Source organism: Drosophila yakuba, chromosome X (genome assembly GCF_016746365.2).
Source record: "Drosophila yakuba strain Tai18E2 chromosome X, Prin_Dyak_Tai18E2_2.1, whole genome shotgun sequence".
NCBI lineage: Eukaryota > Metazoa > Arthropoda > Insecta > Diptera > Drosophilidae > Drosophila > Drosophila yakuba.
In genome coordinates, this window is record NC_052526.2 from 23,351,902 (window position 1) to 23,480,583 (window position 128,682).

The window sequence follows — 128,682 nt, forward strand, 5'->3', positions numbered from 1 at the left end:
GCCGATGCACATCGATCATCAGAACATATCTTTCGGCCAAAGCCATCGGATGACCTATATTCAAGTGTTGTGTGAATTAATCTACCCCCCGCATAAGTTCAGTGAAAAATAAAACCTGTAGTGAAAAAGAATAAACTCAATTTAAAACGTTACGCAAACTACGAATTTGCTATACCCTAGAAAAAAAATATATATATTTTAAATATAGAATAAATTAAATTATAAATAAAATTAAATTAAATAAATAAGAAAGGTAAACCGAGTGAAAGTCAGTGGTGGAAAGAATTGGCCATGCCAGTTGAAAAAAAAAATACAAAAATGTAAATAAATAGTAATATAAAAATAATCAAAAATAAAACCCTAATGGGTTAATCAAAAGTCAATAATCCTCTAGCCATTCATCCAACGCAATACCTCAATAATATATATATATACATACACAAATTTTTCCGCAAACTTTTATCAAGACCAAAACATGAAACAATAAGAAGAAATTCGCCGGAGAAAGTACTTTCGTCGTTGGAGAAAATAACATGTAAGTGATATCTTAAAATTTGTCGCTCTTGCTGGCAACGATATATTATATAAACAAGGCATTGCATTTTTTTGTTTTGGTGGATGGCTCTTTAAGTTTTTAAATTTTGCAGTTATATATATTGAATCTATTCTCTCTTTTGATCGTCTAATTCGTTGCGAAATCCAAAACCCAGGCCTGACCTACGACAACATGTTATTTCATGGTACAGTCGAGGATCGAAATATTGTGTACACCGAGCCTCTCTCGTGTATGGGTACAGTCGAGGACCGAAATATTGGGTACATCGAGCTTCTCTCGTGTATAGATACAGTCGAGGGTAGCATCATAGTGCCAACTTAAAAACAGCATGGTACAGTGAAACCCCAGAATATAATCATACAATAAAAAGTTAATGAATAATATTAATAGTACATAATTTGTATAATAACTATGGTAGTAAATTGAAAATAATTGAATTTTTTTTTCTTATTGAACTATATAACATTTATATTATATTAATACCTATGCGAATGTTTGAACCTATGGCTGAAACATATTTTCTTTTCACCCACTGTATTTTCACTCATACTTATATATATATACAACGACTATTGCAATGAATAAAAAAATGTTTAGAATAATTTCTTTTGCATTAATAAATAAGATATGATAAAACTATATATATATATATATAATAATACTAGAATAATAATCACCCATAATAAGAATTAAAAGAACAAAAATAAGGTTAAGAGGTACAAATAATTTCTTGGACTTACTTTTTTTTACTTTTTCTTTCTATTAATATATTCCTATTTGTCATGTTATCTAATTAGGATTTAGGTTAAAAATTTAGTTAAAAAGGAACAACAAATGGAAGTTTTTGGATTTAATTAATGTTAATGAATAAATTTATAATGAAGTCCGAATAGAAGTTATTAATCTGGAATTATGAACAGCGGATTTGATGCAGTGACCTGAATTCTTAGTGGACCAATGGGATCGCCAATAAACATGGTTTTACTCGTGGCGATCATGGAAGGGTGGGGCAGCGGCCACTCCAGAACCTGGGGTACGCCTTAAGATCCACTAGAATATTTTATATGAGATTTCCTTTCTTTTTAATTCTATTTTTTTTCTTTCCGGTCTATCTTCTTCTTTTTCTTCAAGATTATTTGTTGGCTATTCGCACGCGATTTTAGTTTATTTGTTTTAACTTTCAAGAGCACGTAGTATTGCAGTATTTAAATTCTAACCCAGCCCATTGCCGACAACATAGAGCCGGAACCAACGCGTTCCACTGCTACCATTACGACAATTACATCTACTCGGAGTATAACTAATCTTCGTTATATGCTACAAATAAATAATGGCGCCCAACGTGGAGCCAGATCCAGCAGGCTCCAAATTAATAATAAAATGCTAATCGGTCACTTACACCTTTCGACCGCGTCCAAATAATCTTGTTGTCCTTATTTCTTTTGGTGACTCAGTTACAATGGATTTTCTAGTACCTTGGATGACGGTGCTATTACCAAGTAAAACTCGCATGTAATTATGAGCTAGACGCTGGATTATGTAATAGACTTTACTCACCGCGCTTGCCATACTTCACATGATGGCTTTTGCATTTTAGCTGGATTTTGGTATTGTGGAAAGAATCTACAATCTACCACTAAAGTGTATCGTTGTCTTAGTGTATTTGACTTGGATCGTGAGTGGCAGGAAGTGAATTTGATGACGTTTGCCTTTTCATCTTCGGCTGTGCTTCGTGTCCAGTAAAGTAAACCTAGCTTCGCTCCTGTTTAGTATGGATTTAGGGAAATGGGTGTATAAACAATACCCTACCGTTAAACAGGTTACCATTTTTGTATTTCCTTTTTTCTTTTCAGTTTAGACCTAGAGTTGTGGGTGAATAAACTACACTCTACCCTGATAAAACTCATTCTTATCTATTTTCTTACTATTTTGTTCCCTTTTATTTTCTATCTAAACCTAATGGCAATCTAAACAAAATTAATGGTCGAAACTGCTCATTGAAGTGATTCATAATCCCTAGATGTTTTTATGCATTTAAATTGAAAAAAAAAAAAAATAAATATATGTCGGCAATAGGGGAGTCTTATCCATTTTATTTGTGAACTTTATAATTTTGGTACAGCAGCACAGCAAGTTCCGATTTATTCCACCAGCTAAACTTCACTGAGGTGATTTTCTCCTTTTTTCCATCCTCCTCATATTCTATTCGGTCTATATACAACACTGGCGTTCACTATATTGTCATCCCTCTCTAACACACTATTTATGACAACTAGATCGGACCTCACTCAGCTGCAGAGGCCGTCTGCGCCTCTGCTGCAGTGCTTCTCAGAATTTCACCACAATGCTACAATTTCATCAGATTGTGAAATCATGGTAACGGTTCCCAAAATTCCTGGGGACGCGCTCCGACACGGCCCTCCTGACCTATCACACGTCCTCGTGTGTCTAATCCACCGTTCAAGTCAAACTCACAATATTTCATCAACTTAATTCCAATTTATTTAACAAACTTCAATGTATTTCTCTCTTACATTTATTAACTTATAGAGCCGCTTACACAAACATTGATTGACAACTCATCTCATGATTGATTTTTCTTTTACAAACTTAATTATAAAGACATCTCCAATTTACGTATCAAAACTTCAAACTATTCATATTTTCCATAACTTTACTTTCACATATCAACATTGGCGTGTCTTCTCTCACACCCAATCTCTTGACCCCCGCCATAACACTTCTCGTCCCTGCGAGATAGCTTTTATAGTGCGGTCATTACTCCTTTTGAACGCACGCCATTTCATTCGTGCCGTTTATCAAATCTTTCCCCTCTTGGGACACAGATGCACGTTCACTAGTGACATCTTTCAACTCTTCTCCCTCTTGGGTGTCACCATTACATTCTGCTGTCAATTGTCTGTCTGGTAGCGCTCTTAGCCATTCATGCAAATATTTGTATGTTCGCTTATTATCTAACGACTTCAACTCGTATCGATCACCATCTACTACATTAATTACCTGAAATGGGCCCTTAAATTTGGGGTCAAGCTTCGTTTGATGCCGCTCCTCGCTTTTTAGTAACACATGATCGCCTACCTTATACCGAACTATTTTTGCCTTGTCTTTATCAAACCTTTGTTTATCATACTGTGCATTCTTTTGCATGTTTTCTTTGGCTTGTGCCCTCATCTGTTCTCTATCGACTACACTTTCTTCCACATCGACTGGTAACAACCCAAAAGGCCTAGCTTCTCTTCCTATCAGCAATTCCAAGGCACTTGCCTTAGTGACTCCATTTGTGGTGCAATTCATGGCTAGTTGGATTTCTGCCAATGCATCTTGCCATGATCGCTGACTCGTTTCCACCGCAGTGAGCATGGTCTTAAGAGTGCTCATCACCCTTTCAACCTGCCCATTTGCTCTACTGGCACCTGTAGCTATTAAGTGCAACTCAATCCTGTTTGTTGAACAAAACTCACGGAACTTGTTGCTGGCAAAACTTCTGCCCTGATCCGCTATAATACGACTGGGAACTCCAAAGAAAGACATACTTGACTTTATAGCTTTAATACAATTTTCCGAGTCAAGATTTAGAGTATGATACAGGTAAACAAACTTTGTGAAAGCATCTATCTGAACTATAATATATTCCTTTAGATCGTTCTTTCCACTAAGCTTCCCACTTATATCTACGTTTACGGTATGCCAAGGTATGTCAATCTTGGGAATTGGGTGCATTTCAATTTGCATTTTGCCTGATGAAGGCTTGGACAGTTTGCATGTCATGCAATTTTCCACAAAGTTTCTTATATATTTGGTCATTTGCTCAAACCAATATTTCTCGTAGACTTTGTCTAAAGTTTTCTGCCACCCCAAATGCATTACAGCTTCGTGTATGTGGTTAATGACGGGCCACCTAAACGCTTTAGGGATTACTGGTAGGCAACGAGTCTTGCCATTACGCTGTATTTTGCGATATAGTAATCCAGTTCGAACCTCATATGTTTTATTGATATTTGCCTCCATGTCCTCATTATTCAATTGAGCCAAGATTTTATTTATGCCCTCATCTCGTTGCTGTTCGGCTAATAGCCAATTATCTGTTATTGTCGCCAGATCAACACGAACTTCATCTACTTTGCTTATGGCATTTGAAACTGTGGGAATCGGATTTCGCGATAAAAAATCCACGTGAGCCATTTGGCTGCCCTTGCGATATTCTACACTAAAGTCAAATGTAAGTAAGTACGCCCACCAGCGGTGTACTCTTGGTGTCAACTCGGCCTTTGTACGACTAGCTTTCAATGAGTTGCAATCAGTATACACAACAAATTTTCTACCGTGCAAATAATGTCTAAAATGTCTTACTGCATTATAGACAGCTAGCGTCTCTAACTCATACAAGTGATATTTGGCTTCTGATATTGACGTGCATTTGCTATAATATTCGACTACTCTGTGTTTTCCTTCTATTTTATGCATGAGCATAGCCCCATAGCCATCTACACTGGCATCAGTATGCAATTCAATTGGAAGCTCAGGGTCAAATATGGTCAATACAGGGTCACATGTAAGCACTTTGATAATATCCTGCCGTATCTTCTCGTGTTTCTCCTTCCAAACTAATGCATTCAGCTTAGAGGTTAACTGATACAGTGGCTTCATCTTCTCTTGTGGAGAATCGTGGAACAAATTGTCTGAAATACGATGCCAGACCTATAAACTGCCTTAACTGTGTTGTCGAGGTTGGCTGAGATAAAACAGAAAGAGCTTCTATCTTACGAGGATTTGGTTTAATTTCTCCATCCTTGATATAGAATCCTAGGTACTCTATTCCTGTACAAAGAAAATTACAATTTTTTATATTAAACGAGAACCCTGCCTCTGACAATGCTTTTAACACTGTATTCAACCTCTCATATGCTTCCTCTTTTGTATTCGCAACTACTAGCACATCGTCTATGTAAACAACGCCATAAGAATAGGCTAAGTCCCCCAAAGCTTAGACAATGGCACGTTGAAAACTAGACGACGCATTTTTTCAGACCAACTGGCATGGCAAGAAACTCATACTGACCCTCTGTAGTCACAAATGCTGTTTTTTCTATAGAATCTGGATGAATCGGTATTTGATAAAATCCGCTGGACATGTCTAAGATGGAAAAATATTTACCACCCCGCAAACGATCTATTTGATCCGAAATCAGTGGCAACGGAAACTTATCAGAAATCGTATTTAAGTTTAGCTCACGAAAATCGATACATAACCTGTCACTGCCGTCCTTCTTTTTAACTAATAACATTGGACTTGCAAATGGAGAACTGCTGGGACGAATTACATTAGATTCAAGCATTTGTTCTATCTTTTCTCTAACCAACAGTTTCTCATCTGCACTGAGTCGATATGGGCTCCTTTGAACAGTTTTATTCTTATCGATTAAACGAATTTCCAATGCACCTGTGGTTACACGCTTATTTGGTATCCCAATTACGAAACTATCGGCATACTTTTCCAATATATTTCTTAATTTACTTTTATCATTATCACTTAAATCTGTATTGGTGTCAAAAAGTATTTCCAAGGTGTTCTCAGGTGCATCATTTTGAACGGCATTAATAATTTTGGATTTGTAAATACTACATTTATCAGATTCAATCAGTACACCGAAACCAAGCTTTAATATGTCGTGGCCAATCATTATGTCGTGCTTTAAATAGTTATCCATTACAACATGAAACAAAATTTCTAAATTAAATTTTGACATTTGGACTGTTGACAGTATTTGCAAGTGGCTCTTAACTATATTATCACCAATTCCTCTTAAAATAACTAGATTATTACTTCTCTTGCCAGCTAATTTGTTGCTTAATTTTTCTTTTACCAAAGAACATTCGGCTCCCGAATCGAAGAAGAATGGGAAGGGCTTACCCGATTGAAAGAATAATCCACTTGGCTCACTTAATTTGCATACGTCAACTCGCTTTTCGATTTATTTGTTGTTGCCTTTGGGACATACAGAAGCCACATGTCTCATTTCGTCGCATTTAAAACATCTTATGTTCGAACGATCTTTTGACCCAGGCGTGTTGCTTCCGCTGTGGCTTCTTCCTTTGGTGTTTGATGTACCTTCCATTCGAGCGCGGCATTCGGCGAATTTGTGGCCAACTTTTGCACAAAAATGGCACTTAGTCTGCGACTGCATCCTCGACTTCTTCTTTTCTTGGGCAGAATCATCTTCGTTGTTACGTTTCTTGAAGGCGTATGCTTGCAGCTGTTGTTGAAGCTCATTGCGCGTAGCCACATTTGTCGTAAACACCGAACGCAACAAATTATTATCGATTTGTGCCATGTGAGCTAACTCTACTGATACCGCAATCTTCTCCAGATCCTTGGCCTTCCATTTAGACAGCAATAAGGTGACAATGCGACTTCCATACTGGGCAAAGCTCTCTCCAGGTTTTGGACGTCAATTCAAAACCTTCATGAGAATGGCAGCCGTCGTCTCAATCCCAACGAATCGCTGTATGAACAGTTCCTTGAACTGCGGCCATGTGATTCCAGCGAAGCATATCTGCGACAGCCATTGCGACGCACTGCCTTCTAGCGCTTTGCTCAACGCTATTACGAGCGCACTGCCTACAAGCGCATTATCTGCAAAGATTAAGTTCACCGTGGTGCACCATGCAGATGGATCCGCTCCAGCGCTATCAGCGCAGAATTTTGGCACTATGACGTGCAAAGACTTTTTATCTGACGCCGGTGCTCTCGTGATGCACGCCGGTTTTTATTATTTCCATGAGGTTACGATTTTGTGTTTCTAACGCAGCCATATACTGATCAGCGCTGGGCTCTTGTGGCGAAGGCGATCCCACTTCTAATGTCGGCAATAGGGGAGTCTTATCCATTTTATTTGTGAGCTTTATAATTTTGGTACAGCAGCACAGCAAGTTTCGATTTATTCCACCAGCTAAACTTCACTGAGGTGATTTTCTCCTTTTTTCCATCCTCCTCATATTCTATTCGGTCTATATACAACACTGGCGTTCACTATATTGTCGTCCCTCTCTAACACACTATTTATGACAACTAGATCGGACCTCACTCAGCTGCAGAGGCCGTCTGCGCCTCTACTGCAGTGCTTCTCAGAATTTCACCACAATGCTACAATTTCATCAGATTGTGAAATCATGGTAACGGTTCCCAAAATTCCTGGGGACGCGCTCCGACATATATATATAAGCACCTAAAATAATTATATCATAACTGTCAAAAAAAAAAAAAAACAAAAAAAAAACCTTTCTTTAAAGAAAACAAAATGCCGTTGTCTCGTAGTTATGAACACCTTCAACAAGAAACTTATTGCTATATTTGTTTGAAACCTATCGAATACACTACCCAGTTATTGTCTACAGCAAGTGCAGAGTAATGACCCATACCAATCTAGTTTCTCAACTATAGGATCCGGGTTGCGGTTTGATCACGTAAGCCAAATAATTGCAAACTGGAAACTTAGATTCGCTGGACGAACAGGCATGAGCATTGATATGTTTATCTATAGGTTCGAAGCTCTTACCAAACAGACACTGGAAGGTAATTTTATGCTTCTAACTAGCCATGTCAACATTTTATTTGAAGGGGTTGCTAGCGATTGGTATTGGCGTTACCACCAAAGTGTACTCCAAGTTGAATGGCAGGCCTTATGCAAAGCCTTGCGGCATCAATTTAAGGAAGAACGTCCAGATGTTAGCATTAAAGCAGAAATTTATCGTCGTAAGCAAAAGGAAGGGGAGTCCTTTGATGACTTTTACGAAAGTATCATCCTATTAACTGATAGGTTATCTGAACCATTGTCAGAATTATCAGTGTTAGAATCCATTAGGTCAAATCCAGAAATTCAACATGAGCTTTTATATAAGGAGATAAGTAGCATTTCTCAGCTAAGGAACATTATTCGCAAAAGGGAAACGTTCATGCTGACTGACAAGCCAGGATTGCGAAAACCTCTTCCTGCTCCTCGTAGGTTTGTGCAGGAGGTAAGTCTTGAGTCCGAAGGGGAGTCGGATTCAGACACAGCTAAAATTTCCGCAATTAATTTATCCTGTTGGAATTGTAGCAAAATCGGACACAGATATCAGGATTGCTTAGTCGAACGTCGTGTGTTCTGCTATGGGTGTGGCAAAATAGACACCTACCTTCCTTCATGTCCTCATTGTCGCTCAAAAAACTACCGTGCACCTTTGAAAGGGGCACACAAACAAGTGGTGACGAAAGACACCAATACGGAGTAACCAATAGCTGCTCTGTACCCTCTCTCCCTGATTTGTCTCAACAACCAGACTATCCTTTTACCGAATTATGTCCACCCGGCGAATCTCTCAATAAACATTAGAGACAGCCTTCGCGATCTGCACAGCGTATTAAAGATTTTTATGACCAGATAAAAATCGAAAAACTATTTTTATTATCAGCAATTATTGCATCTGATGTACGACCATACGCAGACGTAAAAAGTCTTGGCCGATCAGTATCTGGATTAATGGATACTGGTGCCTCTATTAGTTGTATAGGTGGAAAACTAGCCGAAGAGATACTGATAGAAAAGTGTCCTCATAAGCTGTTCAAAGTATTGTTCATACTGCCGATGGAAAATCCCAAAACATCGTGGGCAAGATTCGCACAGAAGTTCAGTATAACAATATGACCAAAAATATTACTTTATTACTCTACATCGTACCTTCGTTAAAACAATCACTTTATTTAGGGATCGACTTTTGGACAGAATATCAGCTATTGCCATATACTATCATGAAACCTAGTCCAGAAAGTAATCTCTCAGCAGTAGATATAGACGATGTTCGTTTTCTGACTGAAGAACAAAAACAACAACTGAACGCCGTAGTCACATGCTTTCCTTCTTTTGCCGAAAAGGGTCTAGGGAAAACGACCATGCTTTCCCACTCCATTGACGTTGGCTATTCCGTACCTACCAAGCAGCGCATTATCCTGTGTCTCCAGCTATCGAAAAACTTATGTATGACGAACTGGATCGCATGCTTGCGTTAGGGGTTATTGAAGAGTCGACCAGTGCATGGTCTTCCCCTGCCGTATTGGTCCGCAAGCCCGGAAAAGTGCGATTATGCATAGATAGCCGAAAGGTGAACCAAGTGACACGTAAGGATGCTTATCCAATGCCCATCATTGATGACATCCTAAGCCGGTTGCCTAAAGCGGAATATCTAACGAGCCTGGATCTTAAAGATGCCTATTGGCAAATCCCACTAGAGCCAGGTACCAGGTAGACCTCTCTACCACTTCACCGTAATGCCATTTGGTCTTACCAACGCGCCCTCAACCATGTCCAAATTAATGGATCGAATTATTCCATGCACGTTAAAAAACGAAGTTTTTATATATCTAGACGACCTTTTGATCGTATCCGATACGTTTGAACGACATGTATTAGTTCTGAAAGAAATAGCATCTTCCTTAAGAAAAGCGGGATTAACCATCAATGTTCAGAAAAGCAAATTTTGTAGAAAGGAGGTCAGCTACTTAGGCCATATTGTAGGCAATGGCGAAATCGCAATGGATACGGATAAAATTAGCGCTATCGTAGACTATCCTGTTCCTAAGTCTATTAAGCAATTGCGACGATTCCTGGGTATGACTGGGTGGTACCAGAAATTTATTCGAAATTATGCTTCTGTCTCAGCACCTTTAACGGATGCGTTGAAAGGAAAACTACGTTTTAATTGGTCCGAGGCAGCTAATGAAGCTTTTGAGAATTTGAAAAAGCAGCTTTGTAATGCCCCAGTGTTACATACCCCAGATTTTCAACGGCCGTTTTATATCCACTGTGACGCCAGCCACACCGGCGTTGGTGGCGTGCTTATGCAGATAAATGACGAAGGTGATGAAGTTCCTATCTCTTACATGTCCAAGAAACTTAATCAATGTCAGAGAAATTACTCGGTCACCGAAAAAGAATGTTTGGCGGCTATATTAAGTATAAAAAAATTTCGTGCGTATGTTGAAGGACATGCGTTCACCGTCATTACCGACTATGCGTTGTTGAAATGGTTGATGAATCAATCTGACCTAAGTAGTAGACTAGCCCGTTGGGCTTTAAAGCTCCAGGGTTATGACTTCACGATACAGTATCGCAAGGGTAGTCGAAACATCGTCCCTGATGCGCTGTCACGGACGCACGCTAACGATCTCTCGGCGATTGAGGTTGATTTAAAATCAGCAGCTTTTGAAGTACCGAGCTATCAGGAGTTGAAGAAAAAAATTGAGCAAGGTAGTCTTCTAAGTCCCGACGTAAAAGTTGTAAACGGTTATGTTTATCGTCGTACCGAGCATGCTTCGGCTGAGCAAGTTGCTGATGAATCAGTTTAAAAACTTTGGCTACCTTCGGAATTAGTGTCAGTAGCTATTAGGGCTGCCCATGACGACCCTTTAGCTTCTCATGGCGAAATAAATAAATAAAAAGAGCGAATTCGTCGATACTATTTTTGGCCTAATCTTGTAACCGATGTTCGCAATTATATTAATCAATGCGAGGTCTGCAAAAGCACTAAGCACCCTAACCAAGTGCTTAGACCACCGTTAGCCAAAGTAACGACCAGTATGCGACTATTTCAAAGGCCATACGTGGATTATTTGGGTCCCTACCCTCGGACGAAGTCTGGCCACATTGGCATATTCATAGTCCTTGATCATTTTAGCAAATTTCCTTTTCTAAAAGCAGTAAAAAAATTTACTGTGGATGCAATCGTGCCGTATATGGAAGAGTTATTCCATTGCTTTGGCATACCTGAAACTATCGTATCCGATAACGGTGTGCAATTTAAGTCGCACGCTTTTAACAATCTGTTGACTAGCTACGAATTGTTACGACGATTGAACCTGTTAGAAGATAGATCCACTGTATTTAATAGGGACGATTCGTTCGATATCATGAGAGAGCAAGCTTAAGAAATGGTGGTAAAGCAAGTCGAGAAGTATCGTATGCGGAAGGTCAAGAAATTTACCGTAGAAACTTCCAACAGAGTAATTTTTGAAAAGGTTTCAATGCCATGTTTCCAATGTTTCCAGCCTTCTTAAAAGCTCGAGTTAGAAGAAAACTAGGCTCGGCATATTATAAGCTTGAGGATTTACAAGGACGAATTGTGGGAAAGTTTCACGCGAAGGATCTTAAACAATAGTTTTTGTTCCAAGCGTGGATCACCCTTGATTGTCTAATCAAGCGTGATTTTAGTGGGGGGGATTTGAAGTGTCATGGTTTTGGAATAGTTTGAAAATAGAATTATTGGGGTTAAGAACTTGCTTTAAGTAGAGTCCCCTACCCATTAACCTATATTATTAACCTATGCAGTCTGGGTTATATCGAAATTGCAAGCTTACACTGGAATAAACAAAAATGCATCCTGGGCATACTAGCGAACGCCATGTCGGCCGTTCTCTTTCCGATTTAACAGTGGAGTTGATCAGACGTACAAGTGCGATCACCCCAAACCACACCCACGTGGCTTGCTAATTTTTTTTTGGTTTCGATATTCTAAACTAAATCGGTGAGTTAGTTTTTTCTAAAGTGAAATTCACTTTAGCTAATTATTTTCATCATTAGCACACAAGCCCAGCTTAGTGATCCCACTCACTGTATTTAAATTTGGGTGATTTATTTCGGTGCCAGATCAAAGGTAATTATATTTCGAGCTTGCTCACCTCAGAATCTAACTGAAAACTTAATAATTTCATAAAGGTTCTGGCACCTTGTGCTACGCACAAAAAACCCCCGGCCCCAAGCCGTACCACCAGAGCAGCGCGGCCAGTAGAGTAGCCGATGCACATCGATCATCAGAACATATCTTTCGGCCAAAGCCATCGGATGACCTATGTATATTCAAGTGTTGTATGAATTAATCTACCCCCCCGCAAAAGTTCAGTGAAAAATAAAACCTGTAGTGAAAAAAAAAAACAGAGAAAAACAAAAATCATTCACATTAAGCAGTTCAATTTTTTTTTTGGTTATACCACGAGGTAACTACACGGTGACAAAATTATGGGTTTACCGCACACCTCACAAAACTCACAAACAAAAAAAAAAACTAATCACCAACGATCACCAAAACAAAAAGAATAAACTCAATTTAAAACGTTACGCAAACTACGAATTTGCTATACCCTAGAAAAAAAAAATATATATTTAAAATGGAGAATAAATTAAATTATAAATAAAATTAAATTAAATAAATAAGAAAGGTAAACCGAGTGAAAGTCAGTGGTGGAAAGAATTGGCCATGCCAGTTGAAAAAAAAAAAATACAAAAATTTAAATAAATAGTAATATAAAAATAATCAAAAATAAAACCCTAATGGGTTAATCAAAAGTCAATAATCCTCTAGCCATTCATCCAACGCAATACCTCAATAATATATATATATACATACACAAATTTTTCCGCAAACTTTTATCAAGACCAAAACATGAAACAATAAGAAGAAATTCGCCGGAGAAAGTACTTTCGTCGTGGGAGAAAATAACATGTAAGTGATATCTTAAAATTTGTCGCTCTTGCTGGCAACGATATATTATATAAACAAGGCATTGCATTTTTTTGTTTTGGTGGATGGCTCTTTAAGTTTTTAAATTTTGCAGTTATATATATTGAATCTATTCTCTCTTTTGATCGTCTAATTCGTTGCGAAATCCAAAACCCAGGCCTGACCTACGACAACATGTTATTTCATGGTACAGTCGAGGATCGAAATATTGTGTACACCGAGCCTCTCTCGTGTATGGGTACAGTCGAGGACCGAAATATTGGGTACACCGAGCTTCTCTCGTGTATAGATACAGTCGAGGGTAGCATCATAGTGCCAACTTAAAAACAGCATGGTACAGTGAAACCCCAGAATATAATCATACAATAAAAAGTTAATGAATAATATTAATAGTACATAATTTGTATAATAACTATGGTAGTAAATTGAAAATAATTGAATTTTTTTTTCTTATTGAACTATATAACATTTATATTATATTAATACCTATGCGAATGTTTGAACCTATGGCTGAAACATATTTTCTTTTCACCCACTGTATTTTCACTCATACTTATATATATATACAACGACTATTGCAATGAATAAAAAAATGTTTAGAATAATTTCTTTTGCATTAATAAATAAGATATGATAAAACTATATATATATATATATAATAATGATAGAATAATAATCACCCATAATAAGAATTAAAAGAACAAAAATAAGGTTAAGAGGTACAAATAATTTCTTGGGGTTACTTTTTTTTACTTTTTCTTTCTATTAATATATTCCTATTTGTCATGTTATCTAATTAGGATTTAGGTTAAAAATTTAGTTAAGAAGGAACAACAAATGGAAGTTTTTGGATTTAATTAATGTTAATGAATAAATTTAAATTGAAGTCTGAATAAAAGTTATTGATCTGGGATTATGAACAGCGGATTTGATGCAGTGACCTGAATTCCACTCCACTCCAGAACCTGGGGTACGCCTTAAGATCCACTAGAATATTTTGTTTGAGATTTCCTTTCTTTTTAATTCTATTTTTTTTCTTTCCGGTCTATCTTTCTCTTTTTCTTCAAGATTATTTGTTGGCTATTCGCACGCGATTTTAGTTTATTTGTTTTAACTTTCAAGAGCACGTAGTATTGCAGTATTTAAATTCTAACGCAGCCCATTGCCGACAACATAGAGCCGGAACCAGCGCGTGCCACTGCTACCATTACGACAATTACATCTGCTCGGAGTATAACTAATCTTCGTTATATGCTACATAGTTTTAGTTTTATGTTTTATGTTACCGAAACACCAGGCTCACATCTCAGCTCTCACAGGAAATGAAGTAACAAAATCAATGTAACCAAAGGCTAGGTATTCAATAATGCCTGAAGTGGTTAACACTAAAATGGTATTTTTGTATAGGAATGAGGAATTCATACATGTCTAATTTCGAAGCCACAATTTAATTTTATTTGTATGCATAATAATAATTTAAAATATTATTATTTTGTTTTTAAAGCTTTATTAAAATTTTATAATGAGAAATAACGTAACTAATATATAATAAATGTGTAAACAGACCAAACCTTTCAACCAAGAAAGAATGATATGGACGAACTCCCCGACTATAAGGTCGTGAAAGTGTGGACGAGATATTTCAACTTTTTCGGAAATATCGGTAGAAATTGGGGAAAAAAAAATAAATAAAAATCAAAAATCAGAATGTCGGCGCAACCAAACAAAAGCACCAACAAAAAATGGTTACAAACTGAACATTAACATAAGGGGAGTACCTAGGATGTACTTGTGTAGGGGTTAAATTAATATCTTTATGTTGGGTGAGGTCAAGAAGGTGCGTTCTCAGCAGACGTCTACGGAATTGGCTGTTGTCCAGAAGGTTGATGGCCAGGTGGTTGGAGTGATTGTCTAGTCTTCTTGCGTTTCTCTCGCTGTGACTATATATCTCGTCTTCCACCCATGAAATCCCAAGCTCTTCATGGATGATGGAGTTCTCATGGTAGATATGGCCGTTGAAGACTATTCATAAGCATCTGTTTTGGAAGCGCTGGATCTTTATTCAGTGCGAAGCGCTTACAGTGCCCCACAGCTGGATTCCCTAAGTTCAGATCGGCTTGAGAATAGTTCTGTAGGTGAACAGTTTTAGTTTCTCTCGCAGTTTGGATTTTTTCCCAATGATCCAGTGTTGATACGCCTTTTATTGAGGTGAGGGCCCCATATGAGCCTTCGGTCCAGGGTTAGCCCTAGGTATTTGGGGCTGCTGGTGGACAAAATCCTTAAACAAAGCCCGAATGATAACCAAATTTTTAAAGAATGTTGGCGTGACCGTCCTAAATTGGCCACCCCAAAGTCCAGATTTAAATATTGTTGAAACCATCTGGTCTCTTTTAAATCCGCAAAAGAACAGTTTCGTTACAATAAAACTAGAGAGGAGACGATTTTAAAAATCACTTCTCTTTGGATTTCCCCTCCCAATTTTGTGAATACAGTAAAGGACCGACTACAACATGTTATTGATGCCAAGGGAGGATATATCTTTTGCCAATTGTTTTTATACTCTTTATCTCCAGCTACATTTAAACCTATTGTCTAAACATGTGCTTAGACATGATAAGTACACAAACTCTAAATATGTTCTATTCATGGGCTGAAATCAACATGCCACGGGACAGCATAAGTGACAACTACAGATAAGTACGATTGCAGTGGTCTATTGCCGAACTGTCAAGAGATATGACCACGCGGAGATGATTAGCGCGATCATAGGTCTCAAACATAGATTTAAGAATAAATCTCAGCTGCATTGACCAACGCAGACTGCAGCGTCTTACAAGCGCTGCATTATATAATTAGATGATAAGAACCTATGTAAGAATAAATAAAAGGCGATGCCCTCGCAGTAGCGAGTCAGTTAGATTCAAACACCCGAATTGAACTCATTAAGTGTACCCATTAGTTTATAGTGTGAACATTTTAGTCCTTCGAGAAATTCTGTTGTTTTCCCCCACCAGTGGTAAGAAACACAGAAGAAAAAACCAGCGCTTCAAAGTAAAAAGAGCAAGCAGAAAGCACAAAAAAGTCACAGTAATTGTTTTTCCAAGATGTTGTCGGAAAGATCTGTGAAATTGATGCCAGACCAAGGAGAGCTGCAGAACAAACAAGAGAGAGCGCTATAGTCGAGTTCCCCGACTATCTGATACCCGTTACTCAATTAGTGGAAGTGCGGGAAAGAGTTTTCAACGCTGACAGTTTTTGGCGGTTTGTGGGCGTTAGAGTGGGCGTGGCAGAAAGTTTTTTGGCAAATCGATAAAAATTTACAAGACTAATACAAAAATGAAAAAATATCAAAACATTTTTCAAAAGTGTGGGCGTGGCAGTTTTGGGCGGTTTGTGGGCGTTAGAGTGGGCGTGGAAACATGAATCGACAAACTTGCACTGCTTCTATGTCTTGGGAGTCTGTATGCTTAATTTCAACTTTCTAGCTTTTGTAGTTCCTGAGATCTCGACGTTCATACGGACAGACAGACGGACAGGTGGACGGACAGACGGACGGACAGACGGACATGGCCAGATCGACTCGGCTATTGATCCTGATCAAGAATATATATACTTTATATTATCGGAAACGCTTCCTTCTGCCTGTTACATACTTTTCAACGAATCTAGTATACCCTTTTACTCTACGAGTAACGGGTATAAATACTGCGAGCCATCAAGGAAAAGGCATCTATACCAGCAACAGAAGCATTAGTTGTCCGATTTACTACTAACAACAATGCGCTGGTAAAATTGGGAGTTGGCGATCATCAATATTTTAATGATAAAACATTTTTCAAAACTATGGATGCTGTCAAGGCCTGCAAGGAGTCGCAATTAAAGGTAGAAACACTTGAAGAGATAAATATACCAAGTGGATCAAAAATATCTGATTCCGCATCAGCTCGGAGCTCCAGTCCAGTTGATAATCTGGTTCAACTGGTGGACAGAAGAGCGGACAGGGTGAGGCAACAGATGAGCTTAATCTACGAAACCCTAGATAGTTGATGATGAATGATGAAAAGTCATACTGCGATACTGCGACCGAGAGCATATTCATCATAAAGCAACAAGAAACAAGAGAGAACGCTATAGTCGAGTTCCCCGACTATCTGATACCCGTTACTCAGCTAGTGTAAGTGCGAAGGACAGTTTTTGGCGGTTTGTGGGCGTTAGAGTGGGCGTGGCCAAAAGTTTTTTAGCAAATAGATAGAAATTTACAAGACTAATACAAATATGAAAAAATATCGAAACATTTTTCAAAAGTGTGGGCGTGGCAGCTTTGGGCGGTTTGTGGGCGTTAGAGTGGGCGTGGCAAAAAGTTTTTTTGCAAATCGATAGAAATTTACAAGACCAATACAAAAATGAAAAAATATTAAAACATTTTTCAAAAATGTGGGCGTGGCAGTTTTGGGCGGTTTGTGGGCGTTAGAGTGGGCGTGGCAACCTGAATCGACAAACTTGCGCTGCGTCTATGTCCCTGGAGTCTGTATACTTGATTTCAACTTTCTAGCTTTTGTAGTTCCTGAGATCTCGACGTTCATACGGACAGACGGACAGACGGACAGACAGACGGACGGACAGACGGACATGGCCAGATCGACTCGGCTACTGATCCTGATCAAGAATATATATACTTTATATGGTCGGAAACGCTTCCTTCTGCCTGTTACATACTTTTCAACGAATCTAGTATACCCTTTTACTCTACGAGTAACGGGTATAAAAATAGGAAGCTCTGCTGACGTAATTTTAGCAGAAATTCTGTTGCAGAAATTTTCGCCAGAAGCCTTGCAGCTGTATGAACAGCATGTAAAAAAGGCAAGAGCTATACAGTCCTTACAAGATGTACTGGAGTTAATTGAACAACAATACAACTCAGTAAATGCCATTACCAAAAATACCGCTCAGCTTTGTACAAGAAAAGTGCAAGTTAGATCGTGTGCCTTTTGTTCTAAGGATGGCCACGATATGATAAAGTGTCTCAAATTCAGAGCACAATCAATCGAAAAAAGAAAAGAATTCGTTCAAAAGAACAGCATGTGCTTTAGATGCTTTGGAAAGCATAATGCTGTCGATTGCAGAAAGGAAATTACATGCATTCGATGCTCCAAAGGACACAACAGCCTTCTTCATGAAGACACAAAACACAGTATCAACAGCAATAGCCTTAAGCAAGGCCAAGACACACTATTGGCTACAGCTGTTGTTTTAGTAAAAAACAAAGCTTGAGGTTACAACGAGTTGAGGGCGCTTATTGACGGTGGATCCCAGAAGACGCTGATTTCAGAGGAAGCAGCACAAATATTAAGGATACCCAGAGTAAGGAGTACTATAGAGGTCGAAGGTATCTCCCAGACTACTCAATTATCAAAAATAGTGTCTACCTGACTATCAAACCAAAAATTCCAAGCAGCTCCAAAACATCAACGGAAGCATTGGTTTTACCAACACTCCATAGAGCCCTTCCCAGCAAAAAGTTTGATATTGATATCAACAAAGAGAGGAAGGGCTACAGGCTAGCAGATCCACGATTCAACGAGCCAAGCAGAATTGACTTGGTGATAGGTGTGGATCTATTTCCCCTGATTATGATGGAGAAAATAAAAACAATAAATCTAAAGGACCTAGAACGCTTTTGGGAATTGGAAGATGAAGCCGATGAGACGATTACAGACAATGCAGAATGCGAAAGAAAATTACAAGAAACAACTGTCATTAACGAGGAAGGCAGATTTGTGGTTTCAATTCCATTACATCAAGAGGCAAAGCGGGGAGACTCTCGCAAACAGGCAATGGCAAGGCTTATGCAAATGGATTATTATAGCTGGTCCTAAGATTCAAAAGGATATATTCGATATTCTAATTAAATGGCGCAAGTGGCAATATGTTATGGTAGCTGACATTGAAAAAATGTATCGCCAAATAAAGGTTGCTGAGAAAAACCAAGAATACCAATATATCCTATGGAGAGATGATCCAAAATTGCCGATCAGTGAGTTTAAGTTAAAAACCGTAACTTATTGCACCTCGGCAGCACCTTTCTTAGCAGTCCGATGTCTACGAGAGTTGGCAGATCGCTTTTGCCAAGAGGATAGCGTCTTAACAGAAACAATTGGAGACGACTTTTATATGGATGACTTCATAACTGGGTGAGACACAGTCAACGAGTGCTATGAACTTCAAAGGAAAGTGATACAAGTGATGGAGAGCCGGCCTTCTGCGAAAATGGGTTGCAACGTATTTTAGCCAACATTCAGGACGACGGTGCTACGGATTGCATTGCAATCTGCATTGAGGAGAATGAATCGATCAAAACCTTAGGACTTCAATGGGATCCGAAGAAGGATACATTTACGTTTTCAGCAGAAAACCCAATGCTAACACGTATAACAAAGCGGTTAGTGTTATCACAGTTGTCCATAATTTTCGACCCACTAGGATGGTTGGCACCTGTAACGATTCAAGGCAAATGATTCATTCAGGAACTGTGGAAGTTACCGATGACTTGGGACGTTGGATTGGAATCCAACTTACCTTTTTGGTGGATGGAATATGCTAAAGGTCTATCATATTTAGGAGAAATTAGCATTTCACGCTGGACTGGATGCTCCAAAGGTATTATGGAGCTACATGGATTCTGCGATGCATCAGAGAAAGCATATGCAGCGGCTGTGTATACAAAAGTAGGCGACAGAGTTACTTTGCTAGCAGCAAACAGCAAAGTAAATCCTATAAAAAACAGGAAAACAATTCCAAAGTTGGAAGTTTTAGCGAAAGTGCAGGCTATATGGAGCAAAAAAATTACAACGCATGCATGGAGTGATTCGCAAATTACTATTGCTTGGATACAGAACAAGCGCAGCAAAGATAAGTTCGTCAGAATTAGAGTGGAAGATATCAATAAACTAATTCCCAGTGTCAAATGGAATTACGTAAAATCGGAAGAAAATCCAGCACACGTGGCTTCAAGAGGGATATCACCGCAAGCTCTTAAAATCTGTGAAATTTGGTGGCGAGGGCCGAATTGGCTATCTATAGATGCACAACACTGGCCCACTCAAAAGGCATCGGAAATTATTGTGGTATCCACTTTGATAAAATCCGAATATCTGCAAAACCATCTTTTATCGAAGTATTCATCGATCAACAAACTTCTGAGAGTAATGGCGTATGTATTATGCTTCATAACAAAGCTGAGAGGAAAATCGCAACAGCCTTCACATCTTGCGGTGGAGGAATTAAAGCTAGCGAGGATCGCCGTGGTAAAGATACAACAGCAGCTGGATTTTGGACACGAAGTCAGACTACTCAAAAACAAAAGACCATTAGAACCAAAGAGTAAGTTACAGGCGCTAAATCCGTTTTTGGATAGTGATGGCGTACTTCGAGTTGGTGGACGACTACAAAACGCAATGATATCGTATAATGTAAAACATCCAATTATACTGGATAAGTCACATTTGACTTGGTTAATTGTAAAGGATGCTCATAAAGAAACTCTGCATGGCGGAATTAACATTATGAGAACTTAAATTCAGAGGGAGTTCTTTATATTTGGCATACAAAATTCCTTAAAGAAATATTTAAGAGAATGTATTGTATGCATACGATACAAGCAAGAGACGTCCAGTCAACTGATGGGAAGTTTACCAGTTTATCGAGTAACGGCTGATTACTCGTTTTAAAATACTGGAATCGACTACGCCGGACCGTTCCAGATTCGCTGCTCAAAGGGAAGAGGTCAAAAAACGTATAAAGGATACATTTGTGTATTTGTTTGTATGGCAACAAAAGCGATACATCTGGAAGCTGTAAGCGACCATTCGGCAGACAAATTCCTGGAGGCTCTTCGACGGGTCTTTAAAAGACGAGGCAAGAGTGAGAACCTATACTCTGTGGAACAAACTTCGTAGGAGCTTTAAGAGTATTGGGCAAAGATTTTGTAGCTGCCATTAAAAACAATAATGAGTTAGAACCTACACTAGAAAAAGAAGGCATCAAGTGGAACTTTATTCCCCCGGGAAGCCCCCACAGGGGAGGTTTATGGGAAGCCGGTGTAAAATCAGTAAAGCATCACCTCAAACGAGTTATTTGTGAAAACAGCTTTACATATGAAGAATTTGCATCGCTGCTATGTCAAATCGAAGCAGTGCTAAACTCGCGCCCATTACTCACTGTTAGGAGCGAAACGAGGGTGGTGAGGACATATTAACGCCGGGTCATTTTCTGGTGGAAAGACCTCTAATTGGAGCTCCTAAACATTTTGACGAAAGTTAGACAATCAGCTCTTTGGATATATGGAAGCTTATTCAACGGATCAGAGGTGATTTTTGGAAGTAATGGAAAGAGGAGTATCTGGTGTCATTGCAACAGCGAACCAAATGGCGACAAGAAAAGTCAAATCTGAAGGAGGGACAGCTGGTTCTTATAAAACATGAAAACACTCACCCTGTAAGATGGCCAATGGGAAGAATCATTAGTATGACTAAAGGACAAGATGATACAGTCCGGGTAGTCACAGTTACAACAAGCGATGGGGAAATAAAAAGACCGCTAAACAAGATCTGTCAACTTCCTGTTAGCGAAGCAAAACCAGCTGGAGCTGAAACGCCATCTATAACGGAGTCAATGCAGCTACGCAACACAAGAAGCTTAGGCAGCGAGTTTCAAAAGGCAAAAGGCATGGCACTGGAAGCGTAGCTTCTGTGCTATGCTGTTTATTGATGTTGCAAGCTACAACTGCGACAGAAAATTTGGAAGTAATTCTCAAAGAACTTGGGAAAATTTGCGACATCGACGCAAAAGCTGCAGTTATGGTGAACAAAATTGGGAAAATTGAAGTCGCTACATCCAGTTGGCAATTAATGTTTTATTATGACATGCAAGCCTATTTTGATGTCATATAACAATCAGAGGACCTCCTGGAAAAATCCCGCTTGGTTTGCGAAAAAATGGGAGACTTCAAGGACTACTGCGATTTCTTCGGCACGACCATACGGACAAAAATTGACAACATAAAAGAAAAAGACAAAATACTACGGCACCGTACCAACCGAAAGAAAAGGTTAATACTGTTCTTTGATATTGGAAATTCAAATAGAATACAGGAAAATATGCAAACGATCATAAAAAACGAAAAACATAGAATAGATAGAAGCTAACCGGAATTTGGGAAAACTGACCCAACAAGTCAATATTATTGCAGAAACCATAAAGGAGCATTTTATAGTATATAAGGAGTCAATTAAAATCCTTATCTTATCAAATCAAATGCGAAACTGGATTGAAGAAGCAGAAAGCCTACAAGCAACAGCGATCTCAATGATAACGGACATTAGTGAAGGAAGAATTCATCCTACACTAATTGCGCCTAACAAAATGCTGGAGGAGCTAGAAAGTTAAGCAAAAATTAGGACGAAAAAAAATGCTACCGGGTGGAAATTCAGTTATACAATTACCACTGATCTATAAACTGATGAAGGCACAAGCTATGTTGAAGGATAATGTCCTATTCATTGAAGCAAAATTGCCGATATACAACAATCAGGAAACGGATCTCTTTGAAGTAATCCCAATACCACTGTGGACAAACGGAACAAAGCTTATTCCGAAATTGAATTCTAAATTTTTTGCGTTCAATACAGATATAAACGCATATCACCTAATGTCTGAAATGGAAATTAACCAATGCAGACAAGAGGATTCGACAACATGGCTTTGCGAAAGTAATTGGGCATGGAAAAACGTGGATGATCACTCTTGCGAAATATCTCCATTGAAACCAAGCAAGGCACACTCATGCGAAATTATGGAATTCCAAGGCAATTCGTTCATCAAAGAGAGAGTGGATCCAAACGTTGGCTATTTAGACTGTTTCGGAATACAACAGCAAATATAAGATGCAACGAACATCATCAAGTTATAAGACTGCCCAATCAAGGCATTATACAACTACTTGCAGGATGCACGGCAATATTAGGGGATACAACAATAATTACTCCTCAAAAAGTAATTTCGACAGCGTCTGAAATGTCTATCTTCCCCAGTTTACGAATTGTAGATGACAAGGAGACATGGAACGCGGTCCTGCTGAAGCACTTGATTGTCAACAACACTAATGAACTGCAAAATCTTCAAATGCGCATCAAGACTCTGAAAAATAAAAAAGTTTTCTACACGGCAAGCGGACACTCGGCTCTAGGGTTGACAACGATTATCATAATTATAATGGTCATTTATATCCGGAGGCAGCGCATAAATGAGAGACAACTACTGACCGTACATTTTCCCGCCCCGGAGAATGTCTAAACATGTGTTTAGACATGATAAGTAGACAAACTATAAATATGTTCTATTCATGGGCTGCAATAAACATGTCACGGGACAGCATAAGTGGCAACTACATTTAAGTACGATTGCAGTGGTCTATTGCCGAAGTGTCAAGAGATATGACCACGAGGAGGTGATTAGCGCCTGCTGGCATATCGGTCGTTCGGATGTAGTTTACGGATATAGTTCCCTCTTCAACCAGCTCTCGGATGAAAGGGTGGCGGATGTCAACATGCTTGGTCCGTTTGGGGAACGGGGTCGCGAGAAAGTTGACCTGCTCCTTGATTGTCGTTTTGGATAACAGTCGTCTTCAGTTGCCTCAAAATTTCTTTGAGGAAGCTTCTAAGATGAACCGCTTCTTTTGCGGAGTCAGACAGAGCCATGCACTCCGCCTCTGTGCTTGACAATGCAACCGTCCGTTGCTTTCGACTCTCCCAGGATATTGCTGCACTAGCAAACTTGAAAGCAAAACCTGTGAAACATCTGCGATCGTCAATGTTGGCGGCCCAGTCAGCATCTCCGAAGCCTACTTGTTTTGAGTGCCTTTTAAATAGCGTGATACCCTTTTTGCAGCGATCCAGTGTTGTTTCCCAAAATTGGTATTATTGGCTCACTGCAAATGCAATATCGGGGCGCGTTGATACTGCCAACCACATTAAGGCTCCTATCAAACTCTGATATGGCACACTGGAGATTTCTTCCTTTTCGCTTTCGATAGTTAGGCACATTTCTGTTGACAATTTCTCGCTCGTGTTGATTGGCGTATTTACAGGCTTGCAGTTTTCCATGTTGAAACGTTTCATGATGTCTTCTATATACTTTGATTGGGCCATGGTGAACTCTGTTTTGTCGCTTTGTTTAAATTCTATGCCCAAACAATAAGATAGCTTGCCTAAATCCTTCATCTGGAACTTGTTCGACAATTTATGTTTTCACTGTGTTAGCATTTGGGTGTCATTAGTCGCTATTATTAGATCGTCTACGTAAAACGATACAATTAGGATTCCATTTCGTTCACGTTTCAAGTACACTTGGTCGGCCGCACGTGGCTTAAGGTTCAGTTCTTTAAGCTGACTGTCCAGCTTTTTGTTCCATTGGCGTCCACTCTGATTTAGGCCATACAGAGCCTTTCTTAACTTGTACACTTTCTTGGGGCCATATATCTTCTTCTCTTTTGCTGTCAATATTACTTGGAATTTAGGTGGGACGCTGATTTAGAGCTCTTCTTCGATATCTCCATTTAAATAGGCACTGTTGAAATCGAATTGATGCACATCCAGTCCCATTTTCGTAGCTAAAGCTATTAAAATTCTTATTGAGCTCATTCTGGACACTGGAGAGAAGGTCTCGTCGTAATCAAAGCCTTTTCGGCAATTTATCTCTCTGTCGGGTAAATATTTTGTTCGTAGCACACAAGTTTTGTTCTTTTTCAATGACTTGTTTATCAAAGCTTCTTTCCATTCGATGGCGTTCGTACCATTAAGAACTTTGCTTGCAGTTGGCTCTTTTATCTCCATTGCGGGTGAGGTGGCTTCATAAAATATATCTTCTGGATCGGATTCGAGCTGCTGCTGGTTGGACGTGTCGATTTGGTCTGCAAATATTTGATTGTAAGTTAGTTTGGGCCTTCCTGCTTTACCTGTTAATAACTTCTTTAGCCTTCCGCGACCACGTTTCATCTGTACTCTCTGTGTGCGTATCATTTGGTACAGAGTCCTCTGGCTCGGGATCATATGGTCGATTGCCTTCATTATCATCTGGGTCGTCAATTTTCGTTTGATCGCCTGATACTGGTTCAAGGTCGACATCGATTAAACATTTAATGAAATCTTCATACTTATAATCGTGCCCAAACAGATTTGTGAAAACGACGTCTCGGCTTTTAATTGCAGTTTTGGTTTCCACATCATACAGCCTATAAGCTTTGGCATCGCTGCAGTATCCAACGAAAACACATTTCTTGGATTTCGGGCTGAACTTACTCTTTGATCGTTTATTCAGCGAGTATGCAATTTGACTAAATTTCTGCATATGCCTTACGATTGGAATGCGATTGTGCCATAGTTTGAAAGGCGTTTCTTCGCATAGACTTCTTGAAGGAATCTGTTTCTTATGTAGTTCGCGTTACTTACTGCTTCCGCCCAGTAGCTCGCAGCAAGTGCCGCCTGTAAAATCAGGCAGCAAGCCATTTCTACAAGCTTCCGATTTTTGCGTTCGGCTGTACCGTTTTGTTGAGGGGTATATTCTACAGAATACTCGTGCTTTATTCCTTGAGCTGCAAGGTAATTTTTTGAACTCAATATTCTTGAATAATTTAAATTTCAGGAATACTTCGGATTTACTTTTAATGGCGCTCGCATTATTTCAAATAGTCATCTATAAACGTCAAAAAGTATAGGCTGCCTTCGTGGCTTTTGACACGCATGGGCCCGCATACGTCGCTGTGGATAAATTCGAGAACATCCCTTGCCCTTGAATTTGATAATGGAAATGGCTTCTGGGACTGCTTCCCCTTGACGCATATTTCGCAAATTGGAAGACTCTCTTTTAAGTTTACCTTAGCTCCTTGAACATTGCCTTTTCCATTCAGTTCTTTCAGATCAGGCTCATTTAAATGGCCGAAACTCTCATGCCATTCTTTGATGCTGTTTCGCTTACTTATAGCGAGCTGGCTACTTTCTTGTGTTTCTTTTATCTTGTATAAGTCAAAATCCCGGGGAGCGGTAAAAACTATTTCTCCTTCCTTAGCTCTAACTACCTCAGCTTTCTCCTTCTTGAAGATTACGTTGATACCGAGTTCACATATTTTTGAGACCTATAAGAAATTGGACCTCAAATCCGGCACGTAGAGCGTGTTTTTCAGGCTGGCGGTGAGCTTATTGTTTGGGGAGGACTGTACGGATCCATATCCTTTTATTTCTGTGGCTCCACATTATTCGTCAGTCTGAGCTTTGAACCTTATGCAGGCTCCATGATCTCGAACATATTCTGCTGTAAGCACATATATGACGTTGCGCCAGAATCTAAACACCAGTTACTGCAATCACTGTTTGTACAATTAGCTATGTTGATGTTATCGCTATCGCTCTGGTTCTTCATTGGCTTTTACCTGCACTCAGCTGCACGGTGACCGACTTTGTAACATTTAAACATAAAATTTTGATAGGTGCTTAGCTGTTTCGGTTTGCTGGGATTATACTTCTTATGCACCATTAATGCTCCAGGCGTTGACTCGCTTGGATTTCTGTTTCTTGCCTCATACTCGTCTAATAACTTAATTTTAAGTGCCTCCTGGGATACTGTATAGTAGCAAGATGGTTAACAGATCGTCGATATTCATGAGATGAACTTCGTTTATTTTGTCTACTAAATCGGAAAACTTATCTATGTGACTTCTCAAGTCTCCGCCTGCATTCATTTTCAGTAGAATCAGGGATTTCAACGGTGCGACTTTACGGGCTGGCCCTGTGGAATGGTATGTGCTATGCAGCTTTTTCCATACATCGTTTGCTGTTTCGAAGATTTTAGTATGCCTTAGCCTTTGCATCTTCGCTTAACGACTGTGCGAAGTTTACTTCGGGTTTTAAAAGAGTCCCGCTGACATACTTCCACGAATCATTTTTTATCAAAAATGCCTGCATTTGTATTTTTCAGGTGTCGAAATTGTTTTTATACTAGCAATACTCATTATACCCGTTACTCGTAGAGTAAAAGGGTATACTAGATTCGTTGAAAAGTATGTAACAAGCAGAGGGAAGCGTTTCCAACCATCTAAAGTATATATATTCTTGATCAGGATCAGCCGAGTCGATCTGGCCATGTCCGTCTGTCTGTCCGTATGAACGTCGAGATTTCAGGAACTATAAAAGTTTGTCGATTCATGTTGCCACGCCCACCCTAACGCCGACAAACCGCCCAATACTGCCACGCCCACACTTTTCAAAAATGTTTTGAAATTTTTTCATTTTTGTATTAGTCTTGTAAGTTTCTATCGGTTGGCCAAAAAACTTTTTGCCACGCCCACTCTAACTCCCACAAACCGCCCAAAGCTGCCACACTTACACTTTTGAAAAATGTTTTGAAATTTTTTCATTTTTGTATTAGTCTTGATGTAAATATGTACATATATATAAAAAATGGGTTTAAATTTAAAAATAAATATATAATTACCTGACTGCTAAAATGGCATTTAGCGTTTCATCGTGTAGCCGGTTTCTGGTTTTTGTTTTTACCAAATTAACTTGGCTAAATACCCTCTCCACTTCAGCATTCGACCAGGGCAATGATAGTACGGTCAGAGCGAATTCCACCAGTTCAAAAAAAGGGTTATTGCCTATATTTGACCAAAATTTCATGGTACTTTCAGCATTTTCCCATTTCGTCTGATGGATGCTTGAATATTGGGCAATTACTTTGCTTCTCTTTTCGCAATCTTTTTGAAGCAGTTCCAATATTGGCAAAATGTTGTCTTTTTTTGGTCGCAGCACACGATCTACTGAAAATGAATGGCACAATTGTCAGGCAGCCTAAGAAAAATCCGAAATTATTTGTTGTGCAAAAATAGTATATAATTAAGCTAACCTTTGTTTTAATTGATTGATCCGCGCAATCACGGAATCGGTACAACAAATACGAATGGCCTTTTCGGTAGCACCATCGATTTGTTTCAGTTTAATTTGGGATTAAAATTCGTATCCAAGATACAAGTCCCTTTGAACATATTGCTCAAAATCGTCCTCAAGTCAGCACCAGTTTAAACAAGAGAGAACGCTATAGTCGAGTTCCCCGACTATCTGATACCCGTTACTCAGCTGGTGGAAGTGCGAAGGAGAGTCTTAAACACTGACAGTTTTTGGCAATTTGTGGGCTTTAGGGTGGGCGTGGCAAAAAGTTTTTTTTCAAATCGATAGAAATTTACAAGACTAATACAAAAATGAAAAAATATCAAAACATTTTTTAAAAGTGTGGGCGTGGCAGCTTTGGGCGGTTTGTGGGCGTTAGAGTGGGCGTGGCAAAAAGTTTTTTTGCAAATCGATAGAAATTTACAAGACCAATACAAAAATTAAAAAATATTAAAACATTTTTCAAAAGTGTGGGCGTGGCAGTTTTGGGCGGTTTGTGGGCGTTAGAGTGGGCGTGGCAACATAAATCGAAAAAATTGCGCTGCTTCTATGTCTTGGGAGTCTGTATGCTTAATATCAACTTTCTAGCTTTTGTAGTTCCTGAGATCTCGACGTTCATACGGACAGACAGACGGACAGACGGACAGACGGACGGACGGACAGACGGACAGACGGACGGACAGACGGACATGGCCAGATCGACTTGGCTATAGATCCTGATCAAGAATATATATACTTTATATGGTCGGAAACGTTTCCTTCTGCCTGTTACATACTTTTGAACGAATCTAGTATACCCTTTTACTCTACGAGTAACGGGTATAAAAATACCAAATACAAATAATTTTCTTTGTCGTATAGACTGCTCAATATCTTCGCTTTGTGGCACTTTTCCTCCAGGAAAAAATCACCTCAGTGAAGTTTGGCTAGTGGAATAGATCGGAACTTGCTGTGCTGCTGTACCAAAATTATAAAGCTCACAAATAAAATGGATAAGACTCCCCTATTGCCGACATCAGAAGTGGGATCGCCTTCGCCACAAGAGCCCAGCGCTGATCAGTATATGGCTGCGTTGGAAACACAAAATCGTAACCTCATGGAAATAATAAAAACCGGCGTGCATCACGAGAGCACCGGCGTCAGATGTAAAGTCTTTGCACGTCATAGTGCCAAAATTCTGCGCTGATAGCGCTGGAGCGGATCCATCTGCATGGTGCACCACGGTGAACTTAATCTTTGCAGATAATGCGCTTGTAGGCAGTGCGCTCGTAATAGCGTTGAGCAAAGCGCTAGAAGGCAGTGGCTGTCGCAGATATGCTTCGCTGGAATTACATGGCCGCAGTTCAAGGAACTGTTCATACAGCGATTCGTAGGGATTGAGACGACGGCTGCCATTCTCATGAACGTTTTGAATGGACGTCCAAAACCTGGAGAGAGCTTTGCCCAGTATGGAAGTCGCATTGTCACCTTGTTGCTGTCTAAATGGAAGGCCAAGGATCTGGAGAAGATTGCGGTATCAGTAGAGTTGGCTCACATGGCACAAATCGATAATAATTTGTTGCGTTGGGTGTTTACGACAAATGTGGCTACGCGCAATGAGCTTCAACAACAGCTGCAAGCATACGCCTTCAAGAAACGTAACAACGAAGATGATTCTGCCCAAGAAAAGAAGAAGTCGAGGATGCAGTCGCAGACTAAGTGCCATTTTTGTGCAAAAGTTGGCCACAAATTCGCCGAATGCCGCGCTCGAATGGAAGGTACATCAAACACCAAAGGAAGAAGCCACAGCGGAAGCAACACGCCTGGGTCAAAAGATCGTTCGAACATAAGATGTTTTAAATGCGACGAAATGAGACATGTGGCTTCTGTATGTCCCAAAGGCAACAACAAATAAATCGAAAAGCGAGTTGACGTATGCAAATTAAGTGAGCCAAGTGGATTATTCTTTCAATCGGGTAAGCCCTTTCCATTCTTCTTCGATTCGGGAGCCGAATGTTCTTTGGTAAAAGAAAAATTAAGCAACAAATTAGCTGGCAAGAGAAGTAATAATCTAGTTATTTTAAGAGGAATTGGTGATAATATAGTTAAGAGCCACTTGCAAATACTGTCAACAGTCCAAATGTCAAAATTTAATTTAGAAATTTTGTTTCATGTTGTAATGGATAACTATTTAAAGCACGACATAATGATTGGCCACGACATATTAAAGCTTGGTTTCGGTGTACTGATTGAATCTGATAAATGTAGTATTTACAAATCCAAAATTATTAATGCCGTTCAAAATGATGCACCTGAGAACACCTTGGAAATACTTTTTGACACCAATACAGATTTAAGTGATAATGATAAAAGTAAATTAAGAAATATATTGGAAAAGTATGCCGATAGTTTCGTAATTGGGATACCAAATAAGCGTGTAACCACAGGTGCATTGGAAATTCGTTTAATCGATAAGAATAAAACTGTTCAAAGGAGCCCATATCGACTCAGTGCAGATGAGAAACTGTTGGTTAGAGAAAAGATAGAACAAATGCTTGAATCTAATGTAATTCGTCCCAGCAGTTCTCCATTTGCAAGTCCAATGTTATTAGTTAAAAAGAAGGACGGCAGTGACAGGTTATGTATCGATTTTCGTGAGCTAAACTTAAATACGATTTCTGATAAGTTTCCGTTGCCACTGATTTCGGATCAAATAGATCGTTTGCGGGGTGGTAAATATTTTTCCATCTTAGACATGTCCAGCGGATTTTATCAAATACCGATTCATCCAGATTCTATAGAAAAAACAGCATTTGTGACTACAGAGGGTCAGTATGAGTTTCTTGCCATGCCAGTTGGTCTGAAAAAATGCGTCGTCTAGTTTTCAACGTGCCATTGTCTAAGCTTTGGGGGACTTAGCCTATTCTTATGGCGTTGTTTACATAGACGATGTGCTAGTAGTTGCGAATACAAAAGAGGAAGCATATGAGAGGTTGAATACAGTGTTAAAAGCATTGTCAGAGGCAGGGTTCTCGTTTAATATAAAAAATTGTAATTTTCTTTGTACAGGAATAGAGTACCTAGGATTCTATATCAAGGATGGAGAAATTAAACCAAATCCTCGTAAGATAGAAGCTCTTTCTGTTTTATCTCAGCCAACCTCGACAACACAGTTAAGGCAGTTTATAGGTCTGGCATCGTATTTCAGACAATTTGTTCCACGATTCTCCACAAGAGAAGATGAAGCCACTGTATCAGTTAACCTCTAAGCTGAATGCATTAGTTTGGAAGGAGAAACACGAGAAGATACGGCAGGATATTATCAAAGTGCTTACATGTGACCCTGTATTGACCATATTTGACCCTGAGCTTCCAATTGAATTGCATACTGATGCCAGTGTAGATGGCTATGGGGCTATGCTCATGCATAAAATAGAAGGAAAACACAGAGTAGTCGAATATTATAGCAAATGCACGTCAATATCAGAAGCCAAATATCACTTGTATGAGTTAGAGACGCTAGCTGTCTATAATGCAGTAAGACATTTTAGACATTATTTGCACGGTAGAAAATTTGTTGTGTATACTGATTGCAACTCATTGAAAGCTAGTCGTACAAAGGCCGAGTTGACACCAAGAGTACACCGCTGGTGGGCGTACTTACTTACATTTGACTTTAGTGTAGAATATCGCAAGGGCAGCCAAATGGCTCACGTGGATTTTTTATCGCGAAATCCGATTCCCACAGTTTCAAATGCCATAAGCAAAGTAGATGAAGTTCGTGTTGATCTGGCGACAATAACAGATAATTGGCTATTAGCCGAACAGCAACGAGATGAGGGCATAAATAAAATCTTGGCTCAATTGAATAATGAGGACATGGAGGCAAATATCAATAAAACATATGAGGTTCGAACTGGATTACTATATCGCAAAATACAGCGTAATGGCAAGACTCGTTGCCTACCAGTAATCCCTAAAGCGTTTAGGTGGCCCGTCATTAACCACATACACGAAGCTGTAATGCATTTGGGGTGGCAGAAAACTTTAGACAAAGTCTACGAGAAATATTGGTTTGAGCAAATGACTAAATATATAAGAAAATTTGTGGAAAATTGCATGACATGCAAACTGTCCAAGCCTTCATCAGGCAAAATGCAAATTGAAATGCACCCAATTCCCAAGATTGACATACCTTGGCATACCGTACACGTAGATATAAGTGAGAAGCTTAGTGGAAAGAACGATCTAAAGGAATATATTATAGTTCAGATAGATGCGTTCACTAAGTTTGTTCACTTGTATCATACTCTAAATCTTGACTCAGAAAATTGTAGTAAAGCTATAAAGTCAAGTATGTCTTTCTTTGGAGTTCCCAGTCGTATTATAGCGGATCAGGGCAGAAGTTTTGCCAGCAACAAGTTCCGTGAGTTTTGTTCAACAAACAGGATTGAGTTGCACTTAATAGCTACAGGTGCCAGTAGGGCAAATGGGCAGGTTGAAAGGGTGATGAGCACTCTTAAGACCATGCTCACTGCGGTGGAAACGAGTCAGCGATCATGGCAAGATGAGTTGGCAGAAATCCAACTAGCCATGAATTGCACCACAAATCGAGTCAATAAGACAAGTGCCTTGGAATTGCTGATAGGAAGAGAAGCTAGGCCTTTTGGGTGGTTGCCAGTCGATGTGGAAGAAAGTGTAGTCGATAGAGAACAGATGAGGGCACAAGCCAAAGAAAACATGCAAAAGAATGCACAGTACGATAAACAAAGGTTTGATAAAAACAAGGCAAAAATAGTTCGGTATAAGGTAGGCGATCATGTGTTACTGAAAAGCGAGGAGCGGCATCAAACGAAGCTTGACCCCAAATTTAAGGGCCCATTTCAGGTAATTAATGTACTAGATGGTGATCGATACGAGTTGAAGTCGTTAGCTAATAAGCGAACATATAAATATTCGCACGAATGGCTAGGAACGCTACCAGACAGACGATTGACAGCAGAATGTAATGGTGACACCCAAGAGGGAGAAGAGTTGAAAGATGTCACTAGTGAACGTGCATCTGTGTCCCAAGAGGGGAAAGATTTGATAAACGGCACGAATGAAATGGCGTGCGTTCAAAAGGAGTAATGACCGCACTATAAAAGCTATCTCGCAGGGACGAGAAGTGTTATGGCGGGGGTCAAGAGATTGGGTGTGAGAGAAGACACGCCAATGTTGATATGTGAATGTAAAGTTATGGAAAATATGAATAGTTTGAAGTTTTGATACGTAAATTGGAGATGTCTTTATAATTAAGTTTGTAAAAGAAAAATCAATCATGAGATGAGTTGTCAATCAATGTTTGTGTAAGCGGCTCTATAAGTTAATAAATGTAAGAGAGAAATACATTGAAGTTTGTTAAATAAATTGGAATTAAGTTGATGAAATTGTGTGAGTTTGACTTGAACGGTGGATTAGACACACGAGGACGTGTGATAGGTCAGGAGGGCCGTGTCGGAGCGCGTCCCCAGGAATTTTGGGAACCGTTACCATGATTTCACAATCTGATGAAATTGTAGCATTGTGGTGAAATTCTGAGAAGCACTGCAGCAGAGGCGCAGACGGCCTCTGCAGCTGAGTGAGGTCCGATCTAGTTGTCATAAATAGTGTGTTAGAGAGGGATGACAATATAGTGAACGCCAGTGTTTTGTATAGTGTAGTTTATCTACCCTCAATATGTAGAGTAGAGTTAATATGTAAGTAACGTATATCCATTGTGACACTTTGTCACATAAATTAGAATAAACATAAATAATATCAATAGACCACCAACACTTACATGAACACTCCAGCTCTTGAAATACGATCTAACTGCTGAGCATGCACTTAGCAGCTCAAGTGGTCAAGCTATTCATGACATATGTATGCCCTCTGCATACACATGTATATGTATATAATATAACAAACACATAGTCTTAAGCACACCATGTTCGGGTAGCTGTACCCAAGAACAGCAATATGAATTCATTCGAATAAACCGATTCAAACAGAGCAGATGATCTGAGCTGCAAAACCAAATCTATTACATCTACTACATCTATACCTATCCCAAATGAGAGATATTACATGGCGACCGTGACTCGGTCTCGAGTCTGTCTCTGTGTTGTGTGTGTGTGGATAAAAATTATATATACATTGTGAATTAAAATGTGCAAGTTGTTACTTCCCTTCAGTACCAGTCCCTAAGGATTCCCTAACGAATCCCTAGGGGAAGTCTCCATACAAATCTGACAGGAATTTCCATACAACAGGCGTTCGTGGCGAGGAATTCGAAGTTCCCGAGGAAATCCTCTGGAATTCCTCAGGAATTCCTCGGGAATATCGAAAAATAAGCAAGGGGTTTTCCCGAGGAATTCCTCAGGAATTCCCGAGGAACTTTTTCGGAATTCCTTGGGAAAATACCTGTAAATACAGAAAAATCTCCCAAAAAACGTAAAAAATGTATTTAATTGGTAAATTCAATTATCATTTTTATTTTTATTCCATTAATATTTTCCTATTTTTGTTTGCGTTCTTTTTAACATGCAAGTGCCATCAGTGGGGCAAGGCCTTCTCCGGTGGCTGCTGGGCTGGCTTTCTAATGTGTTTATGCTATCTGTAAAGAAATATATTGAAATAATATATATTAATGTCATGTAGTTTGAATGCAATTAGCTATGCTAATTTACCAATGCGAAACAATACTTACAGGTTTTTTATATTTAAGGTTGAAAATGTTCCAAACACCACTTGTCATGTTCTACAATTGAATAAAAATGCAAAAAAGGGGTGACGGAAAACGAAACCGAAAATTCTGACAGGCGCTTGCCAGGGTATTTCCGACCATAATGATCCCGTGTAATTAGAGTAATTCTAATTACAAATAGATAAATAATTAAAAATGGACGCATTGGCGTTGCCTATAGCGACTGTTTATTTTCTTAAAAAATTTAAAATCCTTAAATCAACAAATATAAATTAAATATACACTTTAAAATATAAAACAAGAGAGAACGCTATAGTCGAGTTCCCCGACTATCTGATACCCGTTAGTCAGCTAGTGGAAGGGAAAAGGAGAGTCTTAAACACAGTTTTTGGCGGTTTGTAGGCGTTATAGTGGGCGTGGCAGAACGTTTCTTTGCAAATCGATAGAAGTTCACAAGACCAATATAAAAATGAAAAAATATCAAAACATTTTTCAAATGTGTAGGCGTATCAGCTTTGGGCGGTTTGAGAGCGTTTGAGTGGGCGTGGCAAAAAGTTTTTTTTAAATCGATAGAAAATTACAAGACTAATACAAAAGTGAAAAAATTTCAAAACATTTTTCAAAAGTGTGGGCGTGGCAGTTTTGGGCGGTTTGTGGGCGTTAGAGTGGGCGTGGCAACATGAATCGATAAACTTGCGCTGCTTCTATGTCCCTGGAGTTTGTATGCTTAATCTCAACTTTCTAGCTTTAGTAGTTCCTGAGATCTCGACGTTCATACGGACGGACAGACGGACGGACAGACGGACGGACAGACGGACGGACAGACGGACGGACAGACGGACAGACGGACGGACAGACGGACATGGCCAGATCGACTCGGCTATTGATCCTGATCAAGAATATATATACTTTATATGGTCGGAAACGCTTCCTTCTGCCTGTTACATACCTTTCAACGAATCTAGTATACCCTTTTACTCTACGAGTAACGGGTATAAATATCCCACCAATAATTAGAACGGTATTCAGAAGTCTATACATAGCGTTTTTTTCTCTACTCTCATTTTGTCCTCTCTCATCTCTCACTCTCATTTTCGGTCACTGCTCCTAACTATTTCGAAAAAAAACATCAAATATGAACTTCGAACATAGGCAGCAGCAAAGCCATGACAAAATTTGGCTTGACTTCGGTGTTTGAAACTTTGCTAAAAAAGGCCTGTGAGATTTGTTTTTGTTTTTTCGAACTCTCGCGAGGAAAAATACGGGCGAGGAATTTTGGTACTGAAGGGTTACAAAACACACAGACACAAGCGGCAATTGATGGCAGACGAGCCACAATTGACCGAGGCGCAACCCGAGGTAAAGAGGGACCAGCCAACGCTGGAGGAAGCGCTGGAATTAAACCCCGCCGATGGACCATGCCCACTCACAATAGCTGAGTACCGGGCACGTCAGGAGAAGCGCCAACCCAGGAAACATAAACGCTCTGGACGTAGAGTGAAATTACTACAACAACGCCGACTGGTCAAGGAAATGACCCAGTTGGCCAAGGAGGAATCAGCCCGGCAACGTTACAAAGAGCGTTTGGAAATTATAGAAAAAGAACTTCGCCAAAGTGCGAATACACGCAAACGGGCTGCTTAAATGCAAATGCCCCAATTTGCCATAGATTTAAACTAAGCCCAAGCCGAGGCGGGAAACCGCTGCTTGGAAAAACTAACAACAAAACTGTCAGGCTGTATACTAACAAATATGGTTGGAGATTTTTTTTTTAAATTCTAATGAAATGTAAACTTTGACTTGTGAGCCAACCACATTAAAACTATCAAATTTCCATGTCTCTGGCACTCGTATATGTATATTTAATACAAGTTGCAAATATTTAAAGTAAATTCATTAAATTTCAATATTCACTATAAAAACTTTTCAAACTTTATTTCCAATAAATTGAGAGATTAAACAGATTTCATTTTTTTCTTTATTGCAAATTAATATTTCCAAAATGGGTTCTACTGAATCAAAAGTAGATCACCCAACAGCCAATGTAGTTAATGAAGTAAGAATAATTGATCACAAAGATGAACTACAAAATATATCCATCTTGTTATTGATTATGACTGTCATATCAATTTTGAGTTTGACCCTTAAGATTTATCAGGAACATAATAAACGACTTAAGAAAAGATATCAGAGCCGTGCAGATGGTCTAGACAAGATATAAACTGTACTTACGCAATAAAACAATATAGATATGACTTAGAAGACTATACAGAATATAGACAATAGGTAGACATCCTTCTTGTCAAATACATTTATATGATTCCGAATTCCACTTTAGTAGACAAAATTGTTGCGAATATAAAAGAAACACCAAATGAGTGATTAACAGTGGGTACACATGGAATGGCCCAAAATAGCAGCGTCAATAAACCATAATAAAGCAGTATCATATAAATGTGTAAACAAAGAAGTACCTATTAAAGTAGAGACTCTAGAAATACACATAAAGATAATTATAAAAGAATACAATAACATATGTAGAATAGTCACAACTATAGAAGATAGATTAACAGAAACACATAAGAAACATTGTCATAAAATACTAAGATCTCTCAATAAAAGATTGATCAATATTAGCATCAGACATACATAATCTAGATATTCAAATACCTGAAGATTTGCATTCATTCGTTAATATAAATGAAAACCAATTACAAAATCTTGAGGAGTCTAAAGGTAATATCGACATTGAAATCGAAAGCGATATTGAGTCGTTACCAGAAGACATTGAAATAAAAAACAACGAAACCAAAATGCCAGACCAAATTGAGAAAGATAGAGAATATGTTCGACAATTGTCGACAACAATACCAGAATTCGATGGCAAAAAGTCATCATTGACACATTTATAACAGCGTTAAGAATAAGAGATAGAACAAAGGGAACACAGGAAGATCTAGCAGTAGAGATAATAAAATCAAAAATAATAGGACCAATTTTATACAAAGTAACAAATGAAACAACCATCAGAGGCATCATTGACATACTAAATAGTAATGTAAAAGGTGAATCAGCTGAAGTTGTAAAAGCAAAGTTACTAAATATTAAACAGAAAGGGAAGACAGCTTCCCAATACACCACTGAAATTGACAATTTGCGTAAGCAATTAGAAACAATATATATTGACTCAGGCCTTTCAGCCGAAATTGCGAATAACTTCGCAACTAAAGAGTCAATACAAGCAATGACTAAAAATTGTAAATACGAGAAGCTACGAATAATACTCGAAGCTGGTAATTACAATACATTCAGTGATGCAGCAGGAAAATACATACACTGCTCCACTGAAATGACAGGCAGTCCCAGTAGCGTCCTATATTTCAACAATGGACAACAAAACTACAGGGGAAATAACAACTATCGCGGCCATTACCGAGGCCGAGGTAACCGCGGTGGTTACAATACCAATTACAACAACAGAGGTAATTTCAGAGGAAATTACAGAGGAAACAACCGAGGAAGGAATAATTCCAACCGAGGTAATAGACGAAATCAAAATAACAACAACAATAACAATGTCCGAGCAATCGAAACTGCTAGTACATCACAAAATGCTACAGCTTCGGGAAACTAAATAAGACGGTTCACACAATCAATATTAATTTCAACATTTTTATACATGTGCATAATAATAATACGAATACAAAATAAACATTTTTAATAGATACAGGAGCAGATATTTCACTTATCAAAAACAGCTCAGATAATTTCCAAGACATAGACCAAAATACAATAACAAACATTTTTGGAGTTGGAGAAGGTTCAACAACCTCTCTAGGTCTAGTAAACATAGAACTAGCAACAAATAATTACATAATTCCTAATTCCTAATTACTAATTTCCCAATACCCACCGATGGAATCATCAGAATAGACTTTATAAAGAAATACAATTGCAAATTATATTTTAATACAGAAGAAGACTGGTTAATTTTGCGACCAGACAATATCACTTGTCCAATAAACATACCAATAACACACACAATAGGCAATAACTCAACGTTATTACCAGCCCGATCCGAAGTAGTCCGACTAATTAAATTAGATACATCCGATGAACAGATCCTCATTCCTAATCAAGAAATAGACACAGGCATATTTATTGCAAATACAATAACGACTAGTAAAAACACAGTAATTCGTATAACAAACACAACCAAAAGAAACCAAATTATAAATATTGATAAGATACAATTTGAAAGTCTTAACAAATATGAAATAGTAAAAACAATAGATAACGAAAGAAATGAACATATTTTACAAAAATTAAACAAAAATTTTCCACCATTGTTTAAAAAACAACTAAATAAATTATGCACAAATTACACAGACATATTCGGACTTGAAACCGAATCTATAAGTACCAATAATTTTTACAAACAAAAATTAAGATTGAAAGATGATGAACCGATATACATAAAAAATTATAGAATACCAGAATCACAGAAAGAAAAAATACACAGACAAGTTAACAAATTAATTGATGATAAAATAGTAGAACCAGCCGTATCTGAATACAACAGCCCATTGCTACTAGTACCGAAGAAATCATTACCAGGTTCCGCACCAAAACGATGGCGACTGGTAATCGATTATAGACAAATTAATAAAAAGCTCTTATCAGACAAATTTCCACTTCCAAGAATAGACGATATTCTTGATCAATTAGGACGAGCAAGATACTTCTCGTGCCTAGACTTAATGTCAGGATTCCATCAAATAGAACTAGATGAAAACTCAAGAAACGCAACGTCATTTTCAACGAGCAACGGTTCCTATCGCTTCACGCGATTACCCTATGGTTTAAAAATTGCGCCCAATTCATTCCAAAGAATGATGACAATGGCATTTTCTGGATTAGAACCTTCACAGGCATTCCTGTATATGGATGACTTAATAGTCATCGGTTGTTCCGAAAATCATATGATCAAGAATTTGACTAACGTCTTTGACCTATGTAGGAAAAATAACCTAAAACTACACCCAGACAAATGTTCATTCTTCATGTATGAAGTGACTTTTCTAGGTCATAAGTGTACTGATCGTGGTATTTTGCCAGATGATAAGAAATACGAAGTCATTGACAAATACCCCGTCCCTACGGACGCAGACAGCGCAAGAAGATTCATTGCATTTTGCAATTATTATAGACGTTTCATCAAAAATTTTTCTGACTACTCTCGTCACATAACAAGGTTATGTAAAAAGAATGTAAAATTCGAGTGGACTTCAGAATGCCAAAATGCATTCACATATCTCAAACAATCATTAATACAACCCACGTTATTACAATACCCAGATTTTAGCAAAGAATTTTGCATAATAACAGATGCAAGTAAACAAGCTTGCGGGGCAGTATTAACACAAACATACGATGAGATACAACCACCAGTAGCATATGCCTCTCGCAGCTTTACTAAGGGAGAAAGTAACAAAAACACTACAGAGCAAGAATTAGCGGCAATACACTGGGCAATTAACTACTTCAGACCATACATATATGGCAAACATTTCGTTGTAAAAACAGATCATAGGCCTTTAACATACATAGGTATGAGAAATCCTACTTCCAAACTCACTAGAATGAGACTTGATTTAGAATACCTTAAAGGAAAAGATAATCATGTAGCCAATGCGTTATCAAGAATAACCATCGATGAATTAAAAAATATGCAAAAACAAGTCTTGAAAGTCACTACAAGACAACAGAGTAGACAAAACAACGGAGCAGTAAATGAAAAAGAACAAGAAATTTTGCCAAGGCAAATACTTGAAAATGCTTCTAAGCCCAACGTATATGAAGTCATCAATAATGACGATGTACGAAAAATAGTGACCTTGCATATAACTGACACATTATGTTTCTTTAAACGTGGTAAGAAAATTATTGCAAGAATTGAGATTAGCGACCTATATACTAATGGAACTCTCGACTTAGATCAGTTCTTCCACAGGCTTGAAAAGGAAGCCGGTGTACTTGGTATCAGCCAACTCAAAATGGCACCGAGCGGAAAGATCTTTAAATTCATTTCAAGTTTCATAACCACATGCTTTTACCAAAGTAACCCTTCGATTATTATTGATTATTTGAAAAAATAGATAGTGGTGCTATTTATACCCGTTACTCGTAGAGTAAAAGGGTATACTAGATTCGTTGAAAAGTATGTAACAGGCAGAAGGAAGCGTTTCCGACCATATAAAGTATATAAGTTATTGGGATTGGTGGTGGCAGGGGGGTTCCCTCGCTGCTGGTCCAAGATATTAGGTTGAGAGGAACTTTCCTCTTTTAACTACCAGCCTTGTGGTCTGGTAGAGTAATTAATACAAATATATTTTGCGACGTTGAGTCGGAGTAATAATGTTGACGAGCAGCCGCTCTTTATTAAAGTCAAAAATAAACTGAATATAAAAATGAGTCTTACAGCTAACAAAAGACTCGCAGCGGCCACGCAAATATGCTGTGTTTGCCGGCTGCGCACGGGTTTCCGGCCCGATGCTGGGGTCAGCACTTTAACGTAATGGTATTATATTTCGTGCACTGAGCCAACTGGTCTAGCTCGTTGGCCCGTGTTAACTATCCCCCCTTCAAGATTGCGGCCGTCCTCGGTTGGTCCTAATTCGGCGATCATCCCGTTTAACTGGATTGCAGATCTCCGCGCTCCGATGTACCGTAGACAGGTGATGCCGATGCAAACCAATGCACAACAAATCGCTGCTGCGATAAATATTATGCGATGATGATGATTAGTATCAATCTCTCTCCCGAACTCTTTGATGAGCTCCAAGTTACGTTCACTTAGCTGGTGAAGGTAGGGGAGGCTCAGAATATCTCTGCTGGCGGTGATATTCAGTGATGGGGAACTCGCTACCCCTGGAGCTCTTGTTTGGGCCTTGTCGTGATTTACAAAGGTGGTGTCGTTTATCACGACGCGATCGTTGAAGGTGATGAGATGTGTGCCGCGTAGGTAGACTTCTGTTTCGTTGTCTACCGTGACCCTGGCTGGCCGGTCATTGATAATGATGATACCCTCATCCACGCGGGTGAGCGGGTGTAGGTCACTTGGCTGTGACTCGCAATGTGCTAAGACGCCTGCATGTAGCTCCCTGGCGCATGAGCTTTCCGTTGATAGTTGGCAAAAGGTAGCCCCCGATGTTGGGATGCAATTCTTGATTGTGTGGACTACTTCACCACACTTTGCTACCATGTTGTCGGTTATCCGCAGCATAACTCCTTTGCTAGTGACTGGGAAAATAGTGACCTTTTTGCAAGATAATTTTATTCTGGGAAATTTGATAATGAAGTGTATTATGTTAGGGGATTGCAGTATTTTTACAGACGAAGCGGACATAAGATCCCCTATGGGGGTATCGGTGGGTTCTTTCAGCCAAACTGATTTTAAGTCTGCATGATCTAGGATATTTGGACTGACAATATTGTTCTTTGCCAGTGTTACAGCCAACATTAAGTTCTGTAACTCCATCATTAGCATTCTATTCCTAGCCAACAGTGTCTCGTATAAATGGCCAGTGTCAATTTGGATATTTTTGTGTGTCTGTAGGATTTGATTTACTGTTGTTGTTAATTGGTTAATTCGATTTTGTATCCTAGTGTTAATTTTGATCTGCCTATTGTTTGACTGTGTCAACTGCCATTCCGTGAACCTAAATCTTTCTAAATCGCCGGCATCCGGCGTCCCCGCTACTACCTTTAGCATTGAGCCTAGAAAATCTAAACTCCTTGCTATTCTGTGGTGGACCTTTAGCGAATCCAGCGTGTCCCTAAGGTGCGAGGTATCCACTTCTAGCAGTTTCCTCATATGAGATTGCGGAAACATCTCGCTCACGCTGCTTGTTTCTTCGACTACGCGCATGTATTCCGAGAGATTTGCCGAGTGGGTCACATATGCGAATTCTTCCCATACCAGGATTTCTCCATCTATGATGGGGATATACCTTGTTTGCGAATAGTCAGTGACGCGCGCTGACACCAATGCCAGTGAGAGGAGGATGAAAATTCCGCACCTGTGGAAATGTATTTTTTAGTCGCTTTTTCATGTTCGCCGAGGTTTATCCCATCACCAATTAATACTAAATTAATACCAATTAAAACTAGAACGTCGCGCCTTTGGCAACGGACTTAATATCTATTAAATGGAAGTATGCCAAGCGGCTGATAATAGGTAGTGATAATAAAAAATTAAAAATTAAGGGAGAGAGTCATTTTAAATTGTCCTTGTGGACCACCCTCCCTTCAATGAGGACCGTGGTCCCCAGGTCTGCTTGTATGGCTTTTTCCTCACACAAGGGAGTGAGTTTGTTGCCAAGTCTTCTGTTAGTTTTGACCAAAACTCTTTCGCCCACTTCGAAGACTCTATTTTGCCGAGAAACATTCTCTCTAGATCTTAGCGCGTCTTGGGCACTCTTAATTTTGTCAACAATCCGTTCTCGTGTGTCGTCCGTACATTCCTGTACTGCGTCGACTGGCCTCTTATCGATGACCGATTGGATTGATTTGTTGTATTTGGTCGTGGCTAAGAGGATTATCTCCACGGTGTCGCTCATGCCCTTGTCAATTTTTAGGCACCTGGGGAGCTCTAGTAGGGTGCTGTGAAAACGTTCCACTTGCCCGTTCGAGACACTGTGAAGGGGCGGCGCATTCGTGATGCTGACGCCAAAATGGTTGTCCAGCATGGCCGTGATCGTGTGCGATTTTAACGATGGCTCGTTATCGCAGTAAATTACTTTGGCCTTTGGGAAGAAATTCATGACCTGTAACAAGGCCGGTTTCAAGTCCTCAATTGTTCTTGACGGTACATGCTGTACGACGGCGAATTTCGAAAACTTGTCGATGCAAGTGAGGAAATATTTTTTGTCTGTTGAGAAAATGTCTATGTGTAGCATTTCTCCTACATGAGAGGGAATCGGGGATTCGCCAATCTCTTGCTTCCTAGGATGCCTATCATACTTAGCTTTAGCGCATGTTTTGCAGTTTTGCACAATTTCATTGGCCAGTTTGGCCATTTTTGGGAAGTAGTATTCTGTGAGAACCTGCTTCACATTTTCTTGGGCCGATCGGTGGGCCCTATTGTGTTCTGCCAGTATGATTTCCCTTTTCTCCTCGACGCCAAAAATATCTGTAACACGGTTCTTGCAGTGCCAAAATTTTGTAGTCGGGAATCTCCGGACTAAGTCGTCCTGCACCGTTGCTAGCGTGTGCAAATCGCAATGGAGGGCGTTCACGCCCTTGGGGACTATTGCGTCCGCAAGGTCACTGAGTAATGATTCCTTGTCAGTGAAATTGATTGTATGTCGTTTCTTATTTTGAAAGAGAACGAAAGAGCGTTTTAGCGGAAAGCGGGCCTCTTCCATAATTAGTTGGTTCTGGAAGCAATTTAGGGGCTTATCCGTAGTTTCTATGGTGTGAGTGAGGGAAACCTCACTGTGAATGGTCGCACCACATGATTCTGCGTCCTGTTCTTCTATGGCATTAATTTGCTGCCTAGACAGGTCATCAGCAACCAAATTTTCTTTTCCTGGTTTATAGACTACCTTCGCACCCGTTTCCTCGATGCGACCCTTCCATCTTTTAATTTTTGCGTTAGGGTTAGAGTCTGATACCGAGAATGACAATGGTTGATGGTCGGTGAAGATAGTTATATCTTTCACCGCATATAAATAGTGCCTCAGTTTGGCCAGAGCCCAAACGATGGCTACTAATTCCCTTTCGTTTGTGGCGTAGTTCATTTCCCTGTCCTTTAATGTCCTCGTAATAGGACGGTTCTCCTGTGAAAGCACTGCTCCAATACCGTAGGCTGAAGCATCCGTCGTTAGATGGAATGGCTTCTTGTAATCCGGGTATCGGAGCATAACATCTTCGGATGCTAAAATGTTGCGCAGTTTTTCGAAAGAATTTTTTTGCGCCTCATTGAATTGTACTTGGATGTGTCGCGATCTGTGTCTGCTTACACTTCCGTTTTCGCCCTTTAAGATGTCCGTAATAGGCCTTGCTATGGCTGCGAAGTCCTTAATGAAGCATCTGTAGTAGCTCGCGAGACCTAGAAATGATCTAACCTCAAACACCGTTTTTGGTTCAGGGAACTCTTTAATGGCCCTGACCTTTTCTGGGTCGGTGGTAGTGCCATCACTGGTGACTATAAAGCCAAGAAAGTTTACGCTTTTTTTAAAAAAACTTGACTTTTTCACTGAGACTCTCATATTTGCATCGCTTATGGTTTTTAAAACCCAATCCACGTGCTTGACATGAGCATTCTCGTTTTCTGAGAAGATTATTACATCGTCGACATAGACATAGCAAGTCTTGCCGATTTGTTCTCTGAGAATGTCATCAATGGCTCTGTGGAAGATGCTGGCAGCATTTCTCAAGCCAAAGGGAAGCCTCTTGAATTCGTACTTCCCTCCGCTTACGGAGAAGGAAGTTTTTTCGCGGTCATTTTCCGCTAAGATGATCTGGTGATACCCGGACTTGAGGTCCAGTGTCGTGAAGAATTTGGCCTTGCCCAAGTTGCCCAGTATCATGGAGATATCTGGCATAGGGTATTTGTCTGGGATAGTTCTTTCGTTTAGCTTACGAAAGTCTATGACTAATCGTCTATTTTGATTGCCGGCCTCGTCGGTTCCTTTTTTATCAACCACCCATATTGGGTTGTTATACGGAGACGCCGACTTTTGAATTATACCATTTTTAAGCAGGTCTTGGATTTCGTTGTTGACGAAATCTGCTGCCCCCATTGGGTATGGATATAATTTAGCGTAAATGGGCTCTTCGCTAGTAGTCCTAATCGTGGCCACTACCGATGTGTTATATGGCAGGGCCTCGTTGGGATCTGCGAAGGCGTTTTTTCGGCTCCTTATCATCCCTAGAAATGCCTTCTTCACCAAAGGTGGTGCATCTGCGCACTCCACGTTAGTGAAGTTGACGTCAGTGCATTTATGGAATGAAATCTTCTCAACTTCCTGACCCCATTTGAGTTGGGCGGAGGCGAGACAAAGTGATACACCGGCCTGTGTTAACAGGTCGGCCCCGATTATACCGTCGAATATTGTAAAATCTGGTAGAATGAAAAAAGTCGCTTTCAAATTAAAAATTGAGACGAAGCATTTTTTTGTAACGATAGTGGTGCCGTGAATTGAATGAATTTCGAAAGGAGAGTCCACCGGGCAGACACCCTTTAGCTCTTTGCGAGGCCGGATGGAATTTTTTGATGCGCCGGTGTCTAAGAGGAATTTCATTGGTACCCCTGCTACTCTTCGTCTGATGACGGGTAACAGGGATTTTCCCCTAAAAAATTGAGGTAGTCAGAGTCATACTCGGTAATGGCATCGTCGTCTATTTTCGATTCCGCTTTGGCGGCGGCGGCGGCATATGCTCCTGTCTTTTCTTCCGCATTCTGCGTAATGAAGTTAACTTTTTGTTGTTTCCTCACGGCGCCTGTGCGCTCGGAGGTGGCTGGTCTTCTGTTCCGGTAGGTATTTGCCTGGGTCGGCTGCATCAATTTAGAAAGTGAGGGATCGACCTCCATAGGCTCTGGTGGGCCGTCGTCTTTGTAACTTTTGGTACCTTGCGGGTCGGCATGGACCTGTGCCCTATGCTGCCTATTAAAATACGGGTTTTTGGTATTACTAGGTTGTGGGTCATGGCGGTCGTAATTGTCAAGTTGACGACCCTGCGCTTTTGCAGTAGGTTTGCGATCTTTGTCTTCTTGACTTCTTGCGAAACTTGCTGCGAAAACGTACCTCTCGTGGTTCGATTCCACTTCTTGCGCTAAGGCCAAGGCTGACGGCATGTCTTTCGGCTTTGCCGCGAAAAGCACGTCAGTGAGGTTGCGTTTAAGTCCCGAGATGAAAATACGCAAGGCACAATTCCTCTCGGAACTTTTCGCACAATATATTTGCCGCCGATGGCTCGTGAGACATATGGGCTTTATTTGTGAGTAAGGTGAGTTTTTTCTCGACCTCATCATAATACTCCAACAGGGTCATGTTGTTTGCCTGTCTTAAAGTGCTCATGTCCTGCTCAATGACATGCATTGGGCGTTTGTCGCTGTAAGTGAAATCGAGCCGATTTATAATGGCATCGAAATTCAGTACGGTGCCAAACGAGGATAAAACGTTATTGGCCGCGCCCCTAATTTTGTTCCTAATAATTGTCACCGCCTCGTAATGGCGAGAGGTGCCGTTGTAATCTTTAAATATGCGATACGCAGCAACCGCCGCTTGTCGCCACGAAACATATGATTCCTGTGACCCCAAGAATTCAGGCAAATATTTAACGGCGTCTAAAGTCATGTTACATGATACACTACTAGTTATGTCTATGGGTTCGTAAGCTCTAATTGCGGGGGCCACTGCTGAGGTGGGCGCGACCTGTGTTGCTGCCAACTGGCTGGCCAGCTCCTGAATTTTCTGACGCATTTCATTTTGTGCGAGCTCGTTTCTGGCAGCCTCGTCTGCTAAAGTATTGGCTACCACTGCATGCCATTGCAGGGGAATTCGCGGTTGCACGTCTTAGAGGGAAAGGTTGATTTTCACAATCGGACTCTGAGTCCGTGGAGTATGGTGTACTAGTCCTATACTGTGAGAAACTGGGCTGCATGAGCAGTCCAATTCGCTTAGATGTGCAAAAGCTGCCTGTGTGGGCAGCGGATGACCAAAGCCAAACAAACAACAACTAAAGACAAAGGCTGCAGCGTCGAATGTCGCGCTTGAACCGAATGGAAACACAAAACAACAACAATAAATGAAAAGCGAACGTATGCGCTGTTATAAAAGACAATTATACGATTTTTGTTTTTGTTCACATTGATGCGAGACCATGTTTTAGCGTATCTGTTGGATTAATAATTCTTTTATTATTATATATTTTTTTTAAATATTCACAGACTTAAAATGCGTTTAGCATCGGTTCCCACTCACATAATTTTTTGTTTTTGGTGTGTGTGTTATTTTGTCACTAATTCCCTTCACTTTTCCCGCGCCGCTGTCTTTTGCTTTGCCGCAAATTTAGTAGCTGTGTGGGCGGTGTTGGTGATGGTGGTGGTGGGTGGTGGTTTTTACCACTGGTTGGGCGCCAGTTATTGGGATTGGGGGTGGCAGGGGGGTTCCCTCGCTGCTGGTCCAAGATATTAGGTTGAGAGGAACTTTCCTCTTTTAACTACCAGCCTTGTGGTCTGGTAGAGTAATTAATACAAATATATTTTGCGACGTTGAGTCGGAGTAATAATGTTGACGAGCAGCCGCTCTTTATTAAAGTCAAACATAAACTGAATATAAAAATGAGTCTTACAGCTAACAAAAGACTCGCAGCGTCCACGCAAATATGCTGTGTTTGCCGGCTGCGCACGGGTTTCCGGCCCGATGCTGGGGTCAGCACTTTAACGTAATGGTATTATATTTCGTGCACTGAGCCAACTGGTCTAGCTCGTTGGCCCGTGTTAACTTATATATTCTTGATCAGGATCAATATCCGAGTCGATCTGGCCATGTCAGTCTGTCCGTCCGTCTGTCCGTCCGTATGAACGTCGAGATCTCAGGAACTACTAAAGCTAGAAAGTTGAGATTAAGCATACAAACTCCAGGGACAAGTTTGTCGATTTATGTTGCCACGCCCACTCTAACGCCCACAAACCGCCCAAAACTGCCACGCCCACACTTTTGAAAAATTTTTTGAAATTTTTTCATTTTTGTATTAGTCTTGTAATTTTCTATCTATTTACCAAAAAACTTTTTGCCACGCCCACTCTAACGCCCACAAACCGCCCAAAACTGCCACGCCCACACTTTTGAAAAATGTTTTGAAATTTTTTCACTTTTGTATTAGTCTTGTAATTTTCTATCGATTTACCAAAAAACCTTTTGCCACGCCCACTCAAACGCCCTCAAACCGCCCAAAGCTGATACGCCCACACTTTTGAAAAATGTTTTGATATTTTTTCATTTTTATATTGGTCTTGTGAATTTCTATCGATTTGCCAAGAAACGTTCTGCCACGCCCACTATAACGCCTACAAACCGCCAAAAACTGTGTTTAAGACTCTCCTTTTCCCTTCCACTAGCTGAGTAACGGGTATCAGATAGTCGGGGAACTCGACTATAGCGCTCTCTCTTGTTTTGTTTTCGGCTCATTTTAGACCTTGCCGCCCAAACAAAATTATAAAAAATAAAGGTATGAAAAATTCAAATTTTTTTTTCATTTTTGGATGGGAAAAATATCTAGCATTATGCGAAAAATCAGTATTTGGTTCTATCGGTACCTCAACCTTAATTTATTTGATCGATAACAAAAAAAGGTATGGTGGTTCTATTATTTTTTTCGCAACTGTACGTAAATGTCCAGAATGTCAGAAAGCAAAAACAACAAAGCCAGAATAATGTTCGAAAACCATAAACGTAAAAATAAGGAATACTACGATAGGAAAGTACTAGATAAGGAAATAATAATTAACGATAAAGTTCTTTTAAGAAATGAAACAGGACATAAACTAGACAATAGATATTTATGACCTTATATAGTAGTAGGAATAGAAGAACCGAACAATATAATAATAAAAAACGATAAAAACAAAACTCAAAAGGTTCATAAGGATAGATTAAAAACTTTTAACGAATAACGTAATTTTTTTATTAAATAACAAATAAATACGAAACATTTAAACTCTTAATTTTATTCAAAAGAAAACACACAAATTATTCTTATCAACATCATGCAACCGATTGGTCTGATCAACCACATCAACAGAATATGGTAATGATGACAATAATATACAAAAATTAAAATATACAAAAATTTAATGAATTTACAAAGAGACACAATATTTTTAAATCTACACAATACATATAAATAAATAACAAATCAAAATACAATTTTATATACACAAAAATAAAAAAAATAAATGATATATGTATATTATAATAAAAAAAAAAAAACACAAAAACAAAAATAGCAATAATATCAAATAATGAAAAAAAAAAATAATAATTTTTTAAAAATGACTACATATATTACATCATTTCTTTAAAAAGGGAGGTGTAGTGTATCTACCCTCAATATGTAGAGTTGAGTTAATATGTAAGTAAAGTATATACATTGTGACACTTTGTCACATAAATTATAATAAACATAAATAATATCAAAAGACCACCAACACTTATATGAACACTCCAGCTCTTGAAATACGATCTAACGCTTATACATAAGCCGATCGCGGAGCGTGAGAATGCTGAGCATGCACTTAGCAGCTCAAGTGGTCAAGCTATACATAACATATGTATGCCCTCTGCATACACATGTATATGTATATAATATAACAAACACATAGTCTTAAGCACACTATGTACGGGTACCCAAGAACAGCAATATGAATTCATTCGAATAAACCGATTCAAACAGAGCAGATGCTCTGAGCTCCAAAACCATCTAATACATCTATACCTATCCCAACTGAAAGATATTACAATAGACCGAATAGAATATGAGGAGGATTGGTAAAAGGAGAAAATCACCTCAGTGAAGTTAGGCTGGTGGAATAGATCGGAACTTGCTGTGCTGCTGCACCAAAATTATAAAACTTACAAATAAAATGGATAAGACTCCCCTATTGCTGACACATTTATATAAATTCTTATAAGCAATTTGCCTACTTGAACTTTTTGAAAACCAAGAATACGTTTCACTTATAACAAACTGAGTGGCACACATATTTAACTAGGACCAAGGACGGAACGGACTTCTTAAGCTCGGTAAAAACGCTTTTTTTGCTACCCACCATAACGCTCGCGTTATCAGTTCCAATTCCAATCAAATTGGATACTGGGATTTTCCACTGGGAATGCTCATTTAGAAGGGCTTCTGTGATGGTCTGAAAGTCTCCACTGTTGATCGGTATGAGGGACAGGAGCGTCGAAACAATTTCTCCACGTTGCGCACTATAGTATATTATAGCAACCCCTTAGAAATACCGTACTATTAAAAAAGTGTATTTGGCTTTATTGATCACTATTACTTACCTAGAAGCTCGGTTATGCTTATATCTGTGCACTCGTCAACCAAAAGACTGAACTTCGAATTTCCCAGGTCCTGCTTCAGATCTTCGTCAAAGTGTACAGCCAACACATTTTTTATTATGCTAGTGCACTTTGTTCTGTGGAGCTTTAAACTTTTGGCGCAAAAATAAGTTTGGCATAATTAACCGAGGAGTTCCACCGGCTCAATAGCCCAATGCTGTGCTACAAACATAGCAATTGCAGCTTCCTGGCGACACACATCATCGGTCTTAAGAGGCAAAAAATTTATTTTTTTTTCTTGACCACAGCACTTGGCATTTTGCACGTGATTTTTGTTCTCCATATGAGCACGAATTTGGTCAATTTTTGCATTGATAATGTTACTAATGTCTTTAGTAAACCAGTTTTTAAATTCTGGCTGGTTAAGCCAGAAATCGCGAAACTTTTGTTTACACCCGTCTTTATCTTTTGGCATTTTTGTAAAATATATGTACTTTGTATTTTTTCTTCTTTGCCAAAAATTGCCGATATTCATTCGAATTTACAGAGAAGAAAAGATGCCACATAGTTTGCAAACAAAAAAAATTTGAATTTATACAAAATTATACTAATTAAATGTTTAACTTTTTTCCGGATGAAGCAGTAAAAAACAGGACAGATCCGTCCGGAAAACGGCTGAATTGGCATCACTGGTCTGCACCCTTAGAACTTTAGGATTTTCTGTGGGAGACCGAGGGAGCGGGTACACCGTGCAGTTAAGTACAAAAATAAACAACAAACAGCGCTTCGGACAACGCACGAGAGATAGTAAACAAAACACAAGGACAGAAGGATAACAGATTGAATTAATTTATTTAAATAATGCACAAATCACAAGATTCACTCGCGAAGCGAACGGAACTTTAACTAGTACTGAGCACGAAATTGATTATTCAAGAATTTATTAAAATCCACCGCTGGATTTGGCAAAAACAAAAATAAATTCAGAGCGCAGAAAAAAAAGCAATAATAACTTTCAAATATGACTTTATATTAATATAATTATCATTAGAGTATATAATGATTCTTCGGTGATTTTGTCCGAAGTTCGTACTTTAAGAAATCGATTTTACAATACACATTTTCCATATTTATACCCGTTACTCGTAGAGTAAAAGGGTATACTAAATTCGTTCAAAAGTATGTAACAGGCAGAAGGAAGCGTTTCCGACCATATAAAGTATATATATTCTTGATCAGGATCAATAGCCAAGTCGATCTGGCCATGTCCGTCTGTCCGTCCGTCTGTCCGTCCGTATGAACGTCGAGATCTCAGGAACTACTAAAGCTGGCAAGTTGAGATTAAGCATACAAGCTCCAGGGACATAGACGCAGCGCAAGTTTGTGGATTCATGTTGCCACGCCCACTCTAACGCCCACAAACCGCCCAAAACTGCCACGCCCACACTTTTGAAAAATTTTTTGAAATTTTTTCATTTTTGTATTAGTCTTGTAATTTTCTATCTATTTACCAAAAAACATTTTGCCACGCCCACTCTAACGCCCACAAACCGCCCAAAACTGCCACGCCCACACTTTTGAAAAATGTATTGAAATTTTTTCACTTTTGTATTAGTCTTGTAATTTTCTATCGATTTACCAAAAAACTTTTTGCCACGCCCACTCTAACGCCCTCAAACCGCCCAAAGCTGATACGCCCACACTTTTGAAAAATGTTTTGATATTTTTTCATTTTTATATTGGTCTTGTAAATTTCTATCTATTTGCCAAAAAAGTTTTGGCCACGCCCACTCTAAGGCCCACAAACCGCCAAAAACTGTCCTTCGCACTTACACTAGCTGAGTAACGGGTATCAGATAGTCGGGGAACTCGACTATAGCGTTCTCTCTTGTTTCCTTTATATATATAATTATATTAAATTTATTCATTTTTCCTTTATTATAATATGATAAATATTTATATATACTTATATGTTTTCCTGTATTCATATAATATATATTTATTTTCATATCTATATTATTTCATTAATATCCTTTATACTTATACTTATATATTGTCTATATTCATATGATAAATATTTATTTTCATATGTTTTATATTTAATATAGTATTGGGGTTTCCCGGAGAAGTAAAGCGTAAGCCCGCCAAGGAGAGGAGCTTGACACCACGCCCAGCACCAGCGAAGCCCTGCGTCGCAAGAATCTGGCAAACAACACTTTTGCCATCCTCTCGAGCGAAGAAGACGATGATGATGACGACAACACTGATGACGACTATACTGATGACGAACCTAAACCTGCCGCCAATGAAACCAAAGCAACGGATAAACCCAAACCAACCCCGAAGACCATCAAACCTCCCCCGATCTTTATCCCAGACGTCACAAACATTTCTGCGCTCGTCAAGATGATCACGACCCTTGTGGGACCTGGGAACAAATTAACATATAAAACTGTGAAGAATAACGATGTTGGCGTCATGATGCCGGACAAGGAGTCGTACTTAGCCTTGCGTCTCCAGCTTGTCGCTCAAAAAAAAAGACATCGCACGTTTCAGGCAAAAGACAAGAGAGCTTATAGGGTAGTCGTAAAGGGACTCCATCATACGACAAACAAGACCTCCGCAGCCAGGGCCATACCGTGAGGGAACTGCATAATCCCCTTGGCAGAAGAAGCAAGGAACCTCTGGGTATCTTCTTTGTAAACCTCGAACCTTCCAGCAACAATACTGAGGTCAACAAAGTCAAGCGGATCTGCAGGTCGGTCGTCACCATTAAGCGACCTCAGAATGCCAAGGATTTGGTCATACTGGAATGCAAACGGCCTGCAGAGAAACAAGGTCGAGGTTGAACACCATATCAAAACAAGTCAAATTGATATACTCCTCGTCTCAGAAACCCACTTCTCCTCCAGTTCCCACTTCAGCATCAGCGGATACGACCTTTTCTAGGCCAATCATCCTTCAGACAGAGCGCGCGGAGGAGCAGCCATCCTCATAAGAAGCGACATTGAGTATTGTGAACTGCCCGCATTCCAACAAGAATGGGCACAATGTCCCGTCATCAGGATCGCCTGCCCGCAGGGAGACGTCAACATTGGAGCGGTCTACTTTCCCCCTAGAGTGAGTTTCCCCCTCTCAGTGAGTTCTTCGAGCACCTTGGATTCCGCTTCATAGCAGCTGGAGACTTCAACGCCAAACACTCTTGGTGGGGATCTCGCGCCAACAATCCCAAAGGGAAGACACTTTTTGAAAACCTGCAGCGCAACAGCCTGGACTGCCACTCCATTGGAGAATGCACACATTGGCCAAGTGATCCCCTCAAGCCTACTGACCTGCTGGACATTGCCGTGTCGAAAGGAATAGGCCACGCAAAGATCAGCTGCACCACCAATCCTGATCTTCTGTCTGACCACAGCGCAATCAACCTTCTTATCAGCACGCCTGTTCTGAGGAAAATTCCGCGCAGGAAACTCACTGGGAAGCACACTGACGCCAACAAATTCGCTTTATGGATGCTCCCCACCCTAAATCCTGATCCTCCCCTCAACTCACCCAGGGACATAGAGCCATCGAAAGCCTGACAAAGAAAATCCACAAGGCTGCAAAGTTTGCAAATCCACCGCCCTCTACGACTGCGAGAACTCCAGAAAGAGACCTTAACCTCTCGTCCCCTGAAATTGCGGCATTTGTGGCTGAAAAGAGACGCCTGAGGAGAACGTGGTTCTCGACACGCAATCCAAGGGACAAGACAGCTATATCGCGCCACCAAAGAGCTAAAGGAGAAGCTTTGCAGCCTTCGCCAGGACTCCTTTCAAAGGTTCCTCGAAGAGTTTTTACCAGGAGACCCACAACATAATCTCTGAAATGTTACTCGTCACATCAGGAGACCAGCGAAAAGGATAATACCAGTGCACAAAGTGGATGGCTCATGGTGCAGATCAGATGCTGAGAAAGCAAAGGCCTTTGCTGAGCATCTCCACAACGCCTGCTCCCCATTTGACTGCTGTACAACAGAAAAGCATGCTGAAACTCTCAGGTACATCGACACTCCAAGTGTCCCTGGCCCGCCAAAAAAACCTGTTGTGCCTGAGGAGATCATGCAGATCGCTGCCCTAAAAAACAGCAAGTCTTCAGGACTGGATTGCATCGACGGAGCAGCGCTGAAAATTACACCTCTCAGTTGCTCTCATATGCAACAAGGGTACTTCCCGAAGGAGTGGAAACGCGCCGAAATAATCGTCCTCCTTAAACCTGGAAAGCCTGAAGCCAATCCAGGCTCCTATCGTCCGATCAGCTTGCTGGCAATCCTCTCCAAAATACTCGAAAGAGTATTTTTGCGCAGAGTATTGCCCGTAATGGACGAGGCCGGACTGATCCCTGACCACCAGTTTGGCTTTAGACGCTGCCATGGAACACCCGAGCAATGCCACCGACTAGTTGAGCGCATAATGGAGTCATTTGAAGAGAAAAAGTACTGCTGCGCGGTTATGCTAAACATAAAGTTGGCATTTGACAGAGTGTGGCATCGACTCTTCTACAAAATTTTGCTCTCATTTTGCCCTTCTCGAATCCTACATAAAGGATAGAGTCTTCCAAGTAAGGTGTGGAAACACACTAAGCTCGCCTAGGCCGATCAGAGCCGGAGTACCACAAGGCAGCGTGCTGGGACCTATCCTTTACACCCTCTACACCGCAGACCTTCCCATAATTCCCGCCAGGAACCTGACAACCTGCACATATGCCGACGACACTGCATTTCTTGCCTCATCTTCTGATCCCCAAGAAGCCTCAAATACAATCCAAAGGCAACTCGACACGCTACATCTCTGGCTGAAAAGGTGGAATATCGTAGTGAACGCGGAAAAATCGACCCAAACCACATTCTCGCTACGCAGAGGAGAGTGTCCTCCCGTTCTGCTAAACGGAGGCATTATCCCCAACGCACCAACTCCAAAATACCTGGGGCTGACGCTCGATCGCAGGCTCACATGGCGCCCTCACCTCATAAATAAGCAGATTTTCGTCTCAGGCAGCTACAATGGCTCACTGGGAGAAGGTCTAAGCTTCGACCAAACATTAAGCTGCTGGTCTATAAAGCTATTCTGAAGCCAATCTGGACCTACGGGATACAGCTGTGGGGCACGGCAAGCCACTTAAACTGGCTTAAAATACAGCGGTTCCAAAACAAATGCCTGAGAATCGTCTCCAACCCACACCCCTACCATGAAAACTCGGTCATCCACAAGGAGCTTGGTATTCCGTCAGTCGCTGAAGAAATCTCAAGGCTCAGCGAGAGATATCTGAAGAGGCTCGACGACCACCCCAACCATCTGGCTATCAACCTTTTGGATAACAGCCAAACACTCAGACGACTGAAGACGAAACATCCACTGGACCTCTCCCAACAATAAAATCTCTTTCATCCCGACCCACCTACATCCTATTGTAATCCCTTAAGCTAATGTCTCCCCTTGAAAATTTAATTATTGTCTATCTGGACAGATTTTAAATGAATAAAATGAACGCTACAACAAAAAAAAAAAAACAAAAAAGTGGCTGCATAATGCAATACCAATGTATGGCCGTTACGCATCTTGTTATTTTAATGTCCTTGCTTTTAAGGTGTATGATGATTTGTCCACAATATACGGCGATTCTTTCTTAATTCTAGTGTAATTTTTTTTTTTTTTTTTAGGATAAGTTGACTTTTAACTAGGGCACATTTTTATGAAATGTATGGCCATTTCCTCTTGCATTTAGGCGTGATTCCCACTCATGTAAACATATAAAGCAATTTTTAATGTAATTTGAAAGCCCTAAATATTATAAAATATATATTATATATAAAAACGATGTATTTTTAATTTTATATTTTTTTTGATGTATTAGTGGTTTTCATATATTTTTATGTGATTAAATTTTATAAATAATTATATATATTACAAAACAATATTTAATCGGTACATCGGAACGCAAAAATCGGACACTTGTAGAAATGGCTCGCAGTCTGATTTTACAGGCGGCACTTGCTGCGAGCTACTGGGCGGAAGCAGTAAGTACCGCGAACTACATAAGAAACAGATTCCTTCAAGAAGTCTATGCGGAGAAACGCCTTTCAAACTATGGCACAATCGCATTCCAATCGTAAGGCATATGCAGAAATTTAGTCAAATTGCATACTCGCTGAATAAACGATCAAAGAGTAAGTTCAGCCCGAAATCCAAGAAATGTGTTTTCGTTGGATACTGCAGCGATGCCAAAGCTTATAGGCTGTATGATGTGGAAACCAAAACTGCAATTAAAAGCCGAGACGTCGTTTTCACAAATCTGTTTGGGCACGATTATAAGTATGAAGATTTCATTAAATGTTTAATCGATGTCGACCTTGAACCAGTATCAGGCGATCAAACGAAAATTGACGACCCAGATGATAATGAAGGCAATCGACCATATGATCCCGAGCCAGAGGACTCTGTACCAAATGATACGCACACAGAGAGTACAGATGAAACGTGGTCGCGGAAGGCTAAAGAAGTTATTAACAGGTAAAGCAGGAAGGCCCAAACTAACTTACAATCAAATATTTGCAGACCAAATCGACACGTCCAACCAGCAGCAGCTCGAATCCGATCCAGAAGATATATTTTATGAAGCCACCTCACCCGCAATGGAGATAAAAAAGCCAACTGCATGCAAAGTTCTTAATGGTACGAACGCCATCGAATGGAAAGAAGCTTTGATAAACAAGTCATTGAAAAAGAACAAAACTTGTGTGCTACGAACAAAATATTTACCCGACAGAGAGATAAATTGCCGAAAAGGCTTTGATTACGACGAGACCTTCTCTCCAGTGTCCAGAATGAGCTCAATAAGAATTTTAATAGCTTTAGCTACGAAAATGGGACTGGATGTGCATCAATTCGATTTCAACAGTGCCTATTTAAATGGAGATATCGAAGAAGAGCTCTAAATCAGCGTCCCACCTAAATTCCAAGTAATATTGACAGCAAAAGAGAAGAAGATATATGGCCCAAGAAAGTGTACAAGTTAAGAAAGGCTCTGTATGGCCTAAATCAGAGTGGACGCCAATGGAACAAAAAGCTGGACAGTCAGCTTAAAGAACTGAACCTTAAGCCACGTGCGGCCGACCAAGTGTACTTGAAACGTGAACGAAATGGAATCCTAATTGTATCGTTTTACGTAGACGATCTAATAATAGCGACTAATGACACCCAAATGCTAACACAGTGAAAACATAAATTGTCGAACAAGTTCCAGATGAAGGATTTAGGCAAGCTATCTTATTGTTTGGGCATAGAATTTAAACAAAGCGACAAAACAGAGTTCACCATGGCCCAATCAAAGTATATAGAAGACATCATGAAACGTTTTAACATGGAAAACTGCAAGCCTGTAAATACGCCAATCAACACGAGCGAGAAATTGTCAACAGAAATGTGCCTAACTATCGAAAGCGAAAAGGAAGAAATCTCCGCAGATGTTTCACAGGTTTTGCTTTCAAGTTTGCAAGTGCAGCAATATCCTGGGAGAGTCGAAAGCAACGGACGGTTGCATTGTCAAGCACAGAGGCGGAGTGCATGGCTCTGTCTGACTCCGCAAAAGAAGCGGTTCATCTTAGAAGCTTCCTCAAAGAAATTTTGAGGCAACTGAAGACGACTGTTATCCAAAACGACAATCAAGGAGCAGGTCAACTTTCTCGCGACCCCGTTCCCCAAACGGACCAAGCATGTTGACATCCGCCACCCTTTCATCCGAGAGCTGGTTGAAGAGGGAACTATATCCGTAAACTACATCCGAACGACCGATATGCCAGCAGGCGCTAATCACCTCCTCGTGGTCATATCTCTTGACACTTCGGCAATAGACCACTGCAATCGTAATTAAATGTAGTTGCCACTTATGCTGTCCCGTGACATGTTTATTGCAGCCCATAAATAGAACATATTTATAGTTTGTGTACTTATCATGTCTAAACACATGTTTAGACATTCTCCGCTTTGTTCCGTTTGTCCACAGTGGTATTGGGATTACTTCAAAGAGATCCGTTTCCTGATTGTTGTATATCGGCAATTTTGCTTCAATGAATAGGACATTATCCTTCAACATAGCTTGTGCCTTCATCAGTTTATAGATCAGTGGTAATTGTATAACTGAATTTCCACCCGGTAGCATTTTTTTTCGTCCTAATTTTTGCTTAACTTTCTAGCTCCTCCAGCATTTTGTTAGGCGCAATTAGTGTAGGATGAATTCTTCCTTCACTAATGTCCGTTATCATTGAGATCGCTGTTGCTTGTAGGCTTTCTGCTTCTTCAATCCAGTTTCGCATTTGATTTGATAAGATAAGGATTTTAATTGACTCCTTATATACTATAAAATGCTCCTTTATGGTTTCTGCAATAATATTGACTTGTTGGGTCAGTTTTCCCAAATTCCGGTTAGCTTCTATCGTAGTTGTTCTTACTAATTCTTCCGTGGCATTGATGACCGCAGTCTGATTGCCAACATATTCCATTAGATGTTTTTCGTTTTTTATGATCGTTTGCATATTTTCCTGTATTCTATTTGCATTTCCGATATCAAAGAACACTATAAACTTTTTCTTTCAGTTGGTACGGTGCCGTAGTATTTTGTCTTTTTCTTTTATGTTGTCAATTTTTGTCCGCATGGTCGTGCCGAAGAAATCGCAGTAGTCCTTGAAGTCTCCCATTTTTTCGCAAACCAAGCGGGATTTTTCCAGGAGGTCCTCTGATTATTATATGACATCAAAATAGGCTTGCATGTCATAATAAAACATTAATTGCCAACTGGATGTAGCGACTTCAATTTTACCAATTTTGTTCACCATAACTGCAGCTTTTGCGTCGATGTCGCAAATTTTCCCAAGTTCTTTGAGAATTACTTCCGAATTTTCTGTCGCAGTTGTAGCTTGCAACATCAATAAACATTGACTCCGTTATAGATGGCGTTTCAGCTCTAGCTGGTTTTGCTTCGCTAACAGGAAGTTGACAGATCTTGTTTAGCGGTCTTTTTATTTTCCCATCGCTTGTTGTAACTGTGACTACCCGGACTGTATCATCTTGTCCTTTAGTCATACTAATGATTCTTCCCATTGGCCATCTTACAGGGTGAGTGTTTTCATGTTTTATAAGAACCAGCTGTCCCTCCTTCAGATTTGACTTTTCTTGTCGCCATTTGGTTCGCTGTTGCAATGACACCAGATACTCCTCTTTCCATTACTTCCAAAAATCACCTCTGATGCGTTGAATAAGCTTCCATATATCCAAAGAGCTGATTGTCTAACTTTCGTCAAAATGTTTAGGAGCTCCAATTAGAGGTCTTTCCACCAGAAAATGACCCGGCGTTAATATGTTCTCACCACCCTCGTTTCGCTCCTAACAGTGAGTAATGGGCGCGAGTTTAGCACTGCTTCGATTTGACATAGCAGCGATGCAAATTCTTCATATGTAAAGCTGTTTTCACAAATAACTCGTTTGAGGTGATGCTTTACTGATTTTACACCGGCTTCCCATAAACCTCCCATGTGGGGACTTCCCGGGGGAATAAAGTGCCACTTGATGCCTTCTTTTTCTAGTGTAGGTTCTAACTCATTATTGTTTTTAATGGCAGCTACAAAATCTTTGCCCAATACTCATAAAGCTCCTAAGAAGTTTGTTCCACAGAGTATAGGTTCTCACTCTTGCCTCGTCTTTTAAAGACCCGTCGAAGAGCCTCCAGGAATGTGTCTGCCGAAAGGTCGCTTACAGCTTCCAGATGTATCGCTTTTGTTGCCATACAAACAAATACACAAATGTATCCTTTATACGTTTTTTGACCTCTTCCCTTTGAGCAGCGAATCTGGAACGGTCCGGCGTAGTCGATTCCAGTATTTTAAAACGAGTAATCAGCCGTTACTCGATAAACTGGTAAACTTCCCATCAGTTGACTGGACATCTCTTGCTTGTATCGTATGCATACAATACATTCTCTTAAATATTTCTTTAAGGAATTTTGTATGCCAAATATAAAGAACTCCCTCTGAATTTAAGTTCTCATAATGTTAATTCCGCCATGCAGAGTTTCTTTATGAGCATCCTTTACAATTAACCAAGTCAAATGTGACTTATCCAGTATAATTGGATGTTTTACATTATACGGTATCATTGCGTTTTGTAGTCGTCCACCAACTCGAAGTACGCCATCACTATCCAAAAACGGATTTAGCGCCTGTAACTTACTCTTTGGTTCTAATGGTCTTTTGTTTTTGAGTAGTCTGACTTCGTGTCCAAAATCCAGCTGCTGTTGTTTCTTTACCACGGCGATCTTCGCTAGCTTTAATTCCTCTACCGTAAGATGTGAAGGCTGTTGCGATTTTCCTCTCAGGTTTGTTATGAAGCGTAATACATACGCCATTACTCTAAGAAGTTTGTCGACCGATGAATACTTCGATAAAAGATGGTTTTGCAGATATTCGGATTTTATCAATGTGGATACCACAATAATTTCCGATGCCTTTTGAGTTGGCCAGTGTTGTGCATCTATAGATAGCCAATTCGGCCCTCGCCACCAAATTTCACAGATTTTAAGAGCTTGCGGTGATATCCCTCTTGAAGCCACGTCTGCTGGATTTTCTTCCGATTTTACGTAATTCCATTTGACACTGGGAATTAGTTTATTGATATCTTCCACTCTAATTCTGACGAACTTATCTTTGCTGCGCTTGTTCTGTATCCAAGCAATAGTAATTTGCGAATTACTCCATGCATGCGTTGTAATCTTGTTGCTCCATATAGCCTGCACTTTCGCTAAAACTTCCAACTTTGGAATTGTTTTCCTGTTTTTTATAGGATTTACTTTGCTGTTTGCTGCTAGCAAAGTAACTCTGTCGCCTACTTTTGTATACACAGCCGCTGCATATGCTTTCTCTGATGCATCGCAGAATCCATGTAGCTCCATAATACCTTTGGAGCATCCAGTCCAGCGTGAAATGCTAATTTCTCCTAAATATGATAGACCTTTAGCATATTCCATCCACCAGTTAGGTAAGTTGGATTTCAATCCAACGTCCCAAGTCATCGGTAACTTCCACAGTTCCTGAATGAATCATTTGCCTTGAATCGTTACAGGTGCCAACCATCCTAGTGGGTCGAAAATTCTGGACAACTGTGATAACACTAACCGCTTTGTTATACGTGTTAGCATTGGGTTTTCTGCTGAAAACGTAAATGTATCCTTCTTCGGATCCCATTGAAGTCCTAAGGTTTTGATCGATTCATTCTCCTTAATGCAGATTGCAATGCAATCCGTAGCACCGTCGTCCTGAATGTTGGCTAAAATACGTTGCAACCCATTTTCGCAGAAGGCCGGCTCTCCATCACTTGTATCACTTTGAAGTTCATAGCACTCGTTGAGTGTGTCTCCACCAGTTATGAGGTCATCCATATGCCACTTGCGCCATTTAATTAGAATATCGAATATATCCTTTTGAATCTTAGGACCAGCTATAATAATCCATTTGCATAAGCCTTGCCATTGCCTGTTTGCGAGAGTCTCCCCGCTTTGCCTCTTGATGTAATGGAATTGAAACCACAAATCTGCCTTCCTCGTTAATGACAGTTGTTTCTTGTAATTTTCTTTCGCATTCTGCATTGTCTGTAATCGTCTCATCGGCTTCATCTTCCAATTCCCAAAAGCGTTCCAGGTCCTTTAGATTTATTGTTTTTATTTTCTCCATCATAATCAGGGGAAATAGATCCACACCTATCACCAAGTCAATTCTGCTTGGCTCGTTGAATCGTGGATCTGCTAGCCTGTAGCCCTTCCTCTCTTTGTTGATATCAATATCAAACTTTTTGCTGGGAAGGGCTCTATGGAGTGTTGGTAAAACCAATGCTTCCGTTGATGTTTTGGAGCTGCTTGGCATTTTTGGTTTGATTGTCAGGTAGACACTATTTTTGATAATTGAGTAGTCTGGGAGATAGCTTCGACCTCTATAGTACTCCTTACTCTGGGTATCCTTAATATTTGTGCTGCTTCCTCTGAAATCAGCGTCTTCTGGGATCCACCGTCAATAAGCGCCCTTAACTCGTTGCAACCTCAAGCTTTGTTTTTTACTAAAACAACAGCTGTAGCCAATAGTGTGTCTTGGCCTTGCTTAAGGCTATTGCTGTTGATACTGTGTTTTGTGTCTTCATGAAGAAGGCTGTTGTGTCCTTTGGAGCATCGATTGCATATAATTTCCTTTCTGCAATCGATAGCATTATGCTTTCCAAAGCATCTAAAGCACATGCTGTTCTTTTGAACGAATTCTTTTCTTTTTTCGATTAATTGTGCTCTGAATTTGAGACACTTTATCATATCGTGGCCATCATTAGAGCAAAAGGCACACGATCTAACTTGCACTTTTCTTGTAGCAAGCTGAGCGGTATTTTTGGTAATGGCATTTACTGAGTTGTATTGTTGCTCAATAAACTCTAGTACATCTTGTAAGGACTGTATAGCTCTTGCCTTTTTTACATGCTGTTCATACAGCTGCAAGGCTTCTGGCGAAAATTTCCGCAGCAGAATTTCAGCTAAAATTACGTCAGCCGAGCTTCCTATTTTTCCTTTTTGCTTTATGATGAATATGCTCTCGGTCGCAGTATCCAAAAACTTCCCTAAATTTTTCTCATCGTGGGGCAGCAAGCACTCCAGTTCCATTAATTTGTTGAAGTGTTGGGAGAATATTTTTCTGCTATTCTCATAGCGTTTGCAGATAAGCTCCCACGCTGCTGCATAGCTAGCCGCTGATCCCGTTATGAAATGGCTAACCACCATTTGAGCTTCTCCTTTTAAGCAGGCTCTTAAATATCCCAGCTTCCTTGTGTTGCTGAGATCCTTCCTGCTGTCTATTAGTTCAGAGAACAGTTCGTAAAATGTTGGCCATTCCTTCGCATTTCCATTGAACGTTAGAAGGTCCACTTTTGGGAGTTCTGGCACGTCGTAGTTGGAACTTTTGAACTGTTCCAACTTCCTCTGAAGTACCATATCTAGTGCGGAAACTTCAGATTGCAGAATGTCTGCCTCATCTTGATTAAAGGCAGTTCTGTCATACTTGTTTTCAAGCAGTTTCAGTGTGTCCGTCACGTTGGACCAATGACTTTTCATCATTGCCAGCTGCTTGACTAGTTCAATCTCACTTAAACTATCTAGGGTTTCGTAGATTAAGCTTATCTGTTGCCTCACCCTGTCCGCTCTTCTGTCCACCAGTTGAACCAAATTATCAACTGGACTGGAGCTCCGAGCTGATGCGGAATCAGATATTTTTGATCCACTTGGTATATTTATCTCTTCAAGTGTTTCTACCTTTAATTGCGACTCCTTGCAGGCCTTGACAGCATCCATAGTTTTAATAAATATTTTATCATTAATATTATATATGGATGATCGCCAACTCCCAATTTTACCAGCGCATTGTTGGTAGTAGTAAATCGGACTACCAATGCTTCTGTTGCTGGTATAGATGCCTTTTCCTTGATGGCTTGCAGTATTTTGTTCTGCAGCTCTCCTTGGTCTTGCATCAATTTTACAGATCTTTCCGACAACATCTTGGGAAAACAATCACTGTGACTTTTTTGTGCTTTCTACTTGTATTATTTGGCGTGATCCGTTGGAGGATTTTTTAATTGGTCGCCCAGTTGACCTAGCTCTGCCTCGACTCACAGCTGATTGATCAGCCAAGGAAAAGCAAGAACACAATGTTTCACCTTATCGTCCTAGTACTTTAAGGCGTGGTATTTTATTCTGTGTTTCTTACCACTGGTGGGGGAAATCTCAAATAACCTTGCTCTTTTTACTTTGAAGCGCTGGTTTTTTCTTCTCTGTTTCTTACCACTGGTGGGGGAAAACAACAGAATTTCTCGAAGGACTAAAATGTTCACACTATAAACTAATGCGTACACTTAATGAGTTCAATTCGGGTGTTTGAATCTAACTGACTCGCTACTGCGAGGGCATCGCCTTTTATTCATTCTTACATAGGTTCTTATCATCTAATTATATAATGCAGCGCTTGTAAGACGCTGCAGTCTGCGTTGGTCAATGCAGCTGAGATTTATTCATAAATCTATGTTTAAGACCTATGATCGCGCTAATCACCTCCGCGTGGTCATATCTCTTGACAGTTCGGCAATAGACCACTCCAATCGTACTTATCTGTAGTTGCCACTTATGCTGTCCCGTGACATGTTTATTGCAGCCCATAAATATAACATATTTAGAGTTTGTGTACTTATCATGTCTAAGCACATGTTTAGACAATAGGTTTAAATGTAGCTGGAGATAAAGAGTATAAAAACAATTGGCAAAAGATATATCCTCCCTTGGCATCAATAACATGTTGTAGTCGGTCCTTTACTGTATTCGCAAAATTGGGAGGGGAAGTCCAAAGAGAAGTGATTTTTAAAATCGTCTCCTCTTTAGTTTTATTGTAACAAAACTGTTCTTTTGCGGTTTTAAAAGAGACCAGATGGTTTCAACAATATTTAAATCTGGACTTTGGGGTGGCCAATTTAGGACGGTCACGCCAACATTCTTTAAAAATTTGGTTATCATTCGGGCTTTGTTTAAGGATTTTGTCCACCAGCACCCCCAAATACCTAGGGCTAACCCTGGACCGAAGGCTCATATGGGGCCCTCACCTCAATAAAAGGCGTATCAACACTGGATCATTGGGAAAAAATCCAAACTGCGAGAGAAACTAAAACTGTTCACCTACAGAACTATTCTCAAGCCGATCTGAACTTAGGGAATCCAGCTGTGGGGCACTGTAAGCGCTTCGCACTGAATAAAGATCCAGCGCTTCCAAAACAGATGCTTATGAATAGTCTCCAACGGCCATACCTACCATGAGAACTCCATCATCCATAAGAAGACGAGATCTATAGTCACAGCGAGAGAAACGCAAGAAGACTAGACAATCACTCCAACCACCTGGCCATCAACCTTCTGGACAACAGCCAATTCCGTAGACGTCTGCTGAGAACGCACCTTCTTGACCTCACCCAACATTAAGATATTAATTTAACCCCTACACAAGTACATCCTAGGTACTCCCCTTATGTTAATGTTCAGTTTGTAACCAATTTTTGTCGGTGCTTTTGTTTGGTTGCGCCGACATTCTGATTTTTGATTTTTATTTATTATTTTTTTCCCCAATTTCTACCGATATTTCCGAAAAAGTTTAAATATCTCGTCCACACTTTCACGACCTGATAGTCGGGGAGTTCATCTATATCATTCTCTCTTGGTTTAAAGGTTTGGGATGTTTACATATTTATTATATATTAGTTACGTTATTTCTCATTATAAAATTTAAATAAAGCTTTAAAAACAAAATAATAATATTTTTAAATAATTATTATGCGTACAAATAAAATTAAATTGTGGCTTCGAAATAAGACATGTCTGAATACCCCATTCCTATACAAATATGCCATTTTAGTGTTAACCACTTCAGGCATTATTGAATACCTAGCCTTTGGTCACATTGATTTTGTTACTTCTTTTCCTGTGCAAGCTGAGATGTGAGCCTGGTGTTGCAGTAAAATAAAACATAAAACTAAAACTACTCCTGTGTTTATTGGCTGCAATGGATTAAAATTTACATAAGCAAATAAAATATAAAACTTATAGAAAATTGCAGAAAAATTCAGGAAGTTTCGGTGGTTTGTTTATTTGCATTTAACGATCCGTGCCCAGTGAGAATCGGCTCCTTCTATCATGTTCTTGTTCATGTTCCACATGAGCAAGCAACGGTTCCGAAAAGCCTCTGTAACGTACATTAAACATATAGCAGCTAGCTGTTGACTTCGAAAGAAGCGCTCACTCGAATATTCTCCGGCTGGGATCGTCTACTGGTGTAGGTTTTTGCTACGTCTTTCGCGCTGCTTAACCATTATAAAAGTCAAAGAAAAGGGTAAATTACGAGGGACGAACTACTACCTACCTTAGCCCAAAAGTTAACAGAAAGAAAAAAGGGGTTTTGATACACATTGTCACTTGGGGAGCCCAGACTGCAAAATCCTCAGATGACTTCGAGAACGCTATGCCCTCCCTTTGGCTCCCTACTGACCGGCAAATAAATTTGATTATCATTTTTTTTGGGGCGGCCACTCCTGGGTCCAGGAGTCTCAAGGATCCATGTCACGGTGCGTCAAGGGATATTTATAATATTAGAACATTATGAAATTTCTTTAAACGCTATAATAAAATATAAATTATCCATGGTTTTATAAGAATAAATAAATAGATATTGATGCAAATATAAAATGGTCCTAATAAAAAATATCCTACTTTTTATAACAACTATGATTTGTTAAATGCGGTCAATAGGTCACCCGCGATCAATGACAGTGTTTAATTTTATAGTTTTCATTGAAAATTTAAAAGAAAACAAGAGAGAACGCTATAGTCGATTTCCCCGACTATCTAATACCCGTTACTCAGCTAGTGGAAGTGCGAAGGAGAGTCTTCAACACTGACAGTTTTTGGCGTGGGCATGGCAAAAAGTTTTTTGGCAAATCGATAGAAATTTACAAGACCACTAAAAAGATGAAAAATATAAAAACATTTTTCAAAAGTGGCGTTGCAGTTTTGGGCGGTTTGTGGGCGTTAGAGTGGGCGTGGCAACATGAATCAACTTTCCAGCTTTAGTAGTTCCTGAGATCTCGACGTTCATACGGACGGACAGACGGACATTGCCAGATTGACTTGGCTATTGATCCTGATCAAGAATATATAAACTTTATATGGTCGGAAACGCTTTCTTCTGCCTGTTACATACTTTTTAACGAATCTAGTATACCCTTTTACTCTACGAGTAACGGGTATAAAAATCAACTGTACCAAGCTGAACTTTGAGACGCCTTGCTACCCCGCGAATCGAGACCAGACCCTGGCGAGTCAAAAAGCGTCTAACAGGCGGGCCCAATGCGAGCAAGGACTCGAGTGCGCGGTGGTAATTGTCGAAGATTCCGTTACATAAACCAGACGATTGGCTGGAGCGTCCGTAAGAACCGAGCAGGCGTGGTACCGTCGCTACCAGTCGCATCTGCATTTAAGAAACTCGCCCTAAAAAAATACAGCCCTAAAACTAAGGAAGGTTTTCTATTAAAAAAAAATTTGCCATAAATTCATGTCAACGCACCCTAAATACAAGGCTACGCGCCATTAACATTTTTTATTTTTTAAATAGAATTCGATTTTCTAAAAATACGGGCGATTTTTTTCATTGGCAACTACCAGGTGGGAATTAAGGGTGAACTGCCATGTATTTGATCACAATACTTTTTTAAATCTACGAGTAATTTCCCTTAATATTAAAGATATTCGCCCATTAATAAAAGCAAAAAAAAAAATGAAAGAGAGAGAACTCTCTCTTGTCCTTGCTTTGCGCTTCACTTTATTTTCAAAGAGAATAAACTTTTGGGAATATTTTTGGTGCATTAATTGTTGTGACGACAAGTACATTACAGCATTACAGCTTTTGAAGGAAATGGAAACAAATCCTTTCCTAACCAGTGTTGCCAATTTAGCTATTTTTCCGTTAGTTCTGGCGTTTTTCAATTGCGAAATGCGGGAAAAATTGCAATCTAGCGGCTAGCGGGAATTCTGGCAATATAATAATATTCATCAAACAAATTTTTAAAATAATAAATAATTACAGATTTCTGCAATTGGCATCTTTTGCGATAAAACTATTGACATTGCCATGGTCCAATGCAGAGGTTGAGCGTGTATTCAGCCAAATAAATATAGTTGAAACAAAACTGAGGAACAAAATTCATATTGGTACCTTAAACAGATTATTGCACATAAAGTAATTTGTATGCTGTAAGCTTTATTAATAAATTGATAATTATATAATACATTTTTTTAATTTTTACAGATATAGAAGAAAATAAATGCTGCCACAATTATATAACTCCTCCAAGTTACATAAAACTTATTGGAACTAACCAAAACTATACAAATGAAGACGTAAACTATGCAGATATAGATGATACTCTTCTTTTGTACTACCTTTTTCTGAACCGTAATTTTGCTATTTCAGGTCTTGGAAAGTTGGCAACACTGTCCCTAATATTTTATCTGTTAAGAACATGTATTTTCGGGTTGTTAATATCAGGGGCCTCGCCGACAGTCCGTCCGTCCATATCAGCGGCACACAAAACTGTCTACACTATATAATTTGTACAGCTGTGCGCGGTTCACTTGCGTTTGCCTTGGTTTCTCAACGATTAAAACCACACTCCAGTTCACTTGCGTTTGCCTTGGTTTCTCAACGATTAAAACCACACTCCAGTTGGAGAAGAAGCAAACAGCGACCACGTATTTTCGCCACGATATATTCTTTAAATTTGTTGATATACAACACCCACAAAAAAGTTAATACCGATTTCCTTACTTGAATACCGTTTTATCATAAGAAACTGAACAACTTTTTGCCACGCCCACCCTAACGCCCATAAGCCGCCAAAAATGCCACGCCCACACTTTGGAAAAATATCAAAACATTTTTTTATTGTCTTATTAGTATTGTAAATTTTTATCGATCTGCAGAAAAACTTTTTGCCACGCCCACAAATTGCCAAAAACTGTCAGTGTCGAAATTTCTCCTTCAGACTTCCACTAGCTGAGTAACGGGTATTAGATTGTCGGGAAACTCGTCTATAGCGTTCTCTCTTGTTTCTCTTATACCCGTTACTCGTAGAGTAAAAGGGTATACTAGATTCGTTGAAAAGTATGTAACAGGCAGAAGGAAGCGTTTCCGACCATATAAAGTATATATATTCTTGATCAGGATCAATAGCCGAGTCGATCTGGCCGTGTCCGTCTGTCCGTCCGTCTGTCTGTCCGTCCGTATGAACGCTGAGATCTCAGGAACTACAAAAGCTAGAAAGTTGAGATTAAGCATACAGACTCCAGAGACATAGACGCAGTGCAAGTTGTCGATTCATGTTGCCACGCCCACTCTAACGGCCAAAACTGCCACGCCCACACTTTTGAAAAATGTTTTGATATTTTTTTATTTTTGAATTGGTCTTGTAAATTTCTATCGATTTGCAAAAAAACTTTTTGCCACGCCCACTCTAACGCCCACAAACCGCCCAAAGCTGCTACGCCCACACTTTTGAAAAATGTTTTGATATTTTTCCATTTTCTTATTAGTATTGTAAATTGTTATCGATCTGCGGAAAAACTTTTTGCCACGCCCACTCTAACGCCCACAAACTATCAGTGTTGAAATTTCTTCAGACTTATACTAGCTGAGTAACGGGTATTAGATTGTCGGGGAACTCGCCTATAGCGTTCTCTCTTGTTTATTTTAGTGTCAATGTGTGTTGAAAATACAAAAGTCACACTTATGCAAATCTGTGTGTATGCGATAGTGATGGGAGATCTTGGAGAGAACGCGCTCTATTATTGCTCTCTTTGTTCTCTCTCGTTGTTGCCTCTCACATGCTTATTATAAAGTTATCGTTTCTTTCGCTTGGTGACTACTAATGAGTGCGGTTCGGTGGCTTAATAAATGAAGTATCAAACAAGAATAAAATATATGTGTTTTCACTAATTGGCTGAAGGGCTGGATTATAATAAACATAAACGTGAATGATAATAATAAATTCAATAGGTTATGGGTCCAGTCACACTTTCGGCCTAACAGTGAAATTAATTAATTGTGAAAATAAGAACGAACAAAAAATAAATAAGAAGTGCATTTTCTTATTTAAAATAAAATAAAATCGAAAACCAATGCATACGAATTCTACGAAATACATACATATGTATGTATGACGATACACCCGAAATAATGTTAGAGAGAGACAGGCTCAGATGGCGACAGAAACACGCACACAGCCAGAACGTTCGTTTGCTTTTCTGATGAATTCAGGAGTTAGAGAGAAACAGACGCAGAAGGTAGCAACACAGCGAAAATGCGCAGTTGCATTTATGGTGAAATTAGCAAATTAGACTGAAAAGCCAGACGAAGTCAATTTTATATTAGATTCGGGGGCATCAGACCACCTAGTGAATGATATGAATTTATTTTCTGAGTATGAGAATTTAAATGTAAACGTGGCTATTGAGATTGCAAAGCGTGGAGAATTTGTTTATGCTACTGCGAAAGGACAAGTTAAACTTAACAATTCTGGAAGCAACATTACATTACACAACGTGCTGTATTGTAAGGAAATCCCGCACAATTTGCTACCCGTAAAGAAGATGATAGATGCTGGAATGTCCGTGGAGTTTAATACGGATGGTATTAAAGTAATCAAAAAAGGTAACTTGGTATTCAAAGGAATATGTGAGTATAATGTACCGACTGTTAAATTTAATTTAAATAGTAAATTATACACATCTGTAATATCAAATGATGTAGAGTATCGCTTGTGGCATGAAAGATTGGGACATATAAGTGTAGGAAAATTCTTAGAAATTAAGCGAGATGGCTTGTTTGAAGATAGTGAACTTATAAAAAACGTAAAAGTAAATAGTAGTAAATTATGTGAGGCGTGTATTAACGGAAAGCAATCAAGACTAAAATTTGAAAAATGCAAAAATAAAGAAAATATTCAACGCCCACTATTTGTAATTCATTCGGATGTATGTGGTCCGATTACGCCCTCAACTATTGACAATAAAAATTACTATGTAGTATTTATTGATCAATATACACATTTTACTGTGACGTATTTAATCTAATATATATAAATCTCGTGTCACAATGTTTGTCCTCAATGGACTCCTAAACCACTCAACCGATTACAATAAAATTCGCACACCATGTGCAGTTCGATCCAACTTGAGAGATAGAATAGTTTAAATCTCAAATTATAGTCACAATTATCTGTTAACTCCAAATGATTCTAAGTTAGAATTTCTAACAGATGTCGATACCTTTCGACTGTGTTGAGTAAGTAATCAATAGATGGCGCTGCTATTGAAATCAGCGAACGTGTCATATAAGCTACATTTTAACAGCATAATTATCACGTATTGTTGACGCTATAAAATTAATTAAATTCAGGCACAAGAATATCAAGAACAGTGTAACAAACGTCTTCAAGAGAATATCATGAGAACATGAGCAGCAGGAGAACGAGACATAGCCACAGTAGGAGTACAGGAACAATAATTGCAATTTATACACGTAAGTAATATCACATAGTTTTATCAAAGTTAATTAATATATCAATGAGAAAATGGCACAAAGCTCCTCAAACTTTTTTAATAATTGTACAAAAATTTTATATTATTTTTATTTAACCTCCATTAAAAATTATTTTGCACTTATTATTTCAATGTGCTATGATAACCTGTTTTTCAGTTCCTCTTTCTAATATTTAAACGATTAAACGATTAAATTATTATTTTCAGTCAAAAATGCCACCGAAAAGATCTAACCTCAACAACGCGAGCAGCAAAGGGTCACGACGCAAACGTGTTGAAAGAGCTCAGCAAATACCAGAACAAATCGAAACAAGAAATGCAGCTCAAAGAATCAGGACTGCAGAAAGTCGTGTACAAGAATCTCAAGAACGGCGTGACGAACGTCTGCAACAGAATATTACGAGAACAAGAGCGGCACGAGAACGAAACATAGCTACAGTACGAGTACTAGGTCGACAAAGGCAACGAATCAGCCGCTCATTAACACGTGCATCATTCGTTCGGCTTGCCTTTGAATATGCACCAGATATTAACTACTCAGCGCATTCAAAAATTGCTATCGGTGGAATGGATAATGTATGTCAATATTGTCAGGCATTAAAATTTCGGAATGAAGCAGCCGGCATGTGCTGCGCATCAGGAAAAGTTGTACTGTCACCTCTACCCGCTCCGCCGGAGCCTTTATTATCCCTTCTTACTGGCAATTCAGATGATTCCAAATTATTTTTGCGTAAGATACGCAAATTTAATTCTTGCTTCCAAATGACGTCGTTTGGGGCAAATAAAATTTGCGATCGTGCATCCGATGGACGTAATTTTGAAACTACATTCAAAATTCAAGGCCAGGTGTACCATAAAATCGGATCCTTGATGCCAATGCCTGATAACAATCCGAAATTTTTTAAAATTTATTTTATGAGCGATCATGAAGAGCGCGTGACGACTCGGTGCCTGTATAATTTTATTGAACAAGAAGACGGAAGAGCAATTGTGATGTTATTGGAAAATTTTTTAGAAGATCACAATCAACTAATTCAATTGATCAAAAGAGTTTCGTCACGACTGCAAAATGACAATTATCAAATCGCCATAAAAGCCGACAAAGTACCATTAGGTGAACATGCTGGTAGATTCAACGCTCCAACTGTTGATGAGGTTGTTGTTATCATGGTTGGTGATCCAGTTGACAAAAGATCTATAAAAATTACACGGCGAGACAACACTGTCAGTACGATTTCGGATCTACACCGTTCATATGACGCACTACAGTATCCATTGATATTTTGGCAAGGACAAGATGAATATCACCTTAATATCAAACAGTATGATCGAAATACCGGTAAATTTGACAATTATCTATTTATTTTCTTACTGTATGTATAGATTTTAATTTCGTATTGCATTTTATTTTTTATTTTTTAGGTGATTACAGTAATAAAAAAGTTAGCTCAACGAACTTCTACGCACACCGAATAATGGTTAGACAACATCAAGACAATTATATCCTTCGATATCGTCAGCTGTTCCATCAATACATTGTTGATATGTATGCTAAGGTCGAAAGCGAACGCTTGCGATTCCTTCGATTCAACCAGGCAAAACTACGATCGGAAGAATATATTCACTTACGAGATGCTGTTGCTGGAAACTGTAAATCTCAATGACATCGGTAATGCTTTCATTTTACCTTCAAGCTACATCGGCAGTCCACGGAACATGCAGGAATACATACAAGATGCGATGACTTACGTACGTTATTACGGCCGACCGGATTTATTTATTACATTCACATGTAATCCAAATTGGGAAGAGATACAAACTTTACTATTGCCAGGTCAACAAGCCATTCATCGCCATGATATAACTGCACGTGTGTTTAAACAAAAATTGAAATCCTTAATTGATTTTATTGTTAAATATTAAATTTTTGGTATCACACGTTGTTGGCTGTATACGATAGAGTGGCAAAAGCGAGGTTTGCCTCATGCCCACATTTTGGTTTGGCTTAAAGATAGAATCCGTCCTGAAGAAATCGATCAAATAATTTTAGCCGAAATTCCAGACCCATTAATTGATCAAGAATTATTTGATATTGTCACCAAACACATGATCCATGGGCCATGCGGTGCTTTCAACATGACGTTACCGTGCATGGAAAATGAAAAATGTAAAAAAAAACTTCTCAAAGCCGCATACGAATGACACGATCACGGATATTGATGGTTATCCAATGTATCGCCGCAGAAGTACTGAGAATGGTGGCCACACATTTACAATGCGACTGCCGAACTTTCCAAATCAAGTTGACTTTGATAATCAGTGGGTGGTACCATACTCACCACTACTTTCAAAAACTTACAAAGCTCATATCAATGTTGAGCTTTGCAGTTCTGTTAAATCAATTAAGTATATTTGTAAATATGTAAACAAAGGCAGTGATTTGGCCATATTTGAAGTACAAAACATAAATAAAAATGACGAAATAGCACGATACCAAATGGGCAGATACATTAGCAGCAATGAAGCTATTTGGCATATTCTCAGCTTTCCCATCCACGAAAGAGATCCTGCTGTCAAACATCTGGCTATACATCTTGAAAACGGTCAACGTGTATACTTCACTGAAGAAAATGTTCTCCAAAGAGCGTTCGAAGCTCCGAAAACGACTATAACTGAATTTTTTACATTGTGTCAAAAACCTGATGTTTTTGGCCAATTTGTGAAGAAATTGGTGTATGGTGATGTTCCACGTTATTTCACATGGAACAAATCCAGTAAAAAATGCAAGCCACGGAAACAAGGAAAACCACATCCTTCCATTACAGGCATATTCAAAGCTAAGACATTGGGGAGACTTTACACGGTACATCCAAAGCAACGTGAATGCTTCTATTTACGTTTGTTATTGGTGAATGTTCCCGGACCAACGTCTTTTGAATTTTGGCGAACAGTTAATGATCGAGTATTCAATACATACCAGGATGCATGTCGTGAACTGCAATTGCTAGAAGCCGATAACCATTGGGACTTAACGCTTGCCGATGCTGCGTTGACATCAACACCGAATAACATTCGTCAGTTGTTTGCAATTATTTTGACGACATGTTATCCCTCGCAAGCACAAACTTTGTGGGAAAAATATAAAAATTGTATGACAGAAGACATCTTGCACCGAATGAGACAAACAAATAAATGCCAAAACATAGATTATACACTAGAGATGTACAATGAAGCATTGGTCTTTATCGAGGATTTATGTGTTCGTATTTCAAATTTACCGCTTAATCATTATGGTATGCCATCACCTAATCGTCCAGCCACCGACTTAGTCAATACCGATTTGCAACGAGAAAAGCAATATGACCATGGAAGTTTAGCAACAATTATCATGAACTGTGAACCATTACTGACAGCAGAACAAAAAATTATTCATGATCGGATTATGCTGGCTGTTGCTGCTGAACAAGGCGGCTTTTTTTTCTTGGATGCACCCGGTGGAACCGGTAAGACATTTTTAATATCGTTGATTCTTGCCAAAATACGGTCGCAACAAAAAATCGCATTAGCAGTAGCATCGTCAGGCAATGCGGCTACTTTACTGGATGGAACAGCACATTCAACATTCAAGCTGCTGGTTCATAATAAACCAGATGCAATAAGTAACATCAAAAAGAATAGCGGAATAGCTGCAGTGTTGCGGAAGAGTTCTATAATAATTTGGGATGAGTGCACAATGGCACACAAATATTCACTTGAAGCATTAAACAGAACTATGCAAGATTTAAACAGCAATAATAAACGTTTCGGTGGTGCTATCTTACTTTTGTCTGGTGACTTCCGGCAGACCTTACCGGTTATACCTCGCTCTACTTTCGCGGATGAGATTAATGCATGTTTGAAACAATCATTCTTATGGCGAAGTGTTGAAACACTTCGATTGACAATAAATATGCGAGTACAATTGCAAAATGATCAATCAGCACAAATATTTTCCGAACAACTACTAGATATTGGGAACGGTAAAATAGAACTGCAACCAAATACGCAATGCATTAAACTACCAGACAATTTTTGCACTGTTGTTCAGGATAAAAATGAATTGATTCAGAGTATTTTCCCGGATATACATAATAATTATTTGAATCATGAATGGCTCAGTCAACGGGCGATTTTGGCAGCCAAAAACGTTGATGTTGACGAAATTAACTTCCAGATACAACAGTTGTTACCAGGCGATCTGATGTCTTTTAAATCAATCGATACTGTTGATGAAAATGAAAGTGTTAATTTTCCGATCGAATTTTTAGATTCATTAGATATCCCTGGAATGCCACCACATAATCTTCGATTAAAGATTGGTTCCCCTATTATTCTCCTCCGTAATTTGAATCCACCTCAATTATGTAACGGTACGCGTTTGGTCATCAAAAAGATCACCGGAAACATTCTTGAAGCAACCATTTTGGCTGGGAAGTTTAAAGGAAAAGTGGTCCTGCTGCCACGTATTTCGATGATACCAACAGATTCTACCATACCCTTCAAAAGGCTACAGTTTCCAATTCGTTTAGCTTTCGCCATGTCTATCAATAAATCTCAAGGTCAAACAATGTCCATTTGTGGTTTAGATTTGGAAAATCCATGTTTTTCTCATGGGCAACTATATGTTGCGTGTTCACGTAATGGAAAACCATCGAATCTATTTGTTTTAGCTAAAGACAGGTTAACCAAAAACATTGTGCACCGATTGGTGTTAAATTAAATTGAAATTGAAAGTATTTATATTTTAAAAAATAGATATTAATGTTTAAAAGTTTAAGCAAAGACATTAGAATAACAAGATGCGTAACGCCGCCATACGATTTTTTTGCACACGATTTTTTCGTGGTGGCTTTTCAAGTGGCTCCAGGCTCTCTCGAAATTTTGTTCAAAAGCCAGAGAGCGGAGAGCTCTAGAGCCAGCAGCTCTCTTGTACTCATACAGCGACAGCTGACCACTGTATTGGTGCACACGTATGCACATGGATTGCAAAAATGACAAAATATGCCCTTCATTTTAGAAGTTCTTAGACTTTAAATCTATATTATTTTTTATAAATTGCCACCACTTAAAAACTCTAGTTTTGCATTGCCTTAACATTAAAATTATTTAAATTCAACATAGAAATAATAATAGCACAATCTATGTACATAATAATGCATAATAATTTTCAAATATGATTTTATATTAGAATAGTTTTCATTAGAGTATTCAGCGTGCGACGTGTGAAAAATATAAGAAGACAATGATTCTTCGGTGCTTATGTGCGCACTTCGTGCATCAAGAAATCAATTTTGCAATAAACAGATTCCAAATTTTTATTTATTTTATAAATAATATGTTACTTTATGAATTATTTTTATGAAATATTTATATTTTATATGTAATTTCTTTTTTTTTTTTTAATTCTTTGTTTTAAATTACAGTAGTTTTTAAAATTTACTTTGTATATGTTTTTATTATTTATTATAGTTATCTAGTCAAATTACTAGTATAAAAATTACAAATTTTCAATATTTAAAATGAAAATAAGATTCAGATAAATTATTTTTTTTTATTTTGTTTTGATGTTTTTAAAAAAGCGCGCAATTATGGGTGGAAAGAAAAGCGCGCCAATTTTTTTGTTTTTCCTTTTAATACGTTTTCTTTTTCTCTTAATACGTTTGCTTAAAGCTGACTATACGTAGAGCTCCTCGATTTTTTTTAAATTTCGCTTTAAAATTGTGTTTACAATCAATTAAAGTTGTTTGGTTGCATTGCTAAAGTACGGAAATATATGTGCGAATTATAAATTGCGATTGGTAGTGATAAATAAGAGAAAATTTCAGTTAACTGAATTAAACTTAATTTCGTAATTTTACGCGCTAATACTACGTGCTGCTGCTACTGCTGCTTTTTGAAAAAGGTTAGAGCTAAAATTTATTATTTTTAATATACAAATATTTGATTGGCCAATTGGAATTGCCTGGCTATGGCCGAAAAGAAAAGGAAAAACATAAGTGGGAACAAGTGCAGTTTACCACACTGCCAAAAATCTAGGCGCGATTTCCCCACCCTTAAATTGTTTAGGTTTCCTGAAAAGGATCCAACAATTTTAATGAAATGGGCGGAAAAGTGCCAATTTACGGAGGATTTTGTGGCAAGCACTTCATCACTGTTTTTATGCCACGATCATTTCTCCCCAGATGATATTGGGGTAAGATATCTGAGGAAAGGAACAATTCCAGATCGAAACCTAATTACATATAATAATAATGATGAAATTAATTATAATGCTGTAAGGTCGCCTGCGCAAAAAAGATATCGCTCACAGTCCCCTGTTGAAATATGTCGTCAGTGTCATAAAAACACTAAAACATTAAAAGTGTTTCAAAAAAAATATATTTCTTATAAGAAAATGTCTGATGAAAAACAAATTCGAATTAAAATGCTGAGGAAAGAAAACTCAAATTTAAAACGAAAGATAATAAGGTTGGAATCTAATTCCGAAAAAAACCTACTTTCTCAAATTCAATTTAAAATCAATTTAACGGGAAATGAGAAAATATTGGCAAAAAGGCACAAATACAAGATGGAATGATTCCGAAAAATTGTTTGCTCAGAGCATATATTACAGATCGACTTCCACATATACGTTTTTAAGGGACTCTTTAAAATTAAATTTTCCCAGTCCATCATCATTACAAAAGTGGAACAGCATTAAAAAACAAAAGAGAACGCTATAGTCGAGTTCCCCGACTATCTGATACCCGTTACTCAGCTAGTGTAAGTGCGAAGGACAGTTTTTGGCGGTTTGTGGGCGTTAGAGTGGGCGTGGCCAAAAGTTTTTTGGCAAATAGATAGAAATTTACAAGGCTAATACAAAAAGGAAAAACTATAAAAACATTTTTCAAAAGTGTGGGCGTGGCAGCTTTGGGCGGTTTGTGGGCGTTAGAGTTGGCGTGGCAAAAAGTTTTTTTGCAAATCGATAGAAATTTACAAGACCAATACAAAAATGAAAAAATATTAAAACATTTTTCAAAAGTGTGGGCGTGGCAGTTTTGGGCGGTTTGTGGGCGTTAGAGTGGGCGTGGCAGCATGATTCGACAAACTTGCGCTGCGTCTATGTCCCTTGAGTCTGCATTCCTAATCTCAACTTTCTAGCTTTTGTAGTTCCTGAGATCTCGACGTTCATACGGACGGACAGACGGACATGGCCAAACCGACTCGGCTATTGATCCTGATCAAGAATATATATACTTTATATGGTCGGAAACGCTTCCTTCTGCCTGTTACATAATTTTCAACGAATCTAGTATACCCTTTTACTCTACAAGTAACGGGTATAATTACAGCTGGGAGACAACGAATGTTTGCACTCAGCCCTTAGAGAAACCATTAAGGAAATGAATGAATCGGATAAAGAATGCATATTAACTTGTGATGAAGTAGCAATAAAAAAAAACTTAACATATTGTAACAACCTGTACTTTTAAAGAATAACACAACCACAATTTAGATCGTCAACTTATTTATTACACTTCGATGTGATTGCTTCCAAAGTCAAAGTCAGACTAATAACTACGAATTAAGTATGTATAACAAAAGAGTACAGTCAAGTAAAGTGTGTGAGAGAAAGAGAGAGAGAGCCGTCGATCCTCTCTCAGCATCGTGGTGCTGGTTCCCACATCCCTTCCTTCCTCACCAGCTTCAGCTTCAGGGCATCCATGTCGTGTGTCTCGTTCTCTTCCGGGGTCGGCAAGCTTGGTGGTGTCCCAGGATCCAGAGACTGACCCACATCAAGCATAGGTAAGGGGTCAATGTTAGGCGCATCGGACGGTGTACTCTGTTTCGGAAACTTTTTAAGATGACTTACATTCCTCATAAGGGTTCGGCCCTCCCCTTTTACTTTCACTATATTTCCTTTCCTCTCCACCACTTCATATTCAGTAGTGTCGAAGTTCGGAGTAAGCTTGTGGGGAAAAACTACATTTTTAAGGACCACTTTGTCTCCTACTCTGATATCCGCTTCTCTTGCTCCCCTTCTTTTGTCTGCAACTTCCTTTCCCTTTTGCTTAACGATACAGTCTCTATCTTTTTCCGCTGAATCAGAAAATTCGCCTACCAAATCTTGTACCCCTGGGATCTTATCTCGAATGACTCGATTAAACATTAACTCAGTTGGAGCTGTGCCTGTAGTTCCATGAGGAGTGACGTTATACATGAACGTGAACGATCGAATCTCATCCTTCAGATTCCTCTTGTGCAGATGGGCAATTTTCAGACGTTTGACGAGCGCTTTATTCATATTTTCTACCTCGCCATTGGCCTGTGGCCAATAAGGAGGCGTCGTGATTTGTTCAATCCCGCATAATTTGCAATAGTGTCGGAACTCAGCGCTTACGTACTGTCGACCGTTATCCGTTCGCAGCTGTTTTGGGTACCCAAGTCTACAGAAAATTTCTTTACACGCGTCAATAAGCGACTCCGATGTAATAGATCGCAAGAACTTAAATTCCATATATCTTGAATAATAATCGATTAGGACTAAGATGTATTCGTTATTCGGCAATGGCCCTAGCAAGTCTGTTGCCACTGCAAGCCACGGACCGTTCGGAAATTCAGTTCTCTTCATCGGCGGCGGATTTGCTGCTCGAGAAACCAGAGTACAATCCATGCAGTCCTTTACAAATCTTTCGGCGTCTTTGTCTATTTGGGGCCACCACACTTTGGCTCTTAATCGCCGCTTCATTGCCGATTCGCCTGGATGGCCTTCGTGTGCCAACGTCAACACTTTCTGCCTTAGCTTTGATGGAATAACAATGCGTACTCCCCTCAACATAATTGTTCCCACCGTTGATAATTCGTGTCGGAATGGGTACAGTTTACTTGAAAGTGCAGAGTTCCAAGAACCCTGTTGGAGGCACATCATTGCGTCAACGATTTCTTCGTCATGAATGCTCTTCTCGGCCAACTCAGATATCTCAATCGACGTGGGTACCGCATTTTTGATTATCAAGAGTATGCTGTGCTCGCCCTTGGTATCGTAACACTCTGATGATGCCTGTTCACACAGCCGTGATAAACTGTCAGCAATATTTTCCTTCCCGGATTTGTATATAACTTTAAATTTATACGCCTGGAGGCGCAACAGCCATCTTTCAATCCGTGCCGGCGGTTTTGATGTTGGTTTAAAAATTGTCTCCAGAGGCTTATGGTCCGTCACTAATTCAAACTCCAGTCCCAGTAAGTAAAAATAATATCTTTCTACTGCCCAGACCAAAGCCAAACTTTCTTTCTCCGTTTGGGAGTATCGTTTCTCCACATCGGTTAAGCTTCGACTAGCAAATTCAATTATTTTTTTGGCTCGTGATCATTGTTAAATTGTAATAATACTGCCCCCAAAGCTACAGGGCTAGCATCTGCTATCACTCTAGTTTTATTGTTGGGGTCAAAATATGAGAGACTTGGGATTTTAGCTAATGCTGACTTGAGTTTTTGAAACCCCTGGTCTTGAACTGGTCCCCAGATGAACTTCTCATCCTTTTTTAACAACCCACGCAGTGGTTCAGTCAAATCGGCCAGGTCTGGAATAAATTTACCCACGTAAGTGACCAAGCCAAGGAAACTCCGCGTCTCTTCTTTATTTTTGGGTGCTCGAAAGGAACCGATAGCAGCTATTTTCTCAGGATCAGCCATTATCCCTGTATTCGTTAAGATGTGTCCCAAGAATTTGATTTTGGTCGTCTTCCAAATGCACTTCTCATCGTTTAGGAGTATATTATATTCTTTGAAGACCTTACGAACCTTTTTGACTGCAGCATCATGTTCCTGTTCGCTATTTCCAAAAATTATTACGTCGTCGATATAATTCATTACGTTCTCGCACGATGAAAGAAGTTCCTCGAGCCGTCTTTGGAAGATTTCAGGCGCCGCGTTTATGCCAAACATCAATCGCTTGTATCTGAACAGTCCTCGAGGTGTGATGAAAGTGGTAATCGGTCTACTTGCTTCGTCTAGTTCCAACTGGTGATATGCGTCCTTTAGATCCAATCGTGAAAATAATTTGGCATTTCGTAATTTAGTCATAAAGGATTCGAACGTAGGCAGAGGATAGTTTTCACGAAGAATGGCTCGGTTGGCCTGTCGCATATCCAGACATAGTCGAATGTCGCCATTCGGCTTAAACGCAATTACCATCGGGGAGATCCAAGGACTGTGACCACTCACCGGTTCAATAATGTCCATGCGGTGTGCTTCTTCTAACTTAGCATTCACCTTGTCTTCCAACGCCACCGGAATTCGCCTCATTGGTTGTTTTACGGGGTCAACATCCGGATCTATTGTTAGCTTAACGCTAACGCTTTTCCATTTTGGGAACGGCGCTATGATTTCAATGTGATTAACCGGTAACCCCATTCGGAGAACATTTAGCTTTGTAGCCGTTTCCCTTCCAAGCAATGACTGCCGTCCTTTTTCAATGACGAAAAATGATGCAATTTGTTCCGGATTATCCTTGATCGCTATTGGTGCCTCAAAGACACAAATAACATTTAAAATTTCGTCCGAGGCGTATCCCTTAAACTGATTATGCGCATTCGCGCGAACATTGAAAACTGCTGCATTCTTTGTTTTTAAAACAAACCAATCGTCTTGCGAGATCAGGTTGAACCGGGAGCCGGAATCGATTATTAATGAAACGTTCTCGCCTCCAATTCGGCATGTAATCAATTCTTCATGTTCCTCGTCACTGTGTATTTTTAAGCAATGTTCCCGCTTTGTCTCGTTACCCTCTTGGTTTGAATCTTCAATTCGATGTATATTTCTGCGCTTGAAATTCTGATCGTTCGATTGTGGGTATGGGCGTTTTAGAATCGTTCGGCATTTGCTGGCAAAATGACCCAGCCGAGAGCACCGGTTACACTTTATCTGCCGGGCCGGGCACGTGGGACTATCTTCTTTATGGCCTGACCGCCCACACCTTCCACACTCGCTATTATGCAGTTTCCGTGGTTTCCAATTAGAAATTTTATTGACGGTGTCTGGTAAATGTTTCGGAAACATCAGATGTGACTGTTTATTTATTTCTTCATCTACCTGACACGCGTTGATAACTTCACTTAATGTTTGTTCTTTCTCTAACAGTTTCTTTTTAAGTTCTGAGTTAGCCCAAGTATCAATAAGTTTGTCCTTTAGACATATTTCTTCTATCTCGGCTTTCGTGGAACCAAACTGGCATTTTTGAAGTTGCTGACGCAGTCGAAGTATAAATTTCCCCACTGTTTCGCCTTCGTCAGGAGATATTTTCCTAAAAAGGTGTCTCTCGAACGTCGAATTTTGTTTGGGAGAAAAGTACGATGTTAATTTCTCAACCAATATGGAGAAAACGTCATTATCAGCTTCTTCATTATATTCAACTATAGCATCCGGTAGTGCGTATGCAACCGTCTGAAGTTGCGTGCCCCCCAAGTGTAATAATTTCATTCTCTTCTGAGTTACCGAGTTGACGCTTTCCACCTGTAGGTATATGTTGAAAGCTCGGAGCCACTTCTCCCATTCATCTCGAAGTAACGCCTTCTCCACATTCTCACAAAGGAATGGTTTTATTACGCTGTCCGCCATCACGAACAAGCTTTATGTCCAGAAAAAAAAACAAAAATTAATTTTATGGTTTTTTTTTTCAAGTAATTTCTATTTTAATTATATTCTTTTTCTCTTTGCTTAAACCCACTCTATAATCGCAGTATGATAGTTGGCTATGTAAGTTATCACAAATTGTCTTTCTGTCTCTGTACTCGACCGCTGACCACTGTCAGGCAAAATACGTACTGCTTATTAAATGGTTGTCCATACGCACAGGTACACACACCGGTATGCATACATACAAATATATATATTTTCATCGGCTGATTGCCTCTGACCACTGTCAGATAGAATTTTTTTTTCAACCCTTGTTAAATAACTGTACCGGCAATTTGCCTTTGACCGCTGTCAAATAATATAGTTATTTCTTATTAAACATTTGTTTAATGTGTATTTTATTTTCATCGGCCGTTTGCCTCTGACCACTGTCAGATAAAACTTATCTCTTTTTTTTTATTTACAGTTATTTTTCTTTTTTTTTTCATTACAATATACCTCTCTGACCACTGTCATATAGAATTTTATGTTAAAAATGCACATGCACACGTCTGTGTGTGTGTATATGCACTGATCTGCAACCAATTCCGTTGCTTTGTGTACACCTGCATGTATGTGTGTGTTCTTGTGTCTCACACAAGAAACGAAGAACCAAACGCAAAAGAACCGAAGAAAAGAAAAAAAAAAACGGGGCTTTGCAGAAATCGCTTGCACACATACATACTTGCACACGATTATTTCATTAATTATGTTTTTATTCCTTCGCTTTAGTTTAATTTCATAGTGTTTTTTTTTTACCTCGTCGCCAATGTAACAACCTGTACTTTTAAAGAATAACACAACCACAATTTAGATCGTCAACTTATTTATTACACTTCGATGTGATTGCTTCCAAAGTCAAAGTCAGACTAATAACTACGAATTAAGTATGTATAACAAAAGAGTACAGTCAAGTAAAGTGTGTGAGAGAAAGAGAGAGAGAGCCGTCGATCCTCTCTCAGCATCGTGGTGCTGGTTCCCACACATATAATGTATCAGTTGATATAATAGATGGACTAGAGCATTTAATTGATCGCTCTAATAAAATGGGAAGCCACATTTGCGTATTTGTGATTCGGGGTATTTTAAAGAAATGGAAATTTATATTGAACTATTTCGTGCCGGAAACAAATATAAAAGGCGATTGCTTAAAAAAGCTTATTTATAAAAACATTAATATTGCTGAATATATTGGGTTCAAAGTAAGGGGTGTTGTTTATGATCAAGGAGGTAACAACAGAAAATGTACCTCATTACTTGAAGTCACCAATGAGAAACCTTACTTTACCTTAAATAGTAAGAAATATTATATGTTTTATGACATTCCGCATCTTTTCAAGTCTATTAGAAATAATTTTCTAAAAGCTAATTTTGAAACCCCTGACGGACGAGTTGACTTTGATGTCATCCGAGAGGTTTATGAATTAGATCAGGGATCAGTAACGAGAATGACTAAATTAACAAGGAGTCACGTTAATCCAACTAGATTTGAGCTAATGCGGGTATGTTTGGCAACTCAGACACTTAGTCACACAGTTGCAGCGGCAATTAAATTGTCTTGATGGCTTGATCCAAACTACTGAAGCTATATTTGGACTCGTCAAAGATATATTTAAGGACCACACGGACCACTTTTTCTTTTTAACAAGTAGAGTTAACCAGGATCCCCTTGAAAATATATTTGCGTGCGTTCGAGCAAAAGGTGGTGTTTGGGAACGAGACACCGCGCGAACAAGTCACCCTTTATCTTTGTTTACATTTACAATTGCATGTGTCTGCAGCTGCAGCGGAGCTTATCAGCGGAATCAATGTAATTGTCCGCGAGCTTGCCCAGTACTTTTCCAAACTTCTAACTGTAACTTGTTTACGTCTTATGCTAGTTTAATCGTATGGCGTGAGTACAGCCAAAGCTTAAGTCAGTCACATTTTTGATCTACAAGCAAACGTACGCATCGGTATTGAAATAATTAATATTAAGTGTCTGAAAGTAACCAATAAATCAAACTAAACAGTAACACTGGCGGTTTATTTATGAACATAAAAAATTGGTCCTACGAGAGCCGGATTACCGGAACTGCGTTTCTTTCGGGCATTTGATTTTGATTATTGGCCTTTTGGCAAACGGTGATCTATAGATTCCTACATCGTATAGAATCGTTCCCTTCTTTCGACCACCATGCGGAGTGTGATTCAGCAACGGGGCTTCTGCAAAAGCCAAATTACTCGTGCGCATAATAATGCCTTAAAATTCGTTGATGACATTCATTCAGTGCAAACAATAGTTGTCCGCCTGGCGCAACTACAGGAAAATTATTTGCGGTTCGTACGGCTCTCGGAAGAGCTGTATGCATTTAAATCGGAAGCCGATTGGGAGGACCCTGACGAGGATTTTGACGCATATGAGGACAAACATTATGCTACACACGCTATTCTCAGCAATACTTTGGAGGAGTTGAGACGGGATGTCACCTCAAACAGTGTTGATGCCACAGTTCAAGCCGCAGGCACATCCCAGAGAAGTCATGTCGATTTTCAGTTCGAGCGAATTAAACTTCCGACTTTTTCTGGAAATTATGAGGACTGGAAACATTTTTCGGACATGTTTATTGGATCGATTGCTTCCAATTCGAGCCTGACGGATTGCCAACGATTTCATTATTTAAAATCGTACCTTGCCGGAGACGCGCTTGCATTAGTTAAACATATTCCAGTTACTAATGACAACTACCGGGAAGCATGGGATCGGCTGGAACAGCGATATAACAAACAATCGCTAATTATTCGATCGTTCTTAAACAGTTTCATGAGCCTTCCGAGTGCTATAAATTCAAATATCGGCACAGTGCGGAAAATTGCCGATGGTGCAGACGAAGTTATTCGTGGTCTACGAGCTCTTAATTGCGAAGAGAGGGATCCCTGGCTAATCTTCATTTTACTTTCAAAATTGGATAGCGATACCCGCCAAGCCTGGGCTCAGTGCGCAGAATCCGAGGAAAAAGGTGTGACCATCAACCGATTCCTGAAATTTCTCACATCACGCTGCGATACGTTGAAGGCTTTTAACTTAACTCAATCAACCCAAGCTCGACGCGCAGCTACCACGCACCACGCAGACACGCATCCAAGACGGGAAGAGCCGAAGTGCACATCGTGCCAGCAGAATCACCAACTGTTTAAGTGTCCTCAATTCATCGCACTCGACATTGCATCTCGCCGAGACTTCCTCAAATCAAGAAAGCTCTGTTTCAATTGCCTCAGCCCGGCTCATATGGTGGGCAACTGTACATCGAGGCATACTTGTCGGATCTGCCGCTGCAAGCATCATACTTTGGTTCATGGCTCGTCGCAGCCAATTCAAAATGGCAACAACATTGACACGGCAAGTGTTGGCAGCCGCGATCGACCAGCAGTCTCACATGCGGGATCTACAATTGGCCACAATCAACCGCTAGCTCGAGAAGGTCATCGCTTGGGAAGCGAGACTCCCGCGGAAAACAACTTTACGCATCATACTCTGGAGAATATTCCGGCGGCTGGTTCTCAGAGTCTGTTGCCAACCATCCTTGCTGACGTCATCGACGCCTGGGGAAATACTACAATCTGCAGGCTGCTCCTGGACACTGGATCTACAATAACCTTGGCATCGGAATCATTTGTTCAGCGAATAGGCGTGCGTCGAACGCACGCACGGATTTCTATTCTCGGTCTCGCCGCCAACAGCGCGGGCGTTACCCGAGGACGCGCCCATATCAAGCTGCGCTCTCGTCATTCGGGCCAAACTGTCGAATTGGTCTCGTTCATTCTCAACTCACTGACGTCATCACTTCCTGCCCAAGTTATTGACACCTCATCCTCTACGTGGAGGCAAATCTGCGAGCTTCCTTTGGCAGACCCAACGTTCTGCACACCTGGAGCAATCGATGTCATTGTTGGATCGGATCAACTTTGGTCTCTATACACAGGAGATCGGAAACACTTTGGTAACGACTTTCCTATCGCTCTCAATACTGTATTTGGTTGGATTCTTGCAGGCTCTTACTCTGCATTCAATGATTACCCTACTTCTGCGGTTACTCATGGTTCGTTCATTCATGGAGATGGACAGCATTCAGCCCAACCAGGCTCTCCTGGACGCCAGCGATCCCACAGAGCGTCATTTTGCTGCCACACACAAGCGCTCAACGGACGGGGTGTACGTCGTCGAGTATCCCTTCAAGGAGAAGGCACCGCCTATTGATTCGACCTTGCCACAGGCCATCAATCGCTTCTTCTCGCTGGAACGCAAATTTCGTCGGCATCCAGAATTGAAGCAGCAGTACGAAGCCTTCCTTGCAACGTGGACATATGGAACAACTGACCTCGGCTCAGGTTGAGGAGTCCCCAGACACCTGCTTCTATTTGCCGCACCACGCTGTCATCAAACTGGACAGTCTGACTACCAAATGTCGTGTAGTTTTTGATGGATCAGGAAAGGACAGCTCTGGAGTATCGCTCAATGACAGACTACATATTGGTCTACCGATTCAACGCGATCTTCTTGGCGTTTGTCTACGCTTCCGGCAGCACCAATATGTTTTATGCGCAGATGTCGAAAAGATGTTTCGAGGCATTAAAATCTTTAAGCCACACACCAATTATCAGCGCATTGTTTGGCGCAAGACTGAGAACGAACCTCTGCTTCATTTTCGCCTGCTGACGGTTACCTACGGATTGGCACCGTCACCATTTCTGGCTGTTCGAGTTCTAAAGCAACTTGCCGACGATCATGGCCATGAATACCCTGCAGCAGCTCACGCTCTTCTGCACGATGCCTATGTGGACGATATCCCTACAGGCGCCAACACATTCGAGGAGCTTATGATTCTCAAGGACGAACTTATAGACCTCTTGGATAAGGGAAAATTCAAGCTACGCAAATGGAGTTCTAATAGTTGGCGTCTTCTGAAATCAATACCAGAGGAAGATAGATGTTTTGAACCTATCCAGCTCCTCAACAAATCAGCTGCGGATTCACCTGTCAAAGTTCTTGGTATCCAATGGAACCCTGGGAAGGACGTTCTGTATCTCAACCTAAAGGGATGCGATGCGACCATTTTTCCGATGAAAAGAGAACTCTTGTCTCAGCTATCAAGAATTTATGATCCGCTTGGACTGGTAGCGCCGGTCACAGTTCTACTCAAGTTAATCTTCCAAGAAAGCTGGACAAGTGTCCTGCAGTGGGACGACCCCATTCCTGAAAGTCTACGTACGCGCTGGAGAGCCTTAGTAGAGGATTTCCCAGCACTTACGCAATGCCAAGTACCACGGTATATTGCGTCACCATTTCGAGATGTTCAACTACACGGATTCGCCGACGCATCCTCGCACGCCTACGGTGCGGTAGTTTACGCTCGAGTTGCAGTTGGATGCAGCTTTCAAGTAACTCTAGTTGCCGCCAAAACACGGGTGGCCCCGATCAAGCCCGTATCAATTCCACGTTTGGAGCTAAACGCTGCGTTACTTCTATCTCGATTGCTGTCTATTGTCAAAGCATCACTAACAATTCCTCTTTTCAGCACGAGCTGCTGGACAGATTCAGAAATTGTGCTACACTGGCTTTCAGCTCCCCCTCGACGGTGGAACACCTACGTCTGCAACCGAACTTCTGAGATATTGAGCGACTTTCCCCGTAGCTGCTGGAACCATGTTCGCACGGAAGACAATCCTGCTGATTGTGCTTCCCGAGGACTTCATCCGTCAAAGCTTCTGGAGCATCGACTGTGGTGGAAAGGTCCGTCCTGGCTGGCCACACCCACCTCTGAGTGGCCACCTTCTACATGCAAGTTCAGCGTATCTTCAAGTTTCGATGTCAACACCGAAGAACGAGCCATAAAGCCCACGACTCTACATAACTTTCCTGATGAAAGTATACACGAGTTACTCATCCACAAATTCTCAACCTGGACGCGTCTTATAAGGGTATCTAGCTACTGTCATCGCTTTATTCACACTCTTCGATCTCATCATAGGAATTCGGCAACATTCCTTACGTCTGAAGAGTTGCTGGACGCACAGCGCCGACTTATTCGACATGTGCAACAAAAATCCTTTGCCAGAGAATATGCGCAGCTAGAGAATCGACGCCAGCTTAACGGTAAATCGCATCTTATCCGGTTTTCTCCGTTTCTGGATGATTATGGAGTAATGCGAGTCGGTGGGAGAATCGAGCAATCTACACTCAACTACAACCCCAAGCACCCGATTCCGATACCTAAAGATACACCACTAGCTGGACTGCTGGTTCGACATTTTCATGTCTCCTATCTGCACACTGGAGTTGATGCAACGTTCACCAATCTTCGTCAGCAGTACTGGATTCTGGGAGCCCGCAATCTCGTCAGAAAGGCAGTCTTCCAATGCAAATCCTGTTTTCTTCAACGAAAGGGCACAAGCAACCAGATCATGGGAGAGCTACCAATTCCTCGAGTTCAAGCTAGCCGCTGCTTTCAACACACAGGGCTGGACTACGCTGGACCGATCGCAATCAAGGAATCAAAAGGAAGAACCCCACGCATCGGAAAGGCATGGTTTTCTATTTTCGTGTGCCTCACTACAAAGGCACTTCACATCGAGGTTGTTAGTAAGCTAACTACACAGGCTTTCATCGCAGCCTTTCAACGATTCATTGCCCGCCGAGCGAAGCCTACTGACCTGTATTCAGACAACGGAACTACATTTCATGGAGGCAAGCGAACTTTGGATGACATGAGACGTCTGGCCATTCAACAAGCCAAAGATGAGGAACTAGCAGGATTCTTTGCCAATGAAGGGATTTCTTGGCACTTTATACCCCCGTCTGCTCCCCATTTTGGAGGGATGTGGGAAGCTGGAGTTCGCTCAATTAAACTCCATATGAAACGGATACTTGGATCAAAGGCTTTAACGTTTGAGGAGCTCTCTACTGTCGTGACCCAAATTGAAGCTATCCTGAATTCACGCCCGCTGTGCCCAACTGGGGATAATTCTTTGGATCCACTGACGCCTGCTCATTTTTTGACTGGATCTCCGTATACTGCATTGCCTGAACCCTGTCGTCTGGATATGCAAGTCAATCGATTGGAGAGGTGGAACCAGCTGCAAGCCATGGTTCAAGGCTTTTGGAAAAGGTGGCATATGGAATACCTGACATCTCTTCATGAGCGGACAAAGTGGCATCTGGAAACCGAGAATCTGAAGATCGACACACTGGTAGTACTCAAGGAGCCCAATCTACCGCCTTCTAAATGGATTCTTGGCCGCATCACCGCAGTGCACGCAGGAATCGACAACAAGGTCCGAGTCGTTACAGTGAAGACTGCTCACGGGTTATACAAACGCCCAATTGCCAAAATCGCTGTACTACCTCTCTGCTGAGCAACCGTTCAGGGGGGCCGGTATGTTTGGGAACGAGACACCGCGCGAACAAGTCACCCTTTATCTTTGTTTACATTTACATTTGCATGTGTCTGCAGCTGCAGCGGAGCTTATCAGCGGAATCAATGTAATTGTCCGCGAGCTTGCCCAGTACTTTTCCAAACTTCTAACTTCTTCTAACTGTAACTTGTTTACGTCTTATGCTAGTTTAATCGTATGGCGTGAGTACAGCCAAAGCTTAAGTCAGTCACATTTTTGATCTACAAGCAAACGTACGCATCGGTATCGAAATAATTAATATTAAGTGTCTGAAAGTAACCAATAAATCAAACTAAACAGTAACACTGGTGGTTTATTTATGAACAGGTGGTAACTGCAGAAATCCTTCAGTTAATGAATTTAATGTAATAATTGCCAAGCTTATATCCCTACACATTTTTAAATTTTCCCAAAACTCTAATTGCGAATCAGATGATGATGTGATGTTGCCAATAGAGTTCGATTCGATTATATATCAGCCTTGCATTGAAAAAAAAGAAATACAGCAGCAAGAATACTCTGTATCATTTTCTGAAATTGTAGAAGGCAATGAGAGGTACTTTGACCAAAATATAGATCATTTTTTGTGCAATGATATACCCATTGAATTAACTTCGAGTAGATATTTTGTTGGATATATTGCAAAGGGATCCAGTTGCGATAAATGCAGATCGGTAATTTTAAAAGAAACCGAGCATTTAACAGCTCCATCAGAGCTTTTTATACATGAGAAAAACTACTCGACAGAATCGGACTTTGGAAAACTAAAGGCACCATCTGATCTATTTTTTAATATTTGTAAAATACACATTAAAGTTTTTGAAAATATTTTTAAAAATAATAAAAAACAAATGTGTATACAAAAATTTATTGTAGACCAATGCATTAAGTGCACAAATGAGAGTAGTGATTTCTCATTATGGTTTCATGTAGAAAATGAATGTTATGAGCATAAAATAGATCTTTTAAAAAAACTTATAAAAGTTTTGCTTTTTAAGCATTGCAAGTGGACTGTTATTGCTAATAGACAAAAAAGTCAAGCTAAACTCAGCATTTTATCTCATAAGTGAAAAAATATAAACATTCAAATAATTGACGACTTTAAAAATTAAATTATATAATTACAAAAAGAGGCGATATATAATAAAAAGCAATAGTTAGAAAACTAGCTTAGTTGGGGAACATGGAAATGTTTTAATGTTAAACATTTAAACATTTCAAGTCGACTCGAAGGTCATATAAATATAAGACCCCATTACAATTGTAATGGCCTCCCCGTGGTGTTCCCTGGGTACCGATTATAATATATAAAATATTATTAATTATCAATATAAATATAAATATGTAAACGGTAGCTAATTCGAGCGGCGCTTTTATCAAACGAATATTAAAAAAAAGTCTTTCAAACCATAATAACGAATCGCTTTAACGTTTGAGGAGCTCTCTACTGTCGTGACCCAAATTGAAGCTATCCTGAATTCACGCCCGCTGTGCCCAACTGGGGATAATTCTTTGGATCCACTGACGCCTGCTCATTTTTTGACTGGATCTCCGTATACTGCATTGCCTGAACCCTGTCGTCTGGATATGCAAGTCAATCGATTGGAGAGGTGGAACCAGCTGCAAGCCATGGTTCAAGGCTTTTGGAAAAGGTGGCATATGGAATACCTGACATCTCTTCATGAGCGGACAAAGTGGCATCTGGAAACCGAGAATCTGAAGATCGACACACTGGTAGTACTCAAGGAGCCCAATCTACCGCCTTCTAAATGGATTCTTGGCCGCATCACCGCAGTGCACGCAGGAATCGACAACAAGGTCCGAGTCGTTACAGTGAAGACTGCTCACGGATTATACAAACGCCCAATTGCCAAAATCGCTGTACTACCTCTCTGCTGAGCAACCGTTCAGGGGGGCCGGTATGTTTGGGAACGAGACACCGCGCGAACAAGTCACCCTTTATCTTTGTTTACATTTACATTTGCATGTGTCTGCAGCTGCAGCGGAGCTTATCAGCGGAATCAATGTAATTGTCCGCGAGCTTGCCCAGTACTTTTCCAAACTTCTAACTTCTTCTAACTGTAACTTGTTTACGTCTTATGCTAGTTTAATCGTATGGCGTGAGTACAGCCAAAGCTTAAGTCAGTCACATTTTTGATCTACAAGCAAACGTACGCATCGGTATCGAAATAATTAATATTAAGTGTCTGAAAGTAACCAATAAATCAAACTAAACAGTAACACTGGTGGTTTATTTATGAACAGGTGGTAACTGCAGAAATCCTTCAGTTAATGAATTTAATGTAATAATTGCCAAGCTTATATCCCTACACATTTTTAAATTTTCCCAAAACTCTAATTGCGAATCAGATGATGATGTGATGTTGCCAATAGAGTTCGATTCGATTATATATCAGCCTTGCATTGAAAAAAAAGAAATACAGCAGCAAGAATACTCTGTATCATTTTCTGAAATTGTAGAAGGCAATGAGAGGTACTTTGACCAAAATATAGATCATTTTTTGTGCAATGATATACCCATTGAATTAACTTCGAGTAGATATTTTGTTGGATATATTGCAAAGGGATCCAGTTGCGATAAATGCAGATCGGTAATTTTAAAAGAAACCGAGCATTTAACAGCTCCATCAGAGCTTTTTATACATGAGAAAAACTACTCGACAGAATCGGACTTTGGAAAACTAAAGGCACCATCTGATCTATTTTTTAATATTTGTAAAATACACATTAAAGTTTTTGAAAATATTTTTAAAAATAATAAAAAACAAATGTGTATACAAAAATTTATTGTAGACCAATGCATTAAGTGCACAAATGAGAGTAGTGATTTCTCATTATGGTTTCATGTAGAAAATGAATGTTATGAGCATAAAATAGATCTTTTAAAAAAACTTATAAAAGTTTTGCTTTTTAAGCATTGCAAGTGGACTGTTATTGCTAATAGACAAAAAAGTCAAGCTAAACTCAGCATTTTATCTCATAAGTGAAAAAATATAAACATTCAAATAATTGACGACTTTAAAAATTAAATTATATAATTACAAAAAGAGGCGATATATAATAAAAAGCAATAGTTAGAAAACTAGCTTAGTTGGGGAACATGGAAATGTTTTAATGTTAAACATTTAAACATTTCAAGTCGACTCGAAGGTCATATAAATATAAGACCCCATTACAATTGTAATGGCCTCCCCGTGGTGTTCCCTGGGTACCGATTATAATATATAAAATATTATTAATTATCAATATAAATATAAATATGTAAACGGTAGCTAATTCGAGCGGCGCTTTTATCAAACGAATATTAAAAAAAAGTCTTTCAAACCATAATAACGAATCGAAATTGACCAAAACATTAATCAAATTTGTTTCTTAGATCAAAATTGATTTCGGCCCGAAAATCGTCTTCTAGCACAAGCACGCACACATACACACTATCTCCTTTATTGTTTTTACTCACACAAGCAAGTCAATTCTATTTTTAGATTTTTACGCTCTCAATTTTTGGCGAGCGAAAAGAGAGCAATTTCTCTTGAGCGACAGAATTCAATGAGAGAAACACCGTGTGTTTGCTGCGGAATTTTATTTGCGACTGAATGATGAACGAAAGAAATGACAAAATGATTATACATATTTTCTTATTCCTAATTCGTTAGAGCGGGATAAATCTATGATCGGTAATACAAGCGTGCATTGTATACATACAGGGCATATACAGGGCCTCTATTTTCTACACCCTTCCTCAATGCATGCATGTTTACAAATTATATTTAATACAAATTTAGCATTTCTGTAAACAATTCGTGTTTGGTCTTCGGAAGGTTTTTGGTCAAAATATCTGCTATCATTTCGGTTGTACATTTATATTTTAACAAAACTTTCCCTTCCTTTACGACATCTCTAACAAAATGATAACGTATGTCAATATGCTTCGTTCTGGAATGGTTAACAGGATTCTTGGTTAACGCCTGCGCGCTCAGATTATCGCCATACACAACGATCGGGGTGTTGTCGTCTCCGCAGCCAATTTCCAAAATTAGCCTTCGCATGACTATCGCCTCCTTAAAAGCCGCTGACAGTGCCATGTACTCCGCCTCGGTACTGCTTAACGCCACGCTTCGCTGCTTTTCTGAACGCCAAGAAATTGGACCACCGGCCAACAAGTAGATGTAGCCAGTGTAAGACTTCCTGTCAAGCCTATCTCCTGCCCAATCCGCATCCACGTATCCACAGAACGATTGACCACATTGCTGATAATGTAATTTCACGTCAACTGTGGATGAGAGATACCTTAGGATGTGCTTTATGCCAGCCATGTGCTCAGCATGCGGATTTTGGTTTCGTTGAGCCAACTTGGACACTGAATGCAGTATGTCCGGTCTTGTTGTCAGAGTTAGCCACATAAGCTCTCCCACCACAGATTGATAGACCGTGGGATCTACCTTTTTGCACTTGTCGCTGGTGCAATCTATCTGGAAACCTGCATCCAGGGGAGTTTTCGCTGACTTGCATAATTCGCTTCCATGGGTTCGCAATAAATCCTTTATATATTGCGAATGTCCCAAAGTAATGGCTCCAAGGTCGCCTTCTCGCTCAATTTCCATTCCCAGGAAATGGCTCAACGGACCCTTGTCAACGCACTCAAACGATTGTGAAATGCTATTTTTAATTTCCAGCAAATCCTCGTGCGATTGGCAAGCTATAAGTATATCGTCAACATATACAAGAATTAGTGAAAGGTTACCTTGTCCGCTCTGTTTGTATAAACATGGCTCGTTGTTGCAGGAGATAAATCCCATATCCACCAAAACGCTATTTAGCTTTTCGTTCCAGGCCCTTCCTGACTGCTTTAAGCCGTATATTGCTTTCCTCAGCACCAATACCTTGTCAGGATTCTTCTCGTCAATATATCCCTCCGGCTGCTTCATGTAAACCGTCTCTCTTAGATCGCTGTTGAGATACGCCGTGCATACATCCATCTGATGAAGATATAGCTTAAGCTCCGCCGCCAGTGCTATCATTAGACGCACACTCTCCAGTCGGCATACCGGCGAAAAAGTTTCAAGGTAATTTACGCCAAACTGCTGGGAGCATCCCTTTGCTACCAGACGAGCTTTGAAACGTTCTATTTGCCCATCCTTATCTCGTTTCACGTTGAAAACCCATTTGCAACCAATTGCTCTCTGATTCTTCGGTAAATCAGTAATCTGCCAAGTTTGATTGGCAACCAGGGAATCATATTCCTTAGCCATAGCTTCGCGCCATTCCATGGCATGCGAACTTTCCACCGCCTCTCTGCAGGTCAAAGGGATCGGAACATTTTCCGAAACAAGAGCGCCCAAGATGTTATATTGTTTCTTCGGACGTCCAGGTTTTCCAGTTCGGACAATCTTGGGGCGACCAGGACCTCTGCGTGCCTCTTCTAGGACCTGCTCTTCATTATCGTCAGCACTCTCATACTGATCTATGCTCTCATCCGCGCTGCCAGTATCGACGGATATGTCAGATACGGTTTCATCGCCTTCGGCCCCATCTCGCTGGCAGGGCTCGTCAAGTTCCTCCAGGTTGATCAGCACAACATCATCTTTGGATGCCGCAGCATGATGTTCATCAAACAAAACATCCCGTTTCTCGACCAGTTGTCGAGCTGCTGGGTCATACAGCCGATAACCTTTGGCTGCCACAGAGTACCCAACCATTATATACTCCTTGCCTTTGGGTTGAAACTTGCTGCCCTTCCTCGGACCTTTGTCCAGAGCAACTGCAAGAGATCCAAATACTTTTAGATGTTTCACGCAAGGCTTCTTACCAGTCCACGCTTCCATAGGAGTCATACTCTTTACCGCGCTGGTCGGAGATCGGTTACGCAGATAAACCGAAGTGTTGACAGCTTCTGCCCAAAAACTATCTCCTAGCCCCGCCTGGACCAGAAGACATCTTGACATTTCCACCAGCGTCCGATTTGCCCTTTCCGCCACGCCATTTTGCTGCGGCGTATGCGGTATTGTTAGCTGCCTGGCAATCCCATACTTCCTGAGGTATTCATCAAACTGCTTATTGACAAACTCTCCGCCGTTGTCACTCCGCAGGCATTTCAGCTGTTTGCCTGTCTGCCGTTCCACCAGATTCTTGAACTCCATGAACTTTGACAGCACCTCGTTCTTCCCACGCAGAAAATAAACAAAAATCCTCCTGGATTTGTCGTCAATGAAAGTAAGAAAATACTTTGAACCTCCCAGAGAAAGTGTTGGGAAGGGTCCGCACACATCCGCGTGTATCAGCTCCAAAAGCTCCTTCGCCCGATTACACGTTGTTCTTGGGAATGGTTGAACATGGATCTTGCTAACCATACAAGTTTTGCAGTTAATATTTTCTGGCAAACCAATATTTTCTATGCCGCGCACCATCCCATTGGAAATAAGTTCTTTCATGCTGGAGAAATTAATGTGTCCGTATCTCTTGTGCAATAAAATCCCATCAACTGCTGACATGGCGAAACACCCGCTTCGACCACCTTCAAACAAATACAAATTGCCAATCTTTTTGGCTTTTACGATGCATTCTCCATCTTGCACCACCATGGCCTTCTCTAGGTCAAATGTCACCTTGCATCTGTTCTGCACAGCACTGCTCACGGACATGAAGTTTCCTGTCATCTTCGGGACGTAGAGAACATTCTTGAGAGTCAACATGCACAGGCCTGTCTGAATCTTGACGTCGCCTATACCTTCTGCTTGAAGAAAACCAGCATCGGCCAGTCCGATCTGCTCTGTGTGCTTCTCAAACTTTATGAAAAGCTCCCGTGCACAACACATATGGCTTGTTGCACCGCTATCTAAGCACCACATCCAGTTCTGTAAGTTGTTGACGTCACAAGCATGCAGCAGACTGCTTTGTCGATTCACCAAATTTTTTGGCACCGTGCGATTGCTATCTCCTTCGCTCGCACTCCGACACTGGGACTTAATGTGCCCTTGCTCACCGCACCTATAGCAAACGATATTTTTTCGTTTCTTCTGGCCATACGTCTTTGTCTGCCAATTTTGCCTCTGTGTTGCAGCGAATGCCTTAGTATTGTCAATTCGCTCTTCTGCTATTCCTTTTCGTTCGCTCTCTTCCTTCAACTTTATGGTCAGAATCTCGAAAGTAGGCAACTGATCTCGTGTTTCCATGGCCACCACGAAATGTTCGAATTGTTCAGGAAGGCTCGACAGCAAAACGATAGTTCGTAACTCATCGTTTAGCTCTATTGCAACTCCAGCTAGACCATCCAGAATTTCCACAAACTCGCTTATGTATGTCGACATGCTCTGCCCCTGCTCCATTCGTTTGTTAAGCAGCTTCTTGTACAACTGTACCTTTCGTACAGGCCCGCTTGGCTGATGTACGTCCCTCAATTTGTTCCATGCCTCCACAGCAGTCGAGCAATTCTTGATGTAGGCCAACTGAGATGTCTTTACACTCAGTGTTATTGTTGCTAACGCCTTATTGTCCAAAGCCACAAAGCTGTCTCCCTCTGGAATGTTCGTTGCTGTTAACTCTCCTGACGTCACACTCCATAACCCGGAATGCACCAATACAGATCGCATCTGTATTTTCCACGTGTCATAGTTTTTCTCCTCTAACTTTTCAATTTGATAAAGAGCACTCATTGTTCTTGATCGTGAGTCACACACCGCTTAACCAAAACTTTATTAAATTCACCAATGCCTGGGCCCATAACCTCTTGAGCGACAGAATTCAATGAGAGAAACACCGTGTGTTCGCTGCGGAATTTTATTTGCGACTGAATGATGAACGAAAGAAATGACAAAATGATTATACATATTTTCTTATTCCTAATTCGTTAGAGCGGGATAAATCTATGATCGGTAATACAAGCGTGCATTGTATACATACAGGGCATATACAGGGCCTCTATTTTCTACAATTTCGGCCGTCACCAAAAAAGTGGCTGCATAGTGCAAAACTAATGTATGGCCGTTACGCATCTTGTTATTCTAATGTCTTTGGTTTAAGACTGTCTGCCTTGCCTACCTCATTCATGAGTTTGAGCGTCACATATTATTTGCTGTATTATACTGTAATATATACTTATTTCTTATAAAATTAAATGGAAATAATCAATCTGATAAATGCGATTGTTCTAATCATCCGCTCTGCAACACCATTTAGTTGTGGGGTATGAGGAACCGTCAAATAATAGCTGATACCTTTTTCTACACAAAATTCGGTTGAGTGGTTTAGGAGTCCATTGAGGACAACATATAAGAGTACATATATATTTTTATGTATATCTCCTTCATCTAAAATATATATACATCTGTCTACTTCTAGGCTCCGAAATCCAAAAATTTTTTAATGCACTTTCAAATATCTCAAACCAGCATCTGGCAGCTTGTTTTAGACCATAAATGGCTTTATTAAGTTTACATACTTTATTTCCATCATACTGGTTTAAACCTTTTGGAATCTTCATATAAATTTCATCTTTCAGTGTTCCATTTAAAAAAGCTGTTTTGACATCCATCTGATGGATCAGTAAATTATATTGATTTGAAAAAGCTAAAAGATATCTAAAACTAGAAATTCGTGCAACTGGTGCAAAAGTTTTATCATAATCCATCATATATTCTTGAGTGAATACCCTGGCTACCAATCTTGCCTTATATTTAAGTAAATTACCATTTTCATCTTGTTTTATACTAAATACCCATTTGCAATCTACTATATTTTTATCCTTAGGCATTTGCACTAAGCTCCATGTATTATTTGCAAAATGAGAATTCAATTCATCTTTAATGGCATCCTCCCACAAGATTCTGTCATCACGAGTTTTAATCTCTTCATATGTATTTGGAATATCATTTGAACACATTTGAGTATTCATCAGACACTTTTCTAAAAATCTATATGATAACTTTAGTTTGCCTTTAATTCTCTCACTCCGTCTAATTTCTTCTTGATTTATATTTTCTTTTATTTCATCACCAGTTTCATCCACTGGATCGGTATTCTCGAGACAAGTGGAATTTTCGTTTAGATTTTCATCAGACTTCGAATCCGTAGATTCACAATTTTCCTGCAATGGAAAATTCAACTCTTCATTCTCCTCAATTGGAGAATCACAATATTGGTCGAAAACATCATGTTTTTCCACAGAGTCATTTTCATTTAAAGTCACATATTTCATGTTGATTTCATCCACCACTACATCTCTAGTTGTCATAAATTTTCTCGAGTTCTCATTCCACAACTTATAGCCATTTGGCTCATATCTTACAAGTATAGTTTTGATCGATTTCTCTTCAAATTTTCGCTTTCGCTTTTTATTTAGTGCATACACTGTCGAGCCAAATATCTTTAAATATTTCAAAACCGGCTTCTTTTTATGCCACATCTCAAATGGTGTTTTTCTCATATTTTCTAAAGCTCTACTTGGGGACCTGTTAATTAAATATGTTGCTGTCAAAACAGCTTCACCCCAAAAACTTTTATTTAGTTTAGTACAGTTAATCATAGAATCTAATATATATAAATCTCGTGTCACAATGTTTGTCCTCAATGGACTCCTAAACCACTCAACCGAATTTTGTGTAGAAAAAGGTATCAGCTATCATTTGACGGTTCCGCATACCCCACAACTAAATGGTGTTGCAGAGCGGATGATTAGAACAATCGCATTTATCAGATTGATTATTTCCATTTAATTTTATAACAAATAAGTATATATTACAGTATAATACAGCAAATAATATGTGACGCTCAAACTCATGAATGAGGTAGGCAAGGCAGACAGTCTTAAACTTTTAAACATTAATATCTAGTTTTATACCCGTTACTCGTAGAGTAAAAGGGTATACTAGATTCGTTGAAAAGTATGTAACAGGCAGAAGGAAGCGTTTCCGACCATATAAAGTATATATATTCTTGATCAGGATCAATAGCCGAGTCGATTTGGCCATGTCCGTCTGTCCGTCCGTCTGTCCGTCTGTCCGTCCGTCTGTCCGTCTGTCTGTCCGTATGAACGTCGAGATCTCAGGAACTACAAAAGCTAGAAAGTTGAGATTAAGCATACAGACTCCAGGGACATAGACGCAGCGCAAGTTTGTCGAATCATGCTGCCACGCCCACTCTAACGCCCACAAACCGCCCAAAGCTGCCACGCCCACACTTTTGAACTATGTTTTGATATTTTTTCATTTTTGTATTGGTCTTGTAAATATCTATCGATTTGCCAAAAACTTTTTGCCACGCCCACTCTAATGCCCGCAAACCGCCCAAAGCTGCCACGCCCACACTTTTGAAAAATGTTTTGATATTTTTTCATTTTTGTATTAGTCTTGTAAAAGTCTATCGATTTGCCAAAAAACTTTTTGTCACGCCCACTCTAACGCCCACAAAGCGCCAAAAACCGTCAGTGTTGCAGACTCCCCTTCGCACTTCCACTAGCTGAGTAACGGGTATCAGATAGTCGGGGAACTCGACTATAACGTTCTCTCTTGTTTAAAATATAAATACTTTCAATTTCAATTTAATTTAACACCAATCGGTGGGCAATGTATTTGGTTAACCTGTCTTTAGCTAAAAAAAAAAGATTCGATGGTTTTCCAACACGTGAACACGCAACATATAGTTGCCCATGAGAAAAACATGGATTTTCCAAATCTAAACCACAAATGGACATTGTTTGACCTTGAGATTTATTGATAGACATGGCGAAAGCTAAACGAATTGGAAACTGTAGCCTTTTGAAGGGTATGGTAGAATCTGTTGGTATCATCGAAGTACGTGGCAGCAGGACCACTTTTCCTTTAAACTTCCCAGCCAAAATGGTTGCTTCAAGAATGTTTCCGGTGATCTTGTTGATGACCAAACGCGTACCGTTACATAATTGAGGTGGATTCAAATTACGGAGGAGAATAATAGGGGAACCAATCTTTAATCGAAGATTATGTGGTGGCATTCCAGGGATATCTAATGAATTTACAAATTCGATCGGAAAATTAACACTTTCATTTTCATCAACAGTATCGATTGATTTAAAAGACATCAGATCGCCTGGTAACAACTGTTGTATCTGGAAGTTAATTTCGTCAACATCAAAGTTTTTGGCTGCCAAAATCGCCCGTTGACTGAGCCATTCATGATTCAAATAATTATTATGTATATCCGGGAAAATACTCCGAATCAATTCATTTTTATCCTGAACAACAGTGCAAAAATTGTCTGGTAGTTTAATGCATTGCGTATTTGGTTGCAGTTATATTTTACCGTTCCCAATATCTAGTAGTTGTTCGGAAAATATTTGTGCTGATTGATCATTTTGCAATTGTACTCGCATATTTATTGTCAATCGAAGTGTTTCAACACTTCGCCATAAGAATGATTGTTTCAAACATGCATTAATCTCATCCGCGAAAGTAGAGCGAGGTATAACCGGTAAGGTCTGCCGGAAGTCACCAGACAAAAGTAAGATAGCACCACCGAAACGTTTATTATTGCTGTTTAAATCTTGCATAGTTCTTTTTAATGCTTCAAGTGAATATTTGTGTGCCATTGTGCACTCATCCCAAATTATTATAGAACTCTTCCGCAACACTGCAGCTATTCCGCTATTCTTTTTGATGTTACTAATTGCATCTGGTTTATTATGAACCAGCAGCTTGAATGTTGAATGTGCTGTTCCATCCAGTAAAGTAGCCGCATTGCCTGACGATGCTACTGCTAATGCGATTTTTTGTTGCGACCGTATTTTGGCAAGAATCAACGATATTAAAAATGTCTTACCGGTTCCACCGGGTGCATCCAAGAAAAAAAAGCCGCCTTGTTCAGCAGCAACAGCCAGCATAATCCGATCATGAATAATTTTTTGTTCTGCTGTCAGTAATGGTTCACAGTTCATGATAATTGTTGCTAAACTTCCATGGTCATATTGCTTTTCTCGTTGCAAATCGGTATTGACTAAGTCGGTGGCTGGACGATTAGGTGATGGCATACCATAATGATTAAGCGGTAAATTTGAAATACGAACACATAAATCCTCGATAAAGACCAATGCTTCATTGTACATCTCTAGTGTATAATCTATGTTTTGGCATTTATTTGTTTGTCTCATTCGGTGCAAGATGTCTTCTGTCATACAATTTTTATATTTTTCCCACAAAGTTTGTGCTTGCGAGGGATAACATGTCGTCAAAATAATTGCAAACAACTGACGAATGTTATTCGGTGTTGATGTCAACGCAGCATCGGCAAGCGTTAAGTCCCAATGGTTATCGGCTTCTAGCAATTGCAGTTCACGACATGCATCCTGGTATGTATTGAATACTCGATCATTAACTGTTCGCCAAAATTCAAAAGACGTTGGTCCGGGAACATTCACCAATAACAAACGTAAATAGAAGCATTCACGTTGCTTTGGATGTACCGTGTAAAGTCTCCCCAATGTCTTAGCTTTGAATATGCCTGTAATGGAAGGATGTGGTTTTCCTTCTTTCCGTGGCTTGCATTTTTTACTGGATTTGTTCCATGTGAAATAACGTGGAACATCACCATACACCAATGTCTTCACAAATTGGCCAAAAACATTAGGTTTTTGACACAATGTAAAAAATTCAGTTAGAGTCGTTTTCGGAGCTTCGAACGCTCTTTGGAGAACATTTTCTTCAGTGAAGTATACACGTTGACCGTTTTCAAGATGTATAGCCCGATGTTTGACAGCAGGATCTCTTTCGTGGATGGGAAAGCTGAGAATATGCCAAATAGCTTCATTGCTGCTAATGTATCTGCCCATTTGGTATCGTGCTATTTCGTCATTTTTATTTAAGTTTTGTACTTCAAATATGGCCAAATCACTGCTTTTGTTTACATATTTACAAATATACTTAATTGATTTAACAGAACTGCAAAGCTCAACATTGATATGAGCTTTGTAAGTTTTTGAAAGTAGTGGTGAGTATGGTACCACCCACTGATTATCAAAGTCAACTTGATTTGGAAAGTTCGGCAGTCGCATTGTAAATGTGTGGCCACCATTCTCAGTACTTCTGCGGCGATACATTGGATAACCATCAATATCCGTGATCGTGTCATTCGTATGCGGCTTTGAGAAGTTTTTTTTACATTTTCCATTTTCCATGCACGGTAACGTCATGTTGAAAGCACCACATGGCCCATGGATCATGTGTTTGGTGACAATATGAAATAATTCTTGATCAATTAATGGGTCTGGAATTTCGGCTAAAATTATTTGATCGATTTCTTCAGGACGGATTCTATCTTTAAGCCAAACCAAAATGTGGGCATGAGGCAAACCTCGCTTTTGCCACTCTATCGTATACAGCCAACAACGTGTGATACCAAAAATTTAATATTTAACAATAAAATCAATTAAGGATTTCAATTTTTGTTTAAACACACGTGCAGTTAAATCATGGCGATGAATGGCTTGTTGTCCTGGCAATAGTAAAGTTTGTATCTCTTCCCAATTTGGATTACCTGTGAATGTAATAAATAAATCCGGTCGGCCGTAATAACGTACGTAAGTCATCGCATCTTGTATGTATTCCTGCATGTTCCGTGGACTGCCGATGTAGCTTGAAGGTAAAATGAAAGCATTACCGATGTCATTGAGATTTACAGTTTCCAGCAACAGCATCTCGTAAGTGAATATATTCTTCCGATCGTAGTTTTGCCTGGTTGAATCGAAGGAATCGCAAGCGTTCGCTTTCGACCTTAGCATACATATCAACAATGTATTGATGGAACAGCTGACGATATCGAAGGATATAATTGTCTTGATGTTGTCTAACCATTATTCGGTGTGCGTAGAAGTTCGTTGAGCTAACTTTTTTATTACTGTAATCACCTAAAAAATAAAAAATAAAATGCAATACGAAATTAAAATCTATACATACAGTAAGAAAATAAATAGATAATTGTCAAATTTACCGGTATTTCGATCATACTGTTTGATATTAAGGTGATATTCATCTTGTCCTTGCCAAAATATCAATGGATACTGTAGTGCGTCATATGAACGGTGTAGATCCGAAATCGTACTGACAGTGTTGTCTCGCCGTGTAATTTTTATAGATCTTTTGTCAACTGGATCACCAACCATGATAACAACAACCTCATCAACAGTTGGAGCGTTGAATCTACCAGCATGTTCACCTAATGGTACTTTGTCGGCTTTTATGGCGATTTGATAATTGTCATTTTGCAGTCGTGACGAAACTCTTTTGATCAATTGAATTAGTTGATTGTGATCTTCTAAAAAATTTTCCAATAACATCACAATTGCTCTTCCGTCTTCTTGTTCAATAAAATTATACAGGCACCGAGTCGTCACGCGCTCTTCATGATCGCTCATAAAATAAATTTTAAAAAATTTCGGATTGTTATCAGGCATTGGCATCAAGGATCCGATTTTATGGTACACCTGGCCTTGAATTTTGAATGTAGTTTCAAAATTACGTCCATCGGATGCACGATCGCAAATTTTATTTGCCCCAAATGACGTCATTTGGAAGCAAGAATTAAATTTGCGTATCTTACGCAAAAATAATTTGGAATCATCTGAATTGCCAGTAAGAAGGGATAATAAAGGCTCCGGCGGAGCGGGTAGAGGTGACAGTACAACTTTTCCTGATGCGCAGCACATGCCGGCTGCTTCATTCCGAAATTTCAATGCCTGACAATATTGACATACTTTATCCATTCCACCGAGGGTATATATTTAATATGTTTGAAAATTGTTCAATTTGCTGGAGTACTATGAAACAAAAATCTGTTGCTTCGTCATCTACCGAAGCTGAATATATGGCCTTATTCGAAGGAGTAAGGGAAGCATTATGGCTAAAATCATTAACAAATGAAATGAAATTAGAATTAAATAGTCCAATAGTTATTTTCGAGGATAACCAAGGTTGTATAAGCATAGCCAATAATCCTACTTGCCACAAGAGAACTAAGCACATAGATATCAAATACCATTTTATTCGAGAACAAATTGAAAACAAACTAATTTTAGTTGAGTATCTTTCCACAGATTCCCAATTGGCTGATATTCTGACAAAGCCACTACCAACTGCCAGAATCACTGCACTGCGAGACCAACTGGGGTTAACTGAATGATGAAATTAATCAGAATGAGAAAAATAAATCTTTATATGAAGTTTGAATATATTATTTATTTTATAACCATAATCAAATCAAAACAATTACTAGTCTAATCTTTACTTTGTTTATCTAACTGAATCTTGAATGATGAAAATAATCTGAAGGAGCAAAATTATTTTTTTATGAAGTTTAAATCTATTATATATATGTATATATTCATAACCAAACCAAAACAATTGTTAGACTAACTATTACTATGTTTATTTAATTGAAACTTGTAAAATTTGAAAAGTGTAAATTATTTGATTGAACTGATTGGGTTTTACTGGGTTTCCCCAATTCTTTGCAGCAAATGCTGGTTCAATAAAAGTAGCCCTAGAGAAAAAAGAAAAGAATAAGAATACAGCCATTAGAAACGCACTCGTCTGAAAGTAATTTTTTTTTATTTCATTTAATTTTAAATCAGTTTGTATCAGTGTGATTTTTGAGGTGGCGTGTTGAAAATACAAAAGTCACACTTATGCAAATCTGTGTGTATGCGATAGGGATGGGAGATCTTGGAGAGAACGCGCTCTATTATTGCTCTCTTTGTTCTCTCTCGTTGTTGCCTCTCACATGCTTATTATAAAGTTATCGTTTCTTTCGCTTGGTGACTACTAATGAGTGCGGTTCGGTGGCTTAATAAATGAAGTATCAAACAAGAATAAAATATATGTGTTTTCACTAATTGGCTGAAGGGCTGGATTATAATAAACATAAACGTGAATGATAATAATAAATTCAATAATGCGTAATTCAATGAAATGGGTACAGCTACAATTCTGGAGAAACGTAAAAATAATGTAAAAACTCGGTTTGTTTTTTTTTGTATTCACACAGTTTCTTTCAATTCTTAATATTATATTAAATATTTCTTAATATTTAATATTTCTTAATATTCAGAGCTTTCAAATTACATTAAAAGTTGCTTTATATGTTAACATGAGTGGGAATCACGCCTAAATGCAAGAGGAGATGGCCATACATTTCATAAAAATGTGACCTAGTTGAAAGTCAACTTATCCTAAAACAAAAAAAAAAGACACTAGAATTAAGAAAGATTGTGATTATATTGTGGACAAATCTGGAAGGAATCTGTTTCTTATGTAGTTCGCGGTACTTACTGCTTACGCCCGGTAGCTCGCAGAAAGTGCAGCCTGTAAAATCAGGCAGCGAGCCATTTCTACAAGTGTCCGATTTTCTGCGTTTGGCTGTATCGATTAAATATTGTTTTGTAATATATGTAATGTCCTCATATATCAAGATTTTTTTTAAATCACCGAAATTCGCGCCTTAGTTAGTAGCGATAATAATTATCGGAACCTTATCTGGCAACGTCATCTAAATGGCAATTGACCAGCTGGTGAATATTGATTCGGATAAGGGTTCTTCGGATCCCCAGCATCTAGCTTCGATCTTTTCTTACGACGATCGTCAAGCTGATAAGTTCAGTCCCAGCAGAGATAAGACCTAGCAAAAAGGCAAATCAAGAAAGAAGAACTGGAGAGTACAATCACATGTGCTCCCAACTTTAATCCAGCGTTTATTTCGGCATCAAGATTAAAAGGCCACAAAGAAAAGGGAATTATTAAATGCCCGTGGATTGCCGTGTCGGCAAGGTAAATATTTCAATGAAAATTTAAAAAAAAAAAATTACCAAATTATAATAACAGTTGTGCACGTTTAGGTCACGCGTGTTATTTTTATCGTCGACTACACAGCGAGAAATCGCCAGGTCGATCGATTCCACTAAAGAAGAAAATCACTGGGTAAATATCCAAGTAATTCTGGGAAAAAAATTGCCCGAAATGAATGCGTTATATTCCCGCAGTTACCCGAGGAAACGAAGCTGAATTTTAAACTCTTCCACGCCGACCCAAAAGTTCGGCTGGAGTCAGCTACCTCTGCTGGGAGACAATTTGTTGGGAGGTCGCAGGGAAAAATCTACAGAAAACTTATATAGAAATAAAAACCCTTACAAAACTAGTGTAAAACAAAAACAGATTAAAATACCTTCAGTGCCTAAAAACCCAAAAATTAATTGAAGTTAAACATATTACATAGTACATATTACATAAAACAAAAGCATTTGATAGTGATGTGAGTGCGTGCAGGTGATAAGTAAAATAAGAGAAAAAAAAGAAATACAAGCTGGCCAACCCAATGTAAAATCGTACACTGCAAGAAAATGAAAGTTTCGTTGCCAATGCCAAAAATAAAATACTTCAAATCAAAAATAAAAATATTTAATCATGACAATATAAACAAAAAATAGGATGGAAAAAAAATGCAAAAAAAAAAAAAATGAAATAAATAATCCTATATTTTAATTATCACTTATGAAAAAAACTAAATAGTGCATTTATAGTTTGAAGTTTTCTTACTAATAACCCCCAACACCGCATCGACAAGAAGGCCTTCTTCGAGAACCAAAAGTGGGTGAGTAAAATTAAAAAATAAAATATTATATATATAAGCCAAACAAAACTGAAATTTCAAGTTACTAAATTGCAATTATGTAGTTCAGTGTAGAGCCTGGCTATCTGAGTTAAGGCTTATCAACCGCTCTATTTTGTCAATTACTCTTTTGATTCTTATCCAAATTCTAACATGGTAATTTAAAGCACTATAATGTAACGTAAACATTGACGACTACACTGAAATAAATTAATATTGACATGATTGGCACCTACATATTTTCTTCCTTTTAGCAATAGAAAGCTTTTTCTTTCAATGATGCGATTAAATAAATAAACTCCATAGAAAAAAAAAACACTTTATAGTTGTTTAGGATTACTAAATACTTAACAATTCCAACATAAAAAAAAAACCCACACCACTTCAATATTCTTTTGTTGATAACAAACAAGAAAAAGAAAAGCTTGGCACTATAAAAATAAAACACAAAAAATAAATAAATAAATCAAAAAAAAAAATAAAAATGAATAGAGATTTTTGCGAAAAATAAATAAAGATAAATAATGTAAAATAAGGATCAAAACTTAGAAAAATACGGAATCAGACTTAAGGAATTAAGAGTATGGAATTATGAGTTTAAAACTAGTAAGGCTAATTAGTTAGAAATAAGTACACTGCAAGAAATGTACTCAAAACGAAAGAAGAAATTGTTTATTGAAAATTAAAATTGTTGTAAAGATGAAACTCTAAGTTCTTATTCATGGCAGGGGAGCATAATTAGATGATGCATATTTAATTACATTTTTACATTTATAATTAATAAGAACTAATTGGCTTAACCCAAATAGTATTCTTAAAAATTTTAGCAAGAAAGTTCCACAATTGGCTACGTAACTAAACTATCCGGGGAACAAGAAACTAACATAAATGCTAGAAACTCTATTTACCCAGAACGAGCACATAAACCGTGTTATTGTTTCCCAATCAAGCCCGACTATCTCAATCTTCAGAGCCAATCCTTATCCCGAAGTTACGGATCTAATTTGCCGACTTCCCTTACCTACATTATTCTATCGACTAGAGACTCTTCACCTTGGAGACCAGCTGCGGATATTGGTACGGCCTGTTGAGAAGTTTGCGTGTCCCCACCATAAATTTTCAAGGTCCGAGGAGAAAATATCGACACAACAGTATATGTCATGCTCTTCTAGCCCATCTACCATATCTCTCTGCGAAAGACTTCCATGGTAGTACGGCTATAAAACAGAAAAGAAAACTCTTCCGATATCTCTCGACGGCTTCTTTATGGTCATTCCTGTTGCCAGGATGAGCACGAGGCCCATATTTAATAACAAACGGATACTCAACAGGTTACGGAATTGGAACCGCATTCCCTTTCGTTCAAAATTATTCAAGTGTATTATAATTCGCTTTTTTATGTAGTTTGGCATTTTTGTTTTACTTGAAAATTTTCGGCTTTCGCCTTGAACTTAGGACCGACTAACTCGTGATCAACCACTGTTCACACGAAACCCTTCTCCACTTCAGTCCTCCAAGGTCTCATTCGATTATTTGCTACTACCACCAAGATCTGTACCAATGGCAGCTCCATGCAGGCTTACGCCAAACACTTCTACGCATACCATTGTACCTTCCTACTCACTAAAGTTTCAAAATTTATATCACAAGTAATATAAATCATCTACTTTAGCGGTAATGTATAGGTATACAACTTAAGCGCCATCCATTTTAAGGGCTAGTTGCTTCGGCAGGTGAGTTGTTACACACTCCTTAGCGGATTTCGACTTCCATGATCACCGTCCTGCTGTTTTAAGCAACCAACGCCTTTCATGGTATCTGCATGAGTTGTTAATTTGGGCACCGTAAAATTACGTTTGGTTCATCCCACAGCGCCAGTTCTGCTTACCAAAAGTGGCCCACTGGGCACATTATATCATAACCTTGAACTTCATATCAAGAAAGTTAAGGTTCTTACCCATTTAAAGTTTGAGAATAGGTTAAGATCGTTTCGATCCTAAGGCCTCTAATCATTCGCTTTACCAGATAAGATTATTTTATATAATATTAAAATGCACCAGCTATCCTGAGGGAAACTTCGGAAGGAACCAGCTACTAGATGGTTCGATTGGTCTTTCGCCCCTATACTCAATTCTGACAATCGATTTGCACGTCAGAACTGTTTCGGTCTTCCATCAGGGTTTCCCCTGACTTCAACCTGATCAAGTATAGTTCACCATCTTTCGGGTCACAGCATATATGCTCAAGGTACGTTCCAGTTAGAGGCATAAATAATATAAATATACATTATACATAACTATATAGAACGCCCCGGGATTGTGTTAATTAGCTATAAATAGTTAAAAAACTAATCCCATTAGTAGTCAAGTTAATTACGCTATTAGGTTTATATCCCAATAACTTGCACATATGTTAGACTCCTTGGTCCGTGTTTCAAGACGGGTCCCGAAGGTATCCTGAATCTTTCGCATTGTTAATCATACAAGTGCATATAATAAACATAAAAATCAATGATAATTATGCCATTATATAATTCCGAAAAATTAACGCACTGTAATCATATAAATCTATCAGCACTTTATCAAATTAATAACATTTATTCTGTTTTAAAATGCAAGCACATTAATTTGAATAAACTATAAGTTATATTTTATGATAAATTTGGGATATGCTAATAGATTACAATGTCCTTATATGGAAAAAATGCACACTATCCTTATAATATTATTTAAATATTACAATTTTAATGATGAATTTTCCATAACGGATATTCAGGTTCATCGGGCTTAACCTCTAAGCAGTTTCACGTACTGTTTAACTCTCTATTCAGAGTTCTTTTCAACTTTCCCTCACGGTACTTGTTTACTATCGGTCTCATGGTTATATTTAGTTTTAGATGGAGTTTACCACCCACTTAGTGCTGCACTATCAAGCAACACGACTCTTTGGAAACATCATCTAGTAATCATTAACGTTATACGGGCCTGGCACCCTCTGTGGGTAAATGGCCTCATTTAAGAAGGACTTAAATCGTTAATTTCTCATACTAGAATATTGACGCTCCATACACTGCATCTCACATTTGCCATATAGACAAAGTGACTTAGTGCTGAACTGTTTTCTTTTCGCTCGCCGCTACTAAGAAAATCCTTGTTAATTTCTTTTCCTCCCCTAATTAATATGCTTAAATTCAGGGGGTAGTCTCATATGAGTTGAGGTTGTATATAACTTTTTATTGCCATTAATTCTTAATATATAATGATAAAACATTTTAATAAATTCGTTGTAATATATCCATTATTTCTTGTAGCATAGTATTATCCATTAACGAACCAACGAAGAATAATAATATAACCAAGTTTTTTTCTATTTTCGAATCATTAATAAGAGACAATCCTAGATGAAAAATAATTCAATTTTTTATTCTAGACATTTCTCAGTATTATTTGATTGAAAGAGATAATATTTCTCTTCGTTTTTCACATCCAAATGTGAGGATGATAATGTTTTTCATATATAGTTTTTAATATTATGAATAAAATTATTATTTTATCCAATAATATACCATATGCTTATAAAAATTTATAAACAACTTAATTAGCATAGTCTTACAACCCTCAACCATATGTAGTCCAAGCAGCACTATAAAATTAATTTAAGTACATAACAGCATGGACTGCGATATGCGTTCAAAATGTCGATGTTCATGTGTCCTGCAGTTCACACGATGACGCACAGTTTGCTGCGTTCTTCATCGACCCATGAGCCGAGTGATCCACCGCTTAGAGTTTTATAATTTATTTCTATATATTGTCAATAATTTTTTTATTGAAAGAAATTAAAAATACACCATTTTACTGGCATATATCAATTCCTTCAATAAATGTATTTTTATACCTAAAATAAATGCTGCGAAATGTCTTAGTTTCATATAAGCATTATGTATCATGTAATTATATTTTATTTGTAATTAACCAATATGGGCGATACATACTGCAATTTATATAAAACATTAACCTAATGGATGCCAGGTACAACATTGTATATTTTAGGTTGTTGCATTAGCCAACGTATGCTCATAACTTAGATGAACAAAACATATTCGCAACGCGTGTATATTATGGTCCATATACACACAATTTTTTTATTACCATTTTTATTTGATTTCGAATGTTCGAATTATTAGGAAATGCATTGTTTATTTTTATTTGAATGCCGTTTATTTAATTTAATGTTGTGAGCCAACGCTACCCATCACACAACATTAAATTTTAATAGAAATGGTGACCACAGTCACTTTTAACATACATATGTGGTAATGTGGTCCCCAATCACATTACCTTTGTGGTTGCCAGCCACATTTATTTATTATATAAATATATCAGAATTTCGTTTGATTCCATTGAGAAATCAATCAATTGAATATTATTGTGTTAGATAATATTCATATATAAACGCATTTGCAAATAATCATAATAAATCATGTGCATTTCTAAAGTAAATCTCATCATTCATATATCATATGCTTTTGTAATTTGGTATTTTGGTAAATTCAATTTATTTGTATTATAACAAATGTTTATTAACGGTAAGGATATTATACAATAATGATCCTTCCGCAGGTTCACCTACGGAAACCTTGTTACAACTTTTACTTCCTCTAAATAATCAAGTTCGGTCAACTTTTGCGAAACAACCGTAACACGCAAGGCGTCACAGTGATCACGTCCGGAGACCTCACTAAATAATTCAATCGGTAGTAGCGACGGGCGGTGTGTACAAAGGGCAGGGACGTAATCAATGCGAGTTAATAACTCACACTTACTGGGAATTCTAAGTTCATGTGAACAGTTTCAGTTCACAATCCCAAGCATGAAAGTGGTTCAGCGGTTTACCCGAACCTCTCGGTCTAGGAAATACACGTTGATACTTTCATTGTAGCGCGCGTGCAGCCCAGGACATCTAAGGGCATCACAGACCTGTTATTGCTCAATCTCATTATTGCTAGACGCAATTTGTCCATTTAAGAAGCTAGTGTCCTTATAATGGGACAAACCAACAGGTACGGCTCCACTTACATAAACACATTCAAACACAATAAACATTTTACTGCCACCATGAATGAAGGCTATATAAGCTTCAGCACCATAATCCGGAATTAACCAGACAAATCACTCCACGAACTAAGAACGGCCATGCACCACCACCCATAGATTCGAGAAAGAGCTATCAATCTGTCTTACACACTTATGTTCGGACCTGGTAAGTTTTCCCGTGTTGAGTCAAATTAAGCCGCAGGCTCCACTCCTGGTGGTGCCCTTCCGTCAATTCCTTTAAGTTTCAGCTTTGCAACCATACTTCCCCCGGAGCCCAAAAGCTTTGGTTTCCCGGGAAGCGACTGAGAGAGCCATAAAAGTAGCTACACCCAATTGCTAGCTGGCATCGTTTATGGTTAGAACTAGGGCGGTATCTGATCGCCTTCGAACCTCTAACTTTCGTTCTTGATTAATGAAAACATCTTTGGCAAATGCTTTCGCTTAAGTTAGTCTTACGACGGTCCAAGAATTTCACCTCTCGCGTCGTAATACTAATGCCCCCAAACTGCTTCTATTAATCATTACCTCTTGATCTGAAAACCAATGAAAGCAGAACAGAGGTCTTATTCCATTATCCCATGCACAGAATATTCAGGCATTTGAAGCCTGCTTTAAGCACTCTAATTTGTTCAAAGTAATAGTACCGGCCCACAATAACACTCGTTTAAGAGCACTAATGCAGGTTTTTAAATAGGAGGAACATATGAAATAATACAAGTATTTAATCACATGTAAGAACTCCACCGGTAATACGCTTACATACATAAAGGTATAGTACTAACCACAATTGTAAGTTGTACTACCCGTATGAAGCAGAAGTTCAACTACGAACGTTTTAACCACAACAACTTTAATATACGCTATTGGAGCTGGAATTACCGCGGCTGCTGGCACCAGACGTGCCCTCCAATTGGTCCTTGTTAAAGGATTTAAAGTGTACTCATTCCAATTACAGGGCCTCGGATATGAGTCCTGTATTGTTATTTTTCGTCACTACCTCCCCGAGCTGGGAGTGGGTAATTTACGCGCCTGCTGCCTTCCTTAGATGTGGTAGCCGTTTCTCAGGCTCCCTCTCCGGAATCGAACCCTGATTCCCCGTTACCCGTTGCAACCATGGTAGTCCTAGATACTACCATCAAAAGTTGATAGGGCAGGCATTTGAAAGATCTGTCGTCGGTACAAGACCATACGATCTGCATGTTATCTAGAGTTCAACCAATAAAACGATCTTGCGATCGCTTGGTTTTAGCCTAATAAAAGCACATGTCCCATAAGGTTCATGTTTTAATTGCATGTATTAGCTCTAGAATTACCACAGTTATCCAAGTAACTGTTAACGATCTAAGGAACCATAACTGATATAATGAGCCTTTTGCGGTTTCACTTTTAATTCGTGTGTACTTAGACATGCAAGTCATAATAAAGTTATAATTTCTATTATAAGAGAAGGACACCACCGCTTTCATTAGCGTCACTAAATTGATGACAAGCTATTTGGCAACCTGATAGAATTTTGTAAAGTCTTTATTTCTATCATTAGTAGATAGTAGATAGATGGGGACAATTTCATTAGCGTCACTAAATTGATGACAAGCTATTTGGCAACCTGATAGAATTTTGTAGTCTTTATTTCTATCATTAGTAGATGGGGACAATTTCATTAGCGTCACTAAATCGATGACGAGCCATTTGGCAACCTAATAGAATTTTGTAGTCTTTATTTCTATCATTAGTAGATGGGGACAATTTCATATGCGTCACTAAATCGATGACGAGCCATTTGGCAACCTGATAGAATTTTGTAAAGTCTTTATTTCTATCATTAGTAGATAGTAGATAGATGGGGACAATTTCATTAGCGTCATTAAATCGATGACAAGCTATTTGGCAACCAGATAGAAATTTTTAGTCTTTATTTCTATCATATGATATATAATATCATATATCGCGCGTCCAGTCGGTCGGTCAGTCAGTCGCGTCCAGTCGGGGTGGTCGGCTCTCGAGGGCACTGCGCTTGCGCGCTAACCCTCAAAAACCCACAACAAGTACCACACGAGTACTCAATGGTCTTATTTATTTCGAATCATCAAGCAAAGGATAAGCTTCAGTAGATCGCAGTATGGCAGCTGCTCAACCACTTACAACACCTTGCCTGTTACAAAAGTCGTTTACAATTGATTCTAGGCTTTGTCATTGTATTAAATAATGCTTTTATATGTAACTAGCGCGGCATAAGGTGATCGAAGATCCTCCCAATTTACTATGTTACAAATTACATTGGCATCACATCCATTGTCGTTTATAAAGTAAATTATAAACTTTAAATGGTTTAGAAGCCATACAATGCAAATTGCCCCTTATTTATCATTGCAGTCCAGCACGGATACGACCTTAGAGACGTTCAGGCATAATCCAACGGACGTAGCGTCATACCACTGTTCGCTCGAACAAGTATTGTGCCATTGGTCCGTACCTGCGGTTCCTCTCGTACTACGCAGGAATGCTGTCGCAACAACGTTTTGTCATTAGTAGGGTAAAACTAACCTGTCTCACGACGGTCTAAACCCAGCTCACGTTCCCTTGCATGGGTGAACAATCCAACGCTTGGTGAATTTTGCTTCACAATGATAGGAAGAGCCTATGGTAACTTTTCTGACACCTCTTGTTAAAAACTCTTTAAACCAAAAGGATCGATAGGCCGAGCTTTTGCTGTCCCTGTGTGTACTGAACACCGAGATCAAGTCAGCATTTGCCCTTTTGCTCTATGTGTGGTTTCTGTCCGGACTGAGCTGGCCTTGGGACACCTCCGTTATTATTTGAGAGATGTACCGCCCCAGCCAAACTCCATACCTGGCAATGTCCTTGAATTGGATCATACCTGAGTAATTGGAGTTATACCAAGTTTTCAAATCAAAAATACATAAATGCATCGTTTTATTAAAGAATTTGTTTGCGATTATATAACAAACTCGTGATACTTTGATCAAGAAGCTTGCATCAAAACCCAATACCATAAGATATAATAAATATATCCGTATAATGGCTAGGAAATGATACACGTTCCATTTAATCAAGTAAGTAAGGAAACAATAAGAGTAGTGGTATTTCATTGACGATACCAAACCGAGGTCTAATATCTCCCACTTATTCTACACCTCTTATGTCTCCTTACACTGCCAGATTAGAGTCAAGCTCAAAAGGGTCTTCTTTCCCCGCTAATTATTCCAAGCCCGTTCCCTTGGCTGTGGTTTCGCTAGATAGTAGATAGGGACAGTGTGTGATTTCGGATCCCTCCGAACTTGTTTTACGTGGCGTGTTCCACATTGAAGAGACTACAACCACGACATCCAAAGATGCATTAGTCTGGATACGCCAGACAAACGTCCCGGTCTAGAAGCTAAAGCTATGTACATAGCGACCACCCCGGTGGCAGATTCGAGTGCTTGCTTGCCGGGCAAGCACTCCCCCTTGCTGAGGAGCGAGATCTACCTAAAATCTCTACTGATCTAAGGGTCACAGCACCCGAGTTTTGCGTAAACCATCGCCGTAACTCAAACGTCGAGCACGAAGGCTCTACCCGCGATATGGGTACCAACCACAGCCACCACGATACTCCCACTAGGGGGCCTACATCAATGAGCAACCTTGGAGAGCTGCTCAACCCGTGGTACCGAAATTAGAGGCTCGGTCGGCCTCACTCCTTTGGCTCCGACAAGCACGGGCGGAGCGACCTATAGCCGTATTAGTCGCCTCCTACGACAAGCAACAGCGGACTGTGGTAGTATTCTCGCCCGCTAACTACACGGCGAAAGGCGTTGGGCTAAAGGCCCCTCCTCCTGCGGAACGCTTCCTCAGCGAACGCTGCCAGCCGTTGGGTCCTCTCTCGATCCTCCAGGATTCCTTCGAACATCCAGTTTTCGCTAACGCGCTGCACTCCAAGTCCATCGAGGTCATGCAAATCTACAAACAGCGGGCAAGCGCACAATACGTGCATCCAGTCATCATATGGATCGCCACATGCGCAAGCTGTGGTATCGCTGAGGGCTCTCCCGTGCAAAAATGCATTAAACGACCCGTGCCCAGTAAGCAGGAAAGACGCCTTCATCGAGAAACCAATTTGGATCCCGATAAACGAGAGTGACATCTGGGATGAACCTGTGCGTCACCCGTCCTGGTTCGCTGTCGTCGTCCCATCTGTTCTGCCAACTCCGCAGCATGCACTCCTCCAAGCGAGTCTTTCTCTGCTCCCAGCTTAGACAAGCGATGTCCTCGCCGTAGAGCCAGTCGTTCTCCTCCAGCGGGTATCCACGTTTTAGCTTGTAATTGACCGCTAATTGCTTAGCAGCCAAGTCAAGCGGGGGGGCTCCACCAAGAACCTGCCACGATGGACACTGTTCGGCAAGCCGAAAGGCATCCAAGCAGGATCAGCCTCTGGCAGGAGGCTAGTCGCCTCTTGGCAGCTACTTGCCCGGCGGTGTCGTACCATACCGGGGCACCAAACAGCACACAGGGTGCCATGAGTCCGTCATATATGGTCCGCCTGGCTCGAGGACTGAAACCCCAGTCGGCTCGAAGCACACGCGCCAATGCTCCAACGACTCCGGTCATCCGCTGGCGCAGCGAAGCTATGTGCGTGAGGAATTTCATTCCCTCACTGACCGTGATGCCGAGATACCGACAGCTACGCACATACGGCAGGTTCGCTCCAGCAAACCTTACCGTGGGCGCACGTCTCAAAGTACCTTTGAGCAGCATTATTACCGTCTTGCTGGTCGAGACAGCAACGCCAACTTTCGATCCCCACGTTTCTACGATGGACATAAGTTGCGCTCCTTTTTCCTCTAACACGACTCGGGAGTTTCCCTCGACGAGAAGAAGCAGATCATCCGCGTATGCACTCAGCAGGCAGTACGGCTCGCCAGACTGCCTTGCAGATTGCGCCATTTATGCCGTCCAAGCCGGGCGAGCGCTTGCTCTTGAGCCGTGTGATACAGGCATCAACCTCATGCAATTCAAGGGCCGGTGGGATTTCCTCCACGATGGCAATCGGTGCATCGGACTCCGCAACTGGGAAAAAATTGCGGAGGAGCACTCGTGCACAATCAACCCAATCAGTGATCAACTCGCCATTCACGCGGAGGCACCCAATCTTCGTGCACTTTCTGCGGCCTCGGCATATCTTGTAGACGCGCCCCCATGGATCATCGGCGTTTTCTCCCACGAAGCGTGTCCAGCCATTCATCTTAGCCCTCCCAATGAGCTTCTTGTAGTTGGCTGAGGCACGCCTCAGCTCGACCACCAAAAGCTCTGCAGCGGCATCATCTTCATGACGTCGTGCATCCTGGAGTCGGCGACGAAGTCTCCGGACTTCGCGTCTCGCAGCGCAGAGGTCGGCAGTCCACCAACGTGCTCTTCTGCTGGGCGATCGAATGGACTTTCTTCCCAGCGCAATATCGCACGCATTATGCACTATACTGCGTAGGGTCGAAACCTGCTGGTCCAACGGCGACTCGGAGAAGTTTTCCGGAAGTTCGGCTGCTCTACTCACCATTTCGTCTTTGAACAATCGCCAACGAGCATTGGAGAAGTTCCAGGACGGCACAGGAGCTATGCTCTCAACTGCGCTCGTGGTACTTGGTTCGGCCACAACAGTAATGATGTTGTGATCGCTCAATTCCCACTCATCCACTCTCCACTCATATGTGGCCCACATAGATGCTGCCTCGTTGACAATTGTCACGTCGATATCACTACGAGCTCTGTAGTTATCGAACGTGTACACCTGTGTTGGCTGGTTTAGGGCGGCGGCTCTTGCCTCCAGCATCCACTCGGACAGCAGCTCACCCCGACTGTAGTTAGCTTGGCCCTCGGCATGTCGAGAGAGTTTGCTAAACCACATGGGGGACACTGCATTCGCATCGAGGCCCAGGATTGCGGGGGTTCTGCTGGCCTGCAGCAGGACCGCATCCATGTACCGAAGGTACGGTTCCAAAGGTGCATCAAATTGGCAGTATGCTGAGCAAAGGAAGATTGAGCCAAAACTCCCTTTAACGACCAGACATACGCCATAATCCGTGGTGAGGGTCTCCACTAGCATACAGATGGCATCCTGAAGATCCACTAGGATGGCTGCCTTCCCTCGCCGGTCGGTGAAGATCCTCATTCCTTTAGGCAGCACATCCATCCCATCGCCGCCGAGATACGGCTCCTGCACCAGTGCGAACATTGAGCCCGATCTCCTGAGTCGGACTCCGAGCTCGATGGTCGCAGCTCGGCCTCGGCCACAGTTCGCTTGGATTAAGCTAAACATTAATGTCTAGCTTGCACCCTCGCTAGCACCGCGCCGTATATCGGTCATGCATCCGAGAGCATGTAATGCCCCGAGGGTTGCCCTCTGTGACGGCAGTTCTGGCAGTCCACCGGGTTCGGGCACTTTGCCGCGGTGTGGCCTTGTTGCCCGCACTGGCGGCATACACACGACTTCTGGCGGCAATCGCTGACCTTGTGGTCGAAACCCACACACCTATGGCAGGCATAAGTGCGAACCTGCGATCGGCATCGAAATGAGAACCACTTGATGTAGACCCGACCTACATCAAGTTTCGCCATCGCCTTGTCGCTGACCTCTAGCGTCACATTAACGGTGGCGCCGTCAGTCACCGACCACGCCTTGGTGACCAGGTGCACCGACCTCTTGAACTCCGAGGCCGTCATCTCGCCGTCGAAGTTATTTTCATGGAGCTCCTGCATAAACTCCTCGGGGCCGATAGCTGTGTCGACGTCATAAACGACGACTTTCGGCTTCTCGGCCGCGTTTCGCGCCACATTGAGCCCTATTTCGGCGAATTTCTTCGACGACACAACCTTCTGCAGCTCTCCGACTGAAGGAGTCCGGATGATTGCACCACCACCTCGACGGAGCTCACGTACTTCATGCACCCTGACTCCGAGGGAGGGTGCAACCATCGTGCGCACCTTTTTGGCTATCGCCTTCCCCGATAGCGCTGGGTCGTCGCACTTCACCACTGCTGACCACGTCTCGCGAACCTTCGTGGTCCGCGGGGCAGCAATGGGTGCAGCCTGAGGCGACTGGGGAAGACGCGAAATTGTGGAGGTCAGCATAGACGGCGTCGGTGGGGGCGGCATAGCCAACCGCGTCTCCAGTTCTCCACACCGGAGCATCAATGCCATCACCAGCTCATCGTAGCGGCTAATGGCAAACGAGAGCTCATCTGTGTTGACTCCTCCTAGGCTGCGAAAGCTGCTTCTCACCATTCGCTGCGTGGCCGACAGCTCTGCCATCATGGCTGCTTGTCCAGCACGGGCGGCAGCGGAGGCAGCGGTGGCGGTGGCAATAGGTGTAGCGGCGGGGGCAGCAACAGGGGCAGAAGCAGGGGCAGCAGCAGGGGCAGCAGCAGGGGCAGCAGCAGGGGCAGCAGCAGGGGCAGCAGCAGGGGCAGCAGCAGTGGCAGCTGCAGGGGCAGAAGCGGGGGCAACGTGGCTGACGGCGATGGGGGCAGCATTGGCAACAGAGACAGCTCGGGGGTCCTCCAGCGAAGAAGGCGCCTCGTCCAGCGCTCCCACAGGCTCGGGAACACCACGCGAGGCCACAGCAACGAGCTTAGCCTGCGTCGGTGCCGAGCTCCTTGAAGCCTGATGGCTTCTACGCCTGCCTCGCCCCGACTTCCGCGACGTACTGCTTGCGCTCATGGCACTCGCGCTACTGTCGCTCTCCATCGCACTTACCACGATTGTGGCTCCTCCTTTCGGCGACTCCAGTGACCGTGCGCTCGCTGACACTAGTTAGCTGCTGTGGTGCTCGAGCTCCACCTATTGGTAGCTTTGCGCAACCACCGAACCGTCCCAAGACACGAACCTCAGCCGTTACAGCAACCAAACAGCTGATTGCTGGTATCGCAGACACAAACCAAAGGGCACAGCTGTTCAGCAGCTGACCCAAAAGCTCGCCTGGAACCACGTGCTGTCCTCAATGGAAAATTTGCAATAATTTATTGCAAATTAATCCGAAACCACAGGCTTTGCACTCGCGTAAATAATAGCACTATTTCAACTCAACCACCGATTATTTAACTTTCCGAACTTTGTTTCGCAAAGAAAACTTAGCTTTTCGCAATCTGAACACAAGCGTACCGAAAACACGTCCGTCGTTAATCCATTCATGCGCGTCACTAATTAGATGACGAGGCATTTGGCTATTTTTTTTTTTTTTTTTTTTTTTTTTTGATCGCAAAGGTATGGAAATCTTCGAAAGATACTAGGGCTGCCGTTAGTTGGTCAGTTTCCTAGCATGCACGATTCATTGCTCTATCCGAACCGAAGTTCCGCAACGCCTACGTACTAAAACCATCCTCATAGCCGTATTAACCATTATTGTGCGATGTTTATGCCTTTTTGATATTATGCCAAGGCAGCAGGCAGATGTATGTGAACCAAACGTTTTAAGCTACGTCCAATCACGAGAAAATGCTAATGATATGACTATCATATTTGCTGAGGAGACCCTTCGCAATCAATCGTTTTACGGATTGACCACTCGAAATCCCCCTCCAGTTTAGGGTGGCAGAATGAAACTCGATGTCACCTGCGGCTTCGAATCGGCGACGCAATTCAGTTCGTATGTCCGGTCTGTCGTATCTATTGATTTTGCGCTGATGCGCTTCGTCCATAGAATGTCCGTCTGTCACAACCTGCACGTCAATCACATCAATGTGATTTTGTCGGAGTACCACCAGGTCCGGTTTATTAAGGCCGGATTCGCACTGCAGACTTGGTTCGGCAATGACCACGCAGCCTCTCTCCTCAAGTCCCCGCTTGATTCGATTTACTACGCAGTTGTGTCTAGCTACTCGCCTCCCATGCGAACGATAGCATTTTTGCATAATGTGGTTTGTTGTTTCGGGAGCATCACATCCTGCACGACACTGCCTCTCCAATTCGTGCCTTCCCCTCGTAGTGCGAGACTTTGTGGGTAGGGCATTTATCCGCAGCCGAATACCGTCTAAATATTCCTTTCCTGTTAGTAAACGCGTGGGCTGACTAACCCACCCGTGTTGGGGACCATAGTGGTCCGCTTCACGGAGTCCGCCACCATCAACGGAGAGGTACAACCTGTTCGCCCAATACTTTTCTATTGCCGGACGCGATAACAATTCATTTTGTTCAGCTATCAATCTACCTCGGGCCCTTTGTTTTTCCGCTTCGATGAAGGAGCTGGCTTCCTCGCATTGTACGAGGTGGGGCCATTTTATGTTGCTCAATCGTCTAAGTCGTAACATTGGTGCTACCCATCTTAGTGATGGAATTCCGAGACCCCCACAGTTTGGGGGGGCATGAACGAATGCTATCGGCACATCCGACGGAAGATTTAGCCATCTTCGCACATAGAAACGTATTAGCTTGTCAGTCTTTCGTAAGACGCCTATCGTCACACTCCCAAGGGATAACTTGTGATAGAGTTGTGGGATCAGGACAGTCCGAAGGACGAACAACCTCTGTTGTGGCTTAAGGGGGGCCTCTGACAATCTTTGTAGCTTTGGACCAATGTCCTCTGCCGGATTGCATCGAACCCTCCCACTTGCAGTGAAATGTATACCGAGATACTTCCACTCGTCAGTACGCTTCAGTGTTGGAATCTCTCTCGAGCCTACGCAGAAGCTCTGTGCCTCTAGCACAGTACACTTCTGTTTCGGCTGGCCCTTAATACCGACAGTAAAGCACTTATCAGCATTAAGTTTAAGGCCGACGATGGATAAAAAGTCCATAGTCTTGTCCAACAAAGTTTGAAGTCCCATCCGAGTTTCCGCAAATAGTACCAAATCATCTGCAAATGCAGCAGCGTTTATCATGGCATTTCCGACCTTGGTACCAATCTCGCTAGGTAGGGCTCTAAGTAACCGGTCGATGACCAAGTTAAATAGAATGGGAGACAAAGGGTCGCCCTGCTTCACTCCTCTAGCAGGCACGAATTCCTCTGAACACCAACCTTCCCCGTTGAGACTGATACCACCTCCCTCGTACGTCTTCTGTACATAGTCAACAAAACCCTTCGGCGCACCATAAGCTCGTAATGTCCCATATATTGCTGCATGTGACAATGAGTCAAATGCCTTGCTAACATCTTAGTTGGCGATGTAGCAAGATTTAAAGTACTTATGGCTATGCCTCAGGACTAAGTCAACTATCGTCGCATTATCGGCGCAACCGTCGGTTGGTAAGAAGCCCCGCTGGCGCGGGTCCCAATCGATTGATGAGGTCAATCGGGTTGCCAAGATGGCATTTAGCTGTCTTACCAGGACGGAAGACACCGATATTGGACGAAAGTCTTGCGGTCGCTTTGCCGTCACCGTCTTCGGGATGAAGATGGTTCTGGCCAGTCGGATAGAGTGAGGTAAGTTACCGCACCATAGAATTAGGTTCATTATGCGTAGCATAATACCTGACGGCACCTCCCTGGCAGTTTTTGGAGTTACCCCGTCAGGCCCCGGAGATGAAGATAATGAAACTCTTGATGCCCTAAGGTCTTGTTCCGTTATTGCAGACTATACCGTCTCAAGCGAGTGATCCGTACGAATCACTTCTCCATTGCAAGAGCTTGGGCTAGGCTGAGTCATTACTTCTCTCCAGTAGGGCTCCATAAATTCTCGGCTTGGCATTACCGATTCATCAGTTCCATTAAGCAGGGACTTAATGCACCTTCCTTTATGCTTATCCCAGTTTCGCTGGATGACAGCGTACTGCTGCCTTCTGCTTTCCCTCCTATTCCGAGGTCTCCGAGGAGGCCTCGTCAGCGTGTGTCGTACACCCTGTACCGGAAAAATTCCCTGGAGGTAGAGCGATAAGCATTGGAGAGTGGTTTCCTTTCCCTCAAATTCCGCCCTATCAATGATAGTTTGTAGTTCTTGGGCTCTCCATTTGGAAGGGCATACTACGGGGCTATACCCACGCAGCGTCCGCAAAATTTCCCTGTTCGACTGTTCGAGCGGAGTGATTGGAGATGCTTCTGACGTTGGTACTTGGTCTTGCTCACTTCTACTAGGGCGGCGCCTTATGGTTAGATTAGCAACTTCTGGGGCGAGAGCGGATTGCCCTCTTATCTGCTCTATTTTCTCCTTATAATCGCCCCTCTGTCTCAGCTTTTTAATGGTTTCGACGCTACGGTTTGCAAAATACACCGCTAGTTGCTTGTTTATGTGTTTAAAACCATTTGCCATGAGCTCAACCTCCTTTCTCGCCATCATCCACTTCTCTTCCTCACTCCACCTTGCTTTTATATCGACACGTCGACGTTCTTCATCAAGTTCGTCTGGGTGCCGAGATCGCATGTGAACACCGAGTCCTCTCTTACTGTTAAAGGACCGGTCACATACTGTGCAGGGAACCCTTGATAGAGTAGCCGCTGCGTTTGGTTCATATTGGTCCTCCGGGACGTGATCCACGGAGGGTCGTGTCGTCAACAGATCATTAGTAAATATCCGAGGCTCGTTTTGTAAATTTGTGGTACCAATATGATTATCCTTCGTCAGGGGAACCAACCCTTTCGGAAAGATTCGCCGCTCAAATTAGCTGCTAAACAAGTTTAACATTACCGGGAAACACCACGAGGAGGTTTTGAGTCGACTTGAGTAAAGGCAAGACTTATGAGTTGCAGAGTATAAAAATACTCCCCCTCTACTCACCTTTACCCCATGTTCCCATGTTCATGCGCGTTACTAATTAGATGACGAGGCATTTGGCTATTTTTTTTTTTTTTTTTTTATCGCAAAGGTATGGAAATCTTCGAAAGATACTAGGGCTGCCGTTATTTGGTCAGTTTCCTAGCATGCACGATTCATTGCTCTATCCGAACCGAAGTTCCGCAACGCCTACGTACTAAAACCATCCTCATAGCCGTATTAACCATTATTGTGCGATGTTTATGCCTTTTTGATATTATGCCAAGGCAGCAGGCAGATGTATGTGAACCAAACGTTTTAAGCTACGTCCAATCACGAGAAAATGCTAATGATATGACTATCATATTTGCTGAGGAGACCCTTCGCAATCAATCGTTTTACGGATTGACCACTCGAAATCCCCCTCCAGTTTAGGGTGGCAGAATGAAACTCGATGTCACCTGCGGCTTCGAATCGGCGACGCAATTCAGTTCGTATGTCCGGTCTGTCGTATCTATTGATTTTGCGCTGATGCGCTTCGTCCATAGAATGTCCGTCTGTCACAACCTGCACGTCAATCACATCAATGTGATTTTGTCGGAGTACCACCAGGTCCGGTTTATTAAGGCCGGATTCGCACTGCAGACTTGGTTCGGCAATGACCACGCAGCCTCTCTCCTCAAGTCCCCGCTTGATTCGATTTACTACGCAGTTGTGTCTAGCTACTCGCCTCCCATGCGAACGATAGCATTTTTGCATAATGTGGTTTGTTGTTTCGGGAGCATCACATCCTGCACGACACTGCCTCTCCAATTCGTGCCTTCCCCTCGTAGTGCGAGACTTTGTGGGTAGGGCATTTATCCGCAGCCGAATACCGTCTAAATATTCCTTTCCTGTTAGTAAACGCGTGGGCTGACTAACCCACCCGTGTTGGGGACCATAGTGGCCCGCTTCACGGAGTCCGCCACCATCAACGGAGAGGTACAACCTGTTCGCCCAATACTTTTCTATTGCCGGACGCGATAACAATTCATTTTGTTCAGCTATCAATCTACCTCGGGCCCTTTGTTTTTCCGCTTCGATGAAGGAGCTGGCTTCCTCGGATTGTACGAGGTGGGGCCATTTTATGTTGCTCAATCGTCTAAGTCGTAACATTGGTGCTACCCATCTTAGTGATGGAATTCCGAGACCCCCACATTTTGGGGGGGCATGAACGAATGCTATCGGCACATCCGACGGAAGATTTAGCCATCTTCGCACATAGAAACGTATTAGCTTGTCAGTCTTTCGTAAGACGCCTATCGTCACACTCCCAAGGGATAACTTGTGATAGAGTTGTGGGATCAGGACAGTCCGAAGGGCGAACAACCTCTGTTGTGGCTTAAGGGGGGCCTCTGACAATCTTTGTAGCTTTGGACCAATGTCCTCTGCCGGATTGCATCGAACCCTCCCACTTGCAGTGAAATGTATACCGAGATACTTCCACTCGTCAGTACGCTTCAGTGTTGGAATCTCTCTCGAGCCTACGCAGAAGCTCTGTGCTTTTAGCACAGTACACTTCTGTTTCGGCTGGCCCTTAATACCGACAGTAAAGCACTTATCAGCATTAAGTTTAAGGCCCACGATGGATAAAAAGTCCATAGTCTTGTCCAACAAAGTTTGAAGTCCCATCCGAGTTTCCGCAAATAGTACCAAATCATCTGCAAATGCAGCAGCGTTTATCATGGCATTTCCGACCTTGGTACCAATCTCGCTAGGTAGGGCTCTAAGTAACCGGTCGATGACTAAGTTAAATAGAATGGGGGACAAAGGGTCGCCCTGCTTCACTCCTCTAGCAGGCACGAGTTCCTCTGAACACCAACCTTCCCCGTTGAGACTGATACCACCTCCCTCGTACGTCTTCTGTACATAGTCAACAAAACCCTTCGGCGCACCATAAGCTCGTAATGTCCCATATATTGCTGCATGTGACAATGAGTCAAATGCCTTGCTAACATCTAAGTTGGCGATGTAGCAAGATTTAAAGTACTTATGGCTATGCCTCAGGACTAAGTCAACTATCGTCGCATTATCGGCGCAACCGTCGGTTGGTAAGAAGCCCCGCTGGCGCGGGTCCCAATCGATTGATGAGGTCAACCGGGTTGCCAAGATGGCATTTAGCTGTCTTACCAGGACTGATGGCACCGATATTGGACAAAAGTCTTGCGGCCGCTTTGCCGTCACCGTCTTCGGGATGAAGATGGTTCTGGCCAGTCGTATAGAGCGAGGTAGGTTACCGCACCATAGAATTAGGTTCATTATGCGTAGCATAATACCTGACCGCACCTCCCTGGCAGATTTTGGAGTTACCCCGTCAGGCCCCGGAGATGAAGATAATGATACTCTTGATGCCCTAAGGTCTTGCTCCGTTATTGCAGACCATACCGTCTCAAGCGAGTGATCCGTACGAATCACTTCTCCATTGCAAGAGCTTGGGCTAGGCTGAGTCATCACTTCTCTCCAGTAGGGCTCCATAAATTCTCGGCTTGGCATTACCGATTCATCAGTTCCATTAAGCAGGGACTTAATGCACTTCCTTTATGCTTATCCCAGTTCGCTGGATGACAGCGTACTGCTGCCTTCTGCTTTCCTCCTATCCGAGGTCTCCGAGGAGGCCTCGTCAGCGTGTGTCGTACACCCTGTACCGGAAAATTCCCTGGAGGTAGAGCGATAAGCATTGGAGAGTGGTTTCCTTTCCCTCAAATTCCGCCCTATCAATGATAGTTTGTAGTTCTTGGCTCTCCATTTGGAAGGGCATACTACGGGCTATACCCACGCAGAGTCCGCAAAATTTCCCTGTTCGACTGTTCGAGCGGAGTGATTGGAGATGCTTCTGACGTTGGTACTTGGTGGTCTTGCTCACTTCTACTAGGGCGGCGCCTTATGGTTAGATTAGCAACTTCTGGGCGAGAGCGGATTGCCCTCTTATCTGCTCTATTTTCTCCTTATAATCGCCCCTCTGTCTCAGC

General features: G+C 40.4%; 4 protein-coding genes, 2 long non-coding RNA genes and 1 other non-coding gene across 9 annotated transcripts; 3 read left to right on the forward strand and 4 right to left on the reverse strand.

Annotated features, from left to right (window-relative positions):
- Positions 1–6,505: 6,505 nt before the first annotated feature.
- Positions 6,506–8,762, reverse strand: LOC122319605. The gene is made up of 2 exons (XM_043207123.1): positions 8,753–8,762; positions 6,506–7,010 (listed from the first exon to the last, which is right to left on the reverse strand). The coding sequence occupies exons 1-2, from the start codon at positions 8,760–8,762 to the stop codon at positions 6,550–6,552; spliced, it is 471 nt and encodes a 156-aa protein (XP_043063058.1). The 3' UTR covers positions 6,506–6,549.
- Positions 8,763–34,645: 25,883 nt separating this feature from the next.
- On the reverse strand, positions 34,646–35,115 carry LOC120320458. Its single transcript, XR_005559962.2, has 2 exons — positions 34,829–35,115; positions 34,646–34,735 (listed from the first exon to the last, which is right to left on the reverse strand). It is a non-coding gene; the product is annotated as an uncharacterized LOC120320458 (long non-coding RNA).
- A 36,743-nt stretch (positions 35,116–71,858) lies between these two features.
- LOC120320452 lies at positions 71,859–76,926 on the forward strand. 3 transcript variants are annotated; one of them, XM_039370103.2, is made up of 3 exons: positions 71,859–72,118; positions 72,346–73,477; positions 73,561–76,926. In XM_039370103.2, the coding sequence occupies exon 3, from the start codon at positions 74,297–74,299 to the stop codon at positions 76,895–76,897; it is 2,601 nt and encodes an 866-aa protein (XP_039226037.1). In that variant the 5' UTR covers positions 71,859–72,118; positions 72,346–73,477; positions 73,561–74,296; the 3' UTR covers positions 76,898–76,926. The 3 variants fall into 3 exon arrangements, with proteins under 3 accessions (XP_039226037.1, XP_039226038.1, XP_043062692.1); XM_039370104.1 differs by having other exon boundaries at positions 71,868–72,118; positions 73,561–76,749; XM_043206757.1 differs by lacking the exon at positions 71,859–72,118 and having other exon boundaries at positions 72,304–73,477.
- A 9,368-nt stretch (positions 76,927–86,294) lies between these two features.
- On the forward strand, positions 86,295–91,224 carry LOC122319606. Its single transcript, XM_043207124.1, has 4 exons — positions 86,295–86,356; positions 86,632–87,760; positions 87,864–88,200; positions 88,286–91,224. Exons 1-4 carry the CDS (start codon positions 86,295–86,297, stop codon positions 91,222–91,224), a joined length of 4,467 nt encoding a protein of 1,488 aa, XP_043063059.1.
- Positions 91,225–104,164: 12,940 nt separating this feature from the next.
- Positions 104,165–106,635, reverse strand: LOC120320453. Its single transcript, XM_039370105.1, has 2 exons — positions 105,238–106,635; positions 104,165–105,154 (listed from the first exon to the last, which is right to left on the reverse strand). Exons 1-2 carry the CDS (start codon positions 106,007–106,009, stop codon positions 104,913–104,915), a joined length of 1,014 nt encoding a protein of 337 aa, XP_039226039.1. The 5' UTR covers positions 106,010–106,635; the 3' UTR covers positions 104,165–104,912.
- Positions 106,636–107,665: 1,030 nt separating this feature from the next.
- Positions 107,666–108,478, forward strand: LOC120320454. Its single transcript, XR_005559956.2, has 3 exons — positions 107,666–108,068; positions 108,137–108,218; positions 108,281–108,478. It is a non-coding gene; the product is annotated as an uncharacterized LOC120320454 (long non-coding RNA).
- A 4,039-nt stretch (positions 108,479–112,517) lies between these two features.
- Positions 112,518–112,696, reverse strand: LOC6540555. The gene has a single exon (XR_005559973.1). It is a non-coding gene; the product is annotated as a 5.8S ribosomal RNA (ribosomal RNA).
- Positions 112,697–128,682: the final 15,986 nt, after the last annotated feature.

Excerpts from the sequence above, each read along its gene's own strand:
- LOC122319606 (XM_043207124.1), top strand. The coding sequence starts at position 86,295 with ATGTCACCTCAAACAGTGTTGATGCCACAGTTCAAGCCGCAGGCACAT. Across the intron at positions 86,357-86,631 it reads GCACATCCCAGAGAAGTCAT|TTTCATGAGCCTTCCGAGTG; the intron begins GTCGATTTTCAG and ends GTTCTTAAACAG. Across the intron at positions 88,201-88,285 it reads AACAACTGACCTCGGCTCAG|TTTTTGATGGATCAGGAAAG; the intron begins GTTGAGGAGTCC and ends AATGTCGTGTAG.
- LOC120320452 (XM_039370103.2), top strand. The coding sequence starts at position 74,297 with ATGAAAAATGTAAAAAAAAACTTCTCAAAGCCGCATACGAATGACACG.
- LOC120320453 (XM_039370105.1), bottom strand. The coding sequence starts at position 106,009 with ATGGATAAAGTATGTCAATATTGTCAGGCATTGAAATTTCGGAATGAA. Across the intron at positions 105,155-105,237 it reads ACAGTATGATCGAAATACCG|GTGATTACAGTAATAAAAAA; the intron begins GTAAATTTGACA and ends TTTATTTTTTAG.